General features: G+C 35.0%; 2 protein-coding genes across 3 annotated transcripts in view; one reads left to right on the top strand and one right to left on the bottom strand.

The window, feature by feature from the left end:
- LOC149779513 (ASNSD1 upstream open reading frame protein-like) overlaps positions 1-8,399 on the bottom strand; it is an 18,540-nt gene extending 10,141 nt beyond the window's left edge. The window contains exons 1-2 of the mRNA XM_089940224.1: positions 8,315-8,399; positions 935-988 (exon numbers count right to left, since the gene is read on the bottom strand). Coding sequence (XP_089796350.1) covers positions 935-988; positions 8,315-8,332 — 72 coding nt within the window. The 5' untranslated portion in view covers positions 8,333-8,399. The remainder of the gene's footprint in view (positions 1-934; positions 989-8,314) is intronic.
- Positions 8,400-79,690: 71,291 nt separating this feature from the next.
- On the top strand, positions 79,691-142,650 carry LOC149779512 (calcitonin gene-related peptide type 1 receptor-like). 2 transcript variants are annotated; one of them, XM_089940222.1, is made up of 11 exons: positions 79,698-81,423; positions 108,254-108,351; positions 109,783-109,874; positions 112,517-112,667; positions 119,283-119,433; positions 134,822-134,882; positions 135,654-135,720; positions 138,195-138,277; positions 138,960-139,098; positions 140,019-140,060; positions 141,837-142,650. In XM_089940222.1, exons 1-11 carry the CDS (start codon positions 80,970-80,972, stop codon positions 142,032-142,034), a joined length of 1,536 nt encoding a protein of 511 aa, XP_089796348.1. In that variant the 5' UTR covers positions 79,698-80,969; the 3' UTR covers positions 142,035-142,650. The 2 variants fall into 2 exon arrangements, with proteins under 2 accessions (XP_089796349.1, XP_089796348.1); XM_089940223.1 differs by lacking the exon at positions 140,019-140,060 and having other exon boundaries at positions 79,691-81,423.
- The last annotated feature ends 1,529 nt before the right edge of the window (positions 142,651-144,179 follow it).

Below are 144,179 nucleotides of genomic sequence, written 5' to 3'. Positions count from 1 at the left end.
AAAAGCACTGTTGCCTGGCTATAGACTCTTCTGAATGAGTGAAATCCTCCTTTTGATTACAACTATTACAATCACAATTATAATTATTACAATTACAATTATAATTATTACAACCACAATTATAATTATTACAATTACAATTATTACATTCAAGGATATGCTCTTCTAAGGATTATTTCACTGGACTTTAATTTTCTAAGCAGAAAATCTGCACCAAATAATTTCATTGATTCAATGTCAAGTCAAAATTTCAGTTTCCAAAATCTCTTTTACATGCGAGAGATCCAAACAACATCCTGCCTTTACAAGAAAAATGCTATGAAACTTTATGGCAAACGTGGTGAGAAGTTCTTGTCAAATATAGTCACTTATAAAGTCCAAGTTCAAATGCAAACTGCAGAGACCCACATCTGATGCTGCATAATCTGCTGAAGATCTGGGTCTCTGCAATTTGTCAGGAGTAATCAATACAACATACAACACTGTACTTCATCTGCTGGTACATTATGCAATGTTGAATAAGGGTATGTGTTGTTTGCAGTTGGACCTGACTTATAAGCAAGTATACACAGTAAGTATCCATGGTTTATCAGACTTTGTGGGTTTAATACCATTTTTCAGCACATATTAGGCTATACATCATATCAATATATTTGCTGGAAGAAGAACCACACAAGTACGGGAAGCTACGGACAAGCTTTCGTGCATACCCACATTGGTAAAGCTGAGGTTAGAAAACGGGTTGACTGAGGTGAAATGTATGTGAGTGATCAGCAAAGGCAAACACCTTAGACCATTCGACCACCCATGGTCAATAGTTTATCAGGAAGTGTATTCTTTAGAATTCAGCTTTCAATGTTTTTATTTGTTTTCTTGTTGTTGTTTGCATTTTCAACAAATACTTGATTTATGTTGCTAAATGAGTACATCTTACCGCTCCTTTCCTCAAGTTCTTCAACTCGCTTTCTAACACTTTCTGTTCATTAATCTGAAGATGAGAAATGAGAAATGATAGAAAATAATTCATAAACAATTTATCATCAACCAACACCAGAATATCATTAGGCTTCCTGTACTACTGATTAATATGTTACTAAGTGTGCCTAATTTTGTTTTCTTGCTCTGTACTGCAACCAATTAGGTTATTTGAGACTGGCTGGAAGTAGAATTACCGGTAGTCTAGTGACAAACTGTGGGGATATTTGAGATAAGGACAAGAAACTGTGGGGTTATTTGAGATTGGGACTAGAATTACTCTATACTGAGTGGCAAACCACGGCAGGTTATTTGAGACTGGGACTAGAATTACTCTATAATGAGTGGCAAACCATGGGGGGTTATTTGAGACTGGGACTAGAATTACTCTATATTGAGTGGCAAACCATGGGGGGTTATTTGAGACTGGGACTAGAATTACTCTATGCTTAGTAGAAAACCATGGGGTTATTTGAGATGGAACTAATTTTACACATGGATATATACCTCTCCTTTTCTCTACCACATAAACTATCTAAGTCAAATCTTTGGGGGTTCCATTCACTTGATATACTACAGTACCCTAAATGTACAACACGCACTGTCTTTGTTTATTTACATGTACCAGGTATTTGCAAAGATTATTCGTGTATCTATGTATCTGTTCATGATGTGAAAATGTACTGATTTACTTTATTTTTAACTTTGGGTGCAAGTTATAATGAAAACTTGTAATGAAAATGACCCTCCTTTGCTAATCAATGAAAAGTATATACTGTATGTATTCGCCTATAGTCGGGTCAAACTACAAACAGCATAGACCCTGATCTGCCAATGCACAATGCACTAGCAGATTAAGGTTTATGTTGTTTGCTTTACTGATTGCTCCAAACAAACTGAATAGATAAAGATCTGCAGATCTGATGCATTATTTGATGGCAGATCTGGATCTATGCAGTTTGTACTTGGATAAGACTTATGTGTGACTATATACAATATACTCATGTACTATTTTGAAAACCACTTCACTTCTTTTGTATCAGCAACAAAGGAATAAAACTTGTACTGTTTTTGTTTGGCTTCATGGTTTACTGCAGAGCAACACAAGTAGGCAATTGGAAGAAAGTGTCCTACCAATGGACACAACATGGTAGCTAACCGAGGCTGGCCCAACAGTAGAATCTGAATCTACATGACAGGCACACTATCTAACGAGTAGGGGTGAAACAATACACCTGTGCCATGTATTGAATACGAGGAAGGTAGGTCATGGTGCCCTTTCATGTATATTGACATTCTGATCCCATTTCTAGCATGCAGACTACAGATAAACATATAGTTATCATATATTTATATGCAATTCTCATTGATGAGAAGATAACAACAATGCTATCACACTACCAGTTGGTGGCAGTTTTATCCGTTTTAAGCCATTTAATGGTGGCTCAACTTAGCTCCCTTTGTTTTGTACAACAGGAATGAATTGAAAACATCTTCTTACCAATTTTGTGTCTCAGTTACATGTGGAAGACATTATGATGTTATCTTCAAAACAGACAAAATAATGCAATTTCCTCATGCAAAGAAAATCTCATCTAGAACAATTTTGAGCATGGGAATGAGGTTGAATACCAACAAAATCTATCACATTTTACTTCCTGCAGATGCAAAAGACTGTTATACACAGTCCTATTCTATAATTTTTTAACTTACACAGTTTGAAATCTGCCCCACAGCTCATTCTATGCTAATTTCATTTATTCAGCACATTCAATCACTAGTTAAATATTTCTGCATATAAAAAAAGAGAAATTCCATATTCGTTCCACATGTACAATTTAAGGAGAGATGATGAAAGGAAGGAAGACCTCCCTCTTTATTAAAGATATAGAGAGGGGGAGGATGAAATGGTCATAGGTCAATATTTATCTAAACTTCAATATATGTCTCTCTTTCTTCCTGCTCCACTTTCTTATAGCTCTACTGAAATCAACATCTTTGACAGATGTCACCTCTAGTTGTATAAGCATTAATCTGTTAATTAATTCTGAGCATACTCTGCTCCTTTTCTTTGTACATGTATCAATATTGTTCTGTGCTTCTTTCTGAAGGGGTATATACATAGCTAGCTTTGTCAGCTTTAATATGTTGGGAAACTGATCTTTGTTACTGTTATGTACAATTTTCCAGAGCACAGAGATATTATCTCATGGACACATCTGCTCCAAAAAAGGATTTTTCACTAACATCAATTTCCTTTGTTAAATCTGTAGTTTAGTAACTACTATGCCAAATTTCTTATTTGTTCAATAATGTTGTATAAGGGTATTTCGTCCATCAATGCTTGTGCAGAGAGAGGTATTAAAATATATATCTTTATTTCTTAATTTCATTTTTAACCCTTTTTTTTATTCAATTTATCTTGACCCTGATATGGATACATGTATATGGTTTTGTAGCATATGATCCTCAGGGCAAAACTGGTCAATTTAAAAAATGAAAATTGCATTCTACTTTTAAATTGTCTGTATTTTAATCAGGCTCAGTATTCTGTCCTTTGTACATGTAATTTCAAAATACCACTGAAGGGTCATGCCATCTATATTTTGTCCGTCCAGCATGTGCATCTGACTTGTATTTAATACTGTTTCAGGCTCAAAATCACTCACTGGTGTCTCCATTAACACTTTCCCAGCTCCAATAATCTGATATACTTCATAGCTTTAAAAATTATTGCCATCATCATTATCATCAGCAAGTATTTGCCAAACAAGATCGCAATGAACCATGCTGGGAATCAGAAATTTTGGGTTTACTAGGTGTCCTGTATTTTAAACATGCATTTGTAAGACTTTCTTCTTACATGGTTTCAAACTATGCCATAATCCTTATTCCTGGGCATGTTCTGCTAATCAAATTTAGTTTCACAACTATTCATGCCGTGCTTCAAGAACCCAGATGTGGAACAGCTGCTATCTGAAAAACAGATGTCACGACAAGAACGGTTTAAAATAAATTGTATACTTCACTGAGCACATTTTCATATGTGGGACTTTCAATGAATTTGCAGGAGTTGTCTCATTTCACTGTTCTCTAAACACGTGAATTTGTACAAATTTTGCACAATTCGTGCAATAGCACACCCTGACAGCATCTCTGTGTACGTAGTTGACATATCTAATGACTTTCCCACAAAGACTCTGTTGCTCTGCCAATACTTCCTGTTTGCCAAGCAGAGAATAAGCTACACTGATTTCTGATTGGTGGTTATTATTTAACCTGGACTGGAACAAGCAATAACCAAAAATGAGAATTCAGTGTAACATATTTCAACATGCAACAAACTGTTAGCATAGCTTTCAAATCGACCAAAGGAGTCAAGATACAATTCAAAGTACAAACTTCACATGAAAGTGGTTATTAAAATGATTAGTAAAGAACTTCATTATACAAGTGGAACACGTTTGAAATGTATGCTGAACATACCTTGGGTTAAGATAATTAGCATGGTATGGAGGAGGTGGGCCAGATTACGAACCATGTTATTTTGTGTTAACTTGTAGATGGTGAATGGGTATTCGTAAATAGTCTTTTTCGTTTTTACTAACAAACATGAGTGCCTATGACTGCAAATGCTGTTTCAGATGGATTATAACTGTACAGAATAACAAGGCAACTAATAATAAGTATTCATGACTGCTCAAGACTAAAATAACATTCATATGGTAAGTATCGTTTTGTATCAATTCTCCGTCTATTGTATCGATATGTGTATCATTTTCAGCAAAAGTATTGATGCATCGATATATCAATAAATCGTTTCACCCCCTACTAAAGAGTCATAAAGGCTACTGATATATTCTAAAAGCATTTTAGAATGCAATGATGTAACTTTTGTTTGATTAAGTTTTCATGTGTTTCATTTGTTTTGCATTTTACAAAACAAACAATCCAGATTTGGGAATAATTTGGATGGCATTTAGCTTCATCATTTTGATTTATTTTGAAATACAAATGGCTATATATACCAAGATATACAGAAGAACCAAGCTTAGGGAGCAATTACGACAGACATTTTGACACCTGTCGCGTGAAGATTTGCCATTCTTTGCATGTTTTGTCAGACAAAGACATCTGAAAAAATCTGATATCATGATGCCAGCAGCCCTTCTAAATCTAAACACTGCCTCTCATATTCTAAGTGAGTTGCCTGTTACACTTGTCAATGAAAAGTGTCATATAATTTGGCTGAAAGTTACCTTAAGGAAACTGACAAACAGTGGCATTTTTCTTTTGAAGGTCTTTAAAGGCACAGGTAAATTACTAGTATTCATACCTTAAATGTTGTAATTAAATTTAAATATTTAAAACAAACAATGAAGGACATATCTTTGCATGACAGGTGCCATAACTGCATGATAATCTTGGCTTCAAGCTTCCAGCAATAAAGTAGATAAAGGTGTTCACAGTTGCACCTTTACTACTAGGCATATTGTCAAACATCCAAGAGAATGCACTGCTGTAACTACAAAATATTGGTTATAAAGGAGTAATAGGTCAGAAAAAAATCAGAAAGTAAAAACCAATTAAGCAACAGAGCATAAATCCAAGTTTTGCCAACTGGTTGTTCATATAATGTAATCAGTTTGCTAGGATAAATTCCTGACAATTTAAGTAATAATTAATTAATTCAGATCAGAGGAAAGACAGCACTATCATCTTCCATTCAGTTATCATTGATCATATATACACACTACAAGCAATACATATAAAGAATAAGAGAATGAGAGATGACACTGATAACAACTGAATCTGAAGGCAGCACCAAAATTGAACAGCTATTGGTTTAGACAGTTGTTGTGGCTGAAATACAATAAAACATTGATAATGTGATGTTTTGCAAGTTATGTCAATTTTCTCAGTCCAGGTGTTTCAAAATTTGGGAACACGAGTCTTTGTCAACCATTCTGGATCTAACACATACATGTAGCAAAAAACAAATCTCTTGTTAATTTCTTTGACAAAAGTGCCAGCTTTTGAAGATTAAGCTATCCCAACACTGTTTAAAAACCTGTTCTTTCTAAAACATGTACCAACACTTGAATGAATTCAGTCATGGAAAATGTTTTTAAATTGTTTTAAAAATATAACGTCTTCCATCAATCTTGCTTTTAGATCTTCTATCACCAACTAATGTGACCAATGAGGGTCTTCAATCGTTATTGTTAAAAACCAAACAACTAGAGACATTTTTGATTTAGTTTCATTATGTACTGAAATCACTGAATGATTAAACAGCTAGTGGAAAGTAGCCTCATTCTGCCAAAAATCACATGTCTGACAGCAATTAAAAAAGTTTCAGAAACTCTTTACAAATCTGATAAAAGTCAGCTTGTCCAGGGTAAGGGCAAGATGACAAAGAAACTGAATTTGTCACTTGGGGGTGTCTGAGTTTGCCCCAAAAATATGACAAGAAAATATCACAACTAAAGTGAAAGTACATGGCATAATTAAATACAGGTAATAAAAGAAAATAACATATTTTTCTTCATAGTAGAGAACTTCTGTCTTCTTTTTATCATTGTTTGGACCTGAAAACCATAAATCAATAATTAAAAGTTATCAAAAAAGATGCATGTAAATAGTACATGTAGACAGACATGTAGATGTGGAAAAATGGCAGGATTAAAATGCATACATTGCTATAAGAGCTATGACAGACATACATTTATAAAAATAGATAAATGGAGAGGTAGAGATAGGTTGTGGAAATAGCTAGATTTTGTACACTTAATGTTCAACTGATTATGTATATTGAAGCATTCATCCTGGAAAAACTACAAAGTATCACTGTATCCCTCACTGAAACATTCAAATATTCCAATATCAATGAAGTCACCCATTGCATTTTTGCTGGAGAGTGTTCCACTCACACATCTGCTTCTGCTCCCACGTCATCCAATTTTCACCTTGAAATCTGTGACATGCATATAAACAATCTGTGACAAGATTACTTTTTGGGGATTTGTACATACTTTTTTTAATCCAATTAATTATCTGACAAACAATATGTACCAACCAGTCTGCAGTAATAATCACATAACTGATTGCATACTTTGTTTCTATTGCGCTAATGCTTTATACCATCAATAAATTTGGTAATGACCTTTTCTATATGAGTGATCATTTTCATTAGCAGAATATTCCCGACGAGAAACTGCGACATAAATACAATCACATATTTCTTAACCAAAAATTGTACTTCTTAATATACTTCGGAGCAGGATCGTAAGAAAAGATAGTTCCACTGCATTTGCCAATTTCCATTGCAGGCTGGCCACTGTCACATAAAGCACATTTTTCAATTAAGTTCATTATATAAAAATAACCAATAAAAACATTTATCCATATTTTGAGATCAAGACCACTAAATAAATTTTGTGCATAATGATTTCCATTGCGCAGCTGGTCGGTCGCTTAGTCCTACAATGTAAGACCTCGACCTTGATATTTATGTTTTGGGCATAGCACTAAAACATAAACAGCATGTGATAGATCTTACATTGTAGGACTAGTCAGTCACTTTCACATGAAACACATTTTTCAATTAAGTTAACAATATAAAAATAAAATATTTACTGATATTTGAGATTAAGACCACTAAATATACTTTAATGACTTCTGAAATCTCTGTTGCATGATTTCCATTGCGCACCAGGTCAGTCTTTCAGCAAATATGCACTATTATTTAAAATAAATTTTCATTTTTGTTTTTGGTTTTGTCAATTTATCACCAGAAATCATACATAGTTCAAATAGTGACGAAACAGTGTTAATATATATAATTGGCTTCCATTGCATATTTTTACTCCCAGTACATTTCAGTTATCCATTGCATACTTTAGTAACTTAAAGTCTTTAAGCCACACGGGTCATTCAACACCGATTATTTCAGTAACGGGTGTCATTGTTAAGAATTAGATCTGACATACCTTTAAGTGGCAAGTATTCACTTCATTTAATAATTTTCGTCTTGAAGTTTCTTGGTGATAGTTAAGGTGCAGAGCATTCAATATTCTGGATTGAATAGACTTTGATTAAAGAAAATTAGTTTTAAATTTTAAAAGAACATTTTATATTTAATTTAAAATGAGTAAATGCGCACACATAACCAATGTGACTTGTACTATAGTCATACACATATCAACAACTTGTACAAGCAGCCGTGCATTCTGAAGCAGTTCGTGACCAAAGCTTTTGAAAGTTATTAATAATAACATACTTATAAATAGATTAGTTAGAGCTCTATTTTATACATGAATATGAAAATACAATTTACATTTTTCTCAAGGTCCATCTCCTTTCTCCGTGCAGTTAAGCGTATAAACAAACCTATATAAAGGACGGTAACTCCTTAAAGTAAGGTGCAGGGGTAAAATATGACATAATAAGAACACATCCCATATCATCGCATATTGATAATTTCGACACATGCGCTACAACAGACTTGAGAGAGGAAAACGTGATTTACTCAGGTCTTATCCTTCATCATGCCTTAGTCTATATACAGTCTCTTGCATAATATGATAGGCAGGGTCCAGTGTCAGCCGGAACGTCCTTGCCTATTTATATCGCATGTTAGAAAGAAAAAAAAATCAGATGCAAAAAATGGCCATTTCGAAAGGGATCAAACCCATGGTAACACGTCATAACTTCATTGACGTCACATTACTTCGATAACTTGTCATTACAAGCAGAAACATAAGCATCATTTTCGGACTATTGAAAACGAATGATTTCTTCATTTTTGTTTATTACGAAGTTGTATTAATACATTAGAATTAAAGGTGTACATAATTTCATTGATTATTGAAACGTCGACGGGTATTATTTTTACGACACCTATCATTTGAGTTTTTAAAAAAATGGTTCTTTCACATCTAACCGGATGTTCATCAACTAAAAAAAAACCAGCTTGTCAATCTGGGAAGTATTAGAGCGATCACCCCCGAGTCTCTTTCAGTGTATGGAACTTATTCGATTCGCATCTGAAAACGAGGATGTTCCGAATGGGTCCAGTGTCAAAACGGGTAATGTCAGTAATATGAGTGTCAGAACGAATCATTTTATTAATCTGAAGAACTTTTGTAACTCGCCCTGAATTTTTTTTCTTTAGGCTATTGCTTCTTTCAACATTTTCAAGATGCTGTGAATGAAAAAATAGTTCGATGCACCTGCGTCTACATGGTCAATCCTATTTTCGTAAAAAGCCAAGAAAGTCCAAATGGCAGCTATCGTGCGATCGGAACATCGCAGAAGTTAGAGGTTATGGAAACTGATTTCTACATTGTTTGTATATTTTTTTAAATCCACGAATTGCATAGAAAAATTAAAAGTACAGATATTTTGCTGACGGTTGAATGCTTTTTTCAGTGTGTCTATTTCACTGTCAAGATCTATTTCACTGTGAAGATCTATTCTTCTTATATAGTTGATCGTATTGAACTTCGCCGCTGACAATCACACAGAAGCTGTCCTCGCCAAGATACCATTGAGTAAGATCCATTTTCTCATAGCTGGAAGCCTTTGCAGACCACCAAGCAATAGTTTTCTTTACATGAGCAGCAGAGAGGGTGAACAGACCACTTAGGGGAATGGTCACCCTTGTGTTTTACCAAAAAAAATAGTGACCACTCATAGAGGTCAATTACCACGTCTACGATTATTGTTTGTCCCAAACAGAACCGTAGACGCCCCTCTCTGCTGCTATCAATATTGGGAATCATCATCTGAATCATGGGAATCTTCATCTGTTTCATCTTCATCTGAATCTTCGGAATTTGTTCTATGTTTCAAGTAATATTCAAGTTCTGATGGTGGTTTTTCTATTTTTGGATTTATGTTCTTTCTTTTTCTGTAATAGTTCATCAAACTTCGATATCGATCTCCACCGCAATTTTTGCAAATCTGATATAATCCTCTAACGCCGTTGTTACATCCAACACAACCTCGTGGACCAGCATGAAGGTTTTTCTTTATAAGATAATTATGTTTCTTGCAATATTCTCCACGGCACCTTTTGTTGCATTTATCTGTTGTTCCTTGACGCAGCCACGCACAGTTGTTCATTATATTAATGATATCTGTTTAATTAAATTTAATTTTATCATCACCCCTGTTACCCAAATATTTTATCAATACCCACACGATATCTTGTTCTTGGATCATGTAAATTTATTGTTATAAATCCATGCGGGGTAGCTTGCGCTCGTGAGAAGAAATTTTTGAATTTAATTATATCCATGTCACCACCACACCAGGTTTGATGAATATTTCGCAACGTGTGTGTGTCTACGCCATTAAACACAACTAAAATGTTGCAGTTGTCTCTGATCACCTTCGGAATTTGTGTATATCGTTGAGTAACATAGATCACGTCTGTATTTTTATGTCTCCCTCGGGAAAATATTCTGGCTGGATTTGATTGTTTATCTAGCATCACATCGTCGTATACAACTAAATTATTAATAAATCCGTCTATGGAATCTACGGATGGTGCTTCATCAATATCGGTTACAAACTCTATAACATCATTATCCTCATCCAGTAATCGCGCGTTTTCATTGAAATCTTTAAGTACATCATAACATCGTTGATCATCAACGGATGGTGCTACTAAATACAACTTATCCCATTTCAACCATCTCATTATCAGATTAAGTAATAATTGCGTCTTACCCGATCCAGATGGTCCTATGATAATCATTCTGATGGAGTTCGGTAGCGCAGGATGATGCTTAACTGGCTCTCGCTGCCGAGTTGCTGAGAAATCAATTATATCCATATATATTATAACATGAATTTATATTGTTTACGCTGTAAAGTTAAAACTCCAACTATTGATTTAGCTACGGTTACAACAAAAAATAAAAAAATAGCGTACGGTGGAAAATGTTCTGTATGCTGTAGAAAGAAATTTTCGTTTTTACCTAATAGGCGCGGTGGTGATATTGCTAATTTGATGTCAAAGTTTCCAGGTGCTCCATGGGCTAAATACAGCGGAGAAAAACATCTACCAGGATATAATTATTGCGGTCCTGGTACTCGACTTGATATCAGGCTCGATGATCAAGATCAACCAAAACCAGGCGAGGAACCAATAAACGCTATTGATCGAGCTTGTCATGCTCATGATGTAGCTTATAAAAGTCAAAATCTACAAGATAGGCATATTGCAGATGTAAAATTAATTCATTCATTAAATTCTATAAAAAATAAAAATATTAGAGAATCATTAGCTAATTGGTTAGTAAGATCCTCGATGAAAGGTAAATTAGCGATTGGGGCTGGTAATTAATAATGGAATCAATTTATTATTCACCGAGAGGATACTGGAGAGGCAAAGCAGCAATTGGTAAACTCGCTGATGCAGCATCGGTTAAACATTCTACTGCTAAAACGTGGTTATCTAAACAAGCAATATGGCAAATTTATCTACCACGTCCTAAACAAATTCAGTACTCGTATTTCGATGTCAGTGTTCCTAATGAAGTTCATCAAGCTGATATTCTGTTTTTACCGCATGATACTGTACGTGGAAAAACGTACAAGTACGCGCTAACCGTAGTTGATGTTGCAAGTAGATATAAAGAAGCAGAGCCGCTATCGGCGAAAACATCATCTGAAGTAGCCGATGCGTTTGAACGAATTTATCAACGAGGACTTGGACCACAAGGTGGTCTGCGATGGCCGCAGCTACTACAGGTTGATCCTGGTAAGGAATTTCTTGGTCCAGTATCATCGTTGATGAAACAACATAATACCAAAATACGACGAGGTCATACTGCAATTCACCGTGATCAGGCAATTGTTGAGCGATTTAATCGAACACTTGCTGAACGGTTATTTGGATATCAATACGCGAGGGAATTTATTCAGGATAAGAGATCTCGTGAATGGGTTGCAAGATTACCAATCGTGATAGCTGCATTAAATAATGAAATCACACGAACAACCAACATGAAACCCATTAGCGCGGTCACAAAAAAAATATACCAACACAACGAAAAGATGCTGGAAAACAAAAAATATTAGGTGATGTCACAGTCAGATATTTATATGAGCCTGGTGAACTTGAAGGTGGTAAAGCGAGAGCGACTGATCCTATTTGGAGTGTTACCACACACAAAATATCTACCGTGACAAGATCCACTGGAAGAAATGTAGGCGTTTCCAGACCTGCAATCTACAGATTAGATTCTGCTGCTCCTCAACGTGGATTTACGCGTGAACAACTACAAATAATTCCCGCGGATACACAACTACCGCCGCGATCACTCCGGTGATTTAGATCACTTAACTAGCACTAGTGCCAGCACCCAAGGCGCTAGCGCCTCTACGTCGATTACACTCAAGACAGGTTAACATGGTATTTTCTCGTGTATGACCGCGACTATTATCTTTTCTATCTACGGTGAATTGTCTTGAATCATTACTCGAATACCGCCATAACATTATACAATTACAACTTGCGCAATGATTGTTCTGCTGCTGTTTTAACTTAATAATAAATTCAACATCAAGATCAAAGTCACGTTTATTTTTTTTGTCAGATTGTTTGTATCCGATTAATTTTTTTCTTATTATATCATCATCGATGATGTTAAATTTATCAACGATTTCAGGAATTATGATTCTACGTAATTGAGATATATTTCTGACCCTCGATACCGCTAAATAAACTAAATTTGACCACTCGATGCGATCGTCTACAATCCAGACTCGTGTATCAGAAATAGTTAATCCCTGAGACGAGTGGATCGTCATAGCGTATCCCAACACCCATGGAGATTTGTCAGCGCGTAATGCATCTTCGACCACACTGATATCAACGGCGACAATATCATTTAATACGAGATTCTGTTTCCTTGACTCTGTCTGTCCTGGAATATCAACATTAATATTCTGTTTTCGTGTATCTGATGGTCTATAACACAACGGAACGGGTAGTTCTGAATATTGTTCTTTATGTAGTTGAAATAACTGTTGTTGTAAAGCGTCTCTGATTATTTTTCTACTTGCTACGATCAAATCGTTGGGTCTCCATGAGTTCAAAAAATCACTCATTGATGTCTCTGAGATCACTCCACGTAATATTTCACACTGAATTTTGTTTGATTGTAATCTGATTAATTTTTTAAACTCCTTCAAATTTGCATCAAGAGCTCTATGATCATCATCTATTTCTTCGTAATAATCAACGAAATTTTTTAACCAATCATGTGGAGATGGTCCAACAAAGGGCGGAGGTTGACCATGATCGCCACACATTATTATGGCGGTATTTTTCGTCAACAACCAATCAAGAAACATTTTTAATGTATCCAATGACACCGTGCATATCTCATCCCAAATAATTATTTTAGGTATATATTTTTCTCCCATCCGTTCAGGAGTCCATGTATCTCCGCGCCACCGAAAGAAACTATGATACGTGCACGATTGTACTTGCCGCTGTTTCATCTCACGTGCGAGTCTATGTGTGGGTGTCAGCACGATTATATCTGAATTTCTAAAAACATTAATCGTTCGAGTTGTTTTGCCGCATCCACCAGGTCCATTGAGATATACTGTCTTATATCTAGTTATTGGATCACTCAACGATGGTGCTTTCGACATTTCTGATATTTTATTACCTTCACGATAAAAATCTCTCACTGGAACATCTGCTGATTCTACATAATTGTGTAATAGTTCCTTTTTTATTCTCCACGAACCCCATCGTTCATCATTACTTGTAAATTTCATAACAGGTTCTAAATATTTACTTGAAATATAAAACGAGTCCGTTGCGACTCTGACTGCGGTCTCAGGAAATCTATTAATCATCGATAATAAATTTATGGAAACATAAGCCAACATGGAAGATCTTAGATGAGTATATTGCGGGGATACGTCATTTATGTAACTAACGATCGTACCTAATTTTGTTCCGTCGGATAAATAAACACTCTCTCGATTTACAAACGTATTTTTCGCCGTTGTATCAGCGATTATAAAATCGTACTCGGCATCATCTAGAATTAATCGTGCGTGATGTCTTTTATAATCATATGCACCACCTTGAGTAAATTTACCTATAATTTTTCTACCGAGATCTTTTGCGGTTTTGAGTTTATTAGGAATATCATCTTCGGAAACATCCTTAAACTCGCTAATAACTTCAGAATCTGACATGGGCAACCAAACTTTGGTCTGTGCATGATATGATATAATTGCCTCACTGACCACCAACGATGTCAGTATCATACAATCTAGCATATATCGCAACAAAACTATAGGTGCCCAACGTTTTTCACAAAAATGTCTGCCAAACCAAACATAACAAATCTTGTGAAGATTTTCGTTGAGCTCGAATGATTCAACACAGGCGAATCCAGTCAGATCAAAATCAGGTAATGGTCCATTAATTGCCACTCGCGTCATCTCGTTTGTAGGGTGACCAAATCTTTCAAAGTACGTAGAACAATCTCCGTATCCCAGAAAACTTCCTGGATAACATGCAACCATATCAACCGAAATAACATCATTGTAATTGTATTTGGTATTCCATAATCCGCCATGTCCATATTCGACGAAACTTGCGCGTACGTCCTCGAGTAAATCAAATCGTGTTGGTTTCCATGAATTTCGTTCTCTGGCGAAATGAGCCGCAACAGATGGAACGGTAAAACAATTAGTTAGTAATTTGTCAGTATTTTCCGCGTGCTTGCACTGTAAAAACGTCGCAAGATTTTTCATCTCGTCATGGAGGGATTCTGTGCGATATATTTCACCGTTCGGTTTGACAAACTGATCAAATTCACCCTCCTCATTACTTTTAAATAACCATACCGATACAGGATCGGTTTTACTTATTTCGTTGATAAAATCAAACATATCTGTGGGGTAAAATCTAACAGTTCGATCACGTGGAAATATTGTTACTGCGTTAGTCCATGCGTGCGCGTTATGATCGATAATATTTATTGGAGCTCCTTTCGATTTATATTTCGACTGGTACAGTACTTCTCCCGTTATTGTCGCCACAGTTATTGGAAATTTTAATATTTTTCCTAACTCAGCAACATCTTTTATTGTAGCACCAGTATCCTTAACTGAATCAGCCCACGAGTTTATTTTTTCACGCCTTAAATCAGTTAATCCATTTCCACGCATCGCGTTTGTAAAGTGTTCTATTACTCGTTCAGCTACACAATTTAACCTTGAAAATTTCATCGGCGCTAGTTTATCAACGTTGGGTTTTTTATTTATCTCATAAATTCCATAAATAACTGCTGTTACAGGATACGCTCGCTCATAATACGGTTTATCAATACCAGTCAATAGACCCGGTCTGGAATTTTTACTTAATATGATAGTTTTATTATTACCAAGGACAGGATCATATTTGTCACGGATAATCCAACTATCTGTTTCTGTTAATACAATAAATTTTACTCTGAAGAAATATTTTTGATTGCCCTCGTATTCAGCGATGTAGTTAATGATAGTTGCCGCTCGTTTGTCATTCATTGTAGCGTCCGTGACAGTGTTGCGTATAATCTTGAACGTTGACCATGTATGAGATGCACCATCCGTGTAAAATTCTTTCTTAGCGTCGTGAATTTTCGAGATCAAACTTTTATTTTTCGGATCAACCAGATCTCGCACTGGCAAGTCAGAAGATAATCTGTCAAGGTTGAATTTATACTTAACAGGCCTAGTTTGGGATAATCTCTCAAACTCGTTCATATAATTAAAACAAATATTTAAATAAAGAAAATTATATATATATATATATATATACAATGTCCCAATGTAGATGGTTGATGATCGGCTCAGTAAATCGATGCAACAAATCCTGTAGAAAGGAATTTTGTTGGATGCACTCACAAAACATACGACGAGGAAGTCTAGGACCAATACCATGTCTACGGTGTGGTATTGGAGTGCGAGGAAAGACAGAATTATGTGGAAAGTGTGGCGGGAAACGGTTCAGAGAGCTTAAAAGATATTATGACAAAAAAAATAATAGCGGTGAAAACGCTATAAAATCCGTGAGGGATTATATATCAAGATTTCAGACAAACAATGATTTAAACATATAATATTATTATAATGGAGCAAAATATATTTGTCCCACATCCTGTCATAACAAACTATGAATCAAATATTAATGGTATCATCAGACACTGCAAGTTGAAGAGACCAGTTGGTTATGTTTCTAATACTGGCTATCTTAGATTTGTAGTTGGAAAGAAAAATTATCATTGTCATCGTTTCACATACGAGTGTCACAGGGGTTTGATCAAAGACGGTCTTGTTATTGATCATATTGACGGGGACACTCAAAATAACTCCCTACACAACCTTCGTGTTGTCACTCGAAGCGTGAACTCTGCATGTGGTAATACAGGAAGATGTAAGACAATCGGAAAGAGGGCGGTAATTTCTACAAACATAGAAACCGGTAAAGAAATTATGTTTCAGTCTATGAACGCGGCTGCGACATATTTTGATATTGACTCGCGTGTGGTAAAATACGTCGCAGATAATATAACCAGATCTACTTTCTCGAAAAAATATAAACAGAAAATTACATTTCAGTATCAATAACTATCATCACCACATTATTAACTATCATCACCACATTATTAACTATCATCACCACATTGAATTAATTTTTTTAATTTATGTCACAGTAGGTCCTCCATACACTACTGAATTTTTGATTACATAAGGGAGATTACTTTGTAATATATAGTTTTCTTCGTAGATGGTTGGTTTTTTATGATCGTAATTAGTCAGTTTAACTAATTACATCGTATAGTGCCGACGAACCTAACTCATTAGACTCATAAGTATTATTTATGGTTTTTAAATATTTTCCCATCATACAACACATGATAATGTTATTGATCCGTAGGAAGCTGTGTGTGAAACAGAAACCGTTACTCATTGTAATTGACCTGCAGTTGTGTGTTCACTGAACTTACATTCTGGAAAGTTCTTTGACTGGTACATTAATGCTACTGTTATTATTGATTTTCGGTCTGCTTAGGAAACCAGCTACAAATGCAGAAACTATTATTCAGAAACTGTTATAAATACAGAAACTATTATTCAGAAACTGTTATAAATACAGAAACTGTTATTATCCAGAAACCGCTACAAATACAGAAACTGTTAAATACAGAAACCGTTATTATTCAGAAACCGCTGTTTACTGTAAATATTGGTTCCTTAGCTATATAGCTAGCTATATATTAACTTCCGAAACATATGTTCGTAACAATGTTTGATAGCTCGATCAGTATGGTATTGGACTGTGGCGCTCGCGGTCCAGGATCAAACCCCCATGGCTGACAATTTGTCGGTGGTGCGCATAATTGCGATTTTTATAATAGTGGGGGGAACCGCAAGAACCCCTCCGCTCAGCAAAATTCACCCACAATATTGACTTGTGGTTGATACATATTTTCGTATCACCCACTGAATTAATTATTGTGGGTGTGATTTTGCTGAGCGTATATGTTTGTACTGTCCTTAGTTAGTGCCGTTTCATTCATAATCTGAGCTCGCTAATACACTCGATAGGGGCTCTTCATTCATTGTATATAACCATTTCATTGTATATATCCATTTCATTGTATATATCCATTTCCTTAGTTAAGTTATATGTTTGTACTTCATTCATAATCTGAGCTCGCTAATACACTCGATAGGGGCTCTTCATTCATTGTATATAACCATTTCATTGTATATATCCATTTCCTTAGTTAAGTTATATGTTTGTGCCGTCCAAGCATAATCTGAGCTCGCTAATACACTCGATAGGGGCTCTTCATTCATAATCTGAGCTCGCTAATACACTCGATAGGAGCTCTTCATTCATTGTATATGTTGTGCTGTCCCTGAAACATCCCGACGAACTCGCTAATACACTCGATAGGTGTTCTAGGGATATTTTTTTTATTTTAAAGATTTATATATTATATAATGAACCATGAAAATATCAATGATGTAATTGTCGCTATTAAAAAATTAAAAAAAGATGGAATTAATATATCTGATGAACTTAATCCTGAAAAAATAGTTTCTGACTTTGAGATTTTACAAGAACGTAAAACCATGGGGACACACACACTATCATCTGAATACAGGCTCATGAAACGGATTCAATCGGCAATGTTTCAGTCGCTAGCTACCGTAGAAGATGATCATGTGAAGGAGTTCGTTCCTCTTTCTACCGCCGTAGAAAGAATTAAGTCGTTATTATCCCACGAGTATGAGGCAAAGAAAACGATTAGTACTCGCATAAGACTATTAAGAAAAATAATGTTAGATAGTGAAACGATCCAAGGTAACTTCGTTACTGGTGAAACGATCCAAGGTAACTTCGTTACTGGTGAAACGATCCAGAGTAGTAATTTTGAAGATGACTGAGATCTTTGATCAGAAATATTATTTCTGAATTTGATGGGTTAGTAATTTGTTTTTTTTTTACTGAAATTTAACAAATTTGTACAAATTTCTTAATTTTGACTACCATTTACCCCATCAAAAGCATAAATTTGTACAAATTTCTTAATTTGACTACCATTTACCCCATCAAAAACATAAAATTGTACAAATTTCTTAATTTTGACTACCATTTACCCCATCAAAAACATAAAATTGTACAAATTTCTTAATTTTACAAATTATTTATTTCTGAATTAATTTATTTATTTACTGAATTAATTTTTTTTTTTTTTTACTAAAATCAAGAAAAATGCACGAACTACTTGATTCTGACGGGGTAGTTGGTAGTCAAAATCAAAGAAAAATGCACGAACTACTTGATTTCTGACGGGGTAGTTGGTAGTCAAAATCAGGAAAATTGAGCAATTTCGTTGTATTTTAGTAAAAAAAAAAATAAAAATCTCAGTAAAAATAATATTATTAATAAATAAAATTAATTTATAATAAATAAAATTTATTAGGAACAATTTGACAAGGTTAGAATTTCTTATTTCTGACGGGGTAGTTGGTAGTCAAAATCAAGTAGTTCGTGCATTTTTATGTTTCTGAGGGGGTAGTTGGTAGTCAAAATCAAGTAGTTCGTGCATTTTTATGTTTCTGAGGGGGTAGTTGGTAGTCAAAATCAAGTAATTTATACAATTTCAGTAAAAATCAGGAAAATTAATAAATATTATTTTTTTTGTGATAGAAATTTTAATTTTACTTTCATCGACTAGCTTTTTTAGTTGCCTGGGCCGATTAATTTGTACCAAACACAAATTTGTGCTAGTAATAATAAAATATTTTTTTAAGTTGATCGAATTTGAGTCTGATCTCTGTTACAAATGTTCTTCTAACTGTTAAGAAATCCTCGCGTGTAAAACCCCTCCTCCACATAAAGATCTACGATAAAGTCTTACGACGGAAGTCCTTACGACGGAAGTCTTACGACTTTACATACAGATTTATTACAAGCTCTTCTTCACGTATGTCAATCAAGCGATTAAGGTGGTCTGTGAGCTTAAAATTGATTCGTGTTAACATATTATTGTGACACCGCAGATACACGGGATTAGTTGGTTCTTGCACGATTAAACTTCCAGGGGGGACTTGTGGTGTGAACGTGTATAGGATGTATCCTTGTTGAGCCTGATTTGATCTTCCGAGATCTATTTGATAGCTGCCATCGATTACGTCACAAACCAGATTGACCGCGACCGTCGGTGTTATATTAACGATCCGCGGGGATACGTGTCTTCCGCCGCCATGTGGATCATTATCATGTCTGAGAACGGTTGCTGGTGGTGCTAGTTTTTTCCACGCATCGAGTATTTTAGGGAAGTTTTCGTCGATAAGATCGTTTAATAATTTTACTAGTTCTCCAGCATCAATCCCCGGTATTACAAATGTTGGTAATTGTTGTTTAGTTATTTTGTAATGATTGAGAAACCATGGTCCAGCTTTATAATTATCAATATCTTCATCACCGTGTCTAACCATGTTCACAATGATAGTTTTATTAACGTATCTAATATCTGATATGACCTGATTTAGATGTTTTATCGTCTCAATGATTTTTTGTTTTACGTCATCGCTGTAGCTATCAGTAAAGAAATTTCGTAGTTTGTTGATTGATTGTTTAAATTCAAAATTAACAGGATCAGAATATGATTTAATAAATTCTTCATCTACGAGTGGATATACTCTAGCACCTGAATGAACATTACTTACATTATTTATTATTTTAGGAACGTCACCATCAGGAGTAATTGTAAACACGGAAAGACCACCGGTCTGGATCCATGGATATTTACCTCTATATTCAGGAACTATCATAAATTTTGCTTCATCTGTGATAAAATCAGCCCTCGTTGGTTCTGGTGGTCCTTCATACACCCTGGGAATTTCAGGCCATCCTAGCACGGATCTGATTGAAGATTGATAAATATCAACTGCATAATCAGGCGAGTTTATTTCAACCGTCGAGGACAACGTCGGCTCATGAACATTAATTGATATTTTTGATTCCTTTCCTGTTATTGATTTTATTCTACGCGCAAATTCCTCACTGATCTCTTCAATCTCATAACTGCCAGTTGGTATTCCAACAACAACCCAGTCAGGTGTTCCATCGGGTTTGTTCTTGTTAGTAAATACAAGCGAATTATTTGCTGGTGTACCATTAAATGATTTTGATCTGATATTGGGCCAGCTGTAATATACTCGTAATTGTGCTAGTGCTATTTCTTTTACTGGAATTGCAGTAGGAAAATTAACACTAAATTCAGGATTAATTGAACTTACCGAGATCATCGTTATCTTTGGCGGAGTTGTGTTGGTCACGATCTGCTGGAGTAATTCTGTCATTATTGATACTTGTATCTTTAATACCGATACCTTCGTCGTATATTTTGGTTATCATTGAAAATTCGAAATCAGATATAATTCCATCACTGAGACTCGCTGATAACAACGAGGATAATTTCGAGTATGCTACCGTCGCTGTATGTAATTTTATTTTGTAATCGGATAATTTTTCGTTCGTACAAGTACATATTTTTTTTGTGATGATACCAAGCACACCTGCAATAGTTGTTGCTGCTGAAATACAGATAGTTACAGCTACTGGTGCCATCGTTGTCAACGCTGATAATATTACACCGGTTGCAGCAACAACAGCGGATACTGAATAAACAATCACATCAACGATAACCAATCGTCGTCGATATTTTTTTACTTTTACTGTATATTGATCGACTTGATCTTTTAGCGCCGCCTGCCATTCACGCGCTTGATTGTATCTGTATTGTGCACCGTCCATATATATTTTTATACAGTAACCAACTGATGTGCTTCAGCTACAAATTCCAAACACCACCAGTAAGATGTTGCGGTTAATGTCCTATCAGCTGCTTCCAGAATAAATATTTCCTCGGCTCCGATATTTAATATAACAGATACAACCCCGGAAAACCTGTCGGTGGAATGACGCCATGGAAACGTTGTAAATATTTCAAATTTTGCAGCACTAAACACAGACAGCCTGTACACGCCAGTACTTGTTGCGGTATATTTGATGGTATTATTTTGTTTTGACCATGTTGCAAATCCCGATGATACCGTGCATACGATGTTTGTGATATGCCTGGGAGTTATTTCAGCTGGAATTTTAATCAGATTGATTTTATTGATAATCTCAGGAATTCCCGCTACGATGTCTAGTTGTGTTCGTTTGATCGTGTCTAGGTTACTTTTGATATCAGAAAGTTTCATGTCAATGACGGAAGGAGTTCCAAAGAACTTATTTATGGCATCATCGGTTTTCTGAAAATTTCTTCGAAGCCTTGTAAACGCGCCCGTGTGAACGTCATACTCGGCCCGTAGCGTGGATAGTTTTCCATCCACGTCGTCAACGTATAGTTTGTTTGCGACGTCGTTGTCAGATTTTGGAGCTGTTACAGCTACTATTTTGTTCCCGTTCATGCTAAGTTCACCTGTCATCGTGTCACCGGTGTTTCTCACGCGATTAGCAACACTTTTTGCAATTTCATCTCTGATGGTTTTAAGTGACATACTTGAATCTCTGATTCTACCACCGTCAGTAAACACGGGAATATTATCCGTAACTGCACCAAGTACTCGCCGGACTATATCATTCCATTTGATATTGCTGGTTTTTAGTTTACCATATCGATCTTGAAAAATAACAACTTCATCTGGGTCAACTCCAGCCAGGTTCATAATATCAGCGAGGTCATCTTTAGTCGCATACTTTGACAGATCAACGTCGGATTTTATTTTCTTACTAGTAGAAGATCTTCCGTAAATGTCAACCATTATAATAAGATCCGTTGTTTAAAATGCTTTACGCGCAACATATCGGTTGCTTGTATAATCGTGCACGACTTTATGTGGCGGCTTGGATGATTTTGATATAGCGTCGAGTACATTAATTACTTCACGGCCGCATATTGGCGGATCTGTCATTGTTTGTGTGGGTAGCGTTGAATACCAAACTTTATAACCAGAGGTTGTTGCATGGAGTGGTGCGACATACTTGATAAATTCAACAGGTGGAGCTAACCCGTACGAATCAAAATAAACAATTCCACGCGGATCAATCGCGTATGATACCCAATGAGTACCGGGTCCGGAACGTTTGTCAAGATTAATAATACCTGTTTCTAGTTTGTTTGGTTGTTTCGGTAATTGATCTCGCATAAAAACACCTCTAAAGGCAGATATTTTTAATTTTTTAGCAGCATCAAGTAAATCAAAATTTGATGCTGGAACGTCTAACGAAATGACCCTGGAAGCCTTAGGCCTCTCCCCCAACGAGATCCCGGTAATCTTAGACCGCGTCCCTTTTTTTTGTATCCCCGCCCTGCTGCTTTCTTTAGTGCCATTCCAGCGGCTGTTCCAACAGCACCTAACGCGGCCGCTTTTGCTACGGCTGGAGCAGCTGCAGCTATTAATGCCGGAATGGCCGCAAGTAGTGGAAATATACCACCTGTTTTAACCATGTCTTTGATGGCGCTCGGGGAGAGATGGAATTGAACTCCAGTTTTTGATTCTAGGGCTTTATTGAAATGTTTAATCTGATTATTTGTCAACGATAATTTGTTTGGACCACCACTAATATGATCTCGTTTTAGTGATATTTTAGTTCCGCATTTGTTGGCGGTTTTTGATTGAAGCTTTTTTACCTGACCGGGGGTCAGAGTAACATTAACATGACCATACGACATTTTTATATAAAATATATTTTTCTAAATAACACGATTAAAGATTTTCCACCGGTGCATCAACGACCCTCATTCGACCACTACCACCTTCAAGTAACATGGCCTTGTCGCTAAGTATGACCGCGATCGCTTTGTAGGCGCCGCGAACAATTGGTGGACCGGGTATATCAGGAGGAGGGTTAGTAACATGAGCTCGAAAGTGTATATCAACAACAGATTGTTTGGATAAATCAAGATGTTCTAGTGAAAAATAATAAATCGGATATAGACCTGTAAAATCTAGTTGTGATATTTGCAAGCCGGTATCTATATTTTGATCACGTCCCATGAATGACATTAAACGATGATATGCGCGCGCTACATGATTTTGAACAAAATTTAGTTGTATATTTTCTGTTGGTTCTTGATGTCCATTTATTCGCAAGGAAACTTCATTAACTCCAAGGTTATCAAATATCATATGTGAACGTTGTTGATTATTCGTCCGAGCATTATCTTGTAGTGCAATAAAAATATGTCTTGGTGCAGAAACACCCTGTTGTGATGCTATATGCCATGTAAATAAACCATTAATATTGCTTTGAGCAGCATCTGTGGTTACTGTTAACCATGATAGCAATGATTTGCCGCCTTGATCCATAAAAGATAGTAATTTTTGTTCCTCAGTAATAGATGGAGTCATTACTGGCATCCACAATGAAAGTTTTGTTATATCTACTTTACCAGCATCAGCAACACCATCACCTCGCCAGATTGCATCATTATCATTACCTTTTCTTACGAGCACAATTGTGTGTTTAGCTCCAAAGATGACTTTTCTAACATTTCTGCAAAACCCAAAGATGTGAGATAATGGAATTGCACATGAAAAATTTCTATCATTTCCTAGCAACATATTTCTACGTGCTGCAAATCCCAGGTTGTAAGTCGCACTAACACTTTTTATAATATCAAAAGCAGCAGCTGGTCTGGGTGCGTATTCAGGACCATCAGCAACCGGTTGTGGATCAGATGCAGTATCTGCTGGTGTTCGTACTTTGGTATACTGAACATGATCAGCGTTGTTGGTAATATCCTTAGCAAACATCATTGTTGGACCAGCTGATCTTGTAAAGTCGTCAGAATATCTCGCCAGACCAATTATTGTTGTAGCAACATCAACATCCTTCTGAATTGATTCAATATTTTTTCCATCAATCATGTATGTGGCGCTATCAAACAGTGCCATAATTCCGTTGTTGACAAAACCAACACGCAGATTGGCACCATATGCCGTATCATCCCCCTTTACAAGTCTACCTTCTACTTCAATAAACGCTTCAGCGGGCAAGAAATATCTACTTGTATCATGAACCTGTAATTCGATTCTCCCCTCATGATTTGGTTGTCTTGCGTCATAAGAATAAAACTGATAATCACGTACTGACTCGTACTTAAGGACAGGTGCCTCCATATCAAATGCTGGGTCTGATTCGCGCCTGAACATTTTTATTATAGTTACCATTTTTCCAAATGATGATCATCGTCGACGAAAACCGCTTCCTGCTATTAAATTTGCTGTTATATTTTTTTCTGCTTCTTCAGATATCGCCGCTAGTTTTTGATTTGCAGCCTGATTTATTATTTTACTTACGTCTGCAGGCATCACCTCAGTACTTGCCAGTTTCACCGGTGGTTGTTGTTTTCGTCGCAATAATCGTGCTAGTCTTTCCTTGATCGCCGAGAACGCCTTACCAGCAACATTGACAATTGCACCAGGAGCTTTATCACGAACAATATCAATAGCCTTCATCGATAATTGTTTTGCAACAGGTGCTACTTTTGGAGCTATCCTCGTGAATAATCCCCGAATGACATCACCAAGTCCATCTCCGTAAATAACACTATAGATTGGTAATCGTGAGTTTACCGCTCTAACCTGTGTGGGTTTACGATGATTATCATGCACAATCATCTTATTTTATTTACCATTTATCTAACAACTAGTCATCAACGAGCTCATCAATAAGTTCTCGGTAAACGCCGATATCCATGATACCACCTTGAAATAGTCGCCGACAAATATCAGCTGCTTCATTGGTTATTTCTGGTGAATTATTTCCAGCACGTTTTCCTCCTATGAGAACTTCTAACCGTGACACGTCATTGATGATATTATCAGGACATAAACCAGATCCTGTTTTAGGTTCATCTTGAGGTGTTTTAAATACTGGTGGTTGCATTACCGGAGTAAGTACTTCAGTGGTGGCCGGGGGCGAACCTTCTCGAAATCCATGTGGTGAACCTGTCGGTGTAAATGTCATTTTCGGTGCAGAAATTTTCTTCGAGGGGAGTAATTTAATTAGCTCTTTAGTCCTTTTAATTTCCGACTTCAACCTTTGCTGCGGCGAAGAAGATTGTTGTTGTTGTTCTATTTGTTGCAGAGGTGGAGGAAGCTGATACTGGGAGGACTCTCCTTGTTCTAGTTGTTCCCATCTCTCTCTATGAAGTCTTTTTACTTCTTCTTTAAGTCTTTCAAATTCTGGACCTCTAGCTTGTTTTTTGTTGTAATATACGCGATATATCCATTTAATGAAATTATCATCATTTGTTTTTTCATAACGGGGTTTTAAAATACTAGATTTATTAGATATACTATTTAATATTGCTTCAGGTAATCTCTCTCTTTCAGTTTTTCTAATTTCCTCAACAACTCCTTCGTTAAATTTTGCAATTAATTCTACGTTTTCTCCTGCTGGTTTGGATTTAGATGCAAGTTTTTTTCTCACATCGGCGACTCCGGTACGAAGTTCTTCAATGCCTTCACGTATTTCCTCATCAACAGGTGGAGGTTGAGCTGCGGCTATGTCAGTTGGAAGGTCTCGTAAAATCTTCTTTGTTTTTTTAGTTCTCGCTGCTATTTTTTCAGCCTGCACTGCAGTTTGTTCTAATACCGGAAAAATACCCTTTTTCCTCTTCTCATCTTCCTCCGCAATATCTCCCCATATAGTTTTTTCAACAGCCGATGCAGCTTTCTTAGTAGCTGCAGTGACGGGTTTAAATAGTTTTTTAGTGTCTTCTTCGTACTCAACTTTTGATTCTTGCTGCGCTTGCAGATTTTTTCTAAATGAGTCTCTGACAGGAAGAAATTTTTTAATTGTTTCTAATCGTTCTCGTGCTGTTCTTGCAATATGAGATTCTGGATGTACCATTTTATTATAACATAATAATTTAATTAATATCAGCAGAAGAGGAATACAGAAGTTTGATGATATATTATAAACACAGAAAGAACATAAATCCAAAAATAGAAAAACCACCATCAGAACTTGAATATTACTTGAAACATAGAACAAATTCCGAAGATTCAGATGAAGATGAAACAGATGAAGATTCCCATGATTCAGATGATGATTCCCAATATTGATAGCAGCAGAGAGGGGCGTCTACGGTTCTGTTTGGGACAAACAATAATCGTAGACGTGGTAATTGACCTCTATGAGTGGTCACTATTTTTTTTGGTAAAACACAAGGGTGACCATTCCCCTAAGTGGTCTGTTCACCCTCTCTGCTGCTACATGTAAGACCTGTGTAATACTATTTCCAAGATAGTTAACGACTTCAAACAGTTAGTAATATCGTTGGGCGGTGATCCGACCCTCCCAGACATCAGCTGGAGGATTCGTGGAATAGATGGCAATCATAATCTCAGAGATATCACCTCTAACTTCATAGAAATTATCAGTGACTGTGGCTTAGAGCCAACAGTAAGGTTCCCATCAAGAAATGAGCGGACACTGGATATTCTCTCATTATCTGGCCATCATTAATTAATAAATGTAGACGTTTACCTGGAATGGTCGACCATGACATCGCCTACGTAGACTCACACATCAATCCTTTGAGAAATGAACCTGCGTGAAGGAAGATGTATTCACCTTATAAAGTTCACATTGACGGCGTTATAGAACAAGCACTTAGTTTTCACCAACATTTTCTCTCAATCTATAATGTCATTAGGTCTGCTTATAAGACCTGGATTGATATAAAGTCTACACTCCAGAAAATACTAGAACAAGAAGAACCATCCGAGATGAGTTCTGCAAGGTATAGTCAACCAGAGATCATCACAGATGTTAAATAGCTTACCCGTAGAAGAAAGAAAAGCTTCAGAAGAACCAAGAAGTCTGAAACCTTATCTGACATTGCCAAATACAAGGAACGCAAGAAAGAAAGCATGATCAGTATGCAAGCTCGCCTGTAAAAACCACACCCACAATCTAGTAGATTCGTCATCTAGTGACAACCCTACAAAATTTGGTCGTTCATAAGTAGCAGAAAGTGTTACAATACTGGAGCTGCTCCACTGGAAGCTGCTTATGGGATCACCTATTCTGATTGCAAGACCAAAGCCAACATCCTGAACAAACAGTTTATCTTGGCTTTCAGCAAGAAACAGGACACCTTAATGATGAGGGACATAACCCTAGCTGGTGTTTGAAAACTTCTCCTTGACCACGACATAAGGCTAAAGGACCGGATGAACTCCCAACACGGCTCCTTAAGGAATTAGTGGCTGAACTTACATCAGTTGTCACGTTCCGGTGGCCTATTTTGTTAGAGAGTCCGTCTCGGATGTGGTAGGTCACGGATTCGAACCCCGGCCGAGTCATAACACAGGCTAATAAAAATGGTAATAGCAGCTGTCTTGCTTGGCGCTCATTATTAAGAGGTCAGTGTTATTACTGGTCGGCCTAGTGTCAGGATAAATGTAACTGGGTGGGACATGGTGCTGTATGTCTGCGGCATGATGCCGCAGTGCTAGACATCACTATCAACAGCCGCACTGCAGACATCGTAGCGATATGACTCAAAAGCTGCGTTAAAAATCTAAATCACACACACACACACACACATGTTCATCCATGCATCAGTCAATAGTGGCACTATACCAGAGGAGTGGAAATCTGTCTTTATTGTCCCCATATTCAAAAAGGAAAAAAAATGAAGAACAAAGCTGAGAACTATTGGCCAGTTTCCCTCACTTCTGTAACCTGTAAAATCTTTGAGCATATCATGAGAAGCTCAATTATGAAACACCTGGATTCTAACAAGATACTATCTGAGGCACAACATGGGTTCTGCAAAAGATCTTGTGAAACTCAATTAATTATCACTAATTAACACTATCCACGACATATCTTCCTAAATTACGCTTAAGCTATAAAAAAGTGAAAATAAAAAGGAGGTGGCCTCTGCAACGCTCGATGAGATAAAAAAAAGTCTATTTGCAAAAGGTCAAGGAATTAATGAGGAAAGAAAATGTAATATAGTATTCCACTTACTCAGACAAATAAGTGCCTGTTATAGAAAGGTTCAATAGAACGCTAAAAACGAGCATGTGGAAACATTTTTCTCAAAATAAAACCAGAAAATAGATTGATGTATTGCCTAATGTTATTGATGGATTCCTACTCTACCTAACATAATCAATGGTGAAATCGCACACAAATTATTAGCATTAGCAATGCTAATTTCCGTGTGGTTTTGTTTTTTTTTTGTTTTGTTTTTTTTTTTTTTTTTTTTTTAATAAATATTTCGTCGCTTCTATTAATTATTGGTTCATTTTATACCTCTGTGAATAAAACATATTTGATGATCCTTCCACATTAATAAATGACTTGTATATTACTGAACTGAAATACTTTTAAGGACTAGTTTCTCTGTGAATAAAACATATTTGATAATCCTTCCACATTAATAAATGACTTGTATATTACTGAACTGAAATACTTTTAAGGACTAGTTTCTCTGTGAATAAAACATATTTGATAATCCTTCCACATTAATAAATGACTTGTATATTACTGAACTGAAATACTTTTAAGGACTAGTTTCTCTGTGAATAAAACATATTTGATAATCCTTCCACATTAATAAATGACTTGTATATTACTGAACTGAAATACTTTTAAGGACTAGTTTCTCTGTGAATAAAACATATTTGATAATCCTTCCACATTAATAAATGACTTGTATATTACTGAACTGAAATACTTTTAAGGACTAGTTTCTCTGTTTTTACACAGTATTACTATTCCATTTAGATTCAGTGTTGGTGAATCAAATATGACATTTTTAAAATCCTTGTCAGCACTTACATTAATCGTTCTCTCTGTCTCTATATAATCGTAAAAGGAAAAGCGAGCTATTCTATTCCTGTAGTTGTCCTTAACATGTTAGCCATTGTATTAGAAATATTTGTATCTTCCTGTAAACAAATGTTCTTAATTCATAACCATTGTTTGCAACCTTCTGTCACGCCAGATACTCTTAATAGTGTAATTGTAAATCAGTGGTATTGAGAAACAGCACAAGGATATAACGGGCAACTACCTGTTAATATCTGGAAATCAAGTGGTATTCTAAATGTTTTTTCAAATACAATACTTATTTCTATAACAATGTTTACTTTCTAAGTCTGTCATTGCTTATTCCTTGCTCTATTTTGTTTGTTGTTACAGACAATGGTAGCCATAAGTCTTTAAACAACATGAAAGTCTGAAATCGTGTTACTTATAAATATCGTAACTTTTTAATTGTTATGTCTCTAATAAACATACTTCCCAAATTGTTAACAACGATATTATAAGTTTAATGTTTAACTTTTATATCGAACGAAATTTGTTACAAAATCCTGATATAATTAATACAAGTCTAGGTAATACCACTTGAAGCATTTGTTTAGGTTGTATGCTACTTGGGACATGTATTACAATGATGCGCTGGACTAAGGTGTTTTCCTTACACTGCCATTGTTGTTATCTATTTAATTAACTATATTTTGAGAGAGAATCTTGACAGAGAAGTTATCTGCTTATCAGAAGGCTGGTGAAAATCATCAAGTTACGGTTGCCTAGATTACTCTAAAACCGCATCAAGGTGTGTAGACAAATAACGTGTACAAGCGTCAAATCTTTTAATCTTTTAATCTTTAATTCATGTAATGGCTTGATTTTACTTTGTTTTCACTTAATTCATACGTTTTTTTAGACAATTCTACGCTTTATTCTTCCATCGTTTACACTATTTTGAGCAAATAATTGAAACAAATTTATTTTACGTAGATATTTCAATATTAACTATTTCTCCAGCAATCATAATTGCTTTTGTTGCCATATTTAGTGCTGACGCTATTGAATGGTATATATTAAATGGGAAAGAAACTGATTTGTCTTTATTATCAATACCTTTCACTTGAAGTATCCGTCATATATTTTTTCTTTGAAGCAATATGTTCAAGATTCTTTTCTTATTATTTTTAGGGTTTTGTTCTTCTTTTCTTAACCTGATAGTTGCTGTGTAAACAAAAGTATAATCAATGTAATGTTCAATTTGAATAATTTTAGAAGAAAAAAGATTTAAGAATAATACCCAATTATATTTAGCATAAATATTTGCCTCGTTTATTTTGCAAGTTATTTTAATACAAGGATATTGCAAAAATCTCAAAGTACTATACACCAAGTTTTTTTTCTCAAGCAATCCATTGATCATGTTTATAATTCCGTCAGTTGAAGAATTTATAATAAACTCTTTATGAACGTATTTGTGTTTGATTCACTTGCAGGTGTATGTATTCTTCCTTCGATTTCTAGCTTAACGGCATCGATTCTTTCACTTAATGCTAGAGATCTGTACCAATACTAGTACAGGTTGCACCATATCATTTGTATTTGCTTTACAAGCATTTTTGGGGCATTTTGAATGTTTTCTCCATAAAATTTAAATCTTGTCTTTATCGTTTACCTGCATTAACATATTCAACAGTACCTCCTTGTACAACACCTTATAAGTTCTCGATCAATTTGTATCTGTTTTTTTGTTTCATTTTAGCATTGCGTCCATCTTTTAAAGTTACTAAAGTTTAATCTTTCAGTGATTTATTCTTGTAACTTAAGTGAGCAATAGATAAATCGTAGTTCTTTCTGATAGGTCTTATTATACGTTCACTCACATTAGTTATTTTATTTTCCTTCTATATTGGATGGTTATCTCTTCTAGATAACTCATTTTTTGTGCAACTGTGACAAAATATTAGCATTGACGGTCAATTTATCTTCTACGTTGACCACACCAGCTTTAAAGTCATCAACTAGCTTCATCGTTTGGTTCTTTCTGTAATTGTTAAAGGTGAGATCTTAAAGCACTGACACTTGTTTATTTCCTCCTTGTCAATATTTAGCACAGATATCTCACAGTTTAGTATATGCTCAATGGGTTGTTAATATATTGTGATACGTTTGGTATATCTCGAGGTCTCTCTGTATCTCTTGCATATAGTTTAATCTATGGGAAAATACACGTTGGTTAGTCTGTAACCTCCATCCAGTCGTCCACTTGTTTCTGAAATTCTGAAAATTTAATTATTTTTCAATTGAAGTGTGTTCTATGTTTTTGGATTTCATGTCTACCTTTCTGTCCTTATTTGGGTAAAATTTAGATTGTTTTTATTCAAGATCTTACATATTTGTGTATTAACTCGTTGATGACCACATAGGCTTTGTTAATGACCAACCACTTAACTTTGGGTTTGGGAGAGCTTTTAAATTTATGGAAAACATTTGCTGGACGCCAAGTAGTTACAAAACTTATTATATCCGTTATATCGTGTGAAAACATAAATTACCTTGTGGTAAAATTAAAAAGAAAACCTCCTTTTTGGAAAGAAAAGAAATTGACAGGAACCCCACCCACCTGAAAATTAATGTTCGATACCACTTTAGCGTCAAATGTATGCATTTATGTACAGGATCTGGCAGATTGATAATAAGTTTGTTGTTAGCGTTTAGTTCACCACTTATTTTTCCAAAACCTTAATTGTTTTCTCTCCTACTTGATTGATATAAGGACATCTGAGTGAAATATGACGATCATAGATTACGCTGTTTACTTAACACGAAATGCACATGCCACATCAAAATCTATACTTTTCACTTTCTATTTCATTTTAATTCGATAACTTCCTCTTTCGTATTTCTTGTTGCATCTTCTAAAATATATTTCTGCTTGATTTTCTTTCCCTTCAATAAACGTCATTGTTTTGTTTTGTTTTTTTTTATAAAAAATTCAGTATATTCGCTTCCTGTGTTACTAACATTTCTTAATTTCAATTTTCATCCCCTTTATGTGTTACACTTAGTAACTTCCATAGGCGTCGAGACCTATTTCACTATCACTTATTGGTTTAGTCACTATAACCATAATGTTTTTGAACTGACTCATAACTGAGGATGCAATCAGTTTTTAAAACCTTTACTGTAAACAGTCTAGTCTCTAATAGCATATACAAGACACAAGAATAAACTTGCACGAAACCACTAAAAGTTTCCTGAAAAATAAATCAGACTGCTATTATTGCATCTCTTAAGCCAGCAGCTGCATCTTCTTGATGCATTTTACCATCTGCCTCGTTTAAAATCTTTAGGCTATTTTGTACTTTTATAACAACTCTGAGATGTTTGAAGTCTTTAAACAGATCATTTTTAATTTCGTGTATCTTTCTAAACTAAAATCAATTCTGTTAACTGCATATGCTAACATTGGATACGATTATGTTAACTGTATATGGTTACACTGGATACGATAGTGGTGTACTCGCTATTTGTCCACCCATTTAAAGAAACAGAAAAAAGAGGTCAGACTTTGGGCTATTGCTTGTAAAAACAGGAATTGTTGTCAATCCTCTTTGGTTTTCTAGGTTTGTTGTCAATCCTTGTTGGTTGTCTAGGTTTGCTTTTTAACGTAGTAATAAAACTAGTTTTATATCCAATAGCATCATTTACTTACTTGGGCCCCGAGTGGCCGAGTGGTCTAAAGCGCTTTCCGTTACGGATCACTGCCATCTTACCTATGTCTGCGTGGCTTCGAGTCTCGGATTGGGCTAGTGTGGGTATGTGATAAAGCTTGCCAGGAGCTTCTCGTGGGTAGGTGGTTCTTTCCGGGTTTTCCCGGGTTCTTCCTCCACCATTAAAACTGGCCACCATGTATGCCTATAGTGTGCTGAAAAATGGCGTTAAACCCTACTGCAACAACAACAACAACATTTACTTACTACATATTTTGTCTAGTATTGGTCATCCATATATTCCTTGCCACACATTTATTTCGTTAATTATTTTCTCAGGCAGTATCCTTTTGTGCTGTCAGATAATAAATTCTAACTGAGACAGTGAAATCAAAACAATCAACTTCATGGCCTCTTCAATGTCCAACCTTAATATTGTTCTTTGTGGGATTGTTTATCATGTGTAGTTAAAATAGATCTTGTGTATGTTTTTGAATATATCAGTCCAAAATCTAAGACAGGAACTACACCTCTTATCACTTAATGCGCCTTGGCTGATCTGCATGTTTCATACTGAGCGTCACGGAATTGTGTGTATGTAAATGTCATTGCATTATATATGAATATTTGGATGGGTTTCGTTGCCGCGTACAACGTTAGCCGATGGTGTATGGTTTCAGCCATGGCAACCTAAAAACACCGATTTCTGTTCGCTCACTGATGCATGCACAAAGCTCCGGTAGTGGGAAACCTGTTTCACCTCGTATTCTCTGGTCGTGGATGTGACCACGAGAATTTTAGTTATAGTTCAAATTCTCCCTTTATCATCACACAAACAACGAGTCTTGTCAGGGATCCATCCCCGTTACGGAAACAATATTCCGTTGAATATGTATGTGAAAATGAAAACTATTATTTCTTGCTGTCCACTATATGTGGTATAGTTGTTTAAAATATTGAATGTTTATTTAATTCATTCTAAGTTTGATGATCATTCGGCCGGCCCTTTTTTGGAGTGAGCATTTCTGGATAAATTATAACTGGGGAAACACATCCAATTATATCTTAGCGTTAGGGAGACTGAGTAGTGTGGCTGAATACCAAAGCGATTTGATTCATTTTCAGGTTTTTGAAAGCTGCATTTCGATTGGCTAATTCAAATGTCACCAGAACATGGACCCTAAGCGGTCGCTATCAGATCTTCACGTGGGAAAGTGGAGATCTGATTATTGTCAGACTGAGACCAACTCCTTTCTAGAGTATTTCTGCTTTCCTATTGCGTTTAATGTATTCACATGTATCTTTGTTACACTTACTTGCATTTTGTGCCTTAACCCTTTTCTTATCGCATAACTTATATTCTGTTATTGGTTTGAATGCCGTTTGTGTTTGACAGTGTATTATATTCTATAATAGTTTCTATAAACCAAGAAATAGTTCTCATTATAAAGAAAAAAGTCACGTCCGGCATGAAGGGAATCCGCACAATTTTCGCACAATAGTTTAGACACAGTAGCTTCAGGTACCATCGCCCTGCAACAAAAAAATAAAAAATAAATAAAAAAAAAAAAAAACACCCCAAAAATAATTACATTTAGTTTACTGCCATATTGTGATTTGGATGTCTCTATGCTCCGCTCCCATATTGTGATTTGGATGTCTCTATGCTCCGCTCCCATATTGTGATTTGGATGTCTCTATGCTCCGCTCCCATATTGTGATTTGGATGTCTCTATGCTCCGCTCAAGACAGAGCAACGGTGCAAGCGATTTTATCTTATTCAAAGAATCTGCGTGATATTCGCGGATCAGTTGATCTTTTAGTGCCAAATTTTATAAGTTCTGTTTACTTTGGTAGGATCTGAAATAGCACGATAACAGTTCTTAGTTGATCAATATAACTTTTTGAACAATATAATTATTCAGTGTTTTATTGCGCTGATGAATATCGATTTTTGTTGTAGTTTTGTTATACCACATACGTTTGTTAGTGTACGATGTCATAGTGCGCTATAGCAGTAGCTAAACTGAAAGTGTTGGAATTCGAATTTCCAGAAATTTATTTTAAAAAATATTTATTTATTTATTTAACCGTCGGCATTGCCTAAGCGAGAAAAGATAATACTGTTTGTAATAGTATTTTCAAGTACAGTCGATTTAATATTACTAAGCCACTCACACCCTAATCACTATTTGGAGAAAATAATCGTGTAGCAAGTTGAAATTGTGTTGGGAGCGACGTGTACAAATATTGGAACCAGCTAACTATGGGCAGAAATGTCTATAATCACCATAAACAGAACAATTGTTTCTGTACAAGATATGACATAAAACGTCAAATTATTGATGAATAATTGCACCTGTGTTTAAACACGTAATGCCTCAAGTGCACAAGGAAACTCTCAAAAGGTGATTAAAAAAAATTAAAGGACCGACCAATTAATTTTATTTTGGAGAGGGGTAGATAGTGCTAGAATTTTTCTTTTTACCTCAATATGATTTTTTTCTTCAACTGAATCAGAGAAAGAATTCGTTCAAACTCTTTGATAGTCAACAATATGCTTTTAAAATATAAACCTGTTTTATTTTGAAACAAAATGCACGTATAAATTTGCTGTGCTTTGGTACACTTAAGTTGAACGAAAGTATCACTTATAAAAACTGATCTTATTCCAAATATTTAACTAATAAAATGTTTTTATTCCTTTTCAATATATTTTTAGAAACAACACAGTTCTTTGTCAAGAGAAATGTTTAGTCTGACACATTTTGCGTGACACGACTTATTTCCAAAGACTCATTTCATGTTAACTTAAAAAATATACATGAAATCCAGTCAATTTTTGGAAATAAGATTGTCAATGATTTTTGTTCGTTTGATGCATATACATATATACATATAGGAGAGAGAGGGAAGGGGGTAGGACTGGATGGATGAAGAATGAATGCTCTCCAGACTGCGATTCCACGAGACCAAGTTAGTATTTCAAATTATTGGTTACTGAAGTTCTCTGTATTGACCTAAGAATGATATGTGATCAAGTGTCCTCAGTTATACAAGTAATAATTGATATACCACAAATACACATCGATTTAGAATCAGTTGTTTTAGTATCAATTTATATTTGTGGTAATATTGATTTCATGGTTTCTTAATGTGTTTCTTAGTTGGATTTTATTTTTCTTCCCATGGGTCTAGACTGTTGAATGGCCGTTTATATGTTACATGATCTCCTTACTGTAGTTTTATGGGATTCCACTGAGTATAAATCTGAGATTTGGGACCGAAACTTTATTTCGGTTACCAGAGTAGATGGATCAAGCTAAATTGGTTAAAGCTTTATTGCAACCGAAGAGGGAACTATTTGGGGAAATAATAGATTGTTTCAAGATTTCGGTTTACTAAGGTTAAACTTGTTAGAAGCTTTACTGTTACACAGTGGCAGGACAAAACACGTTTTTCACTTGTATGTTTGAGAATATTCAGTTTGCCGTGGTATAAACAAAATAAAAGTAACATAAATGAACCCGTCGAAATCAGATGTTTTCTTAAGCATTTCACAGAAGCTGCCGGAATAGTATACAGACACCAAACATTATGAATACATCAAAGTTGACAAAAAACATACATACATACATACATACATACATACAGACAGACAGACAGACAGACAGACAGACATGCATACATACGTTTGTATACTGATAACCTTTCAAATGGAATGTAGCTGTTTGCAGAAAATTAATATTTAAAATTCGTTATCGATTCAAGTGACTGATGATTCGAAACCTTACACGTGGCTATTCAAAGTGACTCCAAATTCTTAACAATGGTATAAAATCTGACTCCGTTGATGAATCAGAGAAATACATCAAACGACAAGCAAAGATCCCGATGGGAAATAATCTTTCCGATAGGATATTTTAAATATGCATAAAGGATTCCTCATACGACAAATGTTTTATTTCCTTTGGTTTTTAAGTTATGCGTAAGACTGTGTTGTGAGGCTTTAGTGTTAAAAGGGGAGAAATAACGGTAAAGCCTTTCTGACTTATACTGGTTTTGATTTTAAGGGTCAGCTTTTTTATTGTATGATTGATATACAGTTGTCTTTCTTCAAATTAGCTAACTTTTGCTTGTAAATATTACTAGGTCCCTCTCTGACATGTTCTTGTTTCTTTCATTGAGAAATTAACAATTTATGAATCATTTATATTGCCTCTTCTCATTTAAAAACCACGGATGTGCATTACACACACAAAACAAAGATACACCGTATTTAACAACATTATGATGGAACGGAGAGAACTGTGCTCATATAGTATGTATATTTAATTTGTATTGTCTTGGCTTTTTTTCTCTCCTTGATTGTGTGCTATGCACAGCTCTGTTGTGTGATTGACCTTGGTTAGTAATTCAGTTTAGGGCCTACGTGACAAAAATATTGTTATTTAAATAAATTTTAAAAAAACATAGTGCATTGTTAATATTTCTATATGATTATAGTTTTAAATATTCAGAACATTATAAATGGCGGTAAACATGTTTAACTTGTATCTGACTTTAGGACATTCGTTTTCTACTTGGAAATTCCTGACCTTGTTGACAAATTAGAGTTCTAGAAATTAAGTCTACCCACGTCCTGGTTCTGTTATTGCAAGATAGTTTTTTTATATATTAATGTTGTTTGCTTCAAAATTACTCATTCCTACCGTAATATCCAAAGTGTAATCTGTCTTATTGATGTGTTCAATTTATTTTACTTTTTTATTTTTTGAGGGGGAGGGGGTATTTATTCACTGGAATTACTAAGTGCTCTATTTTCGGACTAAATCACTATTTTTGGGATTACTGTAAATTCATTCAATTAAAAAGTTTGGATTATATCATTCTGCCACATCAAGACTGTTGGCACATTAGCACATTCGTGGCTTTTGGCACATCAGCATGTTCAATATTGGAATTTATACGGAACACCATAGGAATTCATTTGGATTTCTATACATCTGGACTTGTGATAGAACTTTTAGGACTATTTTGAGATTTCATTTTCAATACTGTCAGTTCTTTTTAAGTTTTCATTCTGAATTCTTGTTAAATAAATTATGTGTTGAATTTGACAAAACTTGTTGGTTCTGTTACTTATTTTCAAGACCAGAGTCGTAGCTAACCACACACACACACACACACACACACACACACACACACTGCACAATGGTTTCTTTATTGATCCGGGGGAGGGAAAAATGATTCTTTTCGTGAGAGAAATTGCTCGATATCGATGTGAAACAGTTATGTACTGAGTAGATCTTCTTTGCGCAAGTAGTCTGTATCATTTAGAAAGATTGGTTTGAAATCTGATTGGCCTTTTGAACATCCCATGAAGAAGTGCATATAATTCCATATTGAGTATTCCACATTAGAACATTTACTATTTTTTTCGGGAATGTTTGCCTTTCACTGACAAATAGAGGTATTAAACCAAGATATGCAACTTGTGTCTTGGTTATTGAAGAATTCTTTAACAGACATTTCAACCTATTCCCTTTGACAGACGTAGCAGATCCCATTTCCCTGTTCCAACTTGAAGAATTATTTGTCGTGGTGGCGAGGGAATCTGGCCACATTAGTGACTATATTGTGCGAAAATACGTTTTTTTTTTTTTAAATTAATCTGTTCCAACAGTCATGTAATTAAATCATGGAGTGATTTTCGGCATCATTATTTTTGTTGACAATAAACCTCGTTCTATCACCAAGTAGAAACCATTTGTCATTGTGTTGCTGTATTCATAAGTTTAAAATTAAAATCCCTTAATCACTAGTTTACAGAATCAGGAATCGGATAGACTTATCTAAAAGCTTTATGACATAATTTGATGTTAGTAATATAATGACGCGACTCCAACTAAAAAAGTAGAATCTGTCACAATTTATTTTCAACAAAGAAGACCACTACATTACAAACACAATAGTATTATGAACAGCACGAACATTATAAAACAGTCTGCAAAATATTCAACATAAACATGTACGCTTATTTTTTTATATTCTCTTATCTATATTGAATATGTATCACAATCCAACAACTTTTTGTAAAATTTTAATGCATTAAATTACTTTTCAAATTTTACAGCATATGTCGTTAAGTTGATTGGTCTCGTTATATCACGTTTTATATAAATAGTCTTTCAAATCATGTAATGCATACTAACTGTGCTATATCACGTAATAGATCAATGTCACCTAATTGATTAATATCACGTAATAGATAGATATCATGTAATATATTAATAACGCATAATAGATCAATATTGTGTAATAGATTAATATTATATAATATATAATAGTAACTCTAATCACATAATAAATAAATAGTCGCGCTATATTACATAACAGATAAAGAGTCGCTCTATACCATTCAATATATACTAGTCGCGCAAAGTCATTTAAAAAATAAATAGTCACACATATTCAGGTGATAGATAAATAATCGGCTATATCACGCAATAGATCAATATCACGTAACAGATAAAGAATACTTCTAATCACATAGTAGATACGGAGTCACTCTAAATCACATAATAGATAATTAGTCCCGCATGTTCACGAAATAGATAAGTAGTCCCACATATTCACGAAATGGATAAGTAGTGCTGCATATTCACGATATAGATAAATAGTCACGCATATTCACGATATAGATAAATAGTCACGCATATTCACGATATAGATAAATAGTCGCGCTATCCCACGTAATGGAAAAATAGTCGTTCTAATCACTTTATCCATGACAGCTCCGGTGGCCTAAGTGGTTAGAGCATCCGCATCGGATGCGGGATGTCACGGGTTCGAACCCCGGTCAAGTCATACCAAAGACTTATAAAAATGGTACTAGCAGTTGCCTGAAGCTCAGCATTAAGAGGTTAGGACTGGTCGACCTGGTATCAGGATAATGCGACTGGGTGGGATATGATGCTACATGTATGATGCCCCAGTCCTAGACATCACTATAAATTGCCACACTGTTGACATCGTAGCGATATGAATGAAAAATTGTAAAGCTACGGTAAAAATCCAAATCTCTCTCTCTCTCTCTCTCACACACACACACACACACACACACGTAATACATAAATAAACGCTTACTATATCAAGTAACAGCTCAAGATCACGTAATTAATACATATCAAGTATTAGATTAATATGACATAATAGATTAATGTCACGTAATAGATCAATTGTAGATCTAATCACTTAATACATAAATAGTCGTTCTGTATCACGTAACAGATAAAAAGTCACGTAATATCACGTGATAGATAAATAATTGTACAATATCACATAATAGATCAGCATCATATATTATATTAATAATAATTCCAATGACATAATAGACAGAGTCGCTCTAAATCGCATAATAGATAAATAGTCGCAGAGTATCACGTAATAATCACGCTATATCACCTAACAGATCAATACCGCCTAATATATAATCACGTCATAGATAAATACTTGGTTAGGTTCGACGAGCCGTATACAGCGATGAGAACGTTTACAATGTTACCACGAAAAAAGTGTCACTTTTACTACCAAACATTGAATTTCTTGGATATTCGTATGAAAGGATGATTACTGAACACAGAAATTCCAGCTTTATTATAATGTATCTGTGACCCGATATTTGCGTTATTTATTTGGAACGGCAGACATAAACATAGACAAATTGTATTTGAAATTACATCACAAAATAAGAAATATTTGCTCGTAGGAACTATTTTACCGTGTAAAACTGCTGTGGTTGGATGACTTTCTGTCAGTTGGGAGACCAGTATATGTCCACATTTTATTATAAATAGAGGCGGTATGTTTACTCCCTATAAGTTAACATTTAAACCACGCTTTTCTTAGGGTGGATTCCGTGTTACATGTATAAAAAAGACCATCCTCTATCTGTTTGGACCTATGCATTTATTTTAATTGTAACGAGACCTTGTGGGGTAAATTGGCCATATTCCGACAGACGTGATTTTTCCCTCAAAATCCATTTGGGCAATCTATTCGAAAAATGGCTGCCAAAATGTTGATAGTACTGTAACAGTAAAAAAAAAAAAATCGTTTCCAGGAGGCGGGGTAAGGAAAATTCACACGGTCGCAGCCAATCAGTAAAGAGAATACTAAACAAGAATTTCATGGGCTTATTTTGGACCAATCGGAATTACATAAAGTGATATGTTAACGAGTTGTCTTATCAAAAATATTAAACTGCACACACTGTATAAAAAGTGTACCAATTATGTGATAATAAATATTAGGAAGCAGCAGCAGGAAGGGATAACAGACCAATTCCATTTTCACAAACAAAGGCTCCTACAAGAATTATTTCCCAGAAGAGCTCTTTTTACCACTTTTAAGGCCTTCTACGAGTGTCATTTTTCGCTCTATCAGACCGGGCATGCATAGTGAACCATCCCGAGGTCATCCCTTCCTGCTGCTCCTCATAGTAAAATTTGGCAGGTTTAATAAATTTTATCAAGTCCGATTCGATATCTGCAACGTGGATCGTGTAAATTTATGGTTATAAATCCGTGCGGAGTTGATTGAGCGTGACTAAACAGATTCTTGAATGATTTTATATCCATGTCACCGGCGCACCAAGTTTGATGAATATTGCGTAACGTGTGCGTGTCTACGCCGTTAAAAACAGCCAGAATATTACAATTATCTCGGATTACCTTGGGGATCTGCGTATACCGCTGGGTAACATAAATAACATCAGTGTTTTTGTGTCGTCCTCGAGAAAATATTCTAGCCGGATTTGTTTGTTTATCTAGCATCACATCATCGTATACGACCAAATTATTCTTCGTCGCGTCAAGATCATCCACGGACGGTGCTTCTTCGATATCTGTTATAAATTTTATTATATCATCGCTGATATCCGACGTATTATCACTAAAATCCTTGAGTACCTGATAACAACGTTGATCGTCAACAGATGGTGCAACCAAATACAACTTGTCCCATTTTAGCCATCTCATTATCAAATTCAACAATAATTGTGTTTTACCCGACCCGGATGGCCCAATTATTATCATTCTAATCGAATTCGGTAATACCGCGTGATGTTTTATTTGCTCGCGTTTTTTCGTGGCCGAAAAATCAATTACATTCATGTTACTAATATATTATGGATTTATATTGTGTGAAATGTCGCACGCGTACACAAACCTCAAACATAACCGAGGTTAAAACGCGCAACAACAGAGATGCAATCACTGGAATATGCGTCAAATGTGGTACAAAATAATTTAAATTTGTAAAAAAAAACTCGGAGGTGATATCGCCGCAACTCTCGGAAGACTTCCCGGATTACCCTGGGCAAAGTATCCCGGAGAAAAACACGTCCCCGGATATAATTACTGCGGACCAGGGACACGATTAGATATCCGACTCGATGAAAATGATCAACCAAACCCCGACGAGGAACCAATAAATGCTATCGATCGCGCGTGTTATATTCATGATCTTGCATATCGTAGTACCGACTTGGAACAACGACATCTTGCTGATGTGAGATTAATTCATGCTATAGACGCGGCTCCTAATAAAACTCTCAAAGAAAAAGCCGCGGCGGTATTTATTAAAAATGCGATGAAAGGTAAATTATTATTCGGTGCTGGTTATAAATAATGGAGGAGATATATTATTCTCCACGTGGATATTGGCGAGGAAAATCTGCCATTACTAAACTCGCTAAAGCCGCCAAAGTAAAAATACCCACTGCGGCATCCTGGTTATCCAAGCAAGCGATCTGGCAAATTTATCTTCCCGCGCCTAAAAAAATTCCCTATGCGCACTTCGAAGTTATTATTCCCAACGAGGTTCATCAGGCTGATATAATTGTTCCTTCCACATGATGCCGTTGACGGAAAAATTTACAAATATGTGTTAACGATCGTCGATATTGCCAGTAGTTACAAAGAAGCAGAACCATTGGCAACTAAGACAGCCAGAGAAATCGCCGATGCATTCGTCAACATTTACTCGAGATCCCCATTAACATGGCCGAAATTACTCCAAATTGATCCTGAACGAGATTTTCTTGGTGCGGTCTCGTCGCTGATGAAATCCAACAACGTTAATATCAGGCGTGGTCAAGTTGGAATTCACCGTAATCAAGCAATAGTCGAACGATTCAACAAAACCCTTGCCGAACGATTATTCGGTTACCAATACGCGAGGGAATTTATAACTGATGAACGATCTCATGATTGGGTATTAAGATTACCAAGCGTAATTAGCGCAATAAATAATGAAATAACACGACCAATAAAAATGAAACCGATTATCGCTATTACAAAAACATCTATGCCAATAAAGCGCGATTTCCCTGCGCAGCCTGTATTGGGTAACCTCGTAGTCAGATACTTATATAAACAAGGCGAGGCTGAAGGTGGCCGAAAAAGAGCGACGGATCCAAATTGGAGCGTCACATCACATAAAATATCATCTGTGCTAAGGTCAACCGGAAGGCCGGCCATATACATGCTAGATCGATTTGCTCCTCAACGCGGATTCACTCGAGAAGAGTTGCAAATAATTGCCGCCGATACACAATACCCACCCGTGTCGCTCAAATAACGCGTCTATTGCACCCTAAACACGATAATTTAATGTTTTTCTTTGTATGGCCGAGATTATTGTCTTTTCTATCCACGGTAAATTGCCTAGGGTCATTTTTCTGATATTTCCACAGCATAATACAATTACAAACCGCGCATTGGTTTTTTTGCTGTTCCCGTAGCATTATCACAGTGTCCACGTCAAGATCAAATTCGTACTTATTTTTTTATCATAATATTTATAGCTCGATAATTTTCTTCTGATTATTCCAGCGCATATTTCATCGCTATTTATTGTAGTATCTGGAATGATTCGTCCCAACTGAGATATTTTTCTAACCCTAGACACGGCTAAATAAACTAAATTTGACCACGATAATCTATCATCGACAATCCAAACATAACTATCTATGGTCAGTCCCTGTGAGGAATGAATCGTCATTGCATAGCCAAGTTTCCACGGAGATTTTTCCCCATCCAGCATATCATTGACAAATTTAATATCAACGTTAACAATATCATTCAATACCAAATTTTTACTCACCCCACAAACATTTACGTCGATGTTTTGTTTTCGTGTATCAACTGGCCTGTAACACAACGGTACCTGCAATAACGGAAATTTTTCACAATGCAACTTAAATAATTTTTCTTGAAGATCATCACGGATTATTTTTCTGCTGGCTACAATCAAATGATCAGGGCGCCATAACTCAAGAAAATCATTCATAAGAGTCTCATCGATTATTTTTCTCATTACGCTGCATTGGACTTCATCCGACTGTAATCGAATCAATTTTTTAAAATCCGTCAGTAACTTATCCGTGGACCTATAATCGCCATCAACTTCTTCGTAATAATCAACAAAATCTTTGAGCCACTTATGAGGAGATTCTCCCGCTATCGGATTCGGTTGACCATGATCTCCACACATTATAACCGCGGTATTTTTCTTCGATAGCCACTCCAGGAACAACTTCAATGTTGGTAAATTCACGGTGCAAATTTCATCGATTATTATAATTTTATTTATCTATTTATCTCCCATTCGCGCAGGATCCCATACACCGCCGCTATATTTGAAATAACTATGATACGTGCAAGATTTTACTCCGCGTTGTTTCATTTCACGTGCTAGTCTGTGTGTTGGCGTTAGCACGATCATATCAAAATTCATGAATAATTTTATCACTCTCGTTGTTTTACCGCTCCCTCCAGGGCCATTCAGATACACAAATTTATGTCTTGAAATTGGATCACTCACTGAAATTTCATTGGATATCTCTGCGATTGTTCCACGATGATATTCTTCGCGATCTTCAACGTCGGCGTCCTCGCAATAACCGAGAATATCCTCGTCTTTTTTTCTCCAACTGCCCCATGGCCCATCTTCGATGAGATATTTCTCCACCAAATTCAAATATTTTTCCTCGATGTAAAACGAATCCGTGGCTACCCGCTTTATAATATCCGGGAATCTGTTTATCATCGAAAGTAAATTTATACTCGCATAAGCTAACATTGATGATCTCAGATGCGTATATTGCGGAGATTCTCCCTCAAGATAATTAACTACGGTACCTAACTTTAAACCATCCACGAATATATTTTCCCTGTTGCAAAATACACCCCTCGATGCTGTATCCGCGATTATAAAATCCAACTCGGCATCATTCAAGATCAATCTGGCGTGGCGTCGTTTATGATCAACCGAACCACCTTGAGTAAATTTTCCTATTATTTTTCTTCCAATATCTTTAGCGTTGTCACAATCCGTCGGTAGCCACACACTAGTTTGTTTTTTATACGATATAATTGCCTCGCTGACCGTTAATTCCGTCAACATCCCCGAATCTATCATATACTGCAACAGCGCTGTATGAGTCCAACGTCGCTGTGATAAATGCCTTCCAAACCAAATATAACAGATTTTATGTAGATTATCCGCGAATTTGAACGATGTAACACGCGCGAATCCTGCCAAATAATCCGGCAATGGTCCGTTTATCGCCACCCGCGTCATTTCGTTGCAAGGATGCCCGTATTTGGCAAAATATTTAGCACAATCACCATACCCGAGAAAACTTCCCGGATAGCACGCCGACATGTCGATTGATACCATATTATCCGTGAAATCGTATTTGGTATTCCATAATCCTCCGTGGCCGTATTCTACACAGCTCATTTGTATGTCTTCGAGAAATTCACTTCTTGTTGGCCTCCACGAATTTCTTTCCCTGGCAGCGTGAGCGGCAACTGACGGAACAGTAAAACAACTAGTTAATAATTCCTCAGGATTTTCCGAATATTTATACGCTAATTTGCTCATCGAATCATGAAGATTTTTACTTCTGTAAATATCACCGCGCGGCAACACAAACTGATCGTATTTATCCTCGCTTGAAAATAACCAAACCGAAATAGGATCTGACTTGCTCAATTCGCCGATAAATTTGAATATTTCCTCGTCGAAGAATTTAACTGTGCGCGCCCGTGGAAATATCATCGCCGCGTTCGACCACGCATGTGAATTATGATCCACGATGACAATCGACGATCCGCGAGATTTATACGGTGAATCATATAAAATCTCCCCCGATAATGTTTTAACCGCGATGGGAAACTTCAATTTCCTCGATAACGCCGCAACATCCTCAATCGACGCGCCATCGACTACGGTCTTTACCCACGTATTTATCTTTGATAATCTTAATTCAGTTAATCCCGACCCACGCCGAGAGTTTTTCATGTGCTCGATTACGCGCTCGGCAACGCAATTTATCACCGTCGACGTCTTCATCGGAGGTAATTTTTTCACGTCTGGTTTGTCATTTAACCGCTTTATTCCATAAACAACCGCGCTAACTGGATACGCTCTAACATAATACGGACCATCGATACCCAGTAATAATCCGGGTCGACTGTGCGCGTCGAAAATAACATTTCTTTTCCCTCCAATGATAGGATCCCGTTTATCACGAATAATCCAAGTGCCGTCCGGTACCTGCACAATAAATTTTATTTCGAATATAAATTTCTCGTTGGGATGATTTTTTTTTATATAATCGATTATTCTACTTGCTCGCTCGATCGTCATTGTGCTATCGATAAGATTTGTTTTCCATGTCGACCATACATGAACCGCTCCATCCTCGAAAAATTCCTTCTTCGCTTGATCAGCCTCGGGAATCGTGTATTCAGTATCATCAAGGTCAAATAATTTCATTATTATATTTTAGACGAACATTTAATACAATAATGAACCGTTGCAAGTGGTTATCAGTCGGTGATGTAAATTATTGCAATAAATTATGCAAAAAAGAATATTGCGGCGCTCATATGCAATCTATTCGACGTGGAAGCTCCGGACCAATTGCGTGCATAATATGCCAGGTTGGTATACGAGGAAAAACTCGATTATGTATAAAATGTGGAGGAAAACGATATCGTGATCTGAAAAGTCATTACGATAAAAAAATCTGTCAATAACGTGATAACTCGCGAAGAAGATTATATTAATAGATTTCAAGCTAATAATGATTTAAACTAATGAATATTATATTATGAATCCAATATTCAAGTCTCATCCAACAATCAACAGCTACGAAGCTTCCGAAGATGGAATAATCAGGCACATCAAAACGAAAAATTCTGTTGGTGCTATCGGTAATTCTGGTTATCTTTTCTTTAAGGCGAGTGGAAAAAATTATTTTAACCACAGGTTTATCTTTGAATGTTTTAACGGCCTTATCAAAGATAAACTCGTGATCGATCATGTCGACGGAGATAAACTCAATAATAAATTATCAAACCTCAGAGCGGTGACTCAAAGCCAAAATTTAAAATTCGGTGATACTGGAGGATACAGAATATCAAAATCGGTCAAATCAGTAAATCTAGAAACCAACGAGGAAATAGTATTCACGTCGATGTACGCTGCTAGTAAATATTTCAGTGTTAACCCATCCTGGGTTCGACATGTTGCAGAAGGAACAATTAATACCACATTCTCGTATAAATTCGGTGACTGGATCAAATTCTATTATATTCCAATAATTGATTAGAGATATAATATTTACAATATGAACGACAAAAATATCTCAATACTCGTCGAAGCTATCGAGGAATTAAAAAATAAGAATATAAATTTACACGAGGATCTAAACACAGATAAAATTTTATCCGAATATGAAATTCTCGTTCAGAATAAAATCGATCATAGATACACGTTACCGTCCGAGTATAAACTTGTTAAAAATATCCAGTCGGCGATGTATCAGTCGCTGGCGTTCGTCAAAGATTCGCAAGTCAAAGATTTTGTTGCGCTATCTACGATCATCGAAATGATCAGATCGAAGTTATCTGACGAATATGAATCAAGAAAAATTATTGGTACTCGCGCACGACAGCTAAAAAAATTAGTAAATGAGATCCCACCGCGTGAAGAAAGCCCCGTGAGATCACCATGTGCGAGGTCACCGCCATGTGATGAACCCGAACATGTATTCGGCCTTCGAGGTTAAAAATTAAAAAATTGAAAGAAAAAAAAATATTTTACCCGCATTTTATCTATTTTTTTTAAATGTTTTTTTTTACGTAGACAACTACGATTTTACTAGTAAATTTATACTCAGAGTTTCTCCGCGAATATTGAGTAAATTTCCAGATTGATTTGTTAATCTAAAATTAATTCTCGACAATAATCGATTATGACACCGTAGGAAAAACAAATTGACTGGTTCTTTTACGATCAGGGATCCTGGTGGTGTTGTTGGTGAAAACGAATATAGAACAAATCCTTGTTGAACTCGCGCTGATACATCCGCGTCAACGCTGTAGCTGCCATCGATAATATCCGCATGAAGATTAACCGCGACAACGTCGGAGATATTCACGATGCCCGGTGAAATGTGTCTCCCCGCCCCGTTTGGATCATTATTGTGTTTAAGAACCGATGCTAGTAATATTTTTTCGACCACGCTTCGTGTAATTTTGAAAATAAATTATCAATTATATCAGTGACGGATTTTCTCATCGCCGATGGATCTTTATAGCCGGGAAATTTAAAATTTGGTAACGTTTCTTTGGTTATTTTATTTTCATCTATAAAATCTTGTTTGATTTTACTTCTTTGTCCCTCAAGTTTTTCGGTAAGAACTTGAATGAGTCGCTGATGAAAATATTTCATGTCTGATACAAGTTGATTCAATATTTCCACGTGATATATTATTTTGTTGCATGAAGTTGATTCATTAAAAATACACTCATGAGAATAATCACTTATTATTTGTAGTTGATTTTCATATTCTTTATTGATTTCATTAAAACTCAAGGTTAGATCGGTATCTTTCAAGGAAAATATCATTCTTGTATCATCGCGAAACTCAAACCTGTACTTGTCATCATCGTACCTTTCCTTAATTATATTAATATGAGTAATCATACTTTTCATTCTTCGTATATGTCTTTGGGTATAAAAATTAACATCGTGATAATTTTCCTTGTCGGTGATGAAATTAGATTTTTCAGGTTCTGGTTGAGAAGGAGTTGGTGGTATTTTTTCGGGCCAACCTAACACCGATCTGATCGAGGATTTGTAAATATCAACGACATACGGCGATTTTAACTCAATCACTGACGTTAATGTTGGTTCGTGCACGGATATTTTTATTCCGGGTTCGGCATCACCGGTTATATTCGATATCTTATAAACGAGTTCATCGTTGATCTGTTCGATTTGATAACTGCCTGTGGGTAACCCGACCATGGTCCAATCTGGTTTGCCATCAGGTTTATTCTTGTTAGCGAAAAATAATATATTATTCGATGATAATTGTCAAAATGACTCTGATCTGATATTGGGCCAGCTGTAATAGACACGCAACTGTGATAGCGCGATCTCGTTGACGGGTATCGGTGTTGGAAAATTGATACTAAATTCCGGCTTAGTCGAGCTCGCCGATATCATTGACGTTGTTGGCGGTGTTGTATTTGTTGCAATCTGCGATAACTCCGACATTATTATCATCAACAACCTTCAACATTAGTGAAAATTCATGATCGGATATAATACCGTTGTTGAGGCTTTCGGAGAGCAACGATGATAATTTTGTATACGCGGCCGTTGCGATATTTAGTTTACTCACGTACGAGGCTAATTTTGCATGAGAACACGAAGATAATTTTTTTGCAACGATATTAGCAACACCAGCTATCACCGTCGATACTGAAACCGCGATTGTTACGGCGACGGGCGCCATCATCGATACCGCAGATAAAATCACCCCAACGCCAGTGACGACCGCGCTTATCGTGTACACGGACACGTCGATGGTGATTAATCTGCGTTGATATTTTTTTACCTTTGCCGAGAATCCATCCACGGACAATTTTAATGAATCTTGCCATGCTCGAGCTTGATTATATCTATAATCGCTCATTATTGAATTTGTGTCCAACTAAATGATGGAGGTATTTCCGCGATGAATTCTGCACACCACCAATATTCGGTCGGTGTCATTATTGTGCGATCTGACATTTCCAGTTCAAGTTCCTCATCGACGTTTTTTTCCAAGGGGATATTTAAAAATCCAAGAAATCTATCCATGGAATGTCTCCATTTGTATCTTTGGGATATTATTCTAAATCTCAGCTTGGATAATACGTATATTTGATACAAACCGGTAATTGGCGCTCTGCAGGTAAATTTATTATTCTCTGGCGTCCATGTTTCAATTCCCGTCGCTGTTGTAAATGTCAAATTTACAAACTGGTCCGGTGTTGTTGCTGGTGGAATTTTAACGAGGCTCGTCTTGGTTATAATTGTTGGAATAAATACGTTAATGCCAGCAAATAAATCCGCGGATTTTTTAATTTCGGCTATTTTTGTGTTAATTTCGGTTATTTTTGTGTTAAAATCGCGAATTTCTCCGTCGTACACCGACATATCAACTTTACCGCGTATTAACGCGTTGAGATCGGTTATCAGATTATTCAGCTTGGTTATATCATCGCTGAGTTTTTTCTTGATAGTATCAAAAGCAGCGATGTGAGTATTATATGATGTTTTATCAACTTTGTCTTGTACTGATATAGGAAAATTCCTGAATTCGTTCACGTGGGCGTTATACTCATCTCGCTTGATTATATCGCCTATTTTAACATTGCTGGTTCGTAATTTACCGTGTTGATCCTGAAAAATAGCGACATCGTTGGCGTCCACGCCAGTTATCGACAGAAGATTATTAAGGTCGGTTTTAGTTGCGTATTTGGATAAATCGATATCGGATATACCGGCGCGCATTCGAAATAGCGATCGTCCGTAAATGTCAACCATATTTATTTGATGTATATTCAAGTACGGTTTTATGAGATGGATTTGTTGTGCGTGAAATCGCTTCAAGAACATTTAATGGCTCTGGACCGCATATCGGTGGATCGGTTAGTGTTTGCGTTGGCAGCGTTGAATACCAAATTGGAATTTTTAACTTTGACGCGTACTTGATGAATTCGTTTGGCGGTGCTAGCCCGTATGAGTCGAAATAAACAACTTTGCGAGGATTTATCGCGTATGAAACCCAATGAGTACCTGGGCCGGCACTTGAATCGAGATTTATTATTCCTGTTTCGTTGATGTTTGGGCTATCCGGAAGTTGATCTCGCATAAATACTCCCCTGAAGAATTTTATTTTTCTACGAGTTGCTTCCGCGGATAAATCAAAATTTGACATTGGAATTATATTCGTCTTAGTCCATGTCCCAGGTAAGTTCCTGGTAATCTCAGGCCGGCCTCGCGGGATTGTGACGCTTCTGCGCGTCTTAGCGCTTTTTCGAGCAGCATCGGTAGAAAAAAAGCTCTCGCGGGGAAGACTTTTCCTCCTTTTTTTTCACCGTATTGTCCACCGGTTACTTTTTCTAGTAGCTTCTTAGTTCCAAATCCAGCTGCGGCACTTAATGCGCCCGCTATCAAAGGAACAAGAAAAGGAAAAATTCCGCCGGTTTTAATCATATCAGCGATAGCACCAGGGCTAAGTTTAATCTGGACACCTGAATTCGCCGATTTAGCCGCATTAAAACGTTTATGTTGCGTTGGCGATAATGATAATTTATTTGGCCCACCGTGAAGTTGATCGCGCTTCAATGTCAACGTTGTACCACATTTTTTTGTCATTGACGATTGGAGTCTTTTAGTTTGACCCGGAGTCAGTGTAACACTAACATGATCGTATGGCATCCTTATATTTTTGCATCGATCTAAATTTACATTTGTTCTACGGGCGCGTCTATTACTCTCATTCTGCCGCTGATTCCTTCTAGGATCATCCTTCTGTCACTGAGAATTATCGCGTACGCTCGATGATTTGCGTTGTTTGTGTTAATTCTTGCCTTGAAATGTATATCCACGACGGATTGTTTTACCAGATCGAGATGTTCCAGTGAAAAATAATAGATAGGGTAGAGTGTGTTGAAATCTTTCTGAGAAATTTGCAATCCGGTATCTACATTTTGATCTCTTCCCATGAAACTTAGCAAGCGGTGGTATGCGCGAGCCGTCGAATAGTTTGCAAAATCGATTGATATTTCCTCGGTTGGTTCTTGTTGCCCGTTTATTCTCAGTGATATTTGCGTTGCCTCGACTCTATCAAATATCATATGGCTGCGAGTTTGATCGTATGTATTCGCGTTTTGGATAGCAATAAATATATGCCTTGGTGCAGAGACGCCTTGCTGTGAGGCAATACGCCAGGTGAAAATACCGTTGATATCTACGTCGATGTTGTCCGTGGACGTGGTCAACCGTGACATAATTGATTTGCCACCTTGATCCATAAATGACATTAGTTTTTGTTCTTCGAGTATCGATGGTGTTATTGCTGGCATCCAGAGGGTAAATTTGGTTAGTACTACTTTGCCGTCGTCACCAGCTGCTCGCCAGATAGCCTCATTGCTATTTTCTTTTCTAGTAAGGACAATTGTATGTTTCGCTCCAAATATTACTTTTCTGAAATGTCTACAAAATCCGAATATATGCGATAATGGAATCGCGCAGGAGAATCTTCTGTGTTGACCTTCCAGCATAGCTTTTCGTGTGGCAAATCCAAGGTTATAGTCGGGATTGGGATGTTTTAGGATATCAAAATTGGCATCATTAGCCGGCCTGGTTTCGTGTTCACCATCATCAGGCTGATCGGCAACAGTACCAGCGGTTGCCTTCATGAGTATCTTAGTGTATGGGTTGTTATCGGGGTTATCCGAGTTATCCTTGGCGAACATCATACTAGGACCGGCCGATCTGGTAAAATCATCTGAGTATCTTGCTAGGCCGATAATTGTTGTGGCTATATCAACGTTATTATTTATTGTCTCGATTTCTTTTCCATCAATCAAATATTTTGCACCACTAAATAACGCCATAATACCGTTGTTGACAAATCCGACTTTAAAACCGTCAGCGAATGGATTATTATTATCATTTTTCACAATTTCACCGGTAAATTCAATAAAGGCCTCAGAGGGAAGAAAATATCGTGTGGTATCATGAACTTGAATTTCAACACGGCCAATCGCATTCGGTGTTACCGTGTCATATGAATAATATTGAAAATCACGCACCGAAGAGTCCCTACTTACAGGTTCGTCCATGTCAAAAACTTCGTTGGACACTTGTGCGAACATTTATTGTAAAGATCATCGTCTACAACGAAGACCACTACCCATAAAACTCGTATTAGCTATTTCTTGACGCGTTATTTCCTTGTTAATTCCATTGTTAATTTTCTTGTTGATTTCCTTGTTAATTTCTTGATCCGCTAATTCCGCCAGTTTTCGATTTGCAGCGCCATTTATTTTACTAACGTCGCTGGGCATTATTTCCGTACTGGGTAACACGACCGGCGGAGGCGGTGGTGGTTTCTTTTTTCGAAATAAACCTGTTATTTTATCTCGTACAAATTTGAATCCCTTACTGCCAAGATCAACTAATCCAGAAGCGGCTGCCTCGCCAATTTTTCCAATGGCCTTCATTCCAACTTGTTTAGCAAAAGATCCGATTTTGGGAGCCACTCGTGTGAAAAGAGACACGATAGTATCACCGAATCCATTACCGTGAACGTATTTGTACACGGGCAATCTAGAATTTACTACGCGGACCTGAGTCGGTCTACGTTGATATTTGTGAACTATCATTATTCATTTACTATGATCTAATCGATTAGTTCGTCGATGAATTCTCGGTATTCGTGGGAATTTATAAGGCCACCACGGAGTAATCGCTGGCAAATATCCGATATTTCGTTGACTATTTCGCGAGAGTTATTTCCGGCTCGTTTTCCTCCGATAAGTACCTCTAGTCGAGATACGTCGTTGACAACGCTATTTGGGCAGATTGTGTTATAACCACTGCCGGTGGTGGTGGGTACTTGTGGAGAAATTTGAGATTTTTCCAGGTTTTTTTTCGAGTCTAAACCGTTCTTCAAGAATATAATTTCTAAATCTTTTATAATTAGGGTCATCAAGATCTACGGGAGATTTCCTGTATGCAAAATACACAGCAGGGATCCAATCGTGAATGGTAGTGATGGGTGAATCTTTTCTTAAATTTTCATTCCTTTTTTCAAAATTAATAGCTAAATTAGTTGCAGCACGTTCGTCGACTAATTTATCTAGCGTTTTCTTTAGAAATATTCCCCTAGTATCTCCCGAAATCGTTGCTTGATCCGGTGTCTCATCAACCTTCTTTTTTCTTTCAATTTCCTCTTTTTTTGATTCCTCAAATCTCTCTTTTCTTTCTTTGTCTATTTCTTCTATCTCTTTGGAAAATTTTATATAATCTTGATCGTTAATATCAATTGGAGCTCTTTTGGAAGCAAAATATACAATTGAGGGCCAATTTTTAATTTTTATTTCTTTCTGATACTCAGGTTTTATATATTTTTTATGAGAGATATAAAAACTTACAGCAATATTCATCATTTTTCAGTGAAAATTTCATGAGGTAATATTTCTTGCTCAGTTTTTACGTGTGGAGGTATTCTCACTGTTTCCTCTGGCATACTCTTTGCCTCATCATAACCTCGCATAAAGGCCTGATAATTACTTCCGGGTTTTTGCTTATCTGGTATTCTGTCAATACCCAACCGCGCCTTGTATATGTAATCGGCAAATACTAGACGTGATTTAATTTTTACGCCAGGGTCCAAAAATCTATTTTTATCACTAAAAGATTTGTAAGCAAATTTACCAAAATCGATAAAATTCTCTCGGGTATTGAGTGGATATTGACTAATTATGTTCAACCCGTATGGAGAGAATTTTCATCGTATCCTTTTTCAGGTTCTTCTTCTTCATCCTCTTGCGCGGGTATTACCTGTCCAGGTACCGGTGTGATTTGTTCCTCAATTTTTTTCAGCACAGGAAGAATTCCCCGTTTTCTTGCTTCAGGATCTTCAATATCACCAAATATTACTCGTTCGGTTGTTTCAGTGACTGGCTTGAATATTTCCGAGGATAATTCACCAATTCCACGTTTTACATCCTCGTATGCTCGAATTTTTTTCTTAAGTGACTCTCTCACAGGTATATAAGTTTTTAACACAGATAATTTCTCTCGTGCTAATCTAGCAGAATGCGGCTCTCCAACACTCATTATTTATTTATATGTGAATAATTTGATATTTTTTATTTTAACAATATTAATCCTGCCAAATTTTACTGTGAGGAGCAGCAGGGAGGGATGACCTCGGGATGGTTCACTATGCATGCCCGGTCTGATAGAGCGAAAAATGACACTCGTAGAAGGCCTTAAAAGTGGTAAAAAGAGCTCTTCTGGGAAATAATTCTTGTAGGAGCCTTTGTTTGTGAAAATGGAATTGGTCTGTTATCCCTTCCTGCTGCTGCTCTAGTCACATAATACACAAATAGTAGTGGTATATCAACTAACAAAAACTTGCACATAAATAGTCGCGTAAGATATAAATAGTCGCGTTATGTCAGGTAACACATAAATAGTCGCGCTATATTACTAAATAGGTCAATATCACATAATGAATAAATAGTAACTCAGAACTCGTAATAAGGACATAATAGTTTTCTTAGACATTGATTTTCCTTTGGGCAGAAATTTTAGCTTATTTTTGCTACTGAACAGGAGTGCTCATGCAAGCTTTTTTTCCCGTACGCTCTGATTTTCAAATATGCGTTTTTTAAATTATTTAAATCAAGATTTTATTGTATAAAGACAAAATCTTGTTGTAAATTAACCACATCGGAAGTAAGCTTTCTCCTTTTGTTTTATGAAAAAAGAAAACGAGTGCCTTGAACGACACATTATCCGGCCGCCCTGTGTTTAGTGGTCACCAGTATTATTTCTAGCAGGGCATAATTGTCTCTAGAGATTTGTGACCAATGGATCTCAGAGAGGTGAACATTTAATGCGATAGGTATGCGGTCTTGAACTAAACTCACTGTGCAGAAACCATTATTTTCTTACTAAACTTAATATTGAATGTGACTTCCAACACAACACCCCAGAAAAGAAAGAAAAAAAAAAACGTTATTCTGTAAACTTCAACTTTTGAGCCAAACGACCTTAACCCTTGACCATTTAGCTCCTAAATCAATAGCTTCCTCCAAATCTTAAGTACAAGTTCCCCCTTCCCCCACAAACCTTAGTCAATATACAAAGACTAGAACAAAAGTTACGATTTTCTTGTTGTAGCCAAAGTAGCCATGACCTTTGACATTTCTTTCCCAACAAAAATAAACTTCTTTCCTAAGCAAAGTAAAAGTCATCCACAAACTTTGGTTAAGGTACATGGTCAAGAACAGACTTGTTTCTCTGCAAAATCCTTGTTCTTCTTTCAGTTAAAGAGACATTGACCTTTGACATTTAAACTCGCACATCGACAGGATTCTTACTTCAAGTGCACGTGCAAGTCATTCGCAAACTTTGGTGAATGTAAATGGTCGGAAACTGTAATTATTCTGTAAAAACCATTTGCTTCTTTCAGTCATATTAATAATGGCCTGTGACCTTGACCCTTGACATTTTAATAAAAAGGAGATAAATATTTTCCTAAGTTTATGTGGAAGCTATCCCCAGAGTTTGGTAAATGTATGTGGTGCGAAAGTAATGTTACTGCGCAGGGCCTGACTAATGGCCGTGTCCCAGGACCGCCCCCCCCCCCCATCCCCTTCAGTAATGGGGGTCGTGGATTAAATTACATGCCTTTAAACAAGCAAATATAGATACAGTACTTGTACATATATAAAGACCAATTTAAGGACTGGTTTAAAGGTGTATCTTTTGATTTATAAGGGATCCAGCCACCCACTCCCTACCTTCACCCTCAGGTCTAATACGACGAACCTGTTATTGCGCCGAAACCATTTTCCTTCTTTCAGTCACAGCGATCTCGTCCTTTGACCATTTGTGCCTGAAATCAACTTTCTTATTTTAAGTGCAAACTGTCCACAGCGTTTGGTCCATGTATGCGATACAGAGCTAAGGGGGGCAGGCACCAGTTTTTATGTACAAATTTAATACCGCAACCAGCGACCTAGTATAAAAAATCATAAAAAATCAAATACACAAGTGAGGTCAAAACGGTCCATATTTTTAGATACCTATATTAAAACAAAGCATAAGAATAGTATTCACTTGACCAGAGAAGTCAATGGCAGCTCATAGCAGAAGAAGTTTATGCACCCCAACCCCTATTTTATACATGCGTTTTTCACATCCAAAGGCCATTTTTGACAGCATGTGGTGCTCACAGTGCAAACGCAAGTTCTTTCCCTTGATGAAAATTTTGAAAAACATTGTCTACTAAATAGTTTGATGCAATTCAGAATAGTTGTCATCCAAGCCGTTTTTGAGATACTCTACTTGCCTTGAACCCACGTGTCTACTGCTATGGGACGCTAGCTCTTCTTCCTAGCCGACTATTGGTATTTCACTATCAACATACTGCAGAGCAATTATGGAAGGTGTACATGCCAGACATCACTTTCATGAACAACACAAGCTCGAAACACCTAGTTCACAAATATATCCATATTTATAAATAGTAAACAATAATAGCTGAAAAAGTCACACCATAGCCTTAAGTTAAGAAATTTGCCAGGGGCCAATTTACGAAACTGGACCCTGCCACCTAATGTAATTTTGCGGAAACCATTTATCTTTTTTCAGTCACAGTGATTTTGACCTTTGACATTTTAACGCAAAATCGTATTGGCTTTCTACTGTTCCCAAGCCATGCTCACATTATGGGAACTGCAGATTTGGCGAACTGATGTCATCTGGTGATAACGGAAACGTTAATACAGTAGTGAGATGGACAGGGTCATTGCATAATACACTCCGCCAAAAGGCTGACGTTTAGAACTAATATGAATTGCAAATGCTTTCAGGAATTTATTGATAAATAATACACTATTAATCTAATAATAATAAAAAGTCTGTATAAACTATGTTTCTAATATGTCTCAGAAAGTTGCATATTCACATGCATCACCGGTGATAAGATAAATCAGGTCACACCAAATTTGGTTTACTTTTGTAGCAGACGACCACCAAAATTATTTCATAAGACTTTTTATTTTGCTCGTTATTCTATTTTAAAAGTTACGTATGTATTAAAACCCACAGGAAACACTCTAGTGGCCCGAAAAGGCATAAGATAAATGAGCAAACAAGAACTTCTGGACAGCTTGCATAATTTTCTCACTAAATTGTTTCAATTTGCAAAAGACTGAAAAACATTTTATATTTGCCCTGATTCATCATTGTACAACAGTCAAATTGCTCTTATTAACCGAATAGTCTCGAATTATATTATATACACTACAGACAGCTTGTTGACAATCTAAGACCTATTAAAAACAAGGTAATTCTCATGGGGGAAGTCCTGTTTCGTCGTTTGCACTTCCTCTGTGGTGTTAGTACGTTTCTAATGACGCGTGCATGATATCATTGACGAACTTACGTATGACCTGATCTGATCTATTCCCTTATGAAAGCTTATATCGCTGACGGTCTCCAAGAGCTAATGATCTTCCCCACCAGGGCCTAATTTGGAGACCAGATTACAGGCCATAATAGATCTCAGCCGAATTCTTTTCGAATTATTTGCATAAACGACTGTTGAAAATTGCTCTTTTTATTACATTCTAGGTCTTCTGCATAAATGACTGTTATTACCGTCTACATTTCCTTGGGCAGTAAAAGATATATGAGAGTTGACATGTTTTTCGTTCTCTTTTAGTAAAAATAATGATACAAAAAGAACGATAAGAAATTGAAAAATATTGACGAAAGGAAAAAATGAAAAGAAAACAGTGACCTAAGTCAGACTACCGTAAAACAATCCTTTAAATTATCAACATTAGCCGCCATGACGACTGTACGTGTTGTCCAGACTTTGTGTACTTGCAACATAAACTAACCCGTTTTATGAACATACCCGAAGGCACACTAATATTATGCGATTCAAATATTAATGATTAGGAAACAATATATAAAGCTGATAATGTAAAACTCAAGCTGTTCTTTTCATTTGTAAAAAAAATTAAATTAATGCAGAAAGTAGTAACACAGGTTTTGGTTGGATCCACCTTTCTTAATAGTTGATCATATCGGAAATTTATACCTATTATTTCAAGAGCGATAATAAAAGTATGTGTGTGTCCGTGCATGTGTGTGTGTGTGTGCGTGTGTGTGTGTGTGCGTGCGTGCGTGCGTGTGTGTGTGTGTGTGTGTGTGTGTGTGTGTGTGTTTGATCATCCGATTTCTAATCTAGTTGGATGTCAAAAGAAACCAATCCGACGAATGCAGTGGGGTACTAAGGGTAAATGGCGCCCGGGACGACTATGAAGACCACAAGGGGTTTTAGTGATCCATGATCTCTGACGCCTGTGGTTTTGGCGCCCCGAGATCTCTGCCGCCCGGGGTAACCGCACAACCACACCCCCACCCCTTACTGAACGAATGTATTTGAGGTATCAGCATGCAAGCTTAATTCAAGAGTTACAAAGGCTGATAGGTAAACGTTTGCATGATCATTATTACAGATTTAAAGATTACAGACCTGACTGTAAGCAACAAGGCCGTACACGTTCTCATTACAAAAATTGTATTTTCGTTTGTGATTACGTTTATGTAGTTAAGAACTCCATTTGTCCTGATATGCGTGGAATTTGTCTGGTTATAGCGTCTGAAAATCTATTCTATCTGCTATGTCATTATTTCATTTCTAGAAACGAATTCCTCGTTAGTATGTTAACAACTAGAGACCGGTCTGCAGGATTGTATAATATAATATAACACAATATGATCCAAATTCAATCAGTAATACACAGAGCTGCTATAATAAAAACTGTCATCAAGGAACAATTCAGAATTTATCTTTTATCCTTTTAAAGACCACTAATGAACTTGAAAGAAGATGGTGTACTATGGAGAACATCGAGCTGTGTTTTTATATGCATTCACTCTCTTGGTCCTCAAATCCGTGACAGAAGGAAATAGGATGTAAAAAATAAAATATTACTAGCTGAAAGAACTGATCCTGGCGTCATAATAATTCTCGGACTTTCTCCTTAAATTGAGATTTAACATTATCTTACTTATTTTTCAATATTTAACAACCCTAAAACTATATTAAAAGTCCAGACCGCTACAATATCTTGCACAATCAAGGATGGATTATTGTGATTTCAAAATGATTTAAACAAGCTAGACAGATCATTTACGATAGTTGATTTACTTCTTGATATGTCGAATTTACATTCCCATTGCGCAGTTATCTTGGGGAAGAACATTATGAGCAATGTCTGTCGGGCTACATAGAAATTATATCTCATAAGAATTGGAAAAGGCTGTTACTAAACGTGACCTGACTTCCATGAGAGAGAGAGAGAGAGAGAGAGACAGACAGACAGAACAGCGGCGTCGCTAGGGTTGGTGTCACCCAGTGGGGTAAACTCATGGTGTCACCCCTCCAGACTTCCAAATAAGCACCAGACGCTCTGCGGACTGCATGGTGGCACCCTGTGCCTGCTAGTCATGTATTTAACTATGATCGGTTATCCGCTTATGAAATCCGACTAGACCGAGCAGTGTGTACTCTGTAAAATTTGCAATTTTTCATTTTGGTGTCACCCCTCTGAGATAGTGTCACCCGGTGCGGTCCGCCCCCCCCCCCCCCCCGCACCCCCCTAGCGACGCCACTGAGAGAGACAGAGAGAGAGAGAAAGAGAGAAAGAGAAAGAGAGAGAGGTTTTCTTAGTTTGTCTGGGTACCGCTAACAGAAAATTATCATGGTAATTAAACAAAAAATAAAGAGAAAACCGCAATCCAACAGAGTCTATTAGAAACCACATGTAAGCCTCTCTCAAGGCTACTTTTTTTTATAGAAGCAACTGGCCCATTATAATTAATCGTGTAGAGAAGCCAGGCCACATAAGAATATTCGACCAAGATAATGCTCCGTGTTTATTTATTGGTGGTGAAATAAAATAAACAATTATTCTTTTAGTTGCATTTATTTTTCCTTTACCGTAACTGAATTCAAAGAGGGAATGTCTATAATCGGAATCGAAAGGGGAGATTAGTCCTCAAAATGGAACCAAGCGACGGAAATATGGTTATCACAGAAAGACATTCCAAGGGGAACTATATTATCGAGTAAATTCGCTTCTTTCTTAATTTGTTAGTTTAGTTCTCAAATTCAACAAAAGTCTGATCCATATTCTGTGCAATTCAGAACTTTGTATATTTTAAGAGTTGTATAATGACAAATGATCCATGATTTATACATGTATATGCCAAACTGATATATAGACTTCATTAACTTCTTGGAGTTTGTATTCCCCTTTGAAAACAGCCCTAATCAGTCTTGTACCTATATAGACAACATGCTGAATTTTCAAGAAGTCATTGCTTGTAGTCACTACGAAGACACACACACACACACACACACACACACACACACACATATATATATATATATATATATATATATATATATATATATATATATATATATATATATATATATATATATATACTAGTGGCGAAATTAAAATATACAGTTTTTGGTACCACAAGATAAAATATATCCGGTATTGACGTAGAAAAAGACATTTTCTTTTTATTACATGCCAAACTTGTTCCAGACTCAAAGTTTACCAGATTAAACTCACTCTTAATCAAAACACCCTCTCCCCATCCCCTTTTCGTATATTCACCTCTCATACTCTGATCATAAGCCTTAATAAATTGGTAAGATTTGGTTGATCTATAACGTCACAATAAATTACAGTTTTGCCATTTTATAAACTATCTGACCCTATCTGTAATCAACGCAAAGTCAGCGATGCATCTCGGCGAGTTTGTCGTTGTTGTCAAGGCAGTAAGGGGACATAACTTCAAAGAGAAGTGAACGGCGTCTTGTTAGATTTCTTTGTCAAAGGTTAATTTCCATGTCGGAAACGTAAAGCAGTATTTGTTTATTTGCTCTAGCTCACAAAGTACTCGTTTTTGTCCTTGCAGGTACAACTAATGAAGGCACACACAATAGATCGTTGCATGGCATGAAGGGAAGTCTTATATTTTCACGTGTGTAAGGATACAATTTTAACACTTGAAAATATAGGAATGAAACAATATAATAAAATATCTCGCCAATAAGTCTCTATATTTCACACTTAAGTATATATATATATATATATATATATATATATATATATATATATATATATATATATATATAGTGCCGTTTGTCTTCTTAGTGACTAGAAGCAATGACCTCTTCTCTATTACAAAACGCTGCTGATTATTAGTGAATTAGAGATAAGAATTTGTGTGAAAACATTCACTTTTCTGGTACCTAGAACACAACCCCATTAAGAAGAGTTGATGTTAACAGACATTACATTTATTTATTTACAGTGCATCTAATTTGAACTGATGGCGGAGGCATCATAATCATGCAAAGTGACATCGTCACAACCGTCTGCATATTTAATTTTGCTAATTCAAAAAGTACAAAGCGCAACTAAGACTTCCATTCAAATAAGTTCTCATATCCAAGTCTTCCTAACTTTCTTTCTCTCATCTATATTTACATATTCAATCTTCGACAGTGCTTGCATGCAAATATAGGGCGGGTTTAGTCATCAGTGATGCGGATGATTTAGCCTTTTGAGAAGTTAATGCATCCCAACGACTACCGATTACCTTTGCAGTGTGGATAATCTTTATTTAATCATTAAAAACATGTTTGACATACATGTACCTAAGGATTTCAATTGCGTCACAGTGCAATATTTTGTGATGGATGTAGGTGCAAATAGGCGTGAAATGATGATCGACTTTTCAATTTGCCCCTGCGGTGTTAATCATAAGAATACTTCATAACAACCTTGCATCAAGACTCTTGACTAAATTAACAGGTAGACAGTTACCCAGTATGATTCCAAGGCCAGGAATCAACAGCTTTCTGTGATAGTTTCAACAGTATAACTTAAATGACTGACAGCGTATTTGCAATATTTCTTCCCCACCACTCATTCGCTTTGTTCATTAACCATCGAGAAGGTATATTATGACTGTGTTTGAGCACATTTCTCCTGGGAGTCTTCTTCACTCTTGGTAGATACAAGAAATCGAATTGCAGGCATGTAAATCACACATCTTATTGAGTCTTTAAGGTGTTAATACCGGCCATACTGGTCAATTTCCTGTCTGTTGCTGAAAGGGTGATTTGCAACAGTTCACCTTATCACGCATCGTTTTTTCGTGACAATACCAACATCGTTGGCAACCGTTAGCTATATCTTGTGGATGCTCATTGTTTCACAGTGCTAATAAGGTCATTCGACATTTGTACATATCTGAAACGAGAGAGAGAGAGAGTTGTTATTGTTGTTGTTGTGGGGTTTAACGCCATTTTTCAGCACATGATAGGCTATACATGGCGGCCAGTATTAATGGTGGAGGAAGAATCCGGGAAAACCCCGGAAAGAACCACCGATCCACGAGAAGCTACTGGCAAGCTTTCTCACATACCCACATTGGCTGAATCCGAGACTCGAACCGCCGCAGACAGAGAGAGAGAGAGAGAGAGAGAGAGAGAGAGTTGCGAAATGCTAAGAGTCTCTCGATGTATCACAATAATATATGAAGGATATGTTCTTTTCTTACATTATTACCGGATGTATTTCATTGTGTGGTACCAAAATCATATTTTTTATCAGTGGCGAAGCCACGAGTTAAACTATGTAGATTTTGGTACCACGAGTTTAAATATATCCAGTATTACCGCATCAAAAGAAAATTTTATTTTTATTATATAACTAACTTGCTCTAGGATCGAAGGTAAAAAGATTAAATTCACCCCTCGGGACAACACACTCATCCCCACCCATTTTCCTGTGTTTGACCCACTTTCATGACCTGATCTTATAAATATACGTGACTTTAGAAAGCTGTAGGATTGAGTTGACCTAATCTTTCGTAGTAAATTACATTTTTATAATTTCATTATTTGACTCTATCTGTAAACAATGCATGTCCGATTCATCAATGCATCACAGGAGTTTGTCGTTGTTGTCAAGGAAGTAAGGGGAAATAACGTTAGAAAGTCTCAAATGACCTCTGGTCAGATTAATTTATCAAAGATTAATCTCCATGAGTGAAACGGAAGGCAGTTTTTATTTATTTGTTTTAGCTCATAAAGTACTCGGTTTTTTTTGTTGTTTTTTTTTTGCAGTTACACCTACAGGCAAACACTAGGCACACATAGCAGGATGGGAAATCTTATATTTTTCACATGTGTAAATATAGGATATTTTTTTTAAAAATTAAATTGTTTCGCCAATAAACTATGTATTAAACTTAAGTATACAATAAAATGCAAAAATGTCCTTGTCTGAATTCACTATAATTCCAAATTAATGTTTCTGTCCAAGAATACTATTAAGCATTCTGAAATTCCAGTGAATAATAATTTGAATAAATTAATCCACCCAATGAAGAAAGGAACACACTAATAAGATTGATTCTGCATCAGATGTAAAGGCACAAATGAGAAATTTCTCAAGTGAAAAGCTGTTATTCATTAAAAGAACCCAGCTGTAGGTCAGCCTCCCGTCTAAAACTTGCAAAGCTGTCAACAAGTTTAAGAATTTCCATGTGAGAATCTGACGTCTTAGACCCAGACCCAAATAAACATGTTTACCGCCGTAGATAATGATCTGAATATGTATTCCACACTCAAAGAGAAATATTTACTATGTATTATATTATTTACAAAATAAATGTCCCTGGTCAGATAAACAGTGGAATTGATTCTGGACAAAGTCACATACAACATACAAATGTATATAACATATAATCATATAATCATTAGGAAAAACCTACAAGGAATACAAATTATATATGTATAACGTTTTCTGAATATTGCATGTTTTATATATAAAGTGGAAAGCGGAAATTTGCCAACCGGTTGTTTGCTTTATTTGAGACTACAAACTAACATTATCAGGGTGAGTAACTTTCTGGCATATTGAATGAAAATAAAACAGGATCAACTTGTCGATAACCTTACTTTATTTGGTGTTTTGTGCTTCAATTCACTGTGGTAGTTAATATGTGAATGATTCGGCTCTAAATAGACGTGCACACGAGAAAGCCGCAAGACATATGAGATGAGATGTGTTCTGATAGAAGTTTACTTCAGTAATTCTAGCTAGGAATGATATCAAGCAAGGGCCTCATTTGTTCAGGTTATCGATCACGTGACCTATAAATTGTCATAGTGTAGAATTAAATAAGAATTATATATCGGGAACGCTTTCATTCTACTGTGGGCCTAATCGTGGATATTTTTAAGTTATTCTACTGGCAGATTCCATACATCCACCTACCTACCCACTCATTCATTCATTCGTTCGTTCGTTCGTTCGTTCGTTCGTTGGTTGGTTGGTTGGTTGGTTCGTTCGTTCGTTCGTTCATTCATTCATTCATTCACTCATTCACTCATTCATTAACCTATCTGGGAACTGTGATGGCTCTGTGATTAGCTTGCCGGACTAGCGAACTCGTGAACAACCGGGAGGAGATACTTTTATCCAGCTTCTCCTGTATACGCTTAAAAGTCACTATCTGACGTTATTACAATAGGCCTATTGTAATTTCAAATTTCTATTAATACCTCAAAGCATGTTTCATTATTTGCAATATATAGCCTTCACCAATCACATCTGTCACATTATAAAGAAAATTATTATTATTAACGAGGAGTTAAATTGAAATAAGCTATGTTTGCTCAGTAGCGTACTACCCGGGGGGTGGGGGTGGGAGTGGGTGCCTGGGTGCCAGAGGTCTTGGGGCGCAAGAACCCCTTTGGGCCATTATCGTCGCCCCCGGTGCCATTTGCCATTGTGCTTGTTGTTCAATCGTCTAAGTCTCTAGTTCGTGTTTATGTACTTTCTATGATAATTTTTATGTAAATAAACACTGTTCACACCAATGAAGTTACTGCATTTGCAGACCGATTTAGTTATTACACCCAGGTACAAAAGTTGCTCTGCATTATGGTTACTGGTGTCCGTCAGTTTGTACTGGTTTCAGTTACAAGCAAATTCGCTGTTGCAAAAATGGTTTTGCAATATTTCCCTTTGTTTTTTTGTTTTTTTGTTTTTTTTTTTTTTACAAAACAATTTACAGGTCAAATATGTACAAGTTTTAAAAATGCAGCTTGTTCGTGACTTTGGTAGGCCTGAATCGCATATCCTCGATTAAAAGTCAAGTTGACTATAAACTGCCCCTGCTCCTCCATTTTCAGATCTCAGCCTTGGATGCAGAAGGTAGTGGGTTCGATCCCCGGCCGAGTCATACCAAAGACTTGGAAAAATGATACTAACAGATGCCTCGCTTGGCGCTCAGCATTAAGAAGTTAGTGTTAGGACTGGTCGGCCTGGTGTCAGGATAATGTGACTGGGTAGGATGTAATGCTACAGGTCTGCGGCATGATGCCCCAGTGCTAGATATCACTATAAGCTGCCACACTGCAGACATTGTAGCGATATGACTGAAAAATTGTTAGAGCTACGTTGAAAATCCGAATCACACACACACACACGCACACACGCACACCATTTTCAGATCAACAAAAAGCAAATTTCTTTTTCGAGTTTACTTTGCAAGTCATATCCATTTGAAGGGGTATATTTTCGCCAGCGAGTAAGAGTTGCACTTTGGAAAAATGAACAAGCAAAACCAGTTAGATATATAGACAATTTTATAAGAAAAATAAAGACAAAACCCGGCGTAAAATAAAATTATATTATTAAAATGAGTTCGTCACACAAAAAATTGACAACTTACACTTTGTCCACCTCCTGATAATTGAATCCATTAAACCTGATACTGCTTGACATTTTAAATTCATCTATATAAAAAAATCCATTACTGCAATAGAGGGCATATACCGGTATAGAAAATAGTATTTTTGAATGATCCAATTCACACTATTCAGTAATATGTTAATTCCACTCGTCTTACAAAATAAACCATGCATGTTAAGTCCAAATTTATTTTGATTCACTGTTTCCTTTAAATGTCACTATCTAATGTCATCTGGAACAAAATCCACGAATTCATCCTTATTAACTCATAAAGTTCTGAAATCCTCGATCGCTGTCTAGGCATAGTAAATCGTCGTCGCCTCTTAAATATCGTCCGACTCCGTTTCCTCGGCTTCACTGTCATGCGTGGTTGCTTATGTAGAAAATGAGGTTAGGCTCTGTAAGTAACACTTAGATTATACAGTCTGTGAAATCCATTAAAGGGTGGAACTGTAAGTAACACTTTAGATCACACAGTCTGTGAAATCTATTAAAGAGTGGGACTGATATGACCGGCCTTTGGCCGATTCAACCGATTTGGACCAATCGTGCCTCGCGCTCACAGGGGTCCCGCGCGTTAGTCATTTAGAGAGAAAGTAATTTGAAAGCGATGGAAGAAAATTAAAGTTCAATGTCACAAAAATCTTGTTTAAAAGTTCATTTCCAAATGCCGTGTTCACATGGGGCTGCACGCGTAAATCCAGGTGGCCCGTCAAAATGATCCAAATCGGGCCATACGCTTGCTAAGACCGTTACTGGCAATGAACTTTGTGCGGCACGATCACAGGGAGTTCAATCAAGCACCCTCTGTTACTTGGCACTGAGCAAGTATCAAACTCGCGGCTCGGTTAAAGGGCTGACTGCTGTGAAACCAAAGATGCGGCACTTTTAAAACTTCTTAGTGAGTAAAGATGCATAAAGTATGAGCTAACAGAGGAAATTTATACCGACGGAAAAGCATCATCAAGACGGTTGCAACTACTGCATGTTCATTATTAATTTCATTCCAAGCTTATTACAAGTGTAACTACTGCGTGCACATTGTCACTTTTATTCCATGCCTGTTGCAGGTATAACTACTGCATGCTTATTGTCAATTTCATTCCGATCGTATTACATGCGATTCCAAATCCTTATTAATGTTGGATACAGTGATTAAGGTATAGACTCTGGCAAACAACTTAGACCCTACCTACTCTGAGATAATATAAAATAAACAATAAAACAAGGAAATAAAATAATCAAAATAAAATAATTTTTTTCTCATTTATCGGGATAAAGGCATTAGGTACCTTTTCACGTTTTACTCTTGCATTACCCAATGTATAAGAACAGATATACTTGAGGCAAGTATTTTAAACATGCCGCATGATCATTGAAATGAAGAAGTATTTTAAACATGCCGAATGATTGTTGAAATGCTGAAGCATTTTAAACATGCCGAATGATTATTGAAATGATGAAGTATTTTAAACATGCCGAATGATTATGGAAAAGTGGAGATATTTTAAACATGCCGAATGATTATTGACATTAGGAAGTATTTTAAACATGCCGAAAGGTTATTGAAATGCTGAAGAAGTTTAAACATGCCAAATGATTATTGAAATGGGGAAGTATTTTAAACATGCCGAATGATTATTGACCTGAGGAAGTATTTTAAACATATCGAATGATTATTGAAAACTGGAAGAACATGCCGAATGATTATTGAAATGCTGAAGTATTTTAAACATACCGAATGATCATTGAAAAGTGGAAGAATGTTAAACATGCCGAATGATTATTGAAATGATGAAGCATTTTAAACATGCCGAATGATCATTGACGTGAGGAAGTATTTTAAACATGCCAAATGATCATTGAAGTGAGGAAGTATTTTAAACATGCCGAATGATTATTGACATCAGGAAGTATTTTAAATATGCCGAATAGTTATTGGAAACTGGAAGAACATGCCGAATGATTATTGAAATGATGAAGCATTTTAAACATCCCGAATGATTATTAAAGTGAGGAATTATTTTAAACATGCCGAAAATTATTGAACGTGGAAGTATTTTAAAGATGCCGAATGATTTTTGAAAAGTGGAGGTATTTTAAACATGTCGAATGGTTATTGAAATGATGAAGGATTTTAAACATGCCGAATGATTATTTAAATGATGAAGTGTTTAAACATGCCGAATAATTATTGAAATGGTGAAGCATTTTAAACATGCCGAATGATTATTGAAATGAGGTTTTAAACTGGAGTGATATTAAACAGGTTTTCCCTTTCATTATGTCAGCTCACAGCAATTATCTTTAAAGATTTATTGTTAAAACTGTTTTTGAAATACATGATTTCTCCTAATGGCTAACATAAAATGTTATGAAATGCATTCTGTAAATGCCGACTTTGAGCTATATGCTTCTTTAGCAATGTACACTATTCAAATTGTTTCTCTTAGTTTTCACCTTCATGTGTTAGGCATCAATGTTCAAATGACATGTACGATGGCTATATGCGGTAGCGTTGCTAATTTTCTTTCTTCAATCTCCATGAAATTACACTAACATTTTTTTTCATCATCTCTTCTTCAACCTTCAACAGCTGTTTCACATCGGCATAAGTATCAGGAATACGTAATGCCTAATCACACTTTGGCAATGTGAAATCCGTATTACCCGTATACCTAACATTTTCGGACTCGCGCAAAAAGCATCGCGTGATAACCACTAAATCAGGGTTTATAAATGAAGGGGATTCAAAATATAAGTATTAGTAAAACATTCATAATTTACTATAACTTGGAGAGGGTATATTTCAGTGCAATTGGCTATTTTTGTGTTTTCTTCAAGGCCATGCTTTTCATTCTAGTACACTAACCCTTTCTCCTCGAGCACAGAAGTAACTGCAACTACGAACAGATTTCCCATAGTTTAGAAATAATCCCATTTATATTTTCTATATTACTTAGGGGAGGGAGTGGCAAGTTTGGTATATGTCAAATATTCCTGCGTAAATGCCTGATATGTATATATATATATATATATATATATATATATATATATATATATATATATATATATATATATATATATATATGTGTGTGTGTGTGTGTGTGTGTGTGTGTGTGTGTGTGTATCCAGTTGTATTGATGGAAAAGAAAATATCCTCTCTGTCTTGAAGGACGGAGTTGCTTATTCGCAAGATTACCATGTGTTTCGGCTACAAAATGTCTGTCTTTATTCACAATCTTGTTGGAAATTGTTCATTTGTTTCTTTCTTGAGCTCTATTTTCGTTCATAGTGCTTAAATAAACAAAGAGACTCGTGAGATTCAGGGAAGAATGTTTCTTTAATAAAAAGAATGTTAAAACACTGCACACTACTGTAGAGAGGTGATATATTCGATCCCTGGTGTGTGCGTCTGACCATGTAATGAGTAGGCCTAGCGAAATAGTCTCACCGTGATGAGCAAAGAGGAGGTAATCAGACATACAAAGTTAATTTAAATTGATCCAAGACAGAATTATGCTTGCTTGGTAATTCATACTCACTATAAGATTCGTTTATACTTTATACTCAAATCGATTCGTCTGTCAGTTTTGCTAACACACGTTTGTTTGTTTGTTTGTTTGTCTGTATCTCTCTCTCTCTCTCTCTCTCTCTCTCACGGACTGATTAATCATCCAATAAGCAAACAGATATGATAAAACATTCTTAATGTAAGCTCACGGCACGCCAGCCCCTTTCTATGCTGGTTGGTGAGCCACAATGTTATAGTGAGTAACAATAGTTAACAGAGTATATAACAACGCCTTAAACCAACTGTAAATAACTGCAAATGCTTGACTATTCCCCGAAACGTTTTGATTAACTCCCCGATGAAAGTATAGTTTCCTGTTGTCAGTTTAAAACTCCGTTGGAACATAAGTTTGTGTATTTGGATTTGCTGTAAGTAAATCTATGTATAATATATGTACGCTGTTTCTTTGATATGCCACTTGCTGCATAAAGATTTCATTCAAAGACAAGCCTCGTTTCCATTTAATGAAAAATTTATACAACTCTCGAGGTAAATCAGAGACGCGGAGAACATACAATGTATTAACTCATTACTCTCTTTTGTGTATATATGTATGTTACTTGCACAACACACACACACACACACACACACACACACACATATATATATATATATATATATATATATATATATATATATATATATATATATATATATATATATATATATATATATATATATATATATATATATTACTTGCACAAAACATATCACCGTGGTCTTGACGATGTCTAATAGGATTCGAAGTAATTGGTAGTTTTTAGTAAGTAACTTGCAAGCTAAAAAGGAACATATTTAAAATATATTATTAAAGTAAAGAGAGTTGCCATACTTTAGATGCGGTACCAAGCTAAGCCAACAGCATAGTGTAAACTCCAGGCACTCTTAAGTTACTCACTGTGTCGCTGGATATTTTTATGCCTCAAAAGTGCTGTCAAAAGTTGTGGAACACTATTGAACCATCCGACCGTGCACCGGTACCCGAGACGTCCCTCTACTCCAGGATGTCATATCACATCATCATTACAGACTTCCTGATGGAACACAGCATCTAAACTTTGCAACATTCTCCAGACAGTCCTGGTTTAGTTACAAGCGATGTATGTCTCAATCCCGTTATCAGCGATTCGATGAGAAGCAGACGATTTGAAAGTCACCATGTGGTTGGAAGTGCAGTTCTTCAGTGTAGGAACAACATACCAAAACGTTAATACAAAATGTCATTCCATATTTGGATAATTAGCCAGAGAAAACGAATGCACGTGCACGGGAGTGCTTTGAGGGGATGTACAGCTCACTAATAAAGAACTTTTTTTCAACAGCGCATTAATATTCAAGACTGTTTAAATACCCAATGAATCTTGGATTCAATTTTTCTATTCATCTAGCCTTTACAGACGGGCTAGAAGGCCAATATCTGACGGTACGACAGTGAGCTAAATTTGATTCTTTTTAACAGTCTAATAAGGGCATGATTCTTATAAATTTCATCCCTCATTTAGGGGCTGCATTTTGTTAAAGCAGCATTACCTTCACAAAAAAGTAATAGTCCTTACATCGAAACCGCTCGTACATGTTTTTGACGATCTTTTCGTCATATAATCCACGTCTTATAATTTAAATTCATTTTGGAAAACCCTTTCGTGTGACCCGTATTGGGTTTTCCTCACCGGTACCATGGAAATGGATTGATTTTCTACACAGAAATCAGTGGTCGTGGCAACTAAACCGATCGTGCAGGTATTTGTCGATTTTTTGGAGATTGTACGTAGTGTTTTCGCTCGCTAACAGTAATAGATCTCTTGCGCAGAAACGATCACAATTGCTTTCGCACGTCCTGCAATCCAAATTCAATCAACAAGTAACGGGACACTGTAGCGAATGAACATAAAGGAATGGCAAATTGCTATTGCATTACTGGCCTCCTCGTCGTCTCAAGCAGTTACATAAAATCATACAGCGGAATGATATATAATAAAAAAAGCCAGTCAGACACAAGAGAGGTCGTACAGATTGTTTTGTCATCTATTATGAGAAATAAAATAGAGGGAGGAAGGAGGGAGACGACGTAAATGCAAAACATAGATACAATATTTTATTTTGGTGAAAAGTTGTAACGGACATTTAAAACACAGAGATTATTCGTTATGCCCTCATCATTTCATTTTAAGAATATCTCACTTTTATTGCAATTAAACATTTTAGGATAGCACTAAGTTGCGAACATCCTCTCACATACTACGTTGTGGAAACAGGGAGATGGGCTAATCCATAAGCGGTATCATATGAAAATAGAATGTCTTGTTTTTGTAATGCGACAGAGTAAATTTAATTTTCATTAGCGCTGCATGGAACATAAAGGCAAGTATATAACTAAGTGTGATTGGAGGCATTCAGATATTGCCAACTGTAATGGTGCAAAATTTCTGTAGAAATAATTTCTGTCGTGGTCAGCGTGACACGTAACCATGACGATTTACGTATTGGCTAGGCTCGCAATAACCTGGCAGCTTGTGATGGCTAACTTCTCTTGTTTGGGGGCATAACTGAATTTTAATTAGAGTCCGTTGGATAACGGTCAGGAAGATATGTTAACGGAAGGTGATGTGGCGGGAAATAACAAAGCTCAGACAAATCAGTCAAAATGTTTGGAAATCTTGGGCCATTTGAAACAAGCGTCATTAAATGAGAATAATTACTAATAAAGGCGGGTTCGGGAGAATTATTCTGACTTCGATGGGAGTGTTGAAACTTTTGGCGGTTAGAGACAAATAATCCTTATTGGCTAAGCTAAACGAGGGGTCGTGTGTTCCCAGACGAAATTCAAAGTTTTCAGTAATCTCCCTCTCGAAATTAGTCGCTTTAAATTTCGGAGCTAAGCCAGAATTTAGTTCCGGGAAATAACAAAGAGTTCTCGTTAGAGGGTCCAAGGGACGTGTGTGGGAATGTTGAGGACTCAGCTGTATAGGAAGAGCGAGTCTCGATAAAGCACATGAAAAATAGGTCCATACCTATACTCTGTACTGTAAGTGGAAAATAGCGCATTATATAACCAAATTGGTTGATGACCTGAAAAGGCTAGAGGAAGAGAGAGAGAGAGACAGACAGACAGAGACAGAGAGAGAGAAATACAGCGCCGACCTATCACCAACAGTGATTTGGTAAAGACCTGAAACAACCAGGTATTTTGAGTTCGATCAGTCACTCCATTTGATGAAATTTGATTTATCGGTGTAACAGAACGGCTAATTGAATCTCGCATAAATTTTGAAACTATGTCTACGAGAAAGTGAATCATTCAAATGTCCTGTTCAATTTCATTTTCTTTACGTAACTGATTAAGCTGTTATATTTTACACACGACGTCCCTTGATGTTCCATTCTATATCTCTGTTATAGATTTATGTTATTCTATCCATTGATTTAATATATTATATTATTGTTTACTCCATCCGGGCAACAACACCGTTATCGACAACCTCCTAAATAACGATAACCAAAGCAGCATAAGGAGTGGGAGATCACACTTACACCAAATTATTGATGTAACTTTCAAATAATAATTGGATTCGTACTTTTGCATTTTCGAATACACTGCGATTTGAAGGTACTAATTTTTATTTTAGCTAGGAAGCGCGTTACTAGATTTTCTGAGAGAAATTATATTGACATTTCAGTGTAGTGAAAAAAAAATAATTTGTCACTGGCTGTCAATAGAAGCGATACTATTATAGCCATGTTATTATAAATGATTATTAGACGCTTATGTAGTCGAGAGATTAATATAACCGCGTCCTGTTAAAGACGATTTATGTCCAATTCCAGAAGTATGTGAAATACTCTTTTTCTTAATGTACTTTGAATTGGGAAGGAGAAAAATATTACTGTCTATGTTTTCTTTGCGAATAACCAAAAAACATAGCAAAACATAAAAGATAAACCGTTGTCATCGCGATGGATCCAGTAAGAAATCTGTTTCTGCAATCTACTATATTCTATTCCCGTCTGATTTTTTGTTTCAATTCTTTTAATTTTATTTAAGAGCTAGATAGAGACTTACTACTTAAACACAAAGCACTTGCATCAAATTTTCTTTTTCCACCAATATTTTACCAAAATATCTTTATTTCCTGTTGTAACAAAGATGATTTTATGTCATAAAGAGGATAGCCTTTGGACAATCCAGCAACTCATCTTTCCTGAAACAATAAGCGCTTTCAGTGTCGGACTGAAAACAAAACTCTTCAAACTAGATAACATTGTGAAAGCTTTTTGGTTTCACTATGTAAGGTCAAAAGACCAAGGACAAAAGAAATTCCCAAAATTATATGAATGTAAATTTCAAAACAATTTTAATATTTCTGAAATATTCCTAAACTTGGTATCCCGGATTTGGCCCCCCCCCCCCAATTTCTGTTACGACTCTACGATCATAAGCTAAGCTGAAAATAATTTAATTATCGAAGTTATAAAATTAAAATTTAAGAGGAATTTACAATGTTATGAATAGAATCCAAAATAATCCTAAAGAGTCCAAAAGAATCGAATGTTCCGAATGAAAGTCAGTTCCTCTAATGTTCGTTTCACAATTCTTGTTCAGAATTCCTCTGAATGATTCACAATAGTCCCAGAATGTTACTCTAGTCCAATGAGCACTTTATAATTCCAACGTATAATCATAACAATTGTCTCCTCCCAAATTATCTAAAGACAACATCAAACACATCTGCAGACTGATTGTGTTATAGGAAACAAGAATCAGAAATATGAATGAATGTAAACATGAATGAAGATTGCTCAGTTCTCTCCTTATATACGCCTTACAGAGTCTATTACGACTATATGTCGTATTATAATCCGCGTGACAGATTTGATACACATGTTCAAACATTAACCATTTAACTATTTAATATTCTGACTACAGACAATCATAATTGTGAGTATACTTTACGGACTCTCTTTGTCAGAAAAAAAGAACACATTATATGTCAGATAACAGCTGTATAAAGATGATAATCTGGGTATATGCGGTTTGTTAGGAGTAATCAGTAGAACAAGCAAATCGACTATGATTTTACCAGCACGGCGGTAGATCAGGGTTTCTGTGTGTACGTTTATTTGTTAATGTTTTTGTTTTATTTTTGTTGTTTCTGTATAAGCGATTACGGTCGTCATAAGAAGAAAATTATATATTTCTCCTAGTTTATCATACTGTAGGTTTTGATGCCATTAAAGTTTTTCTCTCACTGATTTAAATTTTTGCAACATACTACACTGTCGTTTGATTTTTTTTCTTCACCTTATTCATTTCAATGAATCAACGGCCACTAAAGTGAAGTTAGGTATCATGCGAGTTTTCGTCGTATTCAACGCCATATTGTTCCTGTTGAAAGTAAGCCAATACGGTCAGGTAGGCCATATCGGTAAGACATTTATTTCCTTAGGACCGTACCGAAAGACGGGTTGGGGGAGGGGAATAGGACTGTACCACACCGGTAATAATGAAAATCTATTTGCACCATCGCATATTTGTACAGCCATGAGACTGAAAGATTGCTGAGTATATGTCAGCTACAATAAATATTCACTGACCTTAAGATGTGGGGCCCCGAGTGGCCGATTGGTCTAAAGCGCTCACCGTTACGGATCATTGCCATCCCACCTCTGTCTGCGTGGGTTTGAGTCTCAGTTTCGGCCAATGTGGTTATGTGAGAAAGCTTGCCAGTAGCTTCTCGTGGGTCGGTGGTTCTTTCTGGGCTTTTCCCGGGTTCTTCCTCCACCATTTATACTGGCCGCCATGTAAAACCTATCTTGTGCTGAAAAATGGCGTTAAACCCTACAACAACAACAACAACAATTTTAAGATGTAACATTAGTTACGAGTTGATCGGATTACCATTGATTTTTCAATAACTTTAGATAAATTATCTCTTGTAAGTCGGTCTGCAACACTTGGGGAAAGAATGATTGCACGGGAAATTGCTTACTGCGTATTTTGAACAAAATCATCCGGCAGAGGAATTGCTTGTCAATTTGGAGTTATTTAGTAGTATTCAGAGATACAAAGAAACAATTTGTCACTCGCACTGGATTCATTTTACGCTAACAGCATCATGTTATGTTGATAAGTGCAGTACTACACATTTGTCCCTGTTGCGTTGATGATTCCGGCAAGCCCTCACCCCCACAAATTGATTGAACCAGCACGTACATTTAATACCGATATTGTCAAATTCTTTAAAATACACATAATTAATGGCTATATAATCTAACCAGACTTTTGTAAGCTTACGTACTGGGATCCTTACAGATGTTTTTGTAGAATTATTGAATCCAAATCTGCCATTATAGCATATCAAAGTCCATCCATCACAATGAGATACGGTCCAGGACTTAGACTTCGTTGTGAAAGGGATAAACTCTGTGCATCTTATGTCTCCCATGCAATCATCGCTTGAAATCATCGCTTACAATTCAACATGGTAAATGACTTTGGGTGTGATTAACTTTTTGGAACTGTGAATTCCCTTTTATTTGTGGAGAACACAATTTCTTGGAAACTTCACGCAACGTAGCACGAAGTGACATATCTAAATAATCATTGACACGGAACCATCAGCAAATACAGCAATGTGTGTGTGTGTGTGTGTGTGTGTTGAAAAAAATTTATACACACACCAGGGGTATTTAGCAATATCATTCTGAATATTCTGTTATAACATATTTTTCCCTTTGAACCTGTCATTTAATTCGATCGATAGGCAAGTATCGTTTTACGTTTAATAAAATGATCTGCAACTGTACGTGCAACACGCCAGACACATGCAGATATAGGTATATAACGTAACATAGCTAAATAAAATGTCAAAGATAGAGAGAAATTCTGCCACTGCACAAAGAACATAGGGTATCCTCCAATCGATATCAAGACCAACATGGATAATGTTAACCAATGTTATTCTCTGTCATATCCCATAATTTCGATGTGGTTTCGTCGTTTTGATGATGGTCGCGAATCCTTAGAAGATGACCCACATTCTGGAAGTGAAGAGGAACTTGATGAAGATTGGTGATATTTCCTCATTTTATATTCTAATTATATAGTTACAATCCAAACAAAGTACTAAAAATATATAACCCCCTTCATGAAAAAGGGCACTAATATATTTTTTGTTAATATGGTAGGTTGCAAAAGGTGTAATTGGAGGAGGGAAAGTATCACCTAACCAGTTCTTTCCTGGGGGATGGAGACTCTTCAGCTGGAGGGTGAAAGAATTGGCTAGCTGATTCTTTCTCCGGGGAAAAATCACCTTGCAAATTCTTTCCTCGGGGAAACTTTAAAGGTGGAATAAATGCGACTGTTACACCCAGTTTGCAATCGTCAAAGAGCTACTAGCCAAATATGAAAAGTGACCAGAAGCGTATAAACTAGATTGTCTCAGGTGATGACACATGGATTTAGTTTCATGAACCCAGCTCGAGAGAAAATAGTAAAGTCTGAATCGGACAGAAAACGAGCAGAGACCGTAAATAGCTCGACATAGTCGGACTGTCAGGAAACTTTTATACGCTGTATTTTTCGATGGAAAAGGCCTGGTCACCCATGTACCTGTTCTTGCGTCTGCTGGTGTCACAGGACATTGTTATGCCTCCAAAGTGTTGCCAAAAGTTGTGGAACACTACTGAACCACCAGACCGTGCACCGGTACTCGAGGAATCCATGAACTCTTTGGCAAAACACTGTCGCACAAATTCAAGGTGGTTACATACATCATTGAAGATGTACAGCATCCAAACTTTGCCACATCCTCCATACAGCCCTGATTTAGCTTTGCCACATCTCCCATACAGCCCTGATTTGACTTTGCCACATCCTCCATACAGCCCTGATTTAGCAGTGCAACATCCTCAGTACAGCCCTGATTTAGCTTTGCCACATCCTCCGTACAGCCCGGATTTAGCTTTGCCACAACCTCCATACAGCCCTGATTTAACTCCAAAGTGATTTTCGTCGGAATCCCGCTACCGAAGATATGTCGAGGAGCGGTTGATTTCAAAGCCGCCATTTGGTCGGGAGTACAGTTTTTCAGTGCATTAACAACATTCCTAATGTGGTTACAAACTGGCGTGAAATAATTGGGTAATCAGACGAATATATATATATATATATATATATATATATATATATATATATATATATATATATATATAATGAACTTTGGTTGGGTGAACGGTTCCGGCGTTTAATAACAATATCAATAAATAATACATTGTACAGGTTTCCTCCAAGTGATACACGTTTGGATTGGTTTTGTGGATTTAACGCCAATTTTCAGCACATGTTATGCCATTTATGGCGGCTAGTACATTTACTGGAGGAAGAACCACCGACCACTGGATACTGACAAACCTTCGTACATACCCACACTGGCTGAGCCGAGACTCGAACCCACATAGACTGAGGTGTGATGTCAGTGATATGTAAACGCGAGTGCCTTAGACCACTTTGCCACCGGGGACGGAAACGGCAAAATTATCTTTACGAAAATAAAGAAAACCGCTTTCATTTTAACGCACTACTATTAATTTGAACTTTTTGGTGTATTGCGAATGATTTTCTTAATATATAAACTCTGTATTACTGGATCATTACCTAACCTCAGACAGCGTCTTATGAATGCAATACTTTGTGGCAATTTCATAAAGCATGTAAAATAAACCAGGTTAGTTAACATCACCAAATGTACAATGAACACAGTAAGGTCTTCATTAATTCAATGTATGGCTTTATGTAAAACATTGCAACTGAACTGTATTCATTTACAGTACAGATTGAAATTATGTTAATGTATCAACGACTTGCGTCTAAAATATCATCTGGGGAATCCAGTCATTTTTATCTCAAGGCCAATACTCGGGCATCTACAGTCAGTAAACAGGCCAGAGAACATCACGGCTAGTTCGATTGCCTGGAAACGGTATTCCAGAGAGCAAAGTATATAATACTGTCGAAGGCGAACTTCCTTGCATAGCGCTTGCAAGTTTACACGACTCACTGCTGCGTTAGCGTGATGTTGCTTGTGTATCGTTTGGGATGTAAATGAGGATTTTCAAGGTGATTATTAATTACGGTGTCATTAATTTTCAAGTGATTGAAGAATTAATTATTTTCGATGAAGTCTGTAGAAGTTTTAATATGACATTTGCCGATGAACATTCTGTAGGACTTTATTTGATTTTTCTTTTGCGATTATCATCAATTTTATTCAGCCTGGTTTTTGGATGTTTCGTGTATTTACGATATACATTCAGAATAATGTGTGGTCCATTCTCAAACATGGACGGAGTAGTTCAAGTGCACTGGAGATTTTATAACGAGGTCATTTAAAGTTGTTTGAAATTCATTCAACGTTATTGGTTTTAATTTTCACGAAAATAAACAATTATAAGTATAACGTTTCATTTGTATAAATTTTGTAAAAACAGTTTCTCAAACATGGAGATTATTCATTTAAATGGAACCAACGGTTATAAAATATAATTGACAAAAATACTGAAATGAATTTTTTATATTCTAAATTATAATCGTTAATATTACCATCGACAACTTCTACGCAAATTTGATCCACTACAATCTAAATTTAATTACTTCAAGCAAACTTTGGTCATTCAATCGCGGTATTATTTGAAAGATAAGAAGAGAAAATTTGTTACAGTTTCAAATTAAGTTCGGTGATAATTCATTTAAATAGTTCTCTGCATTGAGAGGCAATGAGATATATTTTTGATGCACGAAACTTTGTTTTCTCTCGCGATGTCACCCAATGAATAATGTGCAATCTTACACATAGAACGTAGTCGTCGAATGAATACCGTGCACTTTTGACATCTAAAGCGTAATCTTCCAATAAATACCGTGCACTCTTGACATCTAAAGCGTAATCGTCCAATGAATACCGTCCTTTCTTACGTCATATTTAGAAGATTGCGTGGTTTACATATAGTTCTTACCTAAATATCATACTAACAGATCGGGTACCTAATAAAACTTGAAAGTACAGGCCATTTTTCTCCAAAGTAGCAACTGTCTTGTTAAAAATAAAATGGAGCGAAGTTCGGTGTTTCTACAACGCGAGGATGTACCCAAGGCAAATTCTACATTATGAAGACTTTTCCAACAACAGATTAGAAAGTAGTTGTAAAAATTCATGACCTTATAACCTTTGACTATCTTATATTTAACATTTTTTGAAAAGTATATTACTAATATGGTGATCATGAATGGCACGTGTCGTGATACCCTTGGAAGTTTCAATGAATCTGTGTTTGCGTTGTGGACATGCTCGCTATGTTACTCGTACCTGTTTCCATATGGACACTACAAGCCAAGCATGAACCTAGATAAACCAAGTTTAATACCGTTTGGTTATCCTGTAGAAAATCTCTCTTCATATAATGCTGTTTACCCTGATATAAAGAGTGAGACGTCGCTAAAGATGGTGTGTGCTTCCCTCGATGGCAAAGACTGTCAAAGATGGAAGTCCTGTTGCCGCTCTGCTGTCCAGTGTTGTGAACGGCAACTAACGATGCAGTCGGGACCTCAGAGTGAGGGTAATTTGTGTCCCCGGACATGGGATGGATGGGGGTGCTTTGACGATACATCACCGTCCCAAACTGTATCCATTCTGTGTCCATCATTCATAAAATACGGAAATGAATACGGTAAGTAATTTTTTATTTAACAATGTATCCTGTTCGAGACTGATATTGTAAAAGTAATTTCTTCATTTGCACGTACATTTGTTTCTGTTTTTGTTTAGGAGATAAGCCCAACAATGTCCTGTTGGGGACAGTGATTGTGATACGTGTTCCATTTTCAATATAACTCGCGATAACCGTAATGTTGCTAATACAGCTGCAATACACATTCAAAATAACTGAAAGCACGCAATCACATCTTTGTCCACCCCACCCCCCATCCTCCAGTGGGGGCTCGAGCATGTAGTATAGAAGGCGTAAAAGGTGATTATTGGAGACAACAGCTGACGTGGCGCAGGAATTAGCATGCCGATCTCGCGACCTGAAGAGTATGGGTTTGAATCCTGCCATCGGATTAGCCTCAGTCTGCAATAATGGTGTGTCCTTGGGCATGCTCCTTAGATCAGATGCTTCTGTACTTATTAACCTGCTAATGTTGCTGTACTGTGAAGAGCTAACCTAAAGTAACCAAAGTAAATATTTGGTGTCGGACTGGGAGTGGTGGCCTTGATTTCCTTTAGAGCTTTATTCTTCTTTCGTCTGACATCTTCTTGTAGTGCCCGGAGGTATTCTAAATTGATTGTATGTTTGAGATACTTCAAGATTTTTCATTTTCTTTTCTCGCGAAGGTTCTCTTCTTCGTAGTCTTAACACAACCTTTGACAAAATATTGAACAACATTAAATGAATAAGGGGAAGGTATATGCCTTATAAAGACTTCAATTTATCTCAAGTACAACGACTCACTGAGCATATTGTGACTGATTTCAAAACAATGAAGGGGCTCTTGGTGGTCGATTCGTCTAAAGCGCTTGCCTTGACTGATCAATTCCATCTCACTTCTGTCCGCCTGGGCTCGAGTCTCTGGCTCGGCCAATATGGGTATGTGAGAAAGATTGTCAGTAGCCTTCCCTCGGTCGCTGGTTCTTACCGGGGTTCTTCCGCCGCCATGTATATCGTACGCTGATATATGGCGTTAAACCCAACACAACAACAACAAAAGAAACAACAACAACAAAACAAGGAAAGTTTCATTGATATTATTCAGAGAAATTGCAGTGTCTTCATACACAATACGTCTTTTTTTTTCTTTCTTATGCGATGTCAAAGCTTATGGACGGTTAAGTTCAATATAAAATACAAAGTTTATGGGTGGTTAAATGTACCATAAATACGAAGTTTATTGTTGGCTAAGTGCACCATAAATACAACGTTTATTGGTAGTTAAATGCACCACAAATACGTTCTTCCATTTTTTTTTCGTATTGTTTTATGCAGCAGCAAGGAAAGTGCATCAGCAAAGAGGATGGTTTCCTAACTATTTTCAATTTATCTTTGCGCCACAACTCCTATTACAATTTATTTGCACTAAAGAGCAGACTTTTAGTGAAAAATGATAGGAACAATATCTGCTTGAACAAATTTTATATCCAGAGCGCACAACGAGTCCAAATATTTAATTGTTTAAGTATTTTTGTCTTATATATTTTCGTTTAACTTTTGTTGCAGCAACCCTAACCCCTGAAAGAAAACTAATTATATGTTCACCCTTTCATGAAAAGCGTTTTGCTGTTGATTTGTAGAATCAGCGTCAATCAATTTGATGACAGATCAGATTTTTTCTTTTCTTTTTATAATTGCGGCATCGACTTTGTTAAAATGAAAATCCGTAAACTTTCACTGAAGAAATATCCTCGGGGTTTTTATGTAAATTCTTCGCCATCAGATTTTTACAGCACTAGCGTATCGAGTCTGGAGTAAACTGGTTTCCTGGCATTTAATGATACTGATACTGACGCAAGAACTGTTTTAATGATGATTGATACAACAGTAACATGCTTTCGATTTCATGTTAAATAATACAAAATATATTTTTGAAAAATAGGATAAGAACATGTGCATCTTTGTCGAAATTTGGATTAAAAAGTTTGAATGCTTGATGTATGTTAAGGTGTGCATAGTATTATGTGAATAAGCAAAGGAACTATAAATATCAGCTGAGGAATAACCAAAAGAGTTCACTCTGGTCAGAGCCGTTGTCGGAAATATTCCTAATAGATATTTTGATTGAAATTCTTATTAAAATAGAAATTGATGGTACTGACTTCCAAATAAATGTTCATATTCATAAAAGTCAATCGTACTGACTTCTAAAATAAAATGTACATCTTTAAATAAACTAATAGTTCTGACTTCCAAACAAATGTACACCTTTATAGAAGCTAATTGTAATGACTTCCAAACAAATTCATCGCATACCTGATATAATCTGCTATAGTGTGTGCAGTTTCATATTTTTGATATTATAACATGTGAACATATCACTTTATGTGATTCTGATTGGTCCAAATAAACACATGAAATTGTTGTGCAGTATTCTCTTTAATGGCTGACTGCGATCTTGGGAAAGCCTTTTTAACCCCGCCTTCTGGAAGTTTTTGTTTTCAATGATCATTTTGGCGGCCATTTTCCAATTCGAGTCACGAAAGGAATTTGGGGAAAATGGTCTCGTCTGTCTGAATATGGTCCATTTACCACAACAGGGGCTTGTTGTGTCATGTATAACATATCAAAACATGAAAAATAGCTAAAAACCCAAGACAAGGACAACAACGACAAATAAAACCAAGGATATTGCTCAGTTCATAGCAGGTGTGTAGGTTGGGTTGGAGAGGGGCGGTAAACCTGATGCACGGAATCCACCCTATATAGAAGCATGGTTTAAATGTTAACTTACAGAAGTAAATAAACTCACCTCTGTCTATATAATAATGTGGACATACACCGGTCTCCAAACTGACAAATTTATCCAACCATTGCATATCTACGCGGTAAATATGTGATGTAAATCCGACTCAAAATGAAATTTGTTTACGTATTCTCTAGTCTGCTGTTCCAAGTCAAGTATTGCAAATATCTGTTTACAAATGCATTATAGTAAATATGGGAATTTCTGCATCAAGTAAACCTTCTTTCACATGAATATTGCAACAATATAATGTTTAGTTGTGAAAGTGACATGTTAGGCTACGTAAACATTGATCGTCTACTGCACCTTAACGGGGTACAGCATCAAACAATGCGACATCACGCGCATTGGACATTCTGTGTTGAAAAATGATTTTGTCTGTGTTAAATGTTATGTTGATTAGGAAGGACACTTGTTCTTTGACTTATATATTGTAAGAATTGTATAATCTACTTTTTAAACGTTAATACTAGTTCAACTTTGTTTGGGCTATTTTCTACGCAAAAAAAATGAAAGGTGCAACGTCTGTCAGAATGAACGACATTATTCGTTCTTCTTTATATCTAAATAATTTCCACTGAAATAAAAAGCATGTGATAAGAAGAATCTCAAATGATTTAATATTAAATTTATGAAACTCGTTGAATAATGTCCAGCTTTTGCTTGCCGAAGCTCGCAAAAGCTGGACAATATTCAACGAGTTTCATAAATTCAAAATGAAATCATTACCCGTTTGAGATTCTCTATATATTATATTAGAAACTAGTCGTATTGAATTATAAACAAATGTCTCTTGAGACTTTTTTTTGACATAAACCAGGATTATAAATTTAGTAAATATCATTCTATTCAGAGATACAATATTACCAAACTAATCATTTATTGCAATTTTGATCTCCCGTTCACATATAATACATACAGATCGGAAATTACACTTATCACATAGTAGGTATAGTTCTCCTACAGTATGTGCAGTTTCATATTTTTGATATTACCACATGTTAAAATATCACTTTATGTGATTCTGATTGGTCCAAATAAGCCCATGAAATTATTGCGTAGTATATGCCAAACAAAGGTCTATATCAAACATAGGTCTATACCAAACAAAGGTCTATACCGAATACAGGCATATATCAAACACAGGCCTACACCAAACGTAGGCTTATACTAAACACAGGCGTATACCAAACATAGGATTCTACTAAGTCATGCCTATATCAAACACAGGCCTCTGCTAAACACTGGCTTATACCAAACACAGCTTATACTATACACCGGCCTATACCAAGCACAGGCCTAAATACAGACCTATACTAAATACAGGCTGATATCAAACACAGGTCTACACTCAACACAGACCTATACTCAACATTGGTCTATACCAAACACAGGCCTAAACTAAACATTGACGGGGTCTGAATTATAATGAGTATGAAGAAAATGTACGTATAATGACCATAACTAAGGACTGTGTTACCGATTACAATTTACACTATCAGTCCTTTGATTTATAATCTTTCCGATAGTGGAGACTGGAATTGCAGATTATACTTGTACAGGTCAGGGTTAACGATGCCATTAGACTATATACGCACATACACAGACTTGCATTTCCTGCATATGAACTAATTTCTTACTCAGTAGTACGTCTTTGAAAGAACACAAAAAAACGTGACATCAAGTGTTTATTGCAATAAAACTAATTAAAATTCAAGTTTCTGGATAGCATCGTCACTAGAAACATTTACGATGCTTTTTTTTCTTGACCGTATGGGAATACAAATTGAAGATCTGCATGCCTATAACAATTTTATCCAAATGATCGCCAACATGTACGGGAAACAAACTACAAGATTTTCCTTGGACAATTTATAATTCCCGAAGATGAAACTTGTTTTCAAGCAAGAATAACGTTTGTCAGACCTCAGAATTTCACGCAGAGGCAATACATACTGCCATCTGAATTCCTCGAAGCATTAAAATTCGTCTTTCGCATGGAGACATTCTTAATGATACTTTTAATGAAAGAAACTAAATATAGTTTTGGGCTAATGTTTGGTTTGCATAGACATAATTGAACCTAGACGCGTATACGAACTTTGGCATATCTACCAGAGCTTTAAGTATAGATTGTTGACCTCGACTACAAATGTGTGAAACTTCAGTTACAAGAAATTGGAAGAGCTATAACACCAATACTCCTGCCGGCATGTACTTCGCATATCATGTTGCATAAAGGAATTAAATATTCAAACTTTGTGGCATCGAAAATGATGAAGCTCTTAGATATAAAACCGACTTAGAACTGTTGAAATATTTGCGAAAATCAGTTTTGTTTTCTTCTCTCACTGCGTAGAGAGATTAACTTATTCCCATGATTTTTTAAAATTAATTGTGATATTAAATAAAATATGTTTTTAGTTTTGCAAGCTCAGCTAGAATTGAATTTACTACAAGTGTATTCGCTCTTAATTTTATCTTCCGGGACAAGTACTTGAAAATAAATGCAGAGGCCAATCTTTGAATTCAAACTTTTCAGTTAAAAGCACATTCATTACTCTAGTCATCCCTCTGATGGAAAGGCTCTCCTGCAACCTACAAAGAGTTAAATAAAATAACGGCAAGCAGACCGAATAAATAATAGACTTCTTAAATTACATTTCAGTAAGTTTTAATCATCTATTTGAATATTGTCCAGATTAGGTCATATAATAAAACCGCTCCGGTGGCCTAGTGGTTAGAGCGTCCGCCTCGGATGCGGGAGGTCGTGGGATCGATCCCCGGTCGAGTCATACCAAAGACTTACAAAAATGGTATTAACAGCTGCCTCGCTTGGCGCTCAGCATTAAGAGCTTAGTGTTAGGACTGGTCGGCCTGGTGTCAGGATAATGTGCCTGGGTGGGACATCATGCTACATGTCTGCGGCATGATGCCCCAGTGCTAGACATTACTATAAACTGTCACACTGCAGACATCGTAGCGATATGACTGAAAAATTGTTAAAGCTACGTTAAAAATACTAATCACACACAAACACACACACACAGGTCATATAATAGTGTCATTTCACGGACAAGGGAAATAACCGCTGTTACTAAGTCAATAGTGACCATGATTGGACTTACTCGTGACACACCTCTTCAATCCATTATATACCAAGACAAATACGTTTTCACTATACTGACGTCCGTGAACTTCCTGGAAAGGAATATTTTACTCTCTCTCTCTCTCTCTCTCTCTCTCTCTCTCTCTCTCTCTCAACCATCTTTCCTGAATGATGTAGCTTTTCTTATAGTTGTATGAAATCAAGTTAATGTGCTGCCTCTATCCATGCAAATTTCATATCGACTTTTGGGGAAGGGCTTTTTCTAAATTGTGAGAACTTGTAACACGACCAAATTTGTACCCATTTATGGCAATACATAACGTTTAAACCAATTAATCATATATTATATTAATGTGTTTTAATGGTTCAATCAGGAACAAGAAGATAAACAAATTGATACCGAACGGATATGCTTAAAAGGTTTTACTAATGGCAAAGTTAATACAAACGACCAAACAAAATTAACGAAAATACATCAATATTTAGTTGGGAAAATGAACACAGACCTTGTCAAAACTATTTAATGCTGTGATAAATTTTATAAAAGAAATAGCATCCATATTAGTATCATCACTTACCAGTGCTTCAGTGCTACATGACAAACGTAACATTTACAAGTGATTCAGTGTTACGTGACAAACGGCAGAAATGCGTTCGTGCGATACGCAAACTTATCATCACAGCAAAGAACTGATATCGTTAAGATGGTGTAATGCAAAGAGTATTTTGTGAAATAAAATTACCAAATTGCACGCATTTGCGTGACACAATAGTACAAATAATGCATGTAATGATAAATTTAATTGGCACTGTTGCAGAGCATAATTGTTTCTAATTTAATTTGTTTTGTTAAAGATGACACTCAATACTTGCTAGACTTTTGTATGGAATTCTTTCTCACCCTCTTATGCGTCCATTATACGTTCGTGGTGGATCTGTCGGCATAGTCTACTTTCATAATTACTTCTGATAGGTTATTCTTTACCAAAAAAACGATGACCTATATTTTTCAAAGTAAAACGTAACGAAGATGTTGATATTGCTTCTTTAAAGTAAAAAGAAATATGTATGCTGTAGAAAACAATGATGGGAACTATATGAAGACAAATAAATTCAGAACTTTCGACTTATAGTGAAGTAATATACAAGTAATTGTACCTTTTGCCACCTAGGGTTCTGATTTATTTTCATTAAGGAAGTTAAATGCAAAATAAAACAATTTAACAAAGGTGAATACAATTTTAGGTCATAGTAAAAATTTTAACACTTTACCATTCGAAGATTTTAAAATCAATTTTTCAAAACAAAAACACAATTCCATTTTGCTAATTTTCCAGGGAGTCACTGAAATAATAATAATCAGTTTCAGAATATGGTTTGATATATAACCTTAGAGTAGTACCTTGTCTAGTAAATTTTGATATTATATAATCAAAACTTATTTCCTCCAAATAAAGTACAGACCCCACCGCCAATCAATATAACTCCCTCTTTGTCAGTAACATATACGATTTAATCCCTTCTTTCAACGTGAGACTGCTCGCATAACTCATCGGTTCTTCCGTAGATGGTATGGCGTTATTTATTTGAAAATCGGGTCTTTTTTTCTTTGATGATGAGCAAAGAATATACAGTCCCATAATTAAAACACGTAATGTTAGTCAAAAGATCTTTAAGTAAACTTGAATGATTCTACAAAGAAATTTATATGATGATCAAATAAGAGAAATGAAAGTCAGATTAAACAGAAGTATCATTGGTACCAGCAATTATGTTGTATGCGTAGACCAAACGATAGGGTGTAAAATTACGGACAACAGCAAAATATAATTATGAAGAAAATAATTAAATTTCAATGGGCATTAAAAATATCCAATAAGTGCTCGTACAAAAAACATACCAGAGAAAACGTCTCTAAATCGATACCACAGGAAATGTTCAAATTACACTGGTTATTGTGGAGGGAAGAAAGGGTTATAATCACACACACACACATGCATGTATATATATAAGATTTGTATAGTATGTACGCTGTATCAGTGATATGCCACTAGATTTATACATTTTTCATTGGCTTGCCGAGTTTTCTTTTTAATGACAAATTTATACAACGAGTGGTATATCATTGATACAGCGTACATACCATACATACATTTTATTTATATCACATACAAATACACATATTTGCACTTTAAATGGAGTTACGATATGCTCCGGGCAACTGTGTATTGACTGAGTGAATGAACTCGTCACATCCCTGCGAGTATGTCCGCTACAAAATGTAGTTATATGATTTTTCTTGTTGTTCACAATCACATATGCATATTGATAATTTGATTGTTTTCTTTTCGAGTTTCTATTTTTCTTTGCATTTATTAAATCAATATAAGACACACACATGATTTAAACATGAAATATGTTTTTTCATGAAGAAAGTAGTGCACTACAAACACGGTTATCCTCTTGTACACTGAACCTGAACTGTCAGGCATTCACGTACTGGCGCATGGAAATTAGTGTGGAATAGAAACTAAGCAAAATGACGAACCGACAAGAGGTAATTAAAATATTTTAATATATTGACAGTTCACATAAGTCAATATTCTGCTTTTAATTAACATTTCTTAAACCTATATAATTCTCTTTCTCTCCCTCTTTTGGACGGTTTGACTAAACTTTACCATCATTCATAGGCACAGAGGCATCATCATCTGACATAAGCGAAAATCCCCAACGCTCGTATTTTCATGATTTACGCTTGTATCTAGCTATGAGAGAGAGAGAGAGAGAGAGAGAGAGGCGACCATTTTTACCTCTTTATATTTGATAATTAATAATTGATTTTTAGAACATTATAATAGGTTTAAGAAACAACAACAACAAAGAATTCAATGCGCTACAGTATGTGTGCCTCGTAAGCGACAAATTTAACATATAGGCCTAGTGTCGTCTGGCTATTGCAACTATGTATCATTGATATTATGAACACTATAGATAGATCCCAAGGAAAACGTAAACATACCGTTACGACGAACCAGATTACTGTAGACTACTTGGTACAAGTTCAGTTTTAATGTTTTCGTCCAGCGTAATATGTTTAGTTCTCTCACTCCAGATTTGTGCTTATTTTTGTCCTTTGCGCACGAGAGGAGACAGGGGAATGGAAAAAGAAAGAATTCCGGGACTATTAATACTTTTTATCGTTATTTTCATGTCGTTTATGCTAAACGAATGAGTAGAAATTCATCATTGATCTACAGGCCTGCAGTTGAAAGAATGTTTTTCTCTTTCTTTTTCCTCGTATTATTGCGCCATGGACGGATCACAATTTGAAATACCAATAATATTAGTATATCAACTTGCGATATATCAGCACTTTAAATGCCATGTTATATATATATATATATATATATATATATATATATATATATATATATATATATATATATATATATATATATATATATATATATATATATATATATATATATATATATATATATATATATATATATATGTGTGTGTGTGTGTGTGTGTGTGTGTGTGTAACTTGTATTCTTGTGTTTTAATTAACACACACACACTTAATAACTAAATGACTCGCCTTTGACTCGTTGCTTTTTTGGCAAATGCTGTATAATTGCGAGAATATAAGAATATATAGGCCTACATGGATTTGACGGCACATAGATGTTGCCTACCAACGAAACATTTTATATAGCAAAGCATAGAATGGCCTAGAAATAAAGTGGCAGCTTTGCTACGGCAACATATATTTAAATTTTGCACCTGACTCGCGTCGTTATAACTAGATGATGTGTTTGACTCTTATAATATTACATAAATAATTCGAGTTCGAGAACCATGGGTGCACTTTCCTTTTAACACAGATACACATACATATGTGGGTGAATATGAGTTAGTAATGTACACAATTCAAACGTACAGTACAAAATGTTTTGATTAGTTTTTAATTAAATCTGTTTGATTTTTGTCATGATTTTAAAAATATATGAATGTTAAAATAGCATACAACACTAAAATACTATGTCATCTATAAGTGTGAAAAGAGTTTACGGACATTAATATCGTATATATTGCTAGTTCTGCAAATTTACCTACATAATTTGCAGCACAGGTAATTGTTTACATACATACATACATACATACATACATACATACATACATACATACATACATACATACGAGAATGCCTCATGATCTGGTGGGTTGGGCACCTGTCATTGCAGGGTTCCGGATTCTTACTAATTATCAAACAGATAGGAATTACGGCCAATCTTTGTGGACTTGGCCTCAGTGTCAGTGGGCACAAGTAGTTGAAAATTATGGATGCGGGAAAACTTCATTGCGGAAAAACTAAAATGTTCAGAAAGGCTTGCACCCCGTGGCCAACGTGGGATTTTGTTGTTAGTTGTGCCAAGAGTTAAAGAATGTTTTACATACCTGATATAATTACAAGTTGAATACATATTGAAACATTTCTAGTTAAATAAATCAAAATAAACATTTCGATACTTGAAGCGTGAATGTTAAATTTGATCTGAATTATATTTTAACGAGTTTGTCTAATGGCTAGAAGGATGGGCGATACCATTACTTTCGAATACATGTATACAGGATTGATATAGTCCCTGATAAACAGACATGAAAAAAAAACAATTATGCTGGAAATATCAGATTACAAAAGACATTTTGGCATTAAAATAAGACGTTTATGCAATGTAGAGAACTCTATAGGTATAATGCCTGAAGAAGATTCATTTGTAAACGTATACGTATTGAATAAAGCTATCAGAATATTTTAAAGCTCCGTATGCTATTTATTTGACTTCGAAAGTGTTTTGTATCACAGGCATGAATCTGCAATCTATATTCACGCCATACGAATGTCTTAATTGTATGTTGATACGGTGGTCTAATGGCTAGATATAAATCTCCAATCATGCCTGTTGAATGATTTTAATTCTGTGATAATATATAATGCCTGTAATCTATAATCATGCAACAGGAATTATCTTAATTCTTTGTTAACATATAATGCTTGTAATCTGCAATCATTCCACAGAAGTGATCTTAATTATAATTTAATACAATGGTCTGACGTCTACATATGATACCTGTATTCTGCAATCAAGCCATAAGCAGTGTGAACCGAAGATACGCTATTATTTTTAATAGGCGTTGAGTAAAATTATAAAACTCGTAAAAGAATATTAAAACCGATAAAATGCATAACCTACGGCGTTCACGATGAAGTTGAGAAACATAAAAATTCAGCAAATTTCTGTTCCATGTAAGAGAAGAAAATATTTAAAGAAAAAGAACGCAAACACAATCACTTAGCAGACAGGTGTAGATATTGTGTGCCTAAAATGCAATCTGAATTACAAATATCTATACTACAGACTATTGCTCATTGGTGACTTTTCTCGTCATGACTGTCACCTGTTCAACAAGACGTTTGTTGAAAATGATCCGGATGAGAAAGTAACTATCGTAACGATACAAATGCATACCATACAGTAAAGACTTCATAGTTGAAAGGTTCACGAAAAAGGAAGAAACTCACATTTAAAAGCAGAATAAGGTCTGTAAATAGAGCTAGATTCACGGTTTGACCTATAGAAGGCTTGAAACGTTATCGAGACCTGAAATTGACAGCTATGAAAGGTTTAACAAACCAGCTATCCCAAGAATGTAAAAATGAATGCCGCCAACGTATGACGTAACGATGTCCAGTATTTTATGGAACACTTTCAAAACACTTTGGGATCTACATTACTATTACATTCAGAAAAATATATGAATTCTATGTGATATTTTCGAGAAGTTGAAGAATGCCTGTGTAAAGACTTAGAAAGAAAACCTGATCGCAGTTCATTTACACCAATACTAGCTCATGATGCAAATTATAAATATTAGGCGTTGAACCCGAACCTTTAACAGATTATGATATGTTCCTAATGAATGAGATATGAGGTGGATCATGATAACACACAGACATGCCGAAGCAAATCATGAATACTGTTTGAAAACAAGGTGAAAAGGTATAAATCACGGTTTTACTATCTACCTAGATATCAACGAACTTTGCAGGTGGTGATATCTCGAAAAATGCCGGTGACCTCTGCCACCATTCCCTTAAAAGAAAAAAGTACATTTGTATGGGAAACTAATAAACAAATGAAGCAATAAGAAGATAATATCTTTGAGATACCAAATTGTTATGATACAGGTTGTAGTTTAAAACTGAGTTTACAGTTTTACTTACATTTGCATGACCATTTTAAAGACTATGGTTCCAGAGAAATTGATTGCATATGACACAGACTTATCTCCTTAGCTAAAGAAATTGATAACCTATCACAAGGCTAACAAAGTGTCTGTAGAGGCAAAATAAATTGATAACCTATCACAAGGCTAACAAAGTGTATGTAGAGGCAAATTAAATTGATAACCTATGACAAGGCTAACAAAGTGTATGTAGAGGCAAAATAAATTGATAACCTATCACAAGGCTAACAAAGTGTATGTAGAGGCAAATAAATTGATAACCTATCGCAAGGTTAACAAAGTGTATGTAGGGGCAAAATAAATTGATAACCTATCGCAAGGCTAACAAAGTGTATGTAGAGGCAAAATTAATCGATAACCTATCACACGGCTATCAAAGTGTATGTAGAAGCAAAAATAAATCGATAACCTATCACAAGGCTAACAAAGTGTATGTAGAAGCAAATTAAACTGTACAGTGCCATGAAGAATACCATTATGTTTTAGGACACTAGATAGTATCCCACGAAGAACAAATGCATAAAAGGTATCAGGACGTTACAATGATGACATTAACCACTATTAAAACTTATATTTTTTTCAGCGTACAGCGCACTGATAATGACATTTAAATCAATCTTCATTTGCAGTGTTGATAGAGTGTTAGTCATCGGTGCTACCTTGTTGATTAAGTCAGTTATTTTTGCTTTGCTCTCAAATCGTTCGCTAGCTTTATAACTTATCAAACATTTAGTAGGAATCTGCTGTTTAAATCTTTCAGTTATTGTTGCATTTGAGACGGTAAAATATCAAAGTCGTCAGGAGTATCCTATTTTCTACATGTCACTCTTCTTAACATAATTATATAACTGGTTTTTCTCTGTTCGATTGCCTATAATTATTGTCGATTGCTAGTTAATGAACCTAATTTGTCTTTTTTTCTATGCTGGTTTTGTAATTGCAGATATGGTATTGGAACAAAATGAAAACAGGAGAATGTTATCAACACAATTTATCATGGATTTACACTGTATTCACTATAGCTGAGAACATGCTTTCAAAGGTTTTTGAGGTTCACAATTGTTTCACCGTCAGATATGTATAATGAAAATGTTGTCAAACTAAGCTTTCTCGTATATTTTAGCCAGTTCACAATCGTTTCCCCGTCAGATAAGTATAATGAAAATGTTGTCAAACTAAGCTTTCTCGTATATTTTAGTCAGTTCACAACTCAGTACATAAAATCTTATAATTATATTAAAATCTTATAATTTTATTATATAATTATGTTACGAAGATTTACCAAAAGACAATGTTACTCGATATATGTTTGAACCCACGGGGCATTCTTTGCAAAGTACTTCCTATACACAGTATACGAGTATTTTTGGTCCATGATATAGGTTCACTTACTTTAAAATGCAAGCCAAACTGAAATGAAAATAAAGCAATAGTGAAACCTAAACTTAGAAACCTATGCAAAGCAGAACACCTATATGAATCAAATTGTGTGATGTACAGTGATAGCCTCCTAAGACAATCGATCAGTGACACTGAAATTAACTGATTATTTTAATTATCATTGAGTAAACAGGTACAAAGAGATAAAAATGCAATCAGGGAGAAAACGATGCAGGTATAAAAAACATATAGGAATTTAACAAAGAAAAGAGAAATAACAACGCTTTGGGGAAGAAAGAAAGCAAAAGATGAAAGAAATTTTAAAAATAAATTTTATCAGAAATGCAATCGTTACAAAAAAGGACATATTCTCAACATTCAAAAGTTATTGGTAAACATTGTACAGTGTGCGTGTGTCTTTTATTCGCGAAGAAGAGTTAAAGCATTTCAGGGATAGGGTTTTAGGATTGGTACCGGACATGTTGTCCGTCTGACAAACGCATACATCTAATAACACATTCCTTGATGATTCGGTTAAACGTTTATCGTTAACTTCAACATCGTTTACGACCGGATATACAATGGCTGAAGGCATAGTCCTGAAAACTTTGAGTAGAAACAACTTTACTTGTTGGCCAAATGAACTGATTTTTGACGGATATTACCCCATTGTGTTACGTTTATACCTCCCTTTTATGTAGTGCCTAAACTTATTTGGAACAAAATAGCCAGTATTGTGCTGATGATCCAATAAATCAACAGAGCTAAAACAACTAAACGCCACCTATCTACAGTAGTTTTGGCTTAAGATTCTTTTCTTTCGCGAAGTGTGCCGAATTTGTTTGGTGCTTTTGATAATGTTTCATTTTATGTAAATGTAAACCTTCCAAGTGTATCTGTTCTTAGGTAACCACTTATGATTATCCCTTTTGATCTGTTTAATCCGGTGTTATGTCAATTAATCTGTGATGTGTCTCTTTGTATCCTCGACCCATTTTCTGGTGTTACTTAATATCAATTCCTTCCAAATTTTAGTGTTTAGAGTTATGTTAACAACCTACATAAAATATAGTGCTTTTGTGTGAATAAGGTAACAAGTATTCAGTGTTTCCATTTTCCAGGAAATCTGAACTTTCTTGTCCTAAAACTCTTTTGCATTGCTAAATCTGTATAACTATTATTTTTTATATATTTTTACTCGATGAATATTTCTTGAGATCATCATGTCTATAACACCCATGTCTTTTTTCACGTTTTCATCATACACGAGTATTGAGAAGAATTCTGTCGCCGTCAAAATGTGCTTTATTCATTGTGTTTGTTTTTTTTCTTCTTTCTATGCTTGCATGTCACATGTCGTACATGTCACTAACAGATCATTTATATACGAGTTATTGTATGCGTAATGTATAGGTGATCAATTCGGTTAGCCAATCCGCGAGTGGAAAATATCTATTTTCTTTTGTCGTCTTTTAATTTCTGTCCTAAATTGATTGATATCTGCATAATAAACTGGACTGTCAGGATGTCAGTTAAGATATCTTAAAAACTATTCTTTGCACCCCATGTAAAACGGCATGTAAACATCCAAACGCCACTTTATGCCTCTTAATTGTCGTTAGGTTATCAGCTTCTGCAACTGGAACTTATATTTACAGCAATCTGCAATCGTTTGAAATCTATGAATGATTACAGATTTATATCAAACGATGCAATGGCCATGGTTGAATGTAAATCAGCTACTTAATATAATGGAACAGGTGTCTGAATGATCCATGGCGCTCGCCTTTACAGATCATCGACATCTCACCTCTGTCCGCTTGGGTTCGAGTCTCAGGTTCGGCCAACATTGGAATTTGAGAAAGCTTGCCAGTAGATTATCGTGGGTTGGTGGTTCTTCTCGGGAATTTTCCGGATTCTCCCGTATGCAAATTAGTTTATTTACCTACATCAGATGTGTATTCCTTCTTCTTGCTGCATTATTTTAATTATCAGTGTAGTTCAGTTGTTGCTGTCAAGATAAATATTTTATGAAATATTGGTGTATATCTTTTATATTTCAAAAATCAACAACGTAAAACATATATTCTCTTCAAAGTTTTCTTAAACGCAACGAGTTTAGAGCCCATTTCAACACATCTAAGTTTGTTAATAAATAGGCATTAGCTCTCGTTATCTACACTATTCTTTTTTCCGAAATATTTATTTTACATCTCCGAAAATATTTAAATTCAATGCAAAATATAGCTATGTTAAATTAGTTATGATGTGTGAGAACATTTCATGTTTTGTTGGCATGTGCAAACAAGATTAATGTATTAAATCTTTGACATAACTTTTAATTTAGTTGTGTACAAATTGGTGCAGAACCAGCAATGTGTGCACTACAGACATTGCATTCGTTCTTATGATCGTACATATCACAATATCCCCGTGTGTGTGTGTGTGTGTGTGTGACTTTTAATGTAGCTTTACAAAAATTTCAGTCATATCGCCACGATATCTGCATTGTGGCAATTTATATTGATGTCTAGAACTGGGGTATCATGCGGCCCCCGATTTTCTTTGAATACGTGGGGATAAAGTGAAATTTGGAAGAAAATTGTTTTTTTTAATAAAAAAAAAACTTTTTACAAAAGTTCTAATTTTATGTGCTTTATTCAAAATCACTTCCATGAAACATTTGGTAAGCCGTTTGATCTTTTTATTATTCCTACTATTAGATGAAGATCCGTAATCTGATAATCTGATCCCAGCTCAATAACTATCCTCTGCTAAACCTTGCATTTTGATCTTGCCTATAAAGGTCACTTTGTCAACGGCGATTGCAAAAGTGATGCATCGGCTCCTGCATTGTCAAAAAATGCTCAAGGTGTTTGAGCTGAAAGTTTTGAAAGAGTAAGTCTGTAGCAAAACAAATTTTGCAGTATTCAACTGAAAAGTTTGAAAATATTGCAATATGTCTGACGTTTGTATTGCTAGCTGTCTGACGTTTGTGTTGCTAGATGTCTGACATTTTTATTGCTATGTGTCTGGCGTTTATATTGCTATATGTCTGGCATTTATATTAATATATGTCTGACATTTATAATTGCTATACGTCTGCCATTTAAATGTATATATATCGGACGTTTGTACTGCTATGTGTCTGACGTTTGTATTGCTATATGTCCGAAGTTTGTATTGCTATATGTCTGACGTTTGTATTGCTATATGTTTGACATTTGTATTACTATATTTGGGACCTTTGTAATCTGATATGCTATGAGTTTCTGTCTCACTTATATAAGCGTGAAGCGATTCGTAATACCGTTCACCTGCCAGACACCGCACTACGTAAAACCATTACTGTGTTTGAATATATAGTTCATATTAACATTTAAAATGCTACACTACTATAATATTTAAAGTTTTTATTTCAAACTTGTAATGGTAAAAAATCCTACCTTGAATTCGAAAAAACTGTCTACTTCGCAGGTCACGATGGAAGGTTATTTCCGTAAATCATTTCACCTCATCTTAGTTCAGATTCAGTTGCTGATGTTAGATCTTTTATTTTCATCGCAATTTGTTTACAGATTACAATTGGATCAGCTGTTTGCACTAGTTTTGAAGAGATTCTTCCGCTTTTATTTAGTCTTTAGCTTAATTCAATCAGCTTAAACTAAAATTGAACTTTCCCGTTATCACTGTTCTCAATATCGATAAATAAACTTTGATGTTTGTAAATAAATATAATGGACACTGATTTCATGTAACTGTCTTTTTCTAACAATCCTCAATAGTACAATTTATTTCGTTTAATCCTCATGACAAATTACCATTCCCGAATTTATGAGAATCGATGAAAAGAAAGACTGATTCTGTTATTTAAGACATCTAATTCTAGTAAATTCTACTTTATTCCTGGATAACCCTTGATATAACAATATTTACGATCTTATTATTGCTTCCAGAGTGAATGAGTTTAGTGATTGAAGATCTACCTATCTTATGCTGGAAATCAGATTGAAGGTGATAGAGGGGTGGGGGATATAGTTTTATCTATACGTGTCGAATCATGTGTGATTCATGTGTGAGACGATCATGGTAATGGTAGGTAACTTGCTTTGCGATGTCGATGGTACCATTCAGTTCTTCTTTTGGTGGAAAACTGTTCTTTTTTTACAGCTGATTGTTTTAATATTTCTTTGAGAAACTTAAAATCCTATTTCTACAAGCAGCAGCGTGATGTAGATTTTCTTGATATTAGACAGCAGACAAATGTTTAATCTTCAAACGAAAAAATTATTTACAGATCACAAGCAAAATGAAGAGATTATTAAAGCACCAGACTACGCGAACGTATTACAAATGAACCTTCAATCTGATGTCCACCAACCTATTCTTTTGGGATTCACAACGTGATAAGAACATCATATATTCCCTCATTTCAAATGAAAGAACGCGAATAATCATTTTTCTATATCGATCAAGATGTGGATTTAGCTTCAAAAGATGGCGTTTCGAGTTCATATAAGAAAACATGTATAGACTGTAGATATGGATTCGATGAAGGAGACCAATGAAAATATAAACAATCTATGTTTTCTGCGGTGAATATATATATGATTATTCAATCTACAATAAAGTAATGCATTAGAATAAGAGAAAAATCAACATGTGGACAAACAAACGAACGGTCTAAAATATCAAAAGTTATCAATGTTATTAACCTACAATAGCAGCGTCTTCGTTTCTATATTGTTGTCAGAAAGTCGGCGAGCCAAAACTCAGTGAGATTAATATCTTTCCAAAAGTCACATTGTGAAAGACATTGCTTAAGAACCCCCGGTCTAAGAGTGTAATTAGTGGCGCCACTCAAGACCAATTCTATAATAATATTGAAATTTTTTGTCTAATTCTCCAACAGACTGAAAAGAAACAGAAAGTCGCCAAATCAAAAGTGATGTTGAGGTCTGTTGAGTTCTTACATACTCTTCACAGGCTAAACAATAGACGCTACAAACTCTAATCTTAGAAATTCCTTGGGAATTACATACATAAATTTTCAGCATGAGTTTCAGTTGTAATCATCAGGTATGACTGTTAACAGGAAAATATTTCCATACGTTAATGAAATTGTAATATTTATTCAACAGCTCAAGCCTGGAAACGTTCTTCGAAAATAAAGTGGATATGTTTTCAAATTGACCTCAATATTTTAATGTTCATATTCTTATACCATAATATCTTGATGTCTGAATTTTCTATACCATAATATCTTGATGTCTGTATTCTCTGTACCCCAATATCTTAATGCCTGTATTCTCCATACCCCAGTATTTTGATGTCTGTATTCTCTATACCCCTATATCTTAATGTCTGTATTCTCTATACCCCTATATCTTAATGTCTGTATTCTCTATACCCCAATATCTTAATGTCTGTATTCTTTACCCCTATATCTTAATGTCTGTATTCTCTATACCCCAATATCTTAATGCCTGTATTCTCCATACCCCAGTATTTTGATGTCTGTATTCTCTATACACCTATATCTTAATGTCTTTATTATGTATAGCCCAATATCTTGATGTCTGAATTTTCTATACCCCAATATTTTGATGTCTTTATTCTCTATAACCCGATATCTTAATGTCAGTATTCTTTATACCCCGATGTCTTAATGCCTATATTCTCTATAGCCGAATATCGTAATGTCTATTTTCTCTATAGCCGAATATCATAATGTCTATATTCTCTATAGCCCAATATCTTGATGTCTGAATGTTTTATACCCCAGTATTTTTATGTCTGTATTCTCTATACCCCATTATTTAGATGTCTGTATTTTCTATACCCCAATATCTTAATGTCTATATTCTCTATATCCCACTATGATAATATCTCTGTTCTCTACACCCAATATCGTAATGTTTATGTTCTCTGTACTCCAATTTATCAACTTCTCTTCTCTATACCCCAATGAATTGATGTCGATATTTCAATATACCACAATGTCTTGGTATCCATATTCCACAATACCCCAATATATTGATGTATATATTCTAATACACCCCATATTTTGGTATCCATATTCCACAATACCCCAATATATTGATGTCTATATTCTAATACACCCCATATTTTGGTATCCATATTCCACAATACCCCAATATATTGATGTCTATATTCTAATACACCCCATATTTTGGTATCCATATTCCACTATACTCCAATATATTGATGTCTATATTCACTATATCCCAGTATATTGATATATATATATATTCCACTATACCCCAAATCTATTGAAGTATATACTCCACTATACCCCAAATCTACTGATGTCTATATTCTACTACATTCCATTATCTTGATGACTATTTTACCTATACTCCAATATTTCGATGTACATGTCAGTACTGTGCAATATGTCATGAATTGATTTTACATGAAGCGCCCTGAGCCTGAACCATCTAGACACGTAAAAGATCTTTGTTTTTCTTCTCATTTGTTTTCTACATGGTAGTAAAGGTGACACTGCAAAATCTCAGATACTGTAAACGGTATGCACAAGTTCTATATTGTAAAACAGCAGAATCAATCATTTACAAGGGAATTATATAATGCTATTCTATAAAAATCACGAATTCAAACTAGTAAACTTTAGAATAAAGAAGAATTGCCGTTTAAATAAAGGAAAGACTTTCTAATATAGCGAAAACTTGGATTTATTTTCTGTAACATTCTTATATCAAAGAAAAAAGAAAACAAAAGAACCATAAAAGGAATTTGTCATGAATTTTAAATGAATGATGGAACAAGTAGTTGGTATATTATTCATATTACAAGAATTATATAGATGGAAGACTAAAATATGCTGACTTGAAATTTCAATTGATAAAGGAATATATTTCCATATAAAAATATTTTATTTAAATGGAAATTAAAGTATACACATTTTTAAGAAATATACAATTAGGTAGGAAAAAGGATGTTTCAAAAACATAAAAGTATATTCTTTAATCATTACATGCATGTAAAGAAGAACAAAAGCAATCAGACAAAATAGGACAAAGATGCTTGATCTTTAGATGCCATAGAAACTCTAAGCATCTTTTGCACACTATATTAAAACTACCCTTATTTTTTTGCATTTTTAACTAAATTTGTTTTGTTCGTCTTTTTGAGATATTGTATCAATAATGAAGATTTTGTAGGGACATACATAATTCCAGTATGCACCGAAATTTGCAATATACAGGACAAGATATCCAAATATTTTAATAAGTATTCAAAAATCAATTAACAGATGATAAATTTCAACATATGTATATGGCCATGTATGCAAATATATATATGCAGATGTAAAATACATACTTGATATATGACGTTTTGAGTATTTTTGTTTGCATCTATATCGTCTCGTGCTTGCAGGACTAAAGATAAAGAACGCTGATTGCGATTAATCAGTTTATAATTGGGTGTGTGTGTGACAAGTATAGGTAAACGGGTGGTTCACTGATCCGTATGCAGAAGAGGCGCACTCAACCTTCTACACAGATGTCGAGTGTCCAATGTCGGAGAGTGGGAGTACGGGTGTCCAATGTCGGAGAGTGGGAGTACGGGTGTCCAGTGTCGGAGAGTGGGAGTACGGGTGTCCAATGTCAGAGAGTTGGAGTACGGGTGGCCGAATGATCTAAGGTGCTCGCATTTACCGATCACTGCCATCTCACATTTGTCCGCGTGGGTTCAGGTCTTGGGCTTTGGCCAGTGTATGTATGTGAGATAGATTGCAAATAGCTTCCCGTGCGTTGGGTGTTCTGTCGAGATTTTTCCAGGTTCTTCCTCCGCCAGTTATTGTGGCCACAATGTATAGCCTATTATGTGCTGAGATATGGCGTTAAACCCACAAAACCACAGGGACTCAGAAAGACAAGCTCGTTTAGGCATCTTGTGATAGAGTACTTGGGTCTTTCTCTTTGTTGGCAACCCCACATTGAATATGCGTGTCAAATTTTATCACCGCGTTGACACTGACTCGCTTAGATACAATTTCAGTAGCTATTAGCATACATCATTGAATCCTAGCAAAGACAACACTGACATCATTTTACGTGTATCATTTAAGTTTGACAAGAATGCCTCTCTCTACTAAACATTATGTGGTGGCAATTTTTTCTTGATTAAAATGACCTCAAAAGAGTATGGAAGATATGTCTGTAACGAAACAGAATAGGAATGTAGAGGTGTACCTATAACAAGAAACTATTTTGGTATAGTTATGTATATGCTACCCAATAAAGAAATTAAGTAGGTTTCGAGAAAAAATGTTTTCTATTAATCGTTCATGAAATACGTTCTCTAACTTGAAAAATTGTCAAATCAGCATCGGAGTTGATTTAATTGGATACTATTCATTATTATCCTGACAGCACTGTCGTTTTATTTATAAACTATCCATTAGTATCCTTACTGCACGGTTATTTATTTGGAAACTACCCATTATTATCCTTAATTTACTGTCATTTATTTGGAAACTAGCAGTTAGTATCCTTACAGCACTATTGTTTTATTTGGAAACTACCCATTAGTATCTTTACTGCACGGTGATTTATTTGGAAACTACCCATTTAGTATCCTCACTTTACTCTCATTTATTTGGAAACTACCCATTAGTATCCTTACTTTACTGTCATTTATTTGGAAACTACCCATTTAGTATCCTCACTTTACTGTCATTTATTTGGAAACTACCCATAAGTATCCTTACTTTACTGTCATTTATTTGGAAACTACCCATTAGTATCGTTACTGCGCTGTCATCTTTTGTCTGAAATAATTCCTCAGCAAGAGCACATTGACACTGCCTACGGCAAATCAAATGATCACAAATGACTTTAGCGTCATTTTCTCTTCTAGACACCGTTGAATGCAACCATATGTATGTTGGTAGGAAAATTGATAAGAGAAAAAAAAGGCAAATAAAGAAAAACAATTTTGTTGACACAGGCTCTCATTGATGATTGAGACTGATGTAATTTAAAATGTATTTACCTCAGACAAAATTTTGGCGTACCTTAAGGTACATAAGATACATACATAAAGCAATGATATTCGAGATACCCACTCAAACGAATTCGAAACTGCATTGCAGTTTGCACCGTTTGAAAATATTGCTTCTCAATGACTATAAAAAAAAATGTTTTCTTTCAAGAATACAGAAGGCTAAGGTCTTCAAATTTACTAACTTAATGAGTTACCATTTTCTCTTAATCTAAATGTTAAGACAAATCGCGAGAGAAAAAAATTACCTATCATATAAAAATGAATTCGGATTTTGGACGATATTCTATTGATTCGAACTAATCAAAAGTCTCAGAAATATTCAAACTATAGGGAAAAAAACTGAATCTTAAAATCATTACGATTTTCGCGAGGCACTGAAACATAGTTTCTATTTTTGATTTGATGGGATGATTGTCATCACTTACATCGTTAGCATCGTTAATTAAAGTCGAACAGTGACATTTAATTGGTAGAATGTGGAGTGATAAATAGTTTAAACATAGTTTTACATGATTCATTAGTCATCAACTGACAATGATACAATCGGAATACTTCTTTTCAAACAGAGTTTTTGGAAACGATCGCGTTTCGAGACAGTTGCCTACGAAACAGAAACAAAAATAATTATTGCAGCGGGTAAATATAACACAGGTGTTGTGACAAATGATGTTAATTAAACATGTACTAATCATTGCAAACTGAGACTTACTTTTTGAATAGCAATTAATTTTCTGCATTGCCATAACTACCTGTTCGATGTTCTCAGCACTTTGTGTGATTGTATGTGTATGTGTGTGATTTTAGAGTTTTAACATAGCTTTAAACATTTTCAGTCATATCCCTACGATGTCTCCAGTGCAGCAGTTTATAGTGATCTTTAGCACTTGGACATCATGCCGCAGACATGTGGCATCGTGTCCTACCCAGTCATATTATCCTGACACCGGGCCAACCAGTCTTAACTTTAACGTCTAAATCCTAAATGCGCCTAGCGAGGCAGCTGCTAGTACCATTCTCATAAGTGTTTGGTATGACTCAGCCGGGGTTCGAAAACGCGACCTCCCTCATCCGAGGCGAACGCATTAACCACTTAGGCCACCGAAGCGGTCTGAACACCTTGTCGCAATGGCCTCTTCTTTATAGAAACTACATGGACAAGATCTTAAAATATTTCATAAATGTCAGCTTGTGTGTGTGTGTGTGTGTGTGTGTGTGTGTGTGTGTGTGTGTACCGGCCGGAGACAGACAGACAGGGACAGAGAGCACAAATAACCTGAAATTATCATCGGATAGACCATATTGAAATTGAACAATATATGCCGCTCTAGGTTTTGAATTCTTTTCAAGTAATTATTACCAAGAAATTATAAAGAGGTAAAGTATAAAAGTGCAGTTTCTTTACTTGAAGAAGAGACGAGTGACTCAAAAATATACATAGGAAAGAAAGCTAAATATGTAAATATTGACTTACTAAGCATTTTGTAACCAAAACACATATTCCCGATTATGAAAATTTCTTTTTCTCAACGCATTATTATAGATAAGACAAAATTCGACCTGCCGTTTTAGGGATCATTAAAACCAGAGAATATGCATAAAATGTAGTCATTGAACGAACAGTCTTGTGATTTTTTATTGTCTATTAAAAAAAATCTTGTAATATTCCCACTCGTCGATCAAAAGACGTGCTTTGCATCCATGGTTGTAATGTGAATATTTTATTTTTGCGAATTTTTTTTTTTGTTGTTGAAAGAATTATAATATTTGTTACTTTGACAATAACTTTTTGCAAAATAAACTTGTTCTGGTTGTTACGAAAAGAAGTGAATGGAGTTTGGTTTCAAAGCATTCATTTGGTGGATAATGAATCTAATTACAAATGAAAAAGTTATGATCCATTTAAAGTCTACATTAAAATTTACAAGCAATTGACGCATATATTTCAATAATATCCGTATTGTATGGCCAAGATATTTCATCGAAATAGTTATAACTTTTGCATCCACAAGAACAAAATATGGTAATACTAGCAATTAAAACATGTGCAAATTCGAACAGTTAATTGAATACAATTTCTGAAAAAGGAGGCTAAATTTATACAAATTTTCAGACAGTGAATCTGCCTGTGACATAAATGTAATACGAAGTTTAAGACCTATTTCGCCCCCACTCCAAGTTATCACTACTAAAGAAATTATGAGAAGTGAAATTAAAAAAATTATGTTTCCACTTATTTAATTTGTTGTTTTGTCAGAGAAAATATATGTGGAGAGAGGTCATTCATCATCAGCATTAGCATCGTAATCTGCATCTGTATCTTCTTCTTCTTCTTCTTCTTCTTCTTCTTATTATTATTATTATTATTATTATTATTATTATTGTTATTACTATTAGTAACGGTAGTAGTAGTTGACGTTGGTGTAGTTGTTGTAATAGTAGTATTAGTAGTTCTTTGATAAAAAAAATGTCTTGTGTTGTACCGAAGAGAATGTTAAGAAATAGAAGATCCGCGTCAGTCCAAAAGAAGTATTGGCTCATCATTCGTATCACAGTCTTTGTTAACTGATTAAACTTTATGTGGCATCTTTATGACATGTAGTCCATATATTCTAGTAATTTCCATTGGAACTGTGTCATTTTCCATTAGAACTGTGTCATTTTCCATTAGAACTGTGTCATTTTTCTTTTGAACTGTGTCATTTTCCATTCATAGTAATTTTTGTTCGACTTTTCTTCTATTTATCATATACAGCTTGAAGACAGATACTTCAAAAAATCAACCAAATGAACTGATTATTATTTAACTAACTAACAAACTATATATATATATATATATATATATATATATATATATATATATATATATATATATATATATATATATATATATATATATATATATATATATATATATATATATATATATATTGTTACGAGTCCATGCTCTGGAAATAAGTAACAGAGAAGAGTGAAAGACAACTAGTTTTGTAAAATTTAACAAATAATTTATTTCCACAGAATACGAAGTGAAAAAAAGAAAACAGAAGTTACAGTATTGCGAATTAAATCCCAAAATAATCCAAGAATTACAGACACAGGTCTCAGTAATTTAAAGTACTGAATAAAATTCAGTAAAAGTCCAGAATAAATTTTAAAAAAACTGACGTGTCTGTTATTGTGTATTGATGTGCCAACAGTCTTTTGTTTAATCAGATAAATACAATTCCAGGTTTGAATGCACTATAAATTCCAGATAATGTCTCCACTATTATCACTATTACGATTTTAAGTTTTCGCAGTAAATGTCGTCATTTAAATGAGTTCAGCATAAACAGAAATCGTATGGCTCGGTAGTCGTTTGGTGCCAGGGAGTGATTATTTTAAGAGTTGCATATACAAAAAGTAAAATAACAATATATTGTAATAAAGTCACTTTGCAAACATTAACCTGTACACGGTCAATCCCCATCGGTGTCTTCAAACCTGGGAAGCGGAAGCTTTACCTTGTACCTCCCCACACATTATCCTCTTCCCAAGAAAAGATCGGGGAGGGAGGGTAGTGATGCTTGTTTGTTTTTTAACGCAATTTTAGCACATTATTGGTTGTATCATGCCGATGAAATGGAGTCCATGACAAGTTGAAACATGTATTGTTTATGAGAATTGTTAATAATACCTTCATATTAACATGTTGTACTGTTTATGACAGATGTCAATATTATCGTCATATTAACTGTTTCATAGTATTGATACTGATATTGATAAAATGATTATATATAGTTACCAAACTTTGGTGTTATGTAATTACTAAAGTTTTATGTAAAACATTATTTATTGTAGTTTTACATAATCACGCATATGTACCTTCCAAATCCTATTAAATGAGAACACACGTTTTCATTTTACTAAATAGGTATTCAGGTATGATATCCCTAAACCGGACAATGCTGTGACAAAACCATATAAATCGTTTTATCTAGGTAGACAGTACAGCGATGTCTTATTAATTTCTGAATGCCTTGGAACCGAAATATGTGGCCAGTCTGACACCTAAGCTAGTTTACAGAGATATTAAAAAGTTGCAAATTTCATAAAGAGTCATATTAAAATGTCAAACAATGTTGTTTATAGCTGAAGGCAATTTTTATCAGCCTACCTCGCTATTTGATTCCACATGTTTTGTGCAGGATATGCATACAAGGAATGTACCGAGAACAGTACATGGGCCCGCAATCCTGAGAGTGGCAGAGAATGGACAGACTACAGACAATGTGTGGATATACAGGTACAGTTATCCTTCCCATCACCACTAGTATGTTACTTTACAAGACTACGTGAGTTATTTACTGTACGAGACTACACAAGTTATTTACTGTACGAGACTACACAAGTTATTTATTTCATGTCGGTGGAAATAATAAGACTGACATGCCTTAGAGATACGTCTAGGCCGTTTGGCTGAGATGTATCCTTACTCCATATTCAACGAGTTCCTTCCCTCAGCAAGGCTCTGAACGAAACACAAATGCGGTGTTCTATCTATTACAGACCCTATCTATAACACATTCCACATATTTCGAGCTATGCAACGTGAATGAAGCGCAAAACAAAGTGGGATTCATAAAAATGCGATTTGATATTTCATGAACATTGACGCGCGGATGTCGATGGCAAAACCTCAGATAGATTCATCTCTGTGTTTGATACGGATATACGAACTGAATATCTTTATCGAACGCAAGATCAGTTCTGTAATTGAAATGTACCTGCATCCTATTTCATATATAACAAAGAATGGGGAAGGCAACAAGATATACACACCTCATTTCTCGAAACACTTGGCCTCGCTATAAAATTAAAACCAAACAATGAGTGCCCATCGGTCGTTTAAATTTAGTGCAATCTCTGTTTCAGCTGAAGGCTAATACAGTTGTTAACTTCATTTGTTTCAACCAAACATGTTATCTACAATTTTAAAATATAATCTTTTATTCTTCAATGTTTTTGGTTTTCGCTTCCACAAAATACACTTTTGCACAGAACTAAAGACAACATTCATGTTCTAGAAATGTTTTCATCAACGCAGGCTTAAGGAGAATAGCTTTTAAGAGAGCACTGACCTCACGTAATAACTGGCTTGCAAGGAGGCGCTTATGAACCATCTATAAAAAAGGCAACATGAACCTTGGGCAAATAGCTTGGAGTAATAGGAGCTAATGAAGGTTTCTACAAACACATGGCATGGGGCTACCTGTGTTTTGTTGCAATGAACGTTAGGCATATTACTGCGAAAACACATGTAAATATTTTTTTTCTCTGCTTTCGAAATATTCAGTATGTTCAATCTATGAAAATTATTCACGAAAGAAACAAATTGTAAATAAATAAATTGGTAAATAAAAGTTCATCGTTCTTGATACACGCACATATGTAATAACCTCTGTTTTGGATAAGAACATTTAATTTTTTTCAACATTTCATTTTAAGCAATTCGAAAATTTAGCCTCACAAAAAGATGTCGTATTCTTACCTTCACATCAATAAGTCATATTCTTTTCATTATCAAGTTCATCAAGACTCTCTTGTCTTGAAGATTCGAAAAGTAAAGAAAGGTTAACCAATTTAATATCCGTAGTTGATGGTCATAGTTCCACGTCACAAATACGGAAATTCATAAAAGAAAATGTATGAAATGATGGCTTTGTTTTCTCTGCAGGGATACCAGGGAGTGGTTTACGTTAGCACCACCTGCAGTACACTAAGTCTCCTGCTCTTGATTCCAGCGTGTGTCATTTTTCTTTGGTTCAGGTAAATGGATTTTTCTTCAAGATCTAAAGCAGATAATATGTACGTTCATCCAGAAATCTCTGGATTCATTCAACATGACATTCCATCTGTCTAATACTTTCTTCTTCAGCCACATTTGTAAAACATCACTCTCAAGCCCGACATAAATGTTTTTTTGGTTTTTTTTTTTACATCACACTTTATTCGTCTCTACCCAGCTGTGATGTATTCGGAACATTTATAAAAAAGAACATTAAAATAAAACGAGACTTTTTCCTCATAGCTTCCACTGAACTGTATTCTAGTTATAGCGATGTACATCGTCAGGGACGGATTAAGACCTTCATAGGGCCCCGGGGCACTTCAGCTTGAGGGGTGGGGGATATATATATATATATATATATATATATATATATATATATATATATATATATATATATATATATATATATATTCTAAAATGTGCTCTTAAACAGTCCTTTATATGTGTATAATTATGATAGCTATATTAGGCTAAGTATTAGATGATTTAAATCTATATATGGTTTATTTAAAGACATGTAGATTTTTCAATCAAGGGTCCTCCATGACTTGGGGGGACCTGGTGTACGTGCATCCCTGAGCCCCCACGTTAATCCGGCACTCAAGACTTTAAGAAAATAGTTTATTGGCAGCTTGCAACCAATGTGCATCATGAACTAAGTTTAAATCATTTATTAGTTATTCTTTGTCATAGTTAAGAGACAATAGTGTACCTATAAATTGGTATAATCAGTAATCTATAAGGCACAACTGTGTTCCTATAATTAGGTATAATCAATTATCTATAAGGCACAATACTGTGCCTATAATTTGCTATGATCAGTAATCTATATAGCACAACAGTGTGCCTATAATTGGGTAAAATCAGTAATCCTTATGGAACAATAGATTGTCTCTCATTTGGTATAATCAGTAATCCTTGTGACACAATAGTGTGCCTATAATTTGGTATAATCAGAAACCTTTATGACTCAACAGTTTGACTATAATTTGGTATAATCAGTCATCTTTATGATAAACAGTGTGCCTATAATTTAGTATAATCAGTAACCTTTACGATAAAACAATATGTCTATAATTTGGTATAATAAGTAATCTTTAGGACACAACAGTGTGCCATCATTTAGTGTAATCAGTAACCTTTAAAGCACAACAGCGCGCATATCATTTGTAATAATCAGTAATCTGTGGGACACAACAGTGCGCCTATAATTTGGTGTAATCAGCAATCCTTATGACACAAGAGTGTGTCTATAGTTAGGGATAATCAGTAATCTTTATGACATGACAGTGTGTCTATTGGGTATAATCAGTAATTAGTATGACAAACAGTTTGCTTACCGCTTGGTATAATCAGAAAACTATAAAAGTTCTAGTTGAAGATTTTTACAGTCAAATAGCTCAAACTTGGCCATTTTGCAAAAATAAAGTGGGGTTAACTGAAAGAAATGACTAAGATAGGAAAGTATACGATAGCCGTTATCTGGTGAAAATATTATCAATCCTCTCTTTCTAAAACAATATATACAAGTACCAAATTATATTATGAAGTAGTAAAAGGAAAGATATTTGAGGGCATTATATATATATATATATATATATATATATATATATATATATATATATATATATATATATATATATATATAGAGAGAGAGAGAGAGAGAGAGAGAGAGAGAGAGAGAGAGAGAGAGAGAGAGAGAGAGAGAGAGAGAGAAACAATATGCTTCTGTGCGAATCACGCCATCAGACTCGAAAAATGGTTTTACTTTCTGGCAAGATGTTAAACCGAAAAGGTGAATGGTCTGCAACATTTTTCCGTTAATACTGCCGTGCTGTTGACTACACCATCCACTTCTGTAAAGCTTCATCAACTTAGCATTTACCAAATCCATGAATAAACATGCCACTCTTTCCAAAGCGAAACCTGCATTCACTTTAAAATCGATCTTCTTTTGGCTGATGTCTGAAATAACGAGAACGGTCTTTGCAACGTAATATTGATTCCTTAGGGTTTGTTCATGTAATAATATACAGTGAAATAAAGACTGAGTGTGTTGAATAAGGGGTTCTGGCTATTCACTGAATGTATAAACTTGTACAACCAAACAAATTTCAGTTTTAATCTACAGAAGAAGAAAAAAAAAATAGAGCATTATTTGTTGACTTTTTCCTGCCGATCTGGTTTTCGAAACTGAAGAGTGGTTCATTGATAACCTAGCCTTTCACAGTTTTGTAAATACGGAGATGGCAGGATAAATGAAATCGTAATTTCATCTGTCTTCGCTCACAAGTAAGGCATTCAAGATTTGCACTTAAAAAATTTTATTTTTGGTATAATTGACTTAGAAGATCAAAAATTCCCCTCCCCGCTAAAACAAAGAACGTTTGCTAGGTAGACAAAATATTTAAAGACTCAAAAGTCGCAACACATACACTAACATGGTTTAGAATGCAGTAGTGTATTTATTCTGTATGACGTACTGATATGCTACTATAAATACCTTCGACACGTTTTATTTATCATCCATCCCAAGTGTATACTGTTTGAACAAGCTTCGGTATCGATATAAAATGATCCTTAACTACTGTCCATACTTGCTGAATATTTTATTTTTCAGACAACTGAGAACTCAACACAGAATCAAGTTACATATTTCTTTGTTTGCTTCCTTTATTTTGACCGCAATATTGACCTTGGTCTGGGACATCCGGGTATACGGGGATAGACTGTGCAAGCCCGTCCAGGAGGCTTTTATGACGCAGTCTGAGGTAATAATGTCATTTCAACCTGGTTTGAAACGTATTGTGTTATATTAGGGAAATCTATATATATACACCTACTTTTCTAAAGTACCACATTATTCTTGTATAATATATGTATGTGCTGTTTGTTTGCTTTCAGTTTGATTCTTTCCATTTTAAACAGTTTCATCATCAATCGATTCCTTAAACTACATGTACTTATTAGATCCAAACAATAGGAATTTCACATTTGTTTTATTACAATCCAATCAAAGGGAATCTCTAGAGTGGTCATCTTGGCTTTATTGCAATCCAATCAATGGAAATCTCTAGAGTGGACATCTTGGCTTTATTGCAGTTGAATACACCTTTGTAAGTATTGCAATTATATTTAAAAATTCAAGGAAAATTCTGAAAACGATAGAAGAAAAAGAAGAAGAAGAAGATTAATAATCAGACGATCAGCAACAATTTAGCCAGAGAATTCGTTTTCCTGACATGTAAACCTCTTCGTTGTTCTTCTGTTACAAATCTTCATTTATTCATATTTCTTGTGGGGTCCTCTCTTTCCAATATTCGTTATATATATTAGTTTTAGTCAGTGATGAATAAATGTATGCTATAACAATTTCTTGTTGTATTGCTTTTGTTTACTTATTCTGTTTCTTTCAGGAAAATGTATCTATTTGATGCTTAAAGTATAATTTTATTCTACGTTGAACATGCCTTCTGATAATCATTTCTTTCAGTATTTGCTAAATGCAGTTTTTGTTATTTTAAATTTCAGTATTAATCAACTGATCGACCAGCTCACTAAGTTTATTTGTTTTTGTCTATTTGTTCACTCAAACATATTTTTTCACTGCTTGCCATATTGTTAACCTATGGTAATATTTGCTGAAGTGTATTTTAAAAGGCAAATTCTTAATCAACAATAATACTTTGATTTAAAGCAGAGTAGTAAAACTACAGCCCGCTGGCTAATTGTGTGAGGTGGGTCATTTTTTGTGGCCCGCGCTCATAAAAAGAGGCCGGTGCTCTGTCTGTCTGTCTGTCTGTCTGTCTATCTATCTATCTATCTATCTATCTATCTATCTATATATATATATATATATATATATATATATATATATATATATATATATATATATATATATATATATATATATATATATATATATATATATATATATATATATATATATATATATATATATGTTCCACGAAATTGAACTTGACATGTTTGGTCCAAGTTGTTGATGTTGTTGGACTATTGGACTAACCCAATTTAAATGATGGTGAATGACAACACAAAGCCTTATCATAACACACTGTACTGTGTCATATCATAACACAATGATTTTTTTTGTTGTATAAATTTCAGACTAGAAAGTTTTATTTGTATTCCAATTATCTCCGGAAATTATTGAGGTATTTATTCACTTCCTTTAACAACAAAAAAAAGCCTTTATGACAAACGGCGATGATGAATAAAGACTTGTATTGTTGTGCCCAGATAAGTAGGACTTGTGGACTGAGGAACAGAACATGGAAGGGGTCTAATAGTCATCTGTACCGAACGAAAGAAACAACACTAGCGTGAGACTGCTTTGTGGTAGAGGTTTTCTCTTTTTCAAAGGTCCCGAATACAACAGTTCTTCCTCTTTTTCAAAGGTCCTGAATACAACAGTTCTTGTCAACCACATGATTCTAAGATGCACCAAAAGCACAAATACTGTCCCTGCAATCAGTTATTGATCATTCATTCACGAAACACTAATCTCACACTTGCATGGTTTTCTTGCTTCACATTCGTATGACTTATCAGTGCGCATTTCTAAGTTGTAGACTGGTATTTTACGCCAAGTACAACATAACATCAACCAAGCGCCTAATTTACATAATTATTCCTATGTAAATTAATCAAACCTGTACACGTTAGAAAATCCCGAAAACTCTTTGTTAGGAAATTGATTAAGGGTCGTTTTATGAAATTAATCAATGGGACCAAGAAGTCTTTAGAGTTTTGTATATAATGACGTCAGTTCCTAGTGTTTTGCTAATTAATCAGTTTGAGAAATATCTTTGCTATACCGAATCCTCATACTCAAACAAACAATCACCAAACTCTGACAAAGTTATAAACGGAGACGTTAGTATAAATCGCACGTAACCATGGTTTGTTACAGTGATGATATTGACAAGAGACTTGATTCAGTCTCATTAGTCTTGATTCAGTCTCGTTAGTTTTGAGTCAGTCTCGTTCGTTTGGAGTGAGTCTCGTTAGTCTTGAGTCAGTCTCGTTAGTTTTGAGTCAGTCTCGTTAGTCATGATTCAGTCTCGTTAGTCTAGAGTCAGTGTCGCTAGTCTTGCTTCAGTCTCGTTAGTCTTGAGTCAGTCTCGTTAGTCTTGATTCAGTCTCGTTAGTCTTGATTGAGTCACTTTATCGTGTGAGTCAGAGGCTACTCTCACATGGTGTTCGAATAAAGAAGCTTGTCGGTATCAATTGTATTTACAATTAATAGAATTAATAAGTTAGGAACCATCAAACAGTATAAAATATACTAAGTGCAATAAAACTATTAAATTACCAGTGGACTAAAAGAATGTTTCTACATTGGCGCTTTTAAGCAAAAAGAAGTGTATGTGTTTCACCGTTATCAGGTAAACATTTCCAGATGAAGCAAACGTTCTCCAAAATTTTTCTTTTAAATTGTTCAGTTAATCGAGGTTGGATTGCACTTAGCAGCCAAGAGATGACTTGATATTGACAATGTCTATAAGGAGAACAGAAAATTACAATTAAGCGATTGGAATAAAGCAAAACCAATCGATTACATTTGTTAAAAATGGTTTGTTGAATAGAATCAGAGAAAGAAAGTAAATGTTCGTGACTGAACACAAAATTTCATATTGAATTTGGAAAAAGCCCAGATATTTTGGGCCGATTTGATACAAATGGTGAGATCTCTTGGCCATGCTTATATAATTCAATAATTAAAGCTAAATCTTTACTCAGAATTCGAAATCAATTATATATATCCAAATGATATGTAAAGTTTGCTGAAGATGTTATACATCATACAAAAAGTATTGAAATATCAGTTTGGTTCTCAACTGCAGTTCATATTAATTTGGTCTCAGTTGAAATGCATATTAATTGGTTCTCGATTGAAGCTCATATTCTTTCTCGATTGAAGTGCGTGGTAATTGTTTCTCGCTTGAAAGTCATATTAATCGGTTCTTGATTGAAGCACATTTTAATTGTTTCTTGATTGAGGTTCTTATTAATCGTTCTTATTAATCGTTTCTCGATCGAAGAACGTATTAATTGTTTCTCGATTAAAATATTAATTTTTTCTCGACTGAAGTACATACTAACTGTAGCTCTTAACAAATTGGTATTTTTTTTTGCTGACATATTCTGGTTACTCTTTTTAGCATATTAACGAGAACCATTTCAGAAATAATTTTTGTAAAACTTCAAAACTTCTTCTATAAAATTATTTTAAACAAATGCATTGAAACGCAAATGTTTTAAAATATTTTTAAAACATTCACTATTGCGTGGGTCAAACAATGGCCCTTATAGTACATCCCACTGAGAAGAACGATCGGAAAAGCTTGTTTTCCGGAATATGTTTACCTTGTTCCTGGTTAAAGATAATATACACCTGACGGGAAGAAACAAACACAAGAAAAAACCACACAAAAAACCACAAAAAAAACAAAACAAAACAAAACAAAACTAAATAAAACAAAAACAAACAAAAACAACAAAAATCAAAAATTAAAAAGTAGCACAAAACAGGTTTTATAGTACTGACTGTTATTTTAAACCGATAAGTGTCTCTACGAAAGTGTAAATGACACTGAGACATTTGTCATGATTGGGAATGTTATAATATTTATATGCGAATAAATTTAGATATTTGCCGTGTGTGCCGGCGTTGGCCGGAGCGCATGGGAAGCGTTAGAACACGATGCATTATAGACTCTCCAGAAACATTTCCACACAGCATGCGTGCTCGTTATTCTTACATTCTCAGTTACTAAGTGCATGACATGTATACCAAATATCAACACAAACTTTGGCCAAGATACACGTGCCATTCCAATATCTGAGTGCAGTTGACGTCACAAACTTACACTCATCAAGCTACTGGTTCCGCCTGATTATGCACCAATACATTTTAAAAATCAGTTTTAAAATTCATAGTTCCTGTGTATGTCTTGCTCAGGAGTACGACAGTTGCATGAAACGATTTTCGCTAACATAGCATTTTACGAAATTTGCAATCATGTTTTATTTAGTTAAAATCTTATTCTCAAAAATGCCAACAGCTTTATAAAATAAAGTCCACGAAATTCTGAAAATCTTTAATATTTTGTGTAAGAAGAAACCTATCTCGGAAATGATTTACAGTATTTTCAGAATATTGATACTACACGAGACTGATTTAATGTGCGCGTCTTATGTGTAAATGTAAAAAAATCAAATGGAGAAAATATTTTAATTTGACTTCTACCGAATTTCTCAGTTCAGTATAAATTAGGCATTGCCCGCGATTAGATTGACCTAAGAATACTACGATATTTTGTCACAACAATTCATGTGCAAGGTGAGCAAAGACGAAATAAATGGACTCATAATTAATTGCGAAAATGGTCATGTTGATTAAATACGCATGTTAGACTATGTAATTGACAAGACAGACTATTACCACTTGCAATCTTCGGTATAGCTTTGCACTGGAAACATACTTGAAAGCAATTTTTATGTTTTTAAATGAAATACATATTCGAATACAAAAAATCTCTAGATGAGTACGATCACGGGGACAACATTATCTGGATCTTTATAAACATGTATATCCTGTATGATGGAACTCCCATAGATGCTCTGTAGGTTATTCTAACGAAAGGGTCCTGTATGGACAGGTGTTCTTTTACGGCAGGCATGTATATATTTCAATACTACTCCAAACATACTGAGACAGAATAAGTCAAATAGCAAAGATATGCATACAACTGTTGGGGGTGGGGGCACATGGCAAGTCTAAATAAAAACATAGAAAGTGAGGGATTGGGGGCGGGAGAATATATGATCAGTCTGAATTAAACAATTGCAAAAAAATTAAAGAAATTTAAGCATATAACTATTTTAATAGTAAGAGAGACTTTTTCACCTAAAACAATAAAAAAGTACACAATTATTAAATTACCAATGTGTGATGGATATAAGCATGGAACAGATATGAAGTACCTTTGGAAACAATGAGATATTGAAACTAAACTAAACAATGCACATTTATAGCAACTGGAAAAAATATTTCTTATCGAAGTGCGATTTGCAATGTGCAGAATTTCTTTAAAGAAGAATTTCTTTAAAATGATAGGCTGCCTTTACACTAGCGCAGATTTCAACTTCACCGATGTATCTAATACAATATTTTTGTTATTTTGCTAGCATTAAACATTAACTTTGAAGTACGGATATGCATATGAAAGCAGAGTTATCAAATTTAAACATGTATACGAGATTTGTAGATATCTGAAAATAGCAACAAGACCTCGGTGTGAAACTAATGACTTCTTCATTAAGGACAGATCCGTTTGAAACATAGGTAATCATCACTGCTCTATTGAAGCTATAAATTAAATACAGAACCTCATTAAAGGTCGTTCGATAATATCACATCCTTATTATCAATAAAGCATTTCCTTCGGGGCTTAGAATTTAATTGAATTTGTTAATCAGATCAATATTCATTTTCAATTTTGGTCTGCTGGATCAGACTGTCCCACTTGATTATTTGATAATGATTGCTACACTAGAGCAGAACTGAACAAGAAACAGTTCAACCGGAAGACCATTGTGAAATAAATAAGCACGAGTGTCAGTCAACAATATTACGTTTCAATGAGTCGGATTCAGATGGTTGTTTCTTTAATGGTGTGGTGAATCAGATACATTAGTTTTTATAATGCAATACAAATCGGATGATTTAGAAGATACGTTGTATTTTCGCGGAGTTAAAAATATTGCAATGTTTTCCCATACGCTTTAAGTTATCCCACAAACCTCAACCAACAACCCACATCTCGCATTCTTTTATTTGATGAGGGTGTTAATGAAATCAGTGCGATTCTAGCAGAAGAGATACAAAATCAGCAGTTTACAGTCCGATATTTTATTTGGAAAAAGCTTTCTGAGTAGTTCAGTTTTAAAGCATTCAAAGCTGAAACTAAATAACCCGAAGACAGATTTGTCTAAAAAGTTTAGGGTGTCGACGTTTATCATTGGCACCGCCATGTAAAAAGCCACCAAGGTTGATACTTTAACGTAGTGTTCCTACCTTGGTAAAGTTTATATAAATCGTTCAGTTCAAATATTCTTTTTGAGTTCAAAACTACTCGTTATGCTTTTAATTTTCAAGACTTGATTTTGTTTTGCGCAGATCGCTAAATATCAAACTGTTTAAAATCTCAACTGTCCTGGCAAAATATAACTTACAAGATCATTGTGTTTCTAATAGGGAATATCATAAAAGTGTTCAAACGTTTCTTTTTGTCATTCTTCTTCTTCTAGATCTTCTTCTTCTTCTTCTTAGCATTGTGCTTTATCATCATTATTTACAGGGGACTTGCAAAGCCATCTACTTCTTATGGCGATACGCCCGCTGTACGAACTATTTCTGGATGTTCTGTGAGGGACTGTATCTACATCAGCTTATTGTTCACGCTTTCCAGTCGCCAAAACGCATGGTTCTTTACTACGTGCTTGGGTGGGGTAAGTTGGATTGTTTACCATCTAATGAGAGACAGACAGACAGACAGACAAAGACAGAGACAGAGAGAGAGAATCTCTCAATGTATTCTATCCGGCAACATTTTTATTTACATTTTTAATGGTCATATTCATCCTCATCCTCACCGTCGTCGTCATCTGTATTTCCTTCCTTTGAAGATTGCATCGCATTATAATTAAATATAATAAATCACTTGGTAATAACAAGAAAAACATACATTAGGCCAAAATGAAAATAAACAAACACAAAAAACAACCCAAAGAACAAACACTAATATATACAAATAATGAAATGTGTAGACAAAGACAAGTGAAAAGCACAAGACGAAAATTATAGAGTATAATTTACTCATTAATCAAATTGATAAAAAATATGTTTGCAATGATAGAGAGAATATCGCACGAAAACATATCCTTAGTAAATATCGTTGAAAATGAATCTCAACAACCACAAGCCTAACTTACTTTATGATGAATTGATAATGTTTGTATGAATACGAAAACCAAACCTAGATGTTGACAATGAAGAGGCAGTAATACGAAATTGGATATTGAGTTAAACTTTGTTTGGCAAGACTATTTGTCACGACATATTCTAACTTGATTGCATCTCAGAATGTCATATTAAAAATTGGCAGCAGATCGATCATACAGGAATGATAAAAGCTATTAATTCTCAAAAGCCAAACAATGTTATGCAAATTTGTATAGAAAAGCAATGAATTCTCAAAAAGCCATAGACTCTTATGCAATTTTTTAGAATCTGGGAAATAGTCACTCTTGACTTTAAAAAATTCCGACCATTCAGTGCAAATACAAAACTATGAGTTCAACAATATACTTAATACAGTCACCGTCATCTGTTTTGAGGGTACAGTGATATATTCATTAATGCCCTGCAGTATTGCATTCATTATGGCTCGTGTTACATTCACTAGAAAGCCCCACAAATGAAGGAACGTTCATTTGCGTAATAAAATGATGTATGCAGCTCCAACGCGGTGCAACGTAAGCGTTGAAGAACAAAGCATATTTAAATTACATGTACATCATACACTATGCAATTACATATGCAATGCAGAGTTAAAAGGTCATGATTCATTAAATTTGGATGCATTCGGTTGGATTCCTCACTGACGGAGATACTATCGTTAATACCCAACCGGGTTAATAACGTGCATCCAAGCCAAAGACTAAGTCTCACATACACATATATTACTGTTTCATAGATATAATAAATTTTAATGTCGTCAGTATATCAAACAATATTTCTTTACTGGAAAACAATTTATCAAAACAGTATCACCATAAGGGAACAGAATATATCAAGCAAAGTCACTTCATAGGAACAGAATATATCAAAGAATATAACAGGAACGCAACATATCCAACGATATCACCAATCGTGATCTATATATATCAAACAATATAACCTTACGGGAGCAATACTTGTTTTAATTACATATATAAAATATATAAACAATAAATGCTCTATGTACTTATTGGTTTGTACATTTGTATGGGAAAATATGAACGAGTTTTGGGATGGAATACTGCACGACCTTGGGAGTGTAGTATATCCTTCCAACAAAACGAGTTCACATTTTCCCATACAAATGCAGTAACCTTTTTATTATATGCTCATTTTTTTTATTCTACCTAAGGTTTAATTATATAAACAAAATACACTACAAGAAACAACGTAAATGAATGAATGCCGTATTCAAAACTAAATACACAAGCGCATATTTGTCATTACACAATGACATCATTATTAATGCGCACATAACTCCGCCCAGATGAATTTGAACTTAGTCGCGCGCTCGACATAACTTTCGAAAGAAAATGGCGTGTCTAGTTAAAATTGAAATTTGCAGTCATAATGTGAATGAATGCGCATTGCAACAACTTTTCCATTTGATCTGGAATAAATATATTTTGGTATTTTGTTTCGATTCGACGAAAGTTTGTGATTTTGGACAGGATTCATCTGTGCAAATTATACATGAAATAGATTGGATTGAAGTGGCGCGGGAGAAGCGTGTTTACATCTGCAAATGTGTTTCTGTTTCTGTCATTGAATGTTTGAAATCATAATGTGGGGAAAATATGAAGTCTTTCAATTGCAATTATCAAAATGACGCTATGGAATTTAATGCTTATTTCATTTTGAGTGCAATAAGGAGGATGCAATTGCACTTATCGAAATTACAGCAAAATTTCGAAATTTGTAATCCATATTGAAAACCTATGACATGGCTCATGTAATTCGGATTTGCAGAATTAAGAAAATACATTTTGAGGAAATTCAGGATGTAAAACTGTAAGTATATTTTATTTTGCCATTCTTATCACCATCTAAAGAACAGAGTATATGACTTGTCACTTGTATGTTATTTGTAAGGAACTTATCTTCCGTCTGTTATATAATGTAGCTAGCCTAAATCCGTAACATTGTATCAACGCGGAATGTGCCAAAACAGCTGGGGTTTTTGCAGTCCACGAAACATATTTTAGTTAATTCAGAAACAAATTTAAACCACCACAACGTAAAGAGCCTTTTACGCGAGTGTACATGATTTGTGTACAAATCAAAAGTGCTGGCGTCTGCGTCCATTGTTTGTTCGCAATAGAAAGTAGTTCCTTTATGCACGTGAATGCTATATGTGTATTGTCGCGCGAGTTCATTATCGGGTAATATTGAACGATTCTGACAATGTAAAGTTAATGAGGAAGAAAATGAGCATATAAAAATAGGTAATAGATGAATTTATATAGAGTGCATATGTAGAAGTCTTTCCTTTCGTTTCATCTTACCTTTTCATATTTATATCTTTGCTTCGTATGGTTTAATATTTTATTGCCTTTTTTCGTGAACTATTTTTGCAATCATTGGTATATGTCAGTGGTATGTCTTCAACATTTCTCGTATACTTGTCTTACAAATCAATGCTTTATGTCCGTGGTATGTAACCTATACCTGTCTTACAAGTCATTACTTCACGTACGTGGTACGCCTTCTATACTTGTCTTACAAATCAATGCTTTATGTCCGTGGTATGTAACATATACCTGTCTTACAAGTCATTACTACACGTACGTAGTACGCCTTCTATACTTGTCTTACAAATCAATGCTTTATGTCCGTGGTATGTAACCTATACCTGTCTTACAAGTCATTACTACACGTACGTGGTACGCCTTCTATACTTGTCTTACAAGTCAATGCTTTATGTCCATCGTATGTAACCTATACCTGTCTTACAAGTCATTACTACACGTACGTGGTACGCCTTCTATACTTGTCTTACAAGTCAATGCTTTATGTCCATGGTATATAACCTATACCTGTCTTACAAGTCATTACTACACGTACGTGGTACGCCTTCTATACTTGTCTTACAAATCAATGCTTTATGTCCGTGGTATGTAACCTATACCTGTCTTACAAGTCATTACTACACGTACGTGGTACGCCTTCTATACTTGTCTTACAAGTCAATGCTTTATGTCCATGGTATATAACCTATACCTGTCTTACAAGTCATTACTACACGTACGTGGTACGCTTCTATACTTGTTTTACAAGTCAATGAAATATGTTCGTGGTATGTTTCCTATACTTGTCTTAGAAGTGTTTCGACTCTATGGTCACAAACCTAAGTAACAGAAAAGAAGCAAAACCAACAAGTTTTATGAAACTTAACAAACAATTTAATTGTCAAAGTTATAGATGAAATGTGTGAAAGGAACTTATAGTATTACACCAGTAATTAGTCCTTATAAAGGTGTATGAAAATACTAAAGGAATGAAAAGTCCCTTATAAAGTACAATACCGTAAATGTAATGGTCTTCCTATAACCATGACGTTGTCAAGAGGGCGTTGTCCAGAATTTCTTCGAATAATTTATAACAGCTCACGAATATTATTATAGTCCAAATAATGAGTACTTTCTATTTCCACTGGACAGTTCAAACAAATTCCTCTCGAAAGCTATCTAAGAACAACATAGAATACGTCTGCAGACTTACAACAGGAAAACAATAAGTGTGAATGACTCCAAAAATTGGAATGAATCTGCCTAAATTTCTCCTATTATACACCGCATATTGAGACTGTACTTCGCAATAGACCCCACGTGACAGAAGTATTGATTTTATGTCGAATTAAGCATATTCACGTGCCCTCGCGCAACCAACGGAATGTCACAGAATTATTCTGGAAACATCGATATCCCATCAGTCACTGAGAAACTATGCCATAGGCCCCATTGTAAGTCTTCTTATTAGGATTATTATAACTAATTGTCAACGTATACAGAAACATCTATTTATATATCCTATGCAATATTATACTCTTTAACAGATTCAAATAACGTAGGCCAACCTTTACTAAAGATATTCTGTAACCATTACAGCCATGAATAACAACTATCAAAAGTATACAAAATCATGTATCAGGAGTTACACAAATTATTGATTTACATAACACAAGTCAATACCATATGCCCATGGTATGTCTTCTATACTAGTTTTACAAGTCAATACTATATGTCTGTGGTATACATTCTATACCTAGAAACAATATTTATGTCATTTTGTAATCAATATGTAATCTTTTCGTCGAGTAACATACTGTAGGAGTACTGAGGGTTTAGGTTCGTTACCTCCATTGCTAGGAGGTAGTCATTGCAAGAAGGTAATCATTTCAAGGTGGTAATCATTGCATTGTGGTAATCATTGCAGGGTGGTATTCACTGAAAGATTTTAATCATTGCAAGATAACAGCGTGGTAATCGTTGCAAGGCGGTGATCATTGCAAGGTGGTAATCATTACAAGGCGGTGATCATTGCAAGGCGGTGACCATTACAGTTGGTAATCATTACAAGGCGGTGACCATTACAGTTGGTAATCATTTCAAGGCGGTGACCATTACAGTTGGTAATCATTTCAAGGCGATAATCACTGCAAGGTGATATTCTTTGCAAGGTTTGCTTGGTGGTTATGGCCTTTATTCTTGAAAACATCCAGTTTTGTGTGCTGTTACTAGTAAACACCATAACTCAGGAATTATTTGTGTCTTATTCAGTGTTTTCAACAGATGCCTTTGCCTTATCGATTGTTTTTCTTTGCTTGTCACCTTTCATGTAGAGTAATGGCACTTTCAGCCGTATTCTTGTATTTTAGTCTTTTGCATTTCCAGTTTATCATATATAAAGAATTAATAAAACCTCATCAAAAGTGAAATGCAAGATAAATGTGACGCAAATATGCTTCAAAACATTAAATCAGTTTCTTTCAGAAAATCTCGTATGATATATTTACCAACTCCTATACAATGTTGTTTTCCTGGCTACAATAAAATCAGTGCTTTCTTACAATGTATTTGATAGCTTGAACTGTGCAAATAATTTAGCTACACACATTTTTCCATTCTCTATTTTGTGGATGCTACAATCATCTAATTTATCTCTAGCAAACAGAAAGTCGCATTTAATCTATCTCTGTTTTGCCAGAAGCTAATTTCAGGAAGTTTGATGCCGTCAACAAGCACAGACGATATAACGTTAGATATTTACAGTCCTTTGTCATCGGGATTCAAGGTCGTTGGCACTTTTTCGAGAACTGTTAATCAGTTTAATTTTGGAACTGAAAATATCTTTTGAGATTTTGCTCCAGCCTATTACTAGATGAGTGCTAACCTTGTACATGATTCCCAGAGAGTTCATTTTGAATCCAAACAGACCGTCCGCCCGCAAAATCAATTTTGATAACGATGAAACCTCGATAGAATGATAAAAGATTATTTGTAAATAACCAGAAAAACAAGCAATATTACAACGAGACGAAATTCATATACATGTGCACATGTGTGTGTGTGTGTTTGTGTGTTTTATTTTTTTATTTTTAAAGTAGCTGTAACAACTGTAGTAATATCGCTGTCTGCAGTGTGGCAGTCTATAGTGATGTCTAGCACTGGGGCACTATGCCGCAGACATGTAGCATCATTAACCTCTTGATGCCGAACGCCTAGCTAGTACCATTTCCAAAAATATAAATCTTTGGTATAACTCGGCCGGGGTTCAAATCTGCGGCCTCCTGCGTGCATGGGGGACGCTCTAATCACTTAAGCCACCTGAGCGGTACATGCGTACATTGTGTTGTAATTTGATGTTTTTGAAAACATGCAAGTCAGTTTTATGTATGTTGCAAATTTTAACGGCAGAGCTAGGCTCTGACAAGCATATAACCAATGGTAGAAAATCACACTGGATGCCGTTGTTTTAGAACGCTGCAAGTTATATCATAAAAATGTTCCGGCATGTGTTTGTCACGGTATATTTTAGTTACGCATTCCTCAGTCCTTGAATAGCCCTTATTTTCTATGTCCTTCTCACAGTTTTGTAGTGGGGATATAAGTATTATAAATGAGGTTGGATAGGACCCGGCCACATTGTAAGGTTTAAAGACTCTATTTACAAGATATTCAAGTAGTTATGTGATATTGCGAACACAGACAAGTACAAGAGTGTCCCAAAGTGTAATTAACTAAATATTCCTGAGAAGCTCATATATATAAACTCTATGATTTTCTTTTATTTAATGTGTTAGCAATAAAGCTGTAAGTGCAGTGCAGTATAGATTAAAACCTAAATCTTAACTTTTCGGTAGTAATTTAGGAATTCCCATTTTATCTGAAGATATCCTCTAATGTTCTCCGGTTATGAAACCGAGAGAGAGAGAGAGAGAGAGAGAGAGAGAGAGGATACATTTAAATGAAAACCTTATAACGAATTATATGATTTCTAATTTAAATGAAAAAATGACAAAGACCAATAACAATATTTTGACAGAGCATAACACTTAAGAATATACTTGTTTCACATTTCATAAGACCTACGTAGGTGGATACTCATAGTCATATTCTAGTCAAATAATCAGATTGCATTCATTTATGGTGATATTATTGATGACAAAATAATTGCAGCTGATTTATGTATTAAATAACTAATTTGTATTGACAATACCTGTCAGATGATATATTAAGATTAATATTTTCAAAGACGACTTGTAAGTGATACTGTGGCGTAAAAGTAGCTCTGACGATTTCGGAAGAAAGTCACTATCATTATGTGTTCAAAACCTTCATATATGTACATTTCGTTCTTAATAATTGAGCACACCTACTTTTCCTTTTCGGTCAGTTACAAATGATGATACCACAATGGTGTTTATGTGCTGAAATTTGCCCATGCAACAAGTGATTTGTTCTTCAAGTGTACCATAATAACTAAAGGGATAAATCGCAGTCACTCCATCTTGTTTTGCTGACATATTACCACCAGTGGTTGGTGAGACAAAAAGGTATAACACTAGAAATAAGAATAACTTAACATTAGTGCCAGACTAAAATTAAGCCGAAACTCATTTTTACACTCATTCATGTTTTACGAACTTGCTTCCCGATTTATTAAAAAGTGAAGTTACTATTTTATTCTCAGAGGTAAAATAGAGACCAAGGTGACACAATTGCCTACTCATTGTTTCGTTGGAAACAGGAAATTATCCATTCTGCATACTAGAATTAGAAATAATTGTAGTGATTTACATAATTATTTATATTCCAATCATTTGAGAGACAGTCCACTATGTGCTTGTTTTTGATGATATAGAAAATGCATACCATTACATACTTAAATACAAATACTATAATGAACAGCGTAGGAAATTAATTCAGAATCTAAATCGTCTACATGTAACAGCAACCACTAATAATTTGTTATCTAAACCATCACGTTAGTAATAACTTATTAGACTTGTTCCAAATATATACACGATACGCTTTACATAATTACGGAGTATTCGCAGTTTGATTTTTCCACTCAATTAATGACATCTATTTTTAATTGTAATCAGCCAAGACGTGATATTCTTAATTTGTATTAACTGAATTCAGTTTGGTATATGTACTAATGGTCAGCTTCTAATTAATTTGCCATTAATTGATTAATATATTACTCTCTCTCTCTCTCTCTCTCTCTCTCTCTCTCTCTCTCTCTCTCTCTCAACCCTCTTTCCTGAATCATGCAACTTTTCTTATAATCGTAATAAATCAAGTTAATGTGCTGCCTCTATCCATGCAAATTTCATATCGACCTTAGTGTAAGGGCTTTTTCTAAGTTGTGAGAACTTGTAACACGACCACATTTGTACCCATTTATGGCAATACATAACATTTAAACCAATTAATCATATATTATATTAATGTGTTTTAATGGTTCAATCAGGAACAAGAAGATACACAAATTGATACCGAACGGATATGCTTAAAAGGTTTTACTAATGGCGAAGTTAATACAAACGACCAAACAAAAATGACGAAAATACGATACATCAATATTTAGTTGCCACAATTTGTATCACAGACCCATGTGGAAAACCCTGCCTATTGAAACCTTTCATCGGGAAAGTATTAAAAAAAAGTAAAGGAAGATTACGGAATGCCTTAGGAATATGCTACAAGTTTAGACATAATTATAGAAGTAGGTTTAAAAGTACGAACATATTTACAAGTCTTTTTGAGCAGATTACCAGTGAGCTCCACAAAACTGATTTCCAAACAGTCTGAATAAATCAGAAAAACTAGAAAGCATTTTATATTTAAAAGAATCTATACCACAAGTCATGGCTAAAATCATATATAGAATCAAACACATCGTTGCGAGAAACATTGAAATACAATTTCATTAATAAATGAATAATGTTGTCTTCAGAAAACAAATGGAAAAAATAAGAAAATGAAGGAATGTGAAAACGTGTACTGGCAAAAAGAAACAAATTAAAAACTAACATTTCTTTTCAAAGGAGAAAAATATATCAAGATATGGTATGAGGTTTTTACAACATTAAACAATTTAAAATAAATAAATATATTTTTGTCGGAGTGAAATAAATGAAACATATTTGCATGGGTATATAAACATTTGCATTAAATAAAGGAATTTTAAAAATAGAAATGCCCAGAAGATTGTATATTTCCTCAAACTACAAATCACCAAGAGATGATTTTAATTAGATAGTATCAGCATGCGATATACAGTATTAAATTCCATTATGTTGCTCTTTGATCATATGATGATAACCGTTATGTATTGGACAGCATGCAAACTTTGCGTAACTTCTACTCTCATAACGCCTGGTACACGTATTATTCTATAATTTTGGAAATCAAAACAATATTCCAGTCTAATTAAATGTTTAATTCGTTTGAAGTTTAATAGTTCCACTATTACATACAACATTATGTTTGCTCACACATATTTCCACAGAACTTGTATCTTCTGAGTAGAAGAGAACTACAAATCAAACTGTATTGTTTAACAATTTGTAACAGCACGTATAATTACGTTATGAGGTGCGTTTAAGCTCATACTGAGTCATAACTATGCTAAGCTAGCAAAGACAGATGCATGAGAGAAGCGAACGAGCTCATAAAGTTTCTGCAGATTTAATAATAATATAAAAGCGGGTTAGATTTTATTTGATTGTTCGCACTATTTCCCTGTTGTGTGTGTCTACGTTTTCTTTCCTATTCATGTAAATGTGTATCCCAAGTTGAACAATAGCTAAGCGTAATGTATATTTGATTTAATTATATCTGATTTAATATGAATTTATTTTAATTGTTTGTCAGTTTTAAAAAAATTATTTTTCATTACATGATATTGTAATGTAAATTTATTCACTAGAGATGATACATTTTTAGAAAATAGTTTGACCTTGACTGTTAGTTTATAAAAACCAGGTGTTGATCTAAATCCTGACCTTGTTTCAGAATTTGTAGCAACCTTCGTAAACAAGTTATATTAAATTTTAAAATGTTTGGTTGTTTCCAAGGTCATGATGGGACTTTGTCTTTAAGATGTAAACAAATTTTTTAATTATTTATTTCTTAGAGTAAAAGTGATTTCTTTTCGTCAGGGGGACACCGGGTAAACGTGATCTGTAACAAGTAATTGCTTCTATAAGATGATCACGTGACCCCTTTTTACGTTTTAGAAAGACCATTTAACCTGTATTTTGGACACTTAATCTCAGTAGAAGCTGGGCTGTTAAACTGTTAGTTGTATGTTGTGCTGTTTGGAGTTATTTCAAATTACTTGCATTAAAAAGGATTAATTTTGTTATTGTTCTGAAAAATACGTGTGCTCATGTAACATTGTGGAACCAGGACAGTTTTTTATAAACATTTATTCAGGTATCAGAAACCGGAGTGATAATTCTTGTTTCTACAAGGAACTGTAGACTTCAACACAACAGATTGCAGCATGCGTCATCGTCTTCCATCTTGGATTCTTCGTCGGGATTCGAACGTGAAATCAGTAAAACACTTTGTTATTAGGACTACTAAAATTGTATTCGTGGATTATTCTTGGATTATTTTTGAATTTGATTGTATAAAACCGTAAGTTCATATTTTTTTAATTTTTACAGAATTGTTCCAGGGAAATAAATTATTGTATTTTTTCAAAGCTTGATGTTTTCACTCTTTCTTGTGTTACTGTCTATTCGAGCCTAAACAAGTGACATAAGATAAGGTACGTTCTGTTCCTTGTAATCTATAATCATCGCTGTACTTTTCGTTTACAGAATTAGCCATTAGATCAGAAACGATTGTATCATACTGGAGACACAAATTCTCAAGTTCTTAATCTTCGTTTGTACCTACAATCATTGAGAAAAAAAAAACACAAGGTTACAAAGGACAATGATTAGTAAATATCTGAAAGTCACGTAGTCTTCGAAATTTCTCGCCATATACAATAAATTACTTCTGATCCAGCATTTTGTTCATTAGGAATTACCTGACCTTAACTTTATCAGTTTCATTTGTTATGCATTCCACTAGTTTGTCTATCCCCATGAACATAAGGTAACGAACAATTTTTAAACGTCATAAAACTGTTGTAATCATTAAAGTGAAACCTTTCATCACCGCATAAGAAATGTTTATGTTTTAAATCAATATTTGTTTTAAAATTCTTTACAAGTGAATTATTAGCATTTTCTTTAACCTTGACGTGGAAAGATGTGAAAGATGTGAAAAAAACAACCCGGTGCAATTAAAACATTTGGGCTCTAAGAGCAGATTACAAGCGACAAGTGTAATTCAGGTTTAATTCTGTTTAGAACTTGTATAATACAATGATGTGTTAGTGTTTTTTTTAAAACTATTTTTAGGAGTTATATATTTTCCGTATGTTGCAATTACTATTCATGGTGATTTTAGTGAGATAAACTTGAGCACAACAATGGTAACACAGTCTGTATATATTTTATATTACTGCTCAAAATGAAGACTGGTGGTAAACTCGGTTGTCTTGAAGTATCTAAAACTGCGTAAGGATTCATAGAAGAACAGAGAGAAAAGTCATCATTCAAGTTTTGTAAAAGCTGAGTAACCAAGCCTCGTTCTCAGAAGTTTTCATTTAAGGAATTCAGTGATTTTACCCAGTTTTGTTTCTGAACTCATTCTTTTTTTTTTCTGCACTTTTGCCATACGTTATCGTGTCTCATTCTCTTTTCGTTAGCCGCATTAGAATCAAATAGCTTAAACATAATTCCTTTATGTGAATTATGCACAGTTAGCCATTGCTCGTTCGATCATTATTACTGCTCTTGTATATACGCTACTAAATGACGGTATATTTTCCACCGTCTCCAAAATTAGATTTGAATATTATGAAATTTAAAGGTATATTATATCTCGAATCATTGGAAGAAATAAAATATTATTTTCTTACAAATAATATTTGTCCATTGCGTTTATCTGTAGGATATATATATATATATATATATATATATATATATATATATATATATATATATATATATATATATATATATATATATATATATATATATATATATATATATATATATATATATATATATATATATATATATATGTGTGTGTGTGTGTGTGTGTATATATATATATATATGTGTGTGTGTATACGTGTATATATATATATATATATATATATATATATATATATATATATATATATATATATATATATATATATATATATATATATATATATATATATATATATATATATATATATCCGCAATGTTTAAGTATATGTAAATTGATTATACAATTTGTTTATTTGATTTCCGTGTGGTATTTATTGTGTCAACTTTCATTCAGCACATTTTCAATTTTTAAAATATATTGTCGGTCAATAAGATCAGTATGAAAGCTAGTTTTAACACTTTACAAAAGTCAAATAGCAGAATGTTTCAACACAATTCATCATTTAATTATTTAGCTTTTAGTATGATTAACCTATCAATTGTTATGATTCGACTTCTTTTGATTTCATCACATGTATTATATAATACAATATTCTTTCTTCCCTTATATGTGTATGTGTTTTCAATGTCTCCGTTTCTAAGTTTATTTCTGATTTAACTGTATCAGTTCTTTTACTAAATGCTGATCTGGATCAACTTCAGTTATTAATAATATGTTGTTTTGATGATCTGCTTTAATTGAATTTGTTTCAGTCTTGTTTACTTCGTTTTTCATCTTAATTGTATCTATCTCTCTTTTTTTAATCCTATTATATATCATTAAAATGTTACGACAATTTGGTCATAGGCTAAGGAACAGGAAAAAGTAAAACCAACAGGTTTTTGAAAACTTAACAAATAATGTAATTTTGAAACTTTTAAAATGAGCATTTACGAGGAACTTGCAGAATTATGAACAAAATCCAAAATAACTCCAAACCACCTAAAGACTCAAATGATCCGAACGAATTCCAGATCCTCCAGAATTTACTTGTCTGCCAACAATCCTGATGTAATGTGTGCATATAAGGAGAGAACTGAGCGGTTAAAATTCATTCCCATTTCGGATTCCTATTTCATACGTTCTTGTATTAATATCCGTCTGTAAATGTGTTTAATGTTGTGTTTAGATATAATTTGAGAAGAGACATTTATTTCGATTATTCACTGTAACTACACAGTGATCATTGGACTAAAATATTATTCTGGGACTATTGTGAATCTATTCACAGGAGTTCTGGGCAGTGCCATTTTAGTATGAATCCGAAATGGGAATGAATTTTAATTTGCTCAGTTCTCTCCTTATATACACACATACAGGACAAAAACGCAAGTTTCTCCTACTTCATATGTGACATTTCGCAAATACTCCACATCGTAAAAGAATCCACCTGACTGACCAATTCAATGTGATCATCGAATCATCCAATGGTAAATAACACCAGACTAGTAAAAAGGTTTATTATCAATATTATTATTAATGATCGTAAACACCTATTTATAGATCATATGCAATCGACAAGCAGTTTTAATATCTTAAATTAGAAAATATACCCGTATACAAAAATTAGCTATATAATATCTTGTTTATAGACGATCACTACAATTTACAGTCATGAACATAAATTATACACAATACCAATACAGCCATATACCAAACGTTACAAAAAATATGTGGGCCCGGAGTGGCCGAGTAGTCTAATGCGCTGTCCGTTACGGATCACTGCCATCTCACCTCTGTCTGCGTGGGTTCGAGTCTCGGGCTCGGCCAATGTGGATATGTGAGAAAGCTTGCCGGTAGCTTCTCGTGGGTCGGTGGTTCTTTCCGGGGTTTTCCCGGGTTCTTCCTCCACCATTAATACTGGCCGCCATGTATAGCCTCTCTTGTGCTGAAAAGATGGCGTTAAACCCTATAACAACAACAATAACAACAACAACAAAATTATAGATATACATAACATACATCGTTTCACTTTCGTCTAATTCTGTAGTAACGTCTTTTTACAACTCTGACAAGTTCTCGATCTGTACATTTTTTATGATAGTTTTGACCTTTTTACTCTTGTCTGTGCTTGTTTCGCTCTTCTTTCTCATTTTAGAGTCACTAAAGCTTGACCGTATAGGTTTTCATTTTATTGATGATATGAAGTCATAATAAATCGTTGGTTGTTCTCATATATCTAATCTTACTTTTGCTCACATTTACTTTTTATGTCTCCGTTTAAATCTATTGTTTCGATTATTTCTGGTTGGTCATTCATTTCCTGCATATGCGACAGAGCTTTAAAAATTTATATTTATCCCTAAATTAAATGCATTTAATGTTATCATTCTGGCGGCAAAGTCAACTACTGGGGGAATTTTATCCCTAAATTAAAGGCATTTAATGTTATCATTCTGGAGGCAGTCTACTTAGTTGGGGATTTTTTATCCCTAAATTAAAGGCATTTAATGTTATCATTCTGGAGGCAGTCTACCTAGGTGGGGATTTTTTATCCCTAAATTAAATGTATTTAATGTTATCATTCTGGCGGCAAAGTCTACTTAGATGGGGATTTTTATCCCTAAATTAAAGGCATTTAATGTCATCATTCTGGCGGCAAAGTCTACTATATATACCCACTTGACCTACGACGCAGTAGATTACTCTTGAAAAGCCAAAATTTCCGATTTCAAAATTCTTCTAACACTTAACCTTAGATTCTAATAAATATCTAGTTTACTACTTAAATTCAGGAAAAATGTCAGGTAGGCAAAACCGTCATTAACGATCAAGATAAAATTCATGTATGCAAAACTCTATCCTCAGTCACGGACAAAATTCAATCACACAGTATGAATTAGAAATACATAAAAATGAATTTAAAGGTAATATGAAGGCATTAAAAAGGCAACCACGATTTATGTACATAATCGAACCGGGTGAAGTGCGCCAGTTGTACAACGAAAGAAATGATATCACATTTCATGGATCCAGTAACGGCCTTAGCAAACGCGGGGCCCGATTCGGATCATTTTTGGACACAATGTATATGATATTGAACTTAAGACTTTCTTCCATCGTTTTGAAATCTCTCTCTCTCTCTCTCTCTCTCTCTCTCTCTCTCTCTCTATATATATATATATATATATATATATATATATATATATATATATATATATATATATATATATATATATATATATATGTCTGTGCGTGTGTGTGTATTAAAATTGCTAACGCGCGGTTGGTGTCCCTGTGAGCACGGGGCCTGATTAGACCAATATCGGTCCAATCGGCGTAAGGCCGGCCCTGCATGGTTCAATCGAATTATAAGGGATAAATAAGGAAATATAGATAGATAGATATAAAGGCATCAGATGAAGCACATTTTTTTGTCTCGAAAATAGCAGCATTTTCTACATCGTCTTTATCAATGTTAGCTGTCGATGTCGATATTAGTTTGCTCCACGGTCACAACGTTGGTCGTAATGTACTTCTTATTAATTTTGCACTATCATTTCAGGGATCCCTCTGGTGCCTCTGTCTGTGTATAGCATTGTTAGAGCGACGGCTGCTAATGATCGGTAAAGATTAGATGATAGTGAGCAGGCCACACGATTCTCACGGATGTAAAGATTGCTGTTCTCTTGGTGCTGTAGGGAACACATTAACAACAACAATAATTGCAGCCTCAAACCCCCAAAAAAGATTTTTGTTTTTTGATGCAATTTTTCGAACGAAACACTAGAAGACAAAAGTAAACTTAATATCTAGGTGAAAATTTAGATACGTTTGTAATTAGAAGGAGTATATGTACTGCTAAACGGCCTTAAGAAGGAACGATATTTCTTTGCTTCTGAATTGCTTAATTTGCATCATCATCATACGCATCATACATACAGGTGTTTATCCAGGCGCGAAAGAGTGCAAGTAAGTTACTTGGCATCTGAACGCCACTGATCTTTCTGGGATGGTACTGGTTCTTAAAGGAAAGCTGTCATGTATTTAAACCTATTAGTGGAATCTCCAAGTTCCAAAACTGGGGGTTGATGATATAATACGGATTGTTTCAACATCTGTTTTAAACAATCATATTGCTTCTTGATTTACTCGTTACTTGTAAAAGTCACAATTTTGGCTGTGACGTCAATGTAGTTAGTACCCCGGTATCAGCCAGTGTTTACTGAGTGAACGGCGAATATAAACGTAAGTACGAAATATGCAGCTAAATACTGCATATTCATTATTAGACAATACTTGATAATGAAAAAAAAAACAAAAAAAAAAAAAACAACGTTTCTCAATGTATAGTTATTAATATATAATATTTGAATGAGCATTTTCCTATCTCACAGGTGCTGGATAAAGAATGCCGGTGGATATGAATTGATCATTTATGCGCCGAATTTGCTATGTATTGTTGTAAGTACTTACATATATATTTTTCTTATTGTTGTTGTTGTAGGGTTCAACGCCATTTTTCAGCACACGATAGGCTATACATGGCGGCCAGAATTAATGGTGGAGGAAGAACCCGGGAAAACCTCGGAAAGAACCACCGACCCACGAGAAGCTACTGGCAAGCTTTCTCACATACCCAGATTGGCTGAATCCGAGACTCGAACCCACGCAGACAGAGGTGAGATGGCAGTGATCCATAACGGGGCCCCTATTTTTCTTGTAATTATGTGCTACAAATAAAATTTCAATAAATACTTACTATCTTCATTGTTCATAAGTCTAAAGAAGTCCATAACTGATTCCAGAAGCACTAGACAAGCCTCATCATTTTTTATCTTTATGCAAGAACTGAAGGCATTGAGTACTTGTATATAATATCTTCATTTGTAAGAAATGTGTGTGTGTGTGTGTGTGTGTGTGTGTGTGTGATGTTTGATTTTTAACGTAGCTTTAACAGTTTTTCAGATATATCGCTACGATATATGCAGTGGGGCAGTTGATAGTGATGTCTAGCACTTGGGCATCATGCCGCTGACACGTAGCCTGATGTCCCACCTAGTCACATTATCCTTTCACCAGACCGACCAGTCTAAACACTAAGCCCTTAATGCTGAGCGACAAGCGCAGCTGTTAGTACCATTTTTGTCGGTCTTTGGTATGACTCGGCCGGGGTTCGAACCAGCGACCTCCATGATCCTAGGCAGATGCTCTAACCACTAGGCCACCGGCATTTCTAAGAAATAAATGAATGATTAAAATAGAAACTCATCGATAAAAACTCACTGATATAAACACATCGATATAAACTCATCGATCCATACACACGTTATATATACACAAGCATTCATATATGATTATATACATCTTTCCCCGAATTCCACCTAGTTGTAAGAGCGTAGGTCGTGGGTTCGAACCCCGGTCGAGTCAAGCCGCAGACATAAAAATGGTACTAACAGCTGCTTCGCTAGGCGTTCGGCATCAAGAGGTTAATGTTAGGACTGGTCGGGCTGGTGTCAGGATAATGTGACTGGGTGGGACATATGCTACATGTCTGCGGCATTATGCCTCAGTGCTAGACATCACTATAAACTGCCGCACTGCAGACTTCGTAGCGATATGACTGCAAAAATTTGTAAAGCAACGTTAAAAATCTAAATCATACATAAACACACACTCTTTCCCCGAATTCAGAAGATAATAGTAATTGCATGTTCTGCAATAGCAGTAATTTCCTAATTAAACGTAATAAATTAAAGCATGTGCATACTATACGTACGTATACATACATACATACATACATACATACATACATGAGCCATACATACATACAAACATACATACATACATACATACATACATACATACATACATACATGCATACATACATTCATACATACATACATACATACATACATACATACATACATACATACATACATACATTCATACATACATACATACATACATACATACATACATACGTACGTACGTACGTACATACATACATACATACATACGTACATACATACATGAGCCATACATACATACAAACATGCATACATACATACATACATATATTCATACATACATACGTACGTACGTACGTACATACATACATACATACGTACGTACTTACGTACATACATACATACATACATACATACATGCATACACACACACACACATACATACATACATACATACATACATACATACATACATACATACATACAAACATTCATACATACATACATACATACATACATACATACATACATACATACATACATACATACATTCATACATACATACATACATACATACATACATACATTCATACATACATATATACATGCACACACACACACACACATGCATACATACATACATACATACATACATACATGCATACACACACATACATACATACATACATACATACATACATACATACATACATACATTCATACATACATACATACATACATACATACATACATACATTCATACATACATACATACATACATACATACATACATACATACATACATACATACATACATACATACGTTTGTATACTGATAACCTTTCAAGTGGAATGTAGCTGTTTGTAGAAAATTAATATTTAAAATTCGTTATCGATTCAAGTGACTGATGATTCGAAACCTTACACGTGGCTATTCAAAGTGACTCCAAATTCTTAACAATGGTAGAAAATTTGACTCCGTTGATGAGTCAGAGAAATACATCAAACGACAAGCAAAGATCCCAATGGGAAATAATCTTTCCGATAGGATATTTTAAATATGCATAAAGGATTTTAATCGCTCAGTTCTCATACATACATACTGTTTCGAGGTTTTTTCAAATAATTTATTCATATAAATACTTTGACATTTTTGTCGTGTGCATTTGAGTTTTAAATATTTTACAGGTCAACTTTATTTTCCTGCTGAGCATTTTGCGGATACTTCTGACTCAACTTCATGCGCACCCAAATGAGCCAGGCAATTTCAGGTTAGTGGTTTACATTTCATGCGCATCCAAATGAGCCTGCTATTTTTAGGCTAGTGTTTTACTATACCAGGCAGTGGGTATTAACAAAGTGAGTATCCTTAAAGAACAATTACCGACACAAAATTTACCTTTGACACTTACATCTCTGAAACTGGAATGCTGGCACATGTAATGTTTATAAATATCTGCCTGCCTATTTATCTCTTTTGTCTTATAACCTGTCTATCTATCGATCGATCCATATATATACATATTAAGTGATTACTCTTTTTATTGATTTTATTGTTTTGTATGTTAATATCTTGCTGAAGCTTTTGTAAAGTAACCAGATGATATGTTTTCTCAGATTACTTGTCGAAGTCCTCTGATCAAAGACTTTTCTCAGATTACTTGTCGAAGCCCTCTGATCGAAGACTTTTCTCTGATTACTTGTCGAAGTCCTCTGATCGAAGACTTTTCTCAGATTACTTGTCAAAGTCCTCTGATCGAAGACGAGCAAGTAGAAATGTGATCATAAATATGTATTGCTCCAACACTCTTCTATACATTTCCAGACTTAAACGCAAAGCTTAACCAACACGTAACAAACGGTCGGACGAGGTAACATTCTATACCCCTTCCATATCTATGACGGGTTATAAAACAGTGGGCGTGCTAATAAAATCATCTTTATTCCTTTCAGGCGAGCCCTGAAGGCTACATTCGTTCTTGTCCCGCTGTTTGGATTACAACTTTTTCTTGTAATTTATCGCCCTGTGCACTTCGCTGTGGAAACCTTATATATTTTCGAAATCATCTCGAAGCTTGTAATAGACTCACAGGTATGATTGTTTTGATACAGTAAACTTCCCTGTTAATGATGCGTTGGTTAGTTTGATTCCTAATGCAATGTTCACTTAGCTCCTCATACAACTTATATCGTTTCAAACATCGATATTTTAATACAGTTCTATGTTTTCGGGATTGCATTTGTGTTATTTTACTCAAATTTTTTTGCCCGCATGTGCAGAGTTTGAAGTAATACAGTATCGTAAAGAGGATTCCTTGTGGACAGAAAACTTGTTCTTAATTAGACAGTAAATCACGCCGTTAATAATCACACTTTGTGTTAAAGAATTTTCTTTCTTAATTTTGAGCTTGATTCATTATATATCTACTATTCATCAAGTTCACTCAACATATGCATGATCTGGGCTGCTCCAGTGTTGTTCTAGATGGTCTTTTGGGTGGAGAAAAGAGTAGAACCCAGAAAAAACCATCGTCCAAGGCTTATAAATTGAAACAAACACTGTTTGTAGTTCTAATAACGAAAAAGATATTGCACGCTTGATCTTTGACACTTACTGGAATATTACATCATATAAAGTAGAGGATCGATTATTCGGACGCACAATCTCGAATTTTCGGTTAATTCAAACGAATATAGTGTCTCTGGAGCATATACAATACATACAAATACAGATTTAGTTTTGAGACTGCCGATTATCCAGACAATTTTTATGTTCGCATATTGTTCTGATAATCGACGTTCTACCATCAGAAATCAGATTATAAAAACAACATGAGGTTTCACGGACAAACATCCATTAACCAGAAAGCAAAAATTAATGAGAGAGATAACTTTCAAGTTCTCGAACAGTATTTCAGGTATAGCATTTGAAAACAGTGATATTAAAGAAGCACTAAGAAGAATTCCTTATCTTGTGTGTAATTCAAAAATGCAATTTAATTCATTTTTCAGGGAGCTGTGATAGCACTTATATTTTGTTACTTTAACGGAGAGGTAAGTATATAAATGGAAATATTAGAACATTAACAGAGAGGTGATTACTTTAATGGACAGGTGAGCACTTTAATGGACAGGTGAGTTAATTAATGGAGTGATTAGTACATGAACAGAGAGGTGATTACTTTAATGGACAGGTGAGCACTTTAATGGACAAGTGAATTAATTAATGGAGTGATTAGTACATGAACAGAGAGGTGATTACTTTAATGGACAGGTTAGCACTTTAATGGAGATGTTAGTTCATTAACGTAGAAGTGATTACATTAATGGCAGGTGAACACTTTAATGGATCAGTGAGTTAATTAATGGAGTGATTAGAACATTAATGAAGAGGTGATTACTTGACTGGGCAGGTGAACACTTTAATATATATGTGTTAAGTGTGATGGAGAGATTAGTTCATTAAGGGAGAGGTGAGTACATTAATGGATAGGTGATTATTATATTACAGAGGTGAGTAAATTTATGGAGAGATTAGTACATTAACGGAGAGGTGATTGCTTTAATGGAATAGTGAACACTTTATTGGAGGAGTGAGTTCATTAAAAAAAAGGTTAGTACATTGACAGAGATGTGATTACTTCAATGACAGGTTGTTACTTTCATGGAGACGTGGTGAGTAAATTTATGGAAAGATTAGTACATTGACGGAGAGGTGATTACTTTAATGTATAGGTTAACACTTTAATGGAGAGGTGAGTTCATTAAAGGAGAGATTCGTACATTAAGAGAGATGTGGCTACTTTAATGACAGATGATTACTTCAATGGACAGGTGATCACTTTAATGCACAGGCGACTCAATTTATGGAGAAATTAGTATATTAACGGAACAGTGATTCATTTCTTGGACAGGTGATTACTTGAATGAACAGGTGAGTAAATTTATGGAGAGATGAAAAGTGTAATGGAGAGGTGAATACATTAACGGAGAGGTGATTTCGTTAATAGAGAGTTGAGTATATCAATCGAGAGCTAAGTATTTTAATGGAAGGGAGATTACAAAACATAGAGGTACATCAATGGAGAGGTCAGAAAGTGATATTGCTAATGGTCTTTCTTTAATTCGGTTGCGATAGGAGTATGTCATGTTATCGTACTTTAATATTAACATTAAATAATTTTATATTGGTACCAATAATGTATCATTAATGTTCCTCATAACTTTGAATGAATATCTCTCCCTACTATTCTCAACAGAAAGGCAGGGACTGCAACCTAGGGATCGACTTATGAGAGAGATATGCTAAGAAACTGACTGATATATGGTCATTTGGAAAACCTGTGTAGAAAGTAATAAATGTTGAATATGCTTCAGAAACTCATGCTAGAACTCTTTATGACACCAGGATACACTATTGAAAATATTCGCAAATAAAGCTAGCAAATACATTAATTGGCTTTACAGAGAACACAATTTTGATTGTTAATGTTGCAAATCTATCACCTTTTTTATCCATGCACTTGTAGACTGAAATGAGGGTGAACGAGGTAGAATTTAAGTGGGCTCAGTGATGAATAAATGAAAACAACAAGGGAATATACCACAGATTCTAGTTTTCCCTGTTCTCTTTCCGGATGATTTGGAAAAAGGCCAGAGGGTGTTGTCGATAGAACTTCTCTCTTTTGCACACAAAGACAAAACAATATAAATATTAACCTTATGTTATATCCATCAAAAGAATTGTTCGATATTAAAGGTAGTTTTACACTTTTCATACACAAAAATGATGATGATGATGATGATGATGATGATGCATTCTTTCCGTAGGTCATGCAGCACTTGAGTACCTCTTGCCGGCGATTACTGGGTAACCAAGAGAAAGGATGCCAGAATTATACCTCGGCGACCACCTACGGTATCGCTTCACTTAAGTCACCAAACCCAAACATCACCGATAATAAAGAGTACATTCCGATGATGGATGTTGACGACAATGATTCCTGCAATAATGTGTATGAGGCGTAGGAAAATATGGCTCTCTGACATATAGAATTGTTCATTTTGTAAAGACAATCTTATCGTGAAGTAAAACTAATCACAATTCATCAATACTCCCAACATTTTTGTTGTATTTTCTACCTATCAATTTAACAGTATGATCATCAAAGTAATTTTAAAAGAACAGTATCAAAATTTGATGTGGATGAGAAAACACGTTATAACAAATAACAACAAATTAGTTTCATGTAGATAATTAGTTATTGACAATATTGACTCTATCCGAGGTCAATATCTTTGATGTTCTTTACATTAAAGAAATAATTTCAAAATGTAGGAATCACGTGAAATGGACCTTTAAAAAATTAATATCTTTTTTTTCGTCACTTAGGATGATATGTTTTCGTTCATTTTTAGGTGTCTTTATCTTTGTAAACATTTTTTTACCTTTACCTTTACTGGAAATAGAAATCGGAGTGATTTTCTATAATTATTTGGCTTTTGGCACGATATCTAGACTTTAAAATAAAACTACTTACAGATGAGGAAACTATTTAGCTCGAATGGAGCCAATACAGTCGATGATGTTTCTTTGTCATTGTCAACGGTAACGAATAAAAATAAAAAAATCCACCACGAATAATAGTGTTCTTGTTTCATAGTTATGTAAACAGAATGACTTTAAGCAAATTATATATATATATATATATATATATATATATATATATATATATATATATATATATATATATATATATATATATATATATATATATATATATATATATATATATATATATATATATATATATAACCCTTTATATGGATTCGTATAAGGTGTCATACACATAATTTATGTACACCGACTTGCACCAGCCTATGGGCATCCTAATGGACTTCTTTTTGTTCACTAGGAAAATGCCGTTTTAAACCTATAAATAAACTCTGTGATATTTTTTTCTTCAGATTCTTAAAAGTGTGAATCTGAGTACCAATTCTACTGGAGATGTATCTAGTATCGATTATAATGTTATTGTGCAGTTCAAGGTTTAAATATTTCTATGACATGAAAGTAGTTATGGGAGATACATAGTATCAAATGGAATATTATAGCCTCGATGGGAATTAACATGACGCCGCCTTGAAAAAGGATGACCCTAATGGGAATATAACATTTAGTATACATTAGTATATAGGCTTAATATTATGGGACAAGGGGCCTCTAACGGGAATGGTAATGGTACTAACTAACTAAATCTACGCTTTGCTAGCCAACAAGCCGTTTGGACTGACCATCACTTATCCAACTACAGAACAAGAATCACGCGTACTAGCCAATACGCCGTTTTTACTGCCCCACATCAAGTCACTTACTTATCAGTGCGCCTTTTGACTGACGAATACATGCACCTGCTAACCATCGCGGCGTTGTACTGACCATCATCCATATATACTGACCAATACGTTGTTTGACAGACTATCACCCAGTTTTCTACTAACCATCACCCACACCAACGAAGGACACATCGTCGGTACCATCTTTTATACTGACAAACACCCATGCTTATTAACCAATATGGGTTTAATTGACCAAACAACTAATAGGCCGTCTGATTTATCAACACTTCCTACTCAGTTTGAAGGACCAGCGCCTACATGTACTAACCAATACGCCGTTAAACTGACCATCAAGCAGCTTTCTATCGAAGCGTGTCAGCTTTTGCTGAAATATTTAGTTCAAAGATTTATTTATCACGATGTAAACAAATGACAAAATCTTGTAAGGAGTTACATAAACTGAGATATCGAACGTTTGAAGCACAAATGGCTCAACATTCACAAACATGTTTGGAATATTAGCTTTTGAATTTCTTTTCTAAACGGTCTATAACTTAAACATAGACTGCAAAAGCAAATCACTCATATAAGATGTTTATGTCTCACCTATGACAGGAATAAATTTATCATTATTAATAGAAAATATATTTATTTGGGTCGGGAATTCCCCTATAAATATACCTGGCTTACCTATAAATATACCTGTCATCCTGTATTTATGACTTTAGTAGCAGGCTTTCTAAGAAGGTTATATTCCATTAAGTAATCGTTTTTTGTTCGTTTGTTGTTTTAATTTTAGAAAACGCTAATTGCGACTTGAGGTGAGGTAGAGGA

This window comes from Sinohyriopsis cumingii, chromosome 17, assembly GCF_028554795.1.
Source record: "Sinohyriopsis cumingii isolate HCF-2022 chromosome 17, ASM2855479v2, whole genome shotgun sequence".
NCBI lineage: Eukaryota > Metazoa > Mollusca > Bivalvia > Unionida > Unionidae > Sinohyriopsis > Sinohyriopsis cumingii.
This window is presented reverse-complemented; position numbering and strand designations above follow the sequence as displayed.

Coding starts and splice junctions, on each gene's coding strand:
- LOC149779512 (XM_089940222.1), top strand. CDS start 80,970: ATGGTGATCATGAATGGCACGTGTCGTGATACCCTTGGAAGTTTCAAT. Junction 81,424..108,253: donor AAAATACGGAAATGAATACG/GTAAGTAATTTT, acceptor TGTTTTGTGCAG/GATATGCATACAAGGAATGT. Junction 138,278..138,959: donor AATGAGCCAGGCAATTTCAG/GTTAGTGGTTTA, acceptor TATTCCTTTCAG/GCGAGCCCTGAAGGCTACAT.